Source organism: Microtus oregoni, unplaced genomic scaffold (assembly GCF_018167655.1).
Source record: "Microtus oregoni isolate MIOR12 unplaced genomic scaffold, Mior012 000012F_ref0000307, whole genome shotgun sequence".
Taxonomy (NCBI): Eukaryota; Metazoa; Chordata; class Mammalia; order Rodentia; family Cricetidae; genus Microtus; species Microtus oregoni.
In genome coordinates this window covers 24,923,854-25,068,032 of record NW_024543071.1, presented here as the reverse complement: position 1 = coordinate 25,068,032, position 144,179 = coordinate 24,923,854, and the positions used below count along the sequence as shown (strand labels likewise).

Genomic DNA, 144,179 nt, shown 5'->3' with positions numbered 1-144,179 from the left:
GGATTTAGTATATGATAAATGTATCGTTTCCAATAACTGAAGAAAAAAGTGATTATTCACCAAATGATATGAGGCAACTGTCCTCATTACAGAAGTTAAATTTTATAAACTATGAGTATATTAAAATTAATGCTGTAAAATATGAATGTAGATTTTAGTAAATGCTTTTAACACAACAAATTGGAACAAGAATTTTTTGTTGTCAAAGCCAGAAACTACAGAGTAAAATCAATTCACATAGAATTTCTGGGCAACAAAACCAAAGTTCCACAATGATAATGTTTGAAAGGCAGGAAAAAAAATAGCAAGACAATGCATAAAGACTTACAACTATTACACAAAGTGCTCCCACAGACTGCTTATGAAAAGAAAAAATGGCCAGGGACAATCAAGAGTCAATTCATAAAATGGACAAAAGTACAAAGAGGTTCAGTTTTATCACTTGCTGAGAAGCAAACACAAGCAATGAAAAAGGAAATCTTTTCAAACCATAAAACTCATCACATAATGGCAAAACCTGAACATGACCAAAGGAGAAGAATTTCTCTTGTCCACAGCTCCTGAACAGGATGAGGAAACACGGGCTTCCACATTGTCTCAGGACTTTTCCATGTGACTCTCTGGGAGTCCAGCTAGTCTGGTTTCTTCACACCATATGGTCACAGGGGCACCGGAAGGCGGGAGAACTCAAAGAGTTACCATGGAGTCTCAGGGCTCTGAAGTACTTTCCAGCTGCATCATCTCAGATCTCTCTTCAGGCCACTCAACACCTTCCTGCTGACTTCTGCTTACAGGCAAACCCCAAACACACTGAAGTGCAGTGTGGGAAGAAATCAGGCTTCCAGTCTTAATGAGGAGTAAGGTTCTAGAAGCTTCATTCCATTTTTTTGCTAGCAGGAGTGTAGGAAAATCTCACACAGTTTTATAAAAGATTACACCACTGTTTAGAACTGAAATGTAAAGCCATTTTTAATCCAGTAAGGTACTATCTGATAAGAAAAATAATTGAATTCTTATCTGTTTAACAATGCTCTTTCAATACATTCAAAATAAAAATTCTCAATGATAAAGAAACATTGCCTCCAGTTTCATCAGCAGAAAGTTTTCCCTTCTTAGTGACTATAAAAGAGATGTCTTCACTCGCCTTTTTCATGCCCACTCTCCTTGAGGGGCTGACCTCCACTGTGTGGGCACTCTCCTGTGCCCTCTGACTTCAGGATGAGCTGGCGTGGTGAGCAGACCAGTGGGCCCATCGAAGGAAAAGGAGTTTGGAACTTTAACTCCCCTCCTTCTTCTGTGTGAGTCTGCCTGGCTCAGGCAACAGACAGCTCTCCTCCTCCCAGGTGTGTATATGTCCCTCCCTGAGTTCTTCTAAGGTCAGATGTTGACAGCTGCCCAGGCTGGGTTCCCCTACACACACCGCATGTTCCCCTGTGGATCTGTTCTACCTTTATAAACAAAGGCCTGATGTTTACGAGGTCACTTGACCCTGGGGAGAAGGGAGTCACTGTAATTTGCTACTTATACCTCACTTGTGCTCCAAACACAACTTCAGTGATGTTGGCTCAGCACCATGCTTGATTTGAAGATATTTGTCTCAGATCCACCCCCTATTATGCAGCAAAACTCAAGGGGCAGCCAGAGGAGGAAAGCAGTTACCATTCATCAATGAGGACCTGCAGAGGGAGATGATATGGATACAGAAAGCATCAGCTGAGGTGCTATCAAGTGGAATGGAGCATGGATAGAAATGATTTCATGGTGGTATATCAGAAACCTGGAAAGGATAGGATAAAAATAATCAGGACTTTAGCCTCCCATGGCTCAGTGTCTAAAGCTAAAGGAGGACTCCCAAACATGGAAAACCTGGGTTTTAGACCATTTTAAACTTACAGAAGTGAATTACTTACCTTTATGACTATCTCAACATTAGCTGCATTGTGCATTATAATTTGGGGAGGAAACCAAAAGTGCCAGTCATCATGCAGTCTTTTTTATTATTGATTTTATTGAACTCTACATTTTTCTCTGCTCCCTTTCCTTCCTCTCTCCTCCCCTTCAGCCCTCCCTCAACGTCCCCATGCTCCCAATTTACTCAGGAGATCTTGTCTTTTTCTACTTCCCATGTAGATTAGATCCATGTGTGTCTCTCTTAGAGGCCTCATTGTTATCTAGGTTCTCTGGGATTGTGAATTGCAGGCTGGTTTTCTTTGCTTTATATCTAAAAGCTACTTATGAGTGAGTACATATGATAATTGTCTTTCTGGGTTCAGTTACCTCACTCAATATGATGTTTTCTGGATCAATCCATTTGCTTGAAAATTTCAAGATGTCGTTATTTATTTTTTTCTGCTGTGTAGTTCTCCGTTGTGTAAATGTTCCACATTTTCCTTATCCATTCTTCAGTCTAGGGACATTTAGGTTGTTTCCAGGTTCCAGCTATGACAAACAAAGCTGTTATAAACATAGTTGAACACATGTTCTTGTGGTACATTGAGGATCCTTTGGGTATATACCCAAAAGTGGTATTGCTGGGTCTTGAGGAAGGTTTGACAGTTGTGGTGATTGCCATACCACCAGTAAGATCAGACATGTGTGGGATCGAAAACCAAGAACAGCCTGTGCAGGCAACAAAAAGTGGATAGAAACTTTCCTTGTTTTCTTTCTAATGAATGGCTGATTTTTTTTATCTTTCTGCAAGGAGCTGGAAAAAGAACATGTAGAATGTGATTGGCTATGGAAAACAGCTGTACAGAAATTCAATTATTTATTTAAAATCAAATTGAGGAATGATTGCCAAGTTAATTTCAATAAAATCAATTATATAAATTATAATAATCCTGGTTATTGGGATATGTCCACGAGAAACAGATTGAAAATGATCCCTGCAACATACAATCCCATTCTGGGAGAGTTTTCACAGCCTTCATCTGGATTCTCCCCACTTCTGCTGCAAATCATAAGGAGTCCCTCCAAGTGGACTCTGTGACTCCACACATGTAACTGTTACTTGTCTCGTTTCATATAAATATCCACACTGCCAAAGACGTTCACCTCCCTTTCATGTGAGTTTCTCTGGAATGGTAGTTAGTCAAGGTTTTAGACATAGGATTCCAGGCAGGTCTAGAAAACCCTACCAATGGCCAAAGAAGTGACTTAGTGGGTAAAGGTACTTGCCATACAAGCCTAACAACATCAGTTGGATCTTTTGGAGGACAGAACTGTAGACAGAAGTTTCTCTCCTGCCTGGTCCCACAGCCATTTAGTCCCAAAGAAACACACAGAGGTTTATATTAATTATAAACTGTTTGACCTATTAGCTCAGGCTTATTATTCACTATCTCTTACAACTTAACCCATATTTCTTGTCTATGTTTAGCCACATGGCTTGGTACCTTTTCTCAGTGCAGCATTTTCATTTGCTTCCTCTGCATCTGAGTGATGACTGCAGACTGAGCCTTTCCTCTTCCCAGAATTCTCCTAGTCTGGTTGCCCTGCCTATATTTCCTGCCTGGCTACTGGACAATCAGCGTTTTATTAAACCAATATGAGTGACAAATCTTTAGAGGGTACAAGAGCATTATCCCACAGCAGAGAACCAACTCCTGAAAGCTGTTCTATGTCCTCTACACATATGCACCCATATTGTACACACAGGCATACACACACACACACACACAGGAATGCACACACGTTAACAAAAGTTTTGATTAAAAAAAATAGAAAACCCAACTTTAGCAACAACTTTGGCAAAATTCCCAGGAATTCTGATCTCTCACCTGTGCAACGTGTGAGGCACACACCACACTCCATGTCATAATTAGAAGGTAGAGAAGTGAAAAGTGTTATACAATGTGGTGGATGAAGCAAAATATTCACTCTACCAATTGTGAACGTTGGAACATTAGAAGCAGGAAACCCAGGAGAGCTTACTTCTCAAATGTTCCTTCCAGCACAGGATCTTGTTAAGGCAGAATTACTTTAGTGGTTACTCTCGAAAATCCACCTTGAGCTAACTTAAACAAACATGTGAAATTTACTGGAAGACATCTGCGGGAAGCAGCCTGTGAGCTCCACAGTCATCTTAGATATTGGAGTTCTTTCAACTCCTGAATTCACTCTCCACAGGCAGCTGACAACTTCAACTTCTGCAAGAATCACCACGAAAGCTTCATATTCAACAGTATTTGTGATTCAGAGAAGTTAAAGAGAAACTCATTAACATAAAATTAGTAATATCACATGGCCTAATTTTGAAGACCAAGAAAAGATTTGGGGAAGACACTAATGCATTGCTCATTGGAAGATAATTGATCTATTAGGTGAGATTTTCTAAAGCTAACTATTCCTGTTAGTTTATGGTCCAGCAGTTCTGCTCCTAGGTGCACTCCCACAAGAACTAATGGCTTATGTTCACAAAAAGTGTGTATATGGAGTCACAATCCTCAAATGGATAGACTATGGTTTATCTGCACATTGGAATACATACAATTTTAAGACAGTGAACCTATTGATACATCGCACAGCATGGGTAAATCTCTAACAAATACTAAGTGAAAGAAGCCAGATTGTTCTAAAGAGCATACTATGTGATTCCACTTATGTGGGGTTTTAAAATAGGCAATCCTAATCTATGTGAATAGAGATACGAATGTTGGTAACTTAGGGAGAGGGTTTATTGAGTGTGAAAATATAAGAGATCTGTTGGGATGCTGGAAAGGTTCAATAATGCAGGGACTTTTATATGGGCATGCTCACATATAAAGCTTCAGACTTTCCATAGATGCATGTACTTTACCGAATACAAAAAGTACTCCACTAAAAAATAAAAAAAAAAGCTACCTGAATCATTTAATTTTTAAATGCCACCTAATAAGACTATTTTCTGACCAAACATGTGACACTCAGAATCTAATCTGTGCAAGCAGGAGGAAGGGTTTTCATAAAACCTGACTTTTAGTGCATCTAGAGCATGTGGCTGTGTGTACAAGAGATGTGTGAAAACTCACACCTTTTATTTTATTCATTTTTATGCTAAGTAAATAATGTCACATTTTTATTTCCAATAAAAGTCCCAATGGGAGAGTTGCAAATGATCTTCAGGGACTAACTGCTTTATCCCATGAGTTAGCTACAAATTCAGAAATAATTGACCTTTTTCCTAATCTTGGGGAACAATGGCTCCCTTGTTCCAGCCATAGAGTCATGATTGCATTGGTTGTCATATGACTCCACACATATATGAGGGTTAATCCAATAACTAATCATAACAATAAAAACTGCTCAAATTCATATACCTTATCATATGTACCTATTAAGTGTCATAAAATACAAAAGTCAGAAAATACTAATTAATTTTATGAAGTAAAAATGTAAAAATGATATTTAAAAATATAATAAAATGTAATTTTGAGCTTCAGAAATAGGCATTATACAAACATGCATGTTGTCTCCTTTATGTAACTTATGCTTTTTGTTGTTTTGTTTTTACTCTTTCTTGAATTTTTTTCTCATATCCTGATTATGATTTCCCCTACTTCTACTCCTGCCAGGTCTTCTCCACATCCCTGCTATCCAGATCCAATTTCTTTCAGCCTCTCATTATAAAACAAACAGGTTTCTGTGGCATAATAATAAAATAACATATCAGAAGATTAAGCAGAAACTAACACAGTAGAATAGGACAAAATAAACAGAAATAAAAGAGCCAAGAAAGGCACAATAAACAGATATAGACACAGAGACTCACTCGTTTGTACACTCAGAAACCCACAAAAACCACTAAACTGGAGCAATAATATACATGCAAATGACCTTTAGAATAGACAGACAGCAGATAGATTGGATAATAGATTGATAGATGTTATATATAATTTTATTTATAATTAATGTAATATTTGATTCTTTAAAATTATATAAATAACTTTGAAAATTAAAAAATGGCTACCAACCAAAAATAGTCAGGGCAAGATGGTTTTAGCACAGAATTCTAGCAGGCTTTAAAAAAAAGTTAATGCCAATACTCCTCAAATTATCCTACAAAATAGAAACAGAAAGAACATTGCCCAATTTGTTTTATGAGACCACATGACTATTTCATTAGATGGAGAAAAGACCTTTGACAAAATTTAACATCCCTTCATGATGAAAGTCTTGGAGGCATCAGAGACACAAGGGACATACCTCAGCATACTAAAAGCAGTTTATAGTAAACCCATCACTAACATCAATTTAAATGGTGAAATATTTAAACCAATTCTACTAAATTCAGGAACAAGAGATGTTTCTCCACACTCTTCCTACTTATTCAATACAGTGTTTGAAGACTTAGAGCAATAAGACAACTTAAGGAAACTGAGAGGATACAAATTGGAAATGAAGAAGTCAAAGTATCTTCAGTCACAGATGATGATAGTATATATAAATGACCCCAAAAAATCCACAAGGAGACTCCTACAGCTAAAAAACACTTCATCACAATAGCAAGGTTCAAAATTAACTCACAAAAATCAGTAACTCTCCGACATATAAATGACACACAGGCTAAGAAAAAAACTTAAGGAAGCACCGCTTTTCACAAGAGCCTCAAATAATATAAAATATCTTGGGATAACTCTAACCAAGTGAATGAAAGACTTGTATAAGAACTTTAAGACACTCAAGAAAGACATCAAAGATGTCAGAAGATGGATAGATCTCCCAGCTCATGGGTCAGTAGGATTAATATAGTAAAAATGACCAACCAACCTACCAAAAGCAATCTACAGAGTCATGCAATCTTCATCAAAATTTTAATAGAATTCTACACAGATCTTGAAAGTACAATTTTCAGCTTCATATGGAAACACATACACATGAGAGAGTGGGGGGAAAGGAGGGAGGGAGGGTAATAATAACAGCATGGTATTGGAACAAAAACAGACACATTTGAATTGAACTGAAGACCCAAACATAAATTAACACACCTATAGGCACCTGATTTTTTTTTTTATAAAGAATCCAGAAATACATCCTTGAAAAAAGACAGCGTCTTCAAAAAGTGGGTCTGGTCAAACTGGATAGCTGCATATAGAAGAATTCAAATAGATCCATTTTTATCACCCTGCACAAAACTCAATGTTAAATGGCTAAAAGACCTTGACATAAAAACAGATACACTGAACCTGATAGAAAAGAAAGCATGGAATACTGTTGAACTCGTTGGCGCAGGAGAAGACTTTCTGACCAGAATACCTTTAACACGGGCACTAAGATAAATAATAAGTGGAACCTCACGAAACTGAAAAGCTTCTGCACAGCAAAGGACCCATCATTCAGACAAAGTAACAGCCTACATAATGGGAAAAGATTTTTACCAATTTCATGCCCAATAGAGAGCTAATATACAAAATATATAAAGAACCCAAGAAACTAGATATCAAGAAAACAAATAACCTTTTAAAAATGGGGTATAGACCTTTACAGAGAATTCTCAAAAGAGGGAACTCAAATGGCTGAAAAATGTTCAACATTCTTTTTTATTTTTTTATTTTTCTATTCAAAGATTTACACTTCCTCCTCTTTTCCTAATCCTCATTAATACAAAAAGGCATCCTACTGAATGGGAGAAGATCTTCATCAACCCTGCATCAGACAAAGGTCTGATCTCCAAAATATATAAAGAACTCAAGAAACTAGACTTTAAAATTCTAATTAACCCAATTAAAAAATGGGGTACTGAACTGAACAGAGAATTCGCAACAGAAGAAGTTCAAATGGCCAAAAGACACTTAAGGTCATGTTCAACCTCCTTAGCGATCAGGGAAATGCAAATTAAAACAACTTTGAGATATCATCTTACACCTGTCAGAATGGCTAAAATCAAAAACACCAATGATAGCCTATGCTGAAGAAGATGTGGAGTAAGGTAAACACTCATCCATTGCTGAAACCACTTTGGAAATCAGTGTGGCGGTTTCTCAGGAAATTAGGAATCAACCTACCCCGGAATCCAGCAATACCACTCTTGGGAATATACCCAAGAGATACCCTATCATATGACAAAAGCATTTGTTCAACTATGTTCATAGCAGCATTATTTGTAATAGCCAGAATCTGGAAGCAACCTAGATGCCCCTCAATGGAAGAATGGATAAAAAAAGTGTGGAATATATATGAATTAGAGTACTACTCAGCAGTAAAAAAAACAATGGCATCTTAAATTTTGCATGCAGTTGGATGGAAATAGAAAACACTATCCTGAGTGAGATAAGCCAGACCCAAAAAGATGAATATGGTATGTACTCACTCATTACTGGACTCTAGCCATAAACCAAGGACATTAAGCCTATAGTTCAACATCCTTAGTTATCAGAGGAATGCAAATCAAAACTAATTTGAAATTTATTTTACACTAGTCAGAACCACTAAGATCAATAAAACAAAGACAGCTCATTCTGATGAGTCTGTAGAGTAAGGAGACCACTGATCCATTTCCAGAGGAAGTAAAAATTTGTACAGCCATGATGTAAATCACTGTGGTATTTCCTCAGGAAGATGGGAATCAATCTACATCAAGATTCAGCTATACCACTCTTGGGCATATACCCAAATTATGCTTCATCCTATCACTAAGACACTTGCTCAACTATGTTCATTGCTTCTCTATTCAGAATAGACAGAAATAGGAAACAACCCAGTACCTCAACAGATGAACAGATAAAGAAAGTGTGTTACATTTACACAATGGAACATTACTCAACCATTAGAAAGGTAAAATCATTAAATCATCCTGAGTGAGGTAACCCAGACCCAGAAAAGCAAATGTTGTATTGTTTGCTTATATGTAGATATTAGGTGATAAATAGATGATAAGCAAGATACAATATGTAGAACCACAGAGGTTAGGAGTAAGGAACTAGGAGGGACAGATAGATTGCCCTGAAAAGAGGAAGCAGAATAGATAGTTATGGCTATGTGGAGAGGGAAGCGGGAACTGAAGGATCAATTGTGAAAGGAGAACTAACATCTCTACACTGTATTCATTTACACCTCTGCACTGTGTTCATTTACACCTCTGCACTGTATTCATTTACATCCCTGCACTGTATTCATTTACATCCCTGCACTGTATTTATTTACATCCCTGCACTGTATTCATTTACATCTCTGCACTGTATTCATTTACATCTCTACACCGATGGCTCTATGGTCATGAACTGTCATAGTTTATGTTTGTTCTGAAATGCCTGTATTTCGACATCTATTTTACAAAGATAGCTTTGATGAATACAGCAATATTGATTGGCAGAATTTTTACTTATAGATTTATACTTTGTCATTATGTGTTCTTCTGATGAGAAATCTGAAGTTTGCCTTTTGCAGGTAACCTGGAGTTTTTAACTTAAAGCTTCTATACCTCTTTCTTTGTTTTTTATGTCTGACAGTTTGACCATTATAAGTTCTCTGATCATGATTATGGGCTTCTAAAATATATCTTAGATTTAGGGATCTACTTCTTTATCTAACACTTGGGAATTTTCTGCTATAATTTCATTGAATAGATTCTCTATGGCTTCAGCTCTTATCTTGATTCTTTCTTCTTTTCTGTGAATTCTGGGGTTTATTTTCTCTCTTCCTTGTATTCCCAAGGTTCTTGTCAATTCTTTTTTCTTTATTGATTATAAAATGATAGAACTTCTGCCTCATCTTCCATCACTAACAATCTTTCCTCGTGCTTTCTCTAAGGTATCAATGATGAACTGCAGGTTGCTTTTTTTATATATAATTGATTCATTTCTATTTTGTTCTTGTACATGATCTCAACTCCTTTGCTGATTTGTTCTTTAATTTTCACTTGTTCCCTTGTGTCACTGACCTTTTTATGCACTTTGCTAACTTTTCACTGTGTGCTGTGCAGATTTTCTTTCTTCACTCTGCTGCTTGAGTCCTCTGTGTGATCATTGATCCTTCCCAGAATATTTGGAAATCGCTCTCCAGCATCTCAATCATTTTTCTTTCAGCTATTATGGAGCTGTAAACTTCCAAAGGCATTGTTGTAGCTGATTTGTTATACGTTATTTCTTACTTATGTGCTCTGGTTTTTCTTTGTACTTTGATTTTGGCAGCTTATTTTACACAAGTCTTCTTGGTGATTTGTCTTCACTTAGGCTGATGAACCCCAATACAAGCAGAGTAAAAAAGCTGACAACAATAACAGACAGGATACTTGACTATAGGCTGCTGTACCAGCACAAAGCAAGTGTGAGCTTTGCTGCCACTGTCAAGATTCGGAGATGGAGATGCTAGCCCACTACTGTAAAAGATAAGCACAAAAACACCAGCTAAGTGAAAAATGCCCTTGTCCCCTATCCCCTTATCTTTCTCCGTTTGCTCCAATTCTCCTCCACACTCCACTTTTCTGATCAGAAAAATAACTGGAGTAGAACGGGTGAAGCAAGCAACACCACCCTTTCTACAGAAGCTCTCTGAGTTACAACCTTCTGTTAGAACTGAGCTGGAGGAGGAGAACAGTTTGGGGGTGGGAAGCTTTCACCTGGAGGACTGTGATGACTGATCTCTCATGGTCAGCTTGGTTGGATTTAGAATCACATAGAAACTCACCTTTATGTATGTCTATTAGAGTTTCCAGAAAGGCTTCAGTGACAAACAAAAGCCCACTCTGAATGTGGAGGCATCTCGTGGGCTGTGATGCTAGCCTCAATACAAAGGAAAAGGCGAGATGAACACAAGCACCCATCTCTTCTGCTCTCTGAGTACACAATGAGATCAACCGTCTCAAACTCCTGTGGTCACGCCTTCTCTCTCATGATGGACTATATCTTCTCAAATTGTCACCCAAGATGAATCTTCCCCTTCTCAGTTTGCCTCTTATTACGTATATTCACAGCAGAAAGACAAGTAACTCATACGATGACCTTTGATATTTTTATATTTTAAAATAAATCAGCCACGGAACAGAGATCTTCTTAACTCTGAAAGCAACTGGAAAGTTTGCACCTCGTTTGACATCCAGGGACCAGGAAGGGAGATTGAATGAGCAGAGTGAAAAGGAGAGGAGGAAGAACACTGGGACATTTTCTGCTCTGTTGCACTATGGTCAGTGCGTTCTATAAGCCGGTTCCACTTCAACAGTTCGCCTCATGCTTGTCTCCCTGGTCAAGTCACTCAGCAGTCCAAGGTCACCTGCATTTTGCTTGACCTTGAGGAATACCTCAAGAGGGCATCTTTCTAAAGAATTTCAGACTTAACATAAGTAAATGAAATTGAATAATCAACATGACCCCATGTATTTAGGAGTTAGCAAACTGATTTTTGTCTTATATTTTTATTAATTGATGTTGATTTGCTCATATCTTGCTGTGTAGAAATATGTAGTTCTCATCCTGTAGTCAGAAGTCTATGGATGGTGCCATGCCTTACAGAGAAAGGAAAGTCAGCAGTCAACCCTCACAATAAAACAGATGTGGGAAGACTTGGTCAAAGAAAATAACTTCAGCTGAGAACTAGATTGAGAATTAGAAGAAACAGCAGAAGAAAAAGAAAAATCTTCCCCAAGGAAGCTGCAAATGTCAACATGCTCTAAAAGTTAAGGCCATATAGTAAATATATATCAATATTAATTTACCATAGTAAACATATATCAATATTAATCTACAGAAACTATAGTAAACATATATTAATATTAATCAACAGAAACTTTGGCAAACATATCAATATTAATCAATAGAAACTATAGCAAACATATACCAATATTAATCAACAAAAACTACAGTAAACATATATCAATATTAATCACAAAGAACTATAGCAAACATATATCAATATTAACAGAAACTATAGCAAACATATATCAATTGGGGTTTTTTTTAATTTATTAGATTTTTAAAAAATACCAATCCAAGTTCCCACTCCCTCCCCTCCTCCCATTCCCTCCACACACCATCCCACCCCACGCCCATCTAATCCTCAGAGAGGGTAAGGCACATTGCCTTGTGGAATATCCAAGGCCCTCCCTACTATATCTAGGCTGAGCAAGGTATCCATCCAAAGAGAGTAGGATTCCAGAAAGCCGGTAAGGATAAATCCTGGTACCACTGCCAGTGCCTCCCCCACTGGGGGAGTCTACCCCAGTCATGCAACTGTCAACCACATTCAGAGGGACTAGTTTGGTCCTATGCTTGTTCCTTCCCAGTCCAGCTGGAGTTGGTGAGCTCCGTATAGCTCAAGTAGACTGTTTCAGTGGGTGAACCCATCAGGGTCTTGACCTTCTTGCTCATATTCTCATTCTTTCCACTCTTCAACTGGACTTTGGGAGCTCAGTCCAGTGCTCTGATGTAGGTCTCTTTCTCTGCCTCTATAAGTTGCTGTATGAAGGTTCTATGGTGATATTTAAAATAATCATCGGTCTGACTACAGGACAAGTCAAGATTAGGCCCACTACTCTCTATTGCTTAGTGTCCGAGGTGGGGTCATTTTTGGATTCCTGAGAATTTTTCTCAAGCCAGGTTTCTGCTAACCCTATAATGGCTTTCTCAATCAAGATATCTCTCTCCTTGCTCTCATCTCTGTCCTTCCTCCATCTCAACCATCCCATTCCCTCAAGTTCTCCTCTTCTCCTACCCTTCCCTGTCCCCACCACTCCCATGCTCCCAATCCCACCAGTCAATTCTGTCCATTTCCAATTTCCAGGTGGATCTATATATGTTTTTCTTTGTGTTCACCTTATTAATTAGCTTCTCTAGGATCATGAACTATAGGCTCAATGTCCTTTGTTTATAGCTAGTATCCACTTCTGAGTGAGTACATACCATATTCACCTTTTTGGGGTCTGGGGATTACCTTACTCAGGATAGTGTTTTCTAATTCCATCCATTTGCATGCAAAATTCAAGATGTCATTGTTTTTTTACTCTAATGTGCAAATGTGCCACACTTTCTTATCCATTCTTTGGTTGAGGGGTATCTATGCTGTTTCTGGATATTACAAATAATGCTGCTATAAACATATATCAATATTAATAAACAGAAACTATAGCTAACATATATCAATATTAATCAACAGAAACTATAGCTAATATATATCAATATTAATCAACAAAAGCTTGCATGAAGCAGTGAGCAGACAACTTTCAAAGGAAAAAATAAACATGGATGACAACTACACAAAGCATTCGGCCTCCACAGCCACTAGGGAAGCGCAAATTTAAGCTCTTTGGAAGAAAAAAATCATAAAAACTGACAGTGGGAAGTATTAGAGAAAATAAGAGAACTCCTTCAGCCACCGTTGTGAGAGAGTGAGGGAGAAGAGTCAATTAGAATCAGCAAAAACCCACTTAAGGATGTCCATCCCCCCACCTAGGAATTCCACTTTGGCATGCTATAAAACTGTTACACATCTAGGTTTTCTTGTACATGTTGTTCATAGAATAATTTGGGGAACTATATAGCTTACAATTTTAAACAAGTTATAAATGGAAATTCTTGCAAACATGTCATTTTGAGTTATTATAAGAACAATCATGTCTTGGTAGTCTCAGAGAACTGCTTCCAGGAACAACTAGGGACATCAAAATCTGCAGATACACAAGTTCTCTGTCTAAATGGTCCAGTGTTTGCATATGGCCCGGACACATCTTCCCATGCTCGTTAAATAAAGTCTATATCACTTGTAATACCTAGCACAATGCAAGTGCTGTGTGAATCCACGGCACACTGCCTTGTTTAGGAGGCAGGCCTGAGTACATTCACAGCTGATACAACTTTTTTCTCAAATATTTCTAAGCTGTTGTTGCTTGACTCCATGGGCAGAGAACCCATAGATACGGAGGACTGCCTATTCTGTTGCTTTAGAAAATGAAACTGTGATGTCATTTTTTATTTAAAAAAATTACTCAAAATTTTAGCAGGGAACTATTGCCATCTATTTTCCCTTCAAAAATAAACTGTATCCACTTTTTTATTTCTGATATTTTACTATAAGCATTTACTCTTCCATTTCCTCTCTCCAAGCCCTCCCACACATCTCTTCTTTCGGTTCTCTTTCAAATTCATGGCCTCTTCTCTTGTGGATTGTTGCTACAGGCATGTGGGGGGGGGGAGAGAGAGAGAGAAAGATTTCTAAATGGTGTCTGCTCAGTCCATATAAAGCTGCTTGTATGTGTTTTCAGGAATGACCATTTACCATTTATTTTTAAAAACCCAAATCATCTTTTCAATGTTGCACTTTACATATTTATATTTGAATGTCTCTTATTTATTATTCTATTAAATCTCTGTTATAAAAATCTGCACATACTAAAATTTATAAAATTTTGTTTTCTTGTAACTGAAATTGTCAAGATTGATTTTCTCTATTTAAAATGTTATTAATTTTTAAAGTGGCAAATAAAATGTCACTGATCCTGATCACTAAATTACTATATATCAGAAGTTAAATGCATTACAAACTGTAATAAGTAATTATTAAATGCATAATTTTGTCAGAAATTAATATTTTAGTAAAAAGTAAGTCAGCTGGTGTTTCTATTCAGCCTATAGACTCAGTGATAATTAATGTTTTTTCTTCTGAAATAAAACAGAGTTCACTACAAATTAGCAACAGATAAAAAGAAGGTAGCTAGTATGAAAGCCTTATCCATAGTATATTAATATTTTTAAGTAGCAAAATCTACCATACACACCTGTTTATATAAATCAAATAAGTACATGGTGATCATGAACAAATGAACCCAAAAAGGATTGATGAATAACCACAAACAGACCTGAGTTCAAATAAAAAGTATATGAATTTATAGTATCCAATAATCTTTTCTCAATGTAACAAAAATGTTTTCTCTATAAACCGGAATAAATGTTCAAGAGAAAACTGAACAGAAGTTTACTTCCAATACATATTTCTCTTATTCAAAGGCATAATGTCGATCTGTAGGAAGTAAACGTAGATGTCTCCATCTGTTTCTCTATACAAACCTGAAAACAACACAAGCAAGGCAAGATAAGAACCTAGTCAGTGAGAGTGGGCTTCTATTCTGCAATGTCGGGCATTTTCCGTTGTGTTTTCTTATAAAACCTTCTTCAATGAGTAAAGACCAAGACATCGTTATGACTTTCTTGCTTAGATGAAATATGATACTGGTACCCTCCAAAGCTGCTTCATCCTTCTTGGGTGTTTATCTCTCACAGGACTCAAAAGTGTTATGTTCTTTGACAAATGGAGCTAAAATAGATCACTAAAAAAAAATCATGCTATTCATTCTACAAAATATGTGAATTTAAATCATTCATGAGTCAACATGCCACTTCAAATTCTATTAGGATCACCAGATTTAGTGAATGAGAGTGTGTGTGTGTGTGTGTGTGTGTGTGTGTGTGTGTGTGCATTTTCATACCCATATACTAATAGCAGAGAGTGAAATCTAAATTCAATTTTCACGAAAAACTCAATACATTTGTGCTATTTGTTTTTGTTTTTGAAATGAGGTCTTGCTATGAAGCCCAACTGACCTCAAATTGCAATTCTCTGACTTTATTCTTTCAAGGCTGAAATTACAATAGTGAACTATTTTGCCTTGTAGCAAATACTTTTTGGTTATCGGTATAGAAGATGGTGAGGAAGTGAGGAGATGGAATCTGTCTGAACTAAACACTCCCACACTAATGAGAGGGGGAAAGAGGAAAGGTCACGTGAACTGAAGCCTGGATAGCTACCGAAAGGCTTTGGTCTTGAGTCCAGTTTGCATCATCATTTTATACTCTAAAACCACAGGTTGTGGAGAGCAGACAAGCAAGTGGGACTTCTCGGAATCTTATGTGACACTTAGCTTTCTGCTTTTCAAAGGCATATGATGTGACAGTTGACAGGTGTAAGCTTTTGTGGTCAGGTTGCTAAGGGCAACGACCTATTGTTTTAGCAATTTTTCCAGGTCATTCTGTTCCAGGTAGCAAGATGATGTCATGCTTGGCAATAAGCAGTAAAAGCAGTACTTTAAGTAAATCATTAAATAAGACAATAAATCAATGTCTAATAATTGGTCTTTTCCAACATATTCTACTTCAAAGGTATGTGATTCTCGGAATATCAGTCTTAGAATTTGGAAGCTGATTGCTTTAAATCACCCACTTTCAAACACTTCATACCTTGGTGTGTATGTGCACATGTGTAGTAGGTAAGTGTTCATGTGTGCAAGTGCTAGAAGGGCTAATTGCATTTCTTCTAATTTCAAGTTCAAAGCCCTGAAGCAGTCCTTCCCAGCAGATCTGCACAAAGTGGATAAGTTTATTGACTTCTTCAGCCTTTAGGGCAGCCACATCAAGGGCTGAGTGATATGGGAGAGGCTGGTAAATCGAATGAAAATCATTGGCAAGTCCTTTATGGAAATAACTCTCACATTAATATACATGGAGAGGCACATCCATAAATGCTTACAGCAGTATTCTTTATATGACAAGAACCTTGCCGTAAATGAAATATCCATGAGAGCAAAGGCAAAATTGCAATGTATTCAATTAGGCAAACATTATAGTGGAATTAAAATGGATGAACTTGACCTATGTCTCCCAATATAAAGAGATCTCTGAAACCTAGCTATGAAAAAAAAGCGTGTTTGGGCTGATGAGATGACTCAGCCTAAAAGATGTGCTGGGGTAACAGTGGTGCAGAACTTGTGGGAGTGGACAACCAATTACTGATCCAACTTGAGGCACACACAAGTTGGGAGCCCACATCTGACACTGCCTAGGTAGCTAAGAATCAGAGGCTGGACAGCCCAGAGACCCGGTATAGAATGAAACACAACTGGAAGAAAAAAGTCAAGGAAATGATTCATAATGATATTCTGCTATATTCATAGACCAGAGCCTAACCCTATCACCATCAGAGAGGTTTCATTCAGCAACTGAAGGGAGCAGATTTAGAGACCCACAATAAAAGATTAGGCAGAGCTCGGGAAATCTGTGGAAGAGGGCAAGAAAGCATTGTAGGAGCCAGAGGGGTCAAGGACACCACAAGAACACAGCCCACAGAATCAACTAAGGGCTCATAGGGCCTCTCGGAAAGTGAAGCAGCAAACATAGACCCTGTATGTGTCTGTTTATGTCTTCTAAACATATGTTGCAGTTGTGTAGTTTGGTCTTCTTGTGAGGTTCCTAACAATGGAAGCATGGACTGTATGACTCTTGTGTCTACTTTTGGGACCCTTTTCCTCCTACTGGATTGCCTCATCCAGTCTTGATATGAGGGTATATATTTAGTCTAACTGTAACTTGTGGTGTGTTTGGTTGACATCCCTGGGAGGACTGTTTTTTTTTTCTAAAGGGAAATGGAGGAAAAGAAAATATGGAAGAAGGGGCTGGAGAGATGGCTCAGAGGTTAAGAGCACTGGTTGCTCTTCCAGAGGTCCTGAGTTCAATTCCCAGCAACCACATGGTGGCTCACAACCATCTGTATTGAGATCTGGCGCCCTGCTCTGGCATGCGGGCATACATCGAGGCAGAATGTTGTATACATAATAAATAAATGAATCTTTAAAAAAAAGAAAGAAAATATGGAAGAGAGAGGAGGTAGACGAAATATAATAAGAGGAGTGGAGGGAGTATAGACTGTAGTTAGGATATAGTATATGAAAGAAGAAATAAAAATCAAAAAGAAACAATGGTAAGGCCTTTTGTCTGAAATATAAGTAATGCAAGCAGCTCAATATAAACAAACTAACACACTGGCTCCTCTTCCAGAGGACCTGATTTTATTCCAAGCACAACCTTCTGTAACTTTAGTTCCAGGTTATCTGATACCCACTTTTAGCCTCTGAAGGTACCTGAGACACATATGGTGCCCAGACATATATGCAGGCAAAATACCCACACACACCAAAATTACAAAGAAAGTAAAAGGCATGTTGTAGGTGAATTAACACAATATAGTAGTGTGTATAAAATGTATGCTTGAAATCAAAACAACTCTGAGATTCTATCTTATACCTGTAAGAATAGCCAAGATCAAAAACGCTGATGACAACAGGTTGTAAAGGGAACACTCCTGCATTTCTGTTGGGAGTACAATCTGGTACAGCCCCTTTGAATGTCAGTGTGGCAATTTCTCAGAAAATTAGAAAACAATCTTCCTCAAGACCCAGTAATACCACTTTTGGGTATATATCCAAAGGATGCTCAATCGTGCCACAAGGACATGTGCTCAACCATGTTCATAGCAGCTTTGTTTGTCATAGTCAGAACCTGGAAACAACCTAAATGCCCCTCGACCGAAGAATGGATAAAGAAAATGTGGTACATTTACACAATGGAGTACTACACAGCAGAAAAAATTAACAACATCTTGAATTTTGCAGGAAAATGGACGGAGCTAGAAAAAATCATTTTGAGTGATATAACCCAGACCCAGAAAGACAATTATCACATGTACTCACTTATAAATGGATTTTAAACATAAAGTAAAGAAAACCAGACTACAAATCACAATCCCAGAAAACCTAGACAACAATGAGGACCCTAAGAGAGACATCTATAGAGCTAATCAACATGGGAAGTAGAAAAAGACAAGATCTCCTGAGTAAATTGGGAGCATGGGGACTTTGGGGGAGGGCTGAAAGGAAGGGGAGAGGCATGGAGGGGAGTAGAGAAAAATGTAGAGCTCAATAAATCTCAATAAAATTTTAAAAATATATGCTTGTGCAAATTTTTAAGACACAAATATTTTATAGTAAAAATCTCTAAGTGGTAATTACAAAAAAACTGTTCAGGAACATGCCAGCTCCTAAGAGAAGGAAGAAGGAAAATGAGATGAAGAGGAGAATAAGCACACAGGTAGCAGACACCAAGTGAGTATCAGTGTAGGAGGCTCTGTTCTTAGACCTTACCATGTATACTCATGCACTCCACTCTGCATCCCTGTGAGGATGACGAGGACCGCTCAACTTTGTCTCCCCTTTACAGGTAAAGCAATTAATTATCAAAGGGAAGAGGGAATGTTCCCAAGCCGCCCATCTCTAGCAAAGACTATTAAAAAAGTCTCTTTTATTAAAAAAGAAAGAAGTTAATGAGACAAAATGATGTCGCAACAAATGAGTAGGTTTTATTACAATGTATTCTCTTCCATTTGTTTAAAATGTCAAATTTAAAAGTTCTGCTCCACTCTTTTAAAAAGTTCAAATTCATCTAATAACACCGATCTGAAATTCTGGTTATGACCTCCTTTAAGGAAACCTGGGTTGCCCACTTGTCTTCATCAACAATAGGTAACATATGTATACATTTTCCGTGGTGAAATAGGAATAAAAGCATATCTCTGTTTCTACTAGGCAAATTTTTCTTAAAACCCAATAGAACCCACATGATAATAATTTCTGAACTATTCCATCCAAAACTCTGTGCTTTAAATGATTCAAATGGATGAACGGGAATTGGGCCAAATTTTTCTAAAACTGATTCAATTGAGTAAATCTGTTCTTTTTGCCAATACGTAAAGCTTGCTGCAACTTAATTTTTAGGAGCCAAGAGAATGAGCAGTGTGAAGAGGAATCTCTGATTCACACACCTAGAAATAGTCTCAGGTGTTAATTTTATCTCCAATTCCAAAATACAGTCAAACATTTCAAACAAAACCATCCACGAGGAAGTTGATGGAATAATGAGATGGGTTTGAGCTTTCTTCACTGGGGCTGCTGTCTTGAGCCAGCAGCACAGCCCACGCTGCCTCACAGACTCACTGAACTCCGCAAAGACAAGGAGTTGAGGGCAGCCGGCCAAATGGCCCTGACAAGTCTCAGCTATTACCTAATTACCCTCATTCATTTCTGTTCTAATAAGCTGGGGGATTCCCTCGCGTCTCTGCCCTAATGATATCAGAAAAGGGACCTGGCTCGAGTCACAGAGATGATTTGGACAAGAATTCACTTTGAGCTTTGGGAATCTCTGGTAGAATCTGTGGGCAAACAACCGTAAGGTTTACAGATCCCTACTCAACAGCCTGCTTTCACACTATCTGGAACATCCATCAAAGGTCTTCAGGTTCTAGTATTGATGTGTATAGTTAGCACATGATAACTATAAGAAGAGAGGATCAGCTGGAGGTGAGAGAATGGGACACTCGACAGGTCAGTTTTAATGACTAAAACAGAGAAAGTTACCTATTATAGCAACCATAACTAATATCCTTCTAGGGAGCAGAGCCAATAGGGAGGCAGATCTATGGAGAAGGATGGGAGAGGGGCGAGTAGTTGAGAGATTTATGATGAAGAATTTACCCATGTGATACAGAGAGTAGGAAATCCCATGATCTGTCTGCAACATGCAGAGCTATACAAGTTAGTAGTATAGTTCACTAGGAGTCTAAAGCCCTGAAGCAGCGGTAAAGTCAGGAAGACAGCAAATCCCTTTTCCTTTCTCTCTCTGGTTAGTTAGTTCTTCAGTCCTTGGCTGGAGTCCACTTATATGCAGAGCACCTTTCACATACCAGCCTTGAGAAGACGGTCACAATTAAACTCCAAAATAAGCATCTATGGCCAGATTGTCCAGAGTGACACTTACAATTAAGCATCCCATGCAGGCTGCAGTAGAGATTTAACCAAGAGAAAACATTAGGGCACCAGGTGCCAGAAACAGAGACGTTGAAGGCTGGGAAGAAGAAGCAACAACAGAACCTTCACTCCTTTAGAGTGATCGATGATTGGAAACTGAGCTGGGGTGTGCAATAGCGCTTCACATGGTGAGAGGTGTTTAGAGGCTCAAAAGTGAATTCTGTCAGAGCTCACCTGCCAAGTTTCCGGCTCACAAAATCAGGGTAACTGTCCATCTGGTTGGATTAGAAGAAACCTAGATCTGTGGCTCTGCTTCTTCCTCGGGATCATCGGTTGCATTGGTCCACGAGGGTGGAAGGAGCAGAAGCCAGGAACAAGGTTCTGCAGCTGAGGGTATAATGGAGAGACCCCCCCTGGGAGACAGACTTCAGTGAATCAGCTCAACTTTGTTCCAGAGTATAAGGAATATATAGGATTGGGGAGCCTAGGGACAAACCCTAATTTGCATTAAGTGGCACAGTCCTATCCTAAGATTCCTAGCACACGTCTTAGTTATCATGTGCACAGTAAGGGAGGCTTCTAACAGGAATCTGCACCAGGATCAAGCTAAAGATAAGTCAGGCTTCTGGCTCAGAAACAGCTTTCAGATAAAGTCAGTCCTCCAGGCCCAGGGACATTCTCCAGATAAAGGCAGGGAGCAGGAAGTTTCCCTGGGAAGGGAGGGAGTCTCCCTGTTGTCAAGCTTTTGGAAAAAGCTGCCAAGTCATGATATCGGCAACCTCTCAGCACCCAGCGAGGCCTTCCAATGGAGACTAGTAAAGGAAAGATGAATTTTCACGAATAACTGCCATGAATGTAGATTTTACCACTAGGTAAAATGTCCAATAGGCTGGAGGTCCAGATAGAAAAAAAAGGAATAAGGAAGATGGCTGATAATTGCACAGGCTGTCTCTGTATCTTGCTCTCATTCTCTCTCTCTCTCTCTCTCTCTCTCTCTCTCCCTCCCTCCCTCCCTCCCTCCCCCCCCCCTCGGTCGCTCGCTCACTCTCATTCCCCCAGCAGTCACAAGGCAAGCATCTATGCCTTTTCATGTTCTCCTGTTCAGCATCACCTAGGGTCTTAAATAGTGGTACACATAGACCACAGATTGAATTCCACGCAAGCATGAGGCAAACACATTTTCCCTCCTGTTGGGTTGTTTCCGATATTTACTACAGCAAACAGGCAGTAACCAAAATGCAGTTAGTCATAAAAGAGAAGTCATAATGAAAAATACCCCCCAGCTGAGAGATCAGTGTTTCTAAATATAAACTAATATCCTTGGGCTCTCTTAGTCTCGGTTATCTCATCCCTGATACACAGACAATGATAATTTCTTAGAATTCTTTTGAGGATTATTAGAATAACTAATGAGTAATAAACAACCCAAAGCTGCCATTAATCATTGTCATGAAGTATACAATACACATGAAACTGAAAGTGTTCATCTTACACAATGTCATCATTCCATATTCCATGGTAATATTCATTGCATGTTTCACAAAGAACTGATAGTTTCAATGACAGACATTGGTCAGTTGCTTTGCTATGAAAACAGAAAAGTGACACATGTATCTTTTAACTGACTCCATAACTAATGTTAATATTCAGTACTTGATGCAAGTAATCACTCAATGATGTGGGAATTTACCATCTCTTCCTGTTGTGAATTTAAGAAAGTTGTTACCCTGGTATTCAAATATAGCCCCTTGTTTTAGCTAAAGTTTCCCTTCCCTGTGTGGTTCCCTTTCTTAGTGTCAAATCAACTGTTCTTCATCTCTCTGACCTAAAACCCAACACCACATCCCGCATTTGCTGGCCACAAAAGATTTAACAGTCCACACTAGTGGCATTTCAATAATTACAGACATTCATTAAACCAGCTAATCCAAGACAGTCTGTGGAGGAAGTCTACAAAATAATGCCCATGGATCTCAATTACAACATAGTCATTTGGAGTCTCCTTGTCTAGCTCCCTACCCACTGGCTAACCCCAATGTCCCTTCCAGGCTTCCCAATAGCCCCACATCAGCATCCTGGCCTCTCTGGTAACTGTAAGCAACAACCTGTTTTCACTTCTTCATTGTGTCTTACCTGACAGAGACATCTGAACCTAACTTTCCCATAGTCAAACTCTCAGAGAGACACACCTAACAGAAAGACTTCAAGATTAAGTTAGAAGACTGTAATAGGAATCACTTAAACTTAAGCATCTGCATGTCTTTAAGTTCAGTGTTTGTGAATTATTGTGGTGGTTTGAATCAGAATGCCCCCCCAGCCTCATATATTTGAATACTGTGCCCAATTGGAACTGTCTGGAAAGGATCAGTAGGTGTGGCCTTGTAGGAGAAGGGGTGTCACTGGAGACAGGCTTTGAGGTTTCAAAAGTGAAAGCCATTCCTAGTTAGTGCTCACTCTCACACACTGTCTTGTGGTCTCCTCTCATCCCCTCTGCCTCATGGTTGTTGTCTCAAGATGGGAGCTCTCAGCTATGATTGCCTGCTTGCTCTTATTCTCCCTACCACGATGGTCATGGTCATTGCTTATAATTGAGCAATAGAAAAGTAACTAAGACAGTATCTCAATTACTTTCTGGACTGTTTCCTTCTACAAGCTTGTGAGGTTTCAGTATCCCTGAGAACAAAAGGATATTTGGAAACTTGTGAAACTCTCTGCTAAAGATTCTATAAATGTTCACAAATGATTTGATTACTGGTTCACACAATTAGCTAGATAATTCAATCAGCCAGCATGTGTGGGAATGCTAATTTTCAATGTTTAGAGAATTCAGAAAAGCTTCATCAGAATCACCTCTAGTTACAGGCCCACTTCATGCCACATCTCATCCAGAACACAACGTATCAAAATCTTGAAATGGGCCCCAGAAATAGTCACATTTTAAGAAATTAATATAATATTTTACTAATGCTTTGGGATTGTCATTCATTCATACAGTACATTCCAATCATATTCACCCCAGCCTTATTTCCCTACTCTTCCCAGATCCTCCTCCTTCCAAATTCCTCTCCTCTTTTCTTACTTTATAGAATACAGATTTCAATCTGTGCCACTCAAATACTTACAGGTGTGGGACCATACACTAAAGCATGGTCAATCTGCTTGGGACCACACTCTTCAAGAAAACTGATTTTCCCTTTCCCAAAGCCATCAGTGTTAAAGAAATTGTCATGTCAGCAAGCTCTCTTGTTAGAGAGGCGGGTCTAATGCATAAAGGGCTGCATTCAATCCCCAGAACCACAGTGCAAAAGTCCCTAGATTGCTGTTATTGAGAATAAAGTTCAAAAAATTTGAGTTTCAGATATAAAGTACAATGGTCATCTTTCTAATAATATGAACTTGTACCTTCAAAAATCTCCTGGTGATATTCAAAGTGTACTTTTTTTCCCTTTGGGAGTAATTTAGCTAACGTATTCATTCAAAAAATTAAATACTTTTCAGTGTTTCTCCAGCAACATTGTGGATTCAACTTAACTGTGGGTAAGTAAAAATAAAAATAAAATAATAAAAAAAACAACAACAACATACAGGAAGATTACAGTTGTTGACAGGCTGACTCAAGAATGCTTCCAATATGGTTGGAACAAGCAGTTTCTCTGTCCATACTGCTGAGTTGAGCCTTTCCTGTTAATATGGCCTCATAGTAGAATGCCTTACAAAGTTAGTATCCTGTACAAGCTATGACCACACTAATCTCTGCACATGGGAAACTGCTCGGCTATCCCAATCCAGCCACTGCTCGCTTACAGTGAAAACAATGGTCAATTTTTGTGCTTCCTTTCTTTCTCTCTACATAATGCTTGTTTTGACCAAATCTGCTGAAATGTGTTTTTGTCTGTTGAATCTAATTAAATGTTTATATTATATTTTTTACTTCAGTTTTCCTAGAATTCAGTTTTATTCTTCAACCAAAAAGCTATGCAGCACTTCATCAAAGACAGTTTGCAAAGTGATGGTATATGCCATTCTCCTTTAAACAAACTCAGACAGAGCACAGCTCTTGGAGAGTGATCTCTCACGTACAACACAGTACAAGTGGAATTGGACCAACCAGCAGAGTCTTCAGCTCCATGATTCTCTAGGGCTCTTGTAGCATCTAGCTTTTCTACAGGTGAAAAATCCAAAATATAGAGATGTACAGCTGGCTTCCTTTCCTACTGTGAAACAGTGCAGGCTGGTGGAATAAAGGGTATTTCAATAATAGCTTAATCAAGATATAATTAAGAAGGAAAATTGGGTACCAAAAGTATTCCATAACACACATCAAGGATATTTTCTTACCACCCACTGTTTGCCTCCACAGTGCAGGTGTGATTCCTTTACAGCATAACCTCCTTCTGACACCTGCCGACCTCTCTCTCCTTCCAGACCTACTACTCGTTTCATTCATGTTTTTACAGATGATCACATCACATCTTAGCAGATGCTACACAGCATATTTTAAAAATTGTAACCCGACTGGAACTTTATCCAAGTTTTCTCATGCTATTTGCGGATTGATTCTATCTGAAGATTTGCTTTTTTATTTGATGTGTAGGTGTGAGTTCGTGTATGTATGTATTTATGTGTGCATGAATGTATGTATGTGTGTATTATGTATGTATTTATGTGTGCATGTATGTATTTATGTATGCATGTATGTATTTATGTGTGCATGTATGTATGTGTGTATGTATGTATTTATGTATGCATGTATGTATGTGTGTATGTGTGTATGTATGTATTTATGTATGCATGTATGTATGTATTTATGTATGTATGTGTGTATGTATGTATTTGCGTGTGCATGTATGTATGCATGTATTATGTATGTATTTTTGTATGCATGTGTGTGTATTATGTATGTACTTATGTGTGCGTGTATGTATGTGTGTGTATGTATTTATGTGTGCATGTATGTATGTGTGTATTATGTATGTATTTATGTATGCATGTATGTATGTGTGTGTTATGTATGTATTTATGTATGCATGTGTGTATGTATGTATTTATGTGTGCATGTATGTATGTGTGTATTATGTATGTATTTATGTATGCATGTATGTATGTGTGTGTTATGCATGTATTTATGTGTGCATGTATGTATGTGTGTGTTATGTATGTATTTATGTATGCATGTGTGTATGTATGTATTTATGTGTGCATGTATGTATGTGTGTATTGTGTATGTATTTATGTATGCATGTATGTATGTGTGTGTTATGCATGTATTTATGTGTGCATGTATGTATGTGTGTATTATGTATGTATTTATGTATGCATGTATGTATGTGTGTTATGTATGTATTTATGTGTGCATGTATGTATGTTATGTATGTATTTATGTGTGCATGTATGTATGTGTGTATGTATGTATGTATGTATTTATGTATGTATGTGTGTATGTATGTATTTGTGTGTGCATGTATGTATGCATGTATTATGTATGTATTTATGTATGCATGTATGTGTGTATTATGTATGTACTTATGTGTGCGTGTATGTATGTGTGTGTATGTATTTATGTGTGCATGTATGTATGTGTGTATTATGTATGTATTTATGTATGCATATATGTATGTGTGTGTTATGTATGTATTTATGTATGCATGTGTGTATGTATGTATTTATGTGTGCATGTATGTATGTGTGTATTATGTATGTATTTATGTATGCATGTATGTATGTGTGTTATGCATGTATTTATGTGTTCATGTATGTATGTGTGTATTATGTATGTATTTATGTGTGCATGTATGTATGTTATGTATGTATTTATGTGTGCATGTATGTATGTGTGTATGTATTTATGTGTGCATGTATGCATGTGTGTATGTATGTATTTATGTGTGCATGTATGCATGTGTGTATGTATGTATTTATGTGTGCATGTATGTATGTGTGTATGTATGTATGTGTGTGTGTATGTATTTATGTATTATGTATGTGTGTATGTATGTATTTATGTATGCATGTATGTATGTATGTGTGTATTATGTATGCGCATCACATTTCTGCAGTGCCCTCAGAGGTCAGAAGAGGGCATCAAATCCCCTAGAACTGTAGTTAAAGAATGCTGTAAGCTGTCATGAAGGTGCTGGAAATGGAATCTGGGTCCTCCCAAGAGCTGTCAACTCTCTCAGACACTGAGCTATCTCTCCCACCCCAGAAATTATTTTAAGGCGTGGACATTTAGAGAAGGGTTCATGCTTTCCTAGTATGTAAAAGGTACTGAATTCAATCCCCAGAGCCACAGGAAAGAGTGAGCAAAGGAAAGGAACAAGCAAACAAGCCAACTCTTTTCTCTCCAACGTGTAGACAATTCCAATTTAAAGAGGCAGCAGCCACAGAAACTCCAGTTTATGGAAACTCGATGCCCTGAGCTAACTCTCAAAGGCTGAATGTTTACACATAATGTTGAACAAGGAATTTCTCACGTTAAGCTTAGAGCAAGTAGCGGATCATGGTATGCATTGCTGGGGTGTTTTCAGAACGTGCTGACTCACTGGAAGTTTCCAAATGGCTTCTATATATACCGCTAAAGACCATCTGGCTGGCTGTGAATAAACAAGTTTCAACATACGGGCCACAGCACATACACAGCTCTGCTCCACCAGTGCAGAAAATTGAGAAAAGGTCACTCTCTTGATATGAGTAAGTCATGTAAAGCAAGCGGCACTGGGCAGCGGAGGCCTGCCGTGAGATGCACACAGAAGACTGAAGGGCAGTTCCTTCCCTGCTCCTCACCTGTCAGGCCACAACACTGAAACTCTCCTCATTTCTTCTTGTAAAACTATTTAAAAGTGCCACATCGACTCTAGTCCTCTTCTCTTTTTTACCCACTTCCTCCTGCACTCCTTTCTTCTCTCCTTCCTTCCCATTAGGAAATATGTGTTTCATGCCTACCACAAACATGCTCCCACCACGTTGCACAATAAAAGGGGTATATTGGTTGTCTTAGTCAATGTTCTATCGCTGTGAAGAGACACCATGACCACAGCAACTCTTATAAAGGAAAATATTTGATTGGGACCGGCTTACAGTTCAGAGATTTGGTCCATTATCATCATTAACAGAAAGCATTGCAACACCCAGGCAGATATGGTGCTGGAAAGGAGTTGAGAGTTCCACAGCCAGAGCAGCAGGCTTCAGGAAGAGAGACACTGGGCATGTTTTGAGCAAATGAGACCTCAAGGCCCATCCCCACCCCCCCCCAGTGACACTATTCCTCCACCAAGGCCACACCTCCCCCAACAAGGCCACACCTCCCCCAACAAGGCCACACCTCCCCCAACAAGGCCACACCTCCCCCAACAAGGCTACACCTCCCCCAACAGGGCCACACTTCCTAATGGTATCACTCCCTGTGAGCTTATGGGGGCCATTTTCATTCGAACCACCACACTGATGATAAAAACAAAGCTGAAGACACACGACAAGGGAAAAATGGAAACTAGAAAGAACACCCTGGGCAGAGGGGGAGGGAAAGCATAAAAGTTCTGAGAGATAAAATAGCTGTTTAAAATAAATCAAGGCTTGCAAACCTTTGTATCCATTCCACTGAGGACTTACTTGAGAGTCAAAACGCTGAAAGGGAGAGCTCTTCTATCTCCAGGTGGGAATTCAAACAATTATTATATTTGCAAAAAAAAAAAGAACTATTTTAGAAAGATGATGCAAACTTTTAACTCAGATTGATGTGGTCATGCCCACAATCAGTCTCATAAAACTATATAAAAATATAACTATCAAATGCATATATGGGTATCTCATGGACAAGACACCATCTAAGTGCTTGGAGACTTATGTGTGATCCAGCTTCCTTAAAAGCCCAGGAAAACCCTGAGTGCCATACTTGATATTTACTGCATAAAGCTAAACACAGAGGCAACAGTGACTCTGTATCTTTTACAAGTACTTCCCTTCGTAAGCATGGCTTTCCAATGCTTAATGGCTTCCCAGTGCTCAGCCTTGTCAGAAGTCCACAGCTGATCCCCAAAAGTAAGAAAAAAGATTAGTCAACACTCATTCTTGCTCAAACAGTCATATAGTCTATGAAAAATTTTACCTCAATGATTTCTCTCAGCTCTTAGCTAAAACAAAACTGCACATTTGGCAGAGATAAGTTACACCATGCAGGAAATATTAATGATTGGAAATTTTCTCCCTTTCAGTTGCTACCTTTTCCTTCCATTTGCCTACCACACATCTAAAGTGCATTGCACTCATGGGATCCAGCCCCAGCAGCTACAGTAAGGCAGATCAGGCAGGATACAAATAGTGAAGGTCATAACAAAAAATAAACAAATATGAAGTCTAAATTAATCCCAGTAACTAGCCATAATGTCCTATTTTGTGCTGTAAGAAAGAAAACCGTCCCTCTCGGCAACCTGCTACAGTGTTCTGTTCTGCACCGATGACCTGCTAGGATCCTGATGGCAAATTCCTCAAAAGCAAGGGCTACACTGCTCCTATCTTTGCCCTCTCAGTACTGACAATCCTGACCACAGCAAGAGTCCAGGGTTTATCAAATCAAGAAGCAAACACCCTTTGATTTAAAATTTTAGAGATACTAAGTGGATAAATCCCTACATTGGAAGGCAATTCTACAAAACTGTCGATTATTCGTTAGGTCTTGTTGCTGTTGTTTTTAGACAGCGTCTTCAGATCTAAACTCAGACTGTCTTCAGACCAGAGATCCTCCTGCCTCTGCCTTCTGGTTGTTAAGATGACAGGCGTGCACCACTGCTCCCAGCTACCTGCTAGGGTTTTAGCAGACACAAGCACAGAGGAGGCCCCTACCATCCTTTGTAGAGTGACATGGACGACACCAGACCTTTTATCAAAACAATTACTTAGGTTGTTTTATTACAGCTACAAATAACCTTTATTTGATGTAATGTAATAAAACATTTTCAAATTTAACAACATGTATCTGACATAATTGGTATTTAAATTATGAATATAAGTATATACGGTCACTCTAGCAAATCTGCGGCTCAGGAACTTGTACACACTTTGGAAGGACAGTGCCTACTTCCCCTTCATAAGAAGGGGCCCTTCCCTGTGTCTCATAATAAGTAATGTCAGTGACGGCTGGAAGAAGTCCATAATCCATGTTGGAACCCGTTTTATCCGGTGAGAGGACAGCTTCCTTCATTGTAGGAAAATAACATCTCTTTCAGTTCTCTTTTATCAAATTACAGTTTGCATTCATTTCCCCCGTGTGGACATGGGTTTTCTTCTGATCTCTGCCCTTCCTTCTCCTTCACCCACGCTGCTATCTAGTACCATTTAAGGGACCCTTTCTGTCTCCTTACCTGTCCTGAATGCTGACCATTTTTATTGGGGGGAGGGCTTAGAGGACAGAATTCATGGGGCACACATTTGATTTAAGATACAGAGAACGAACACAGAGACACATTCTCTACATGAAACAGGACGGCGTTCTAGAGTATTCACAACAGGGGTCCACACTACTTCCAATTCCCACAGTTCAGCTGGATGAACATGTTTATGCGGTCTCCAGAAGCACCGCAACCATTCATGGATAGTCCATCGCCACACTCCTTCCTCACGACACACAGTTCTAGAGCAGCCTGTGGGCTCCTTGCACCCTCGTAGAAGATGAGAGAAAACGACATGCCAAGAATCGTGTTAATATACAATGCAGTCAGGTGGCACTCACTCTTCTCCAGAGCCTTCAGGAGTGCGAGGGCAAGGAAAAGCTTTATTCGGGTTTTCTGCCTCTCTCCGTCCTGAGATCTGTTCCTGAGTTACACCACAATGATAAGGGGTTTAACAGCGGACGTACACTTGTGGGAAGTCACAAGGACCCTGCAGAAAAGCCAAAGTATTTGACAAAAGCTTCGGACAGACACTGCCCTGGGGAATCGTTTGTATCAGCTGATGACGGGTTTCTGTTTTCTAACATGGACATGCAGCACATTCAACACTACACTCACTGCAGTTTGCTTGGACAGATCCCTTCCATCCGACCACGGAGTGTATGTACTCTGTCTCATGGGTGATTCCTGGAGAGCTATCATGAAGCCTAGCCTGGAAGCATGGGAGTTGTGCGTTAGGATTTCCCCCCACTCACATGGATGTGGACTTGTGGAAAGCACCAGAAACTGCTTCCCTCCCAGAACCCAGCTCTGTTAGTGTGCTTACTGCTGAGATGGCTGTCTGACATGGACAGCTATTTTCATTGAAACACAATATCACTGATCCACAGGGAAAAGAAAGGGAGAAGTCGCTGTCTCCCCCCCCCCAAAATACACTTTGTACAACAGATAACCCCCCCCCGGGTTACATTCCAGCCATGCCAAGAAGACAGAAGCCACGTTCCGTTTTGAAGTCTCAGCCAATGATTTCGTAGTTTCCACCCGCTTTGCACTTTTCGCCTCCAGTAATCCACTCTGGATCATGTATCATGACCTTTTTTTTTACAGTGGTCAGAGTTTTGTCTATAAAAGAGAGAAAGACAAGAAAATTAGCCAGACCACAAGTTTGGGTTTTCACTTTGTGGTGGGTGGATTATTTCTTTTTTTTTTTTATGGCAGTCAGTGATTTCAATCATTGGTGACTTAGAAGGTGTCACGAGCATCTCTAATGTAGAAGAAGATGTTAATATGGCTCTTTTCATAAATGCCAAAGGTTCTGTAAATTACCAAGCCCATAGTAATATACTTGAGAACGAGACCCAAATAACCCACATAGAAATCTTTTATCATATAGATGCGTCCAAAATTGGCTTTGCTTTCAAAAGTACTTAAAATTTTTACAAAATAGTATAACCTTTTCCCTACTTGAGAAGAATAACTGTTAAAAGAATAATGACAGTCTGAAAAACAGAGGGGGCAATATCAAGGTTGGAAAGATGAGGCGGAAATTTTTTCAATAATAATAATAATAAAAGAATAAGGAGCAGGGGAAGAGAGGAAGGGATATAGGGAGGCTAAACCCAAACTAAAGATGGATTAAAAGCCATACAGGAAATCTAATTTGTAAGCTAATCAAAATACAATTTTAAAAAAGAATTTGAATAAAGGTATCCTGCATGGGTGTAGATTGCTGCTCCAAAAAGGTGTAAGTTATTAAATGAATATCCTAGTGCCAGGGTAGGGTACATTCCTGTGAAATTTTTGGGGGGGAAGCTTGGGAGGCACCAAAGCAATACAAACTACCACCATTTCCACAGCTGCTTTCCAAGGCTAGGTGATAAGACCATGCTGAAGACATCACACAATTTGGTTGAAATCAAACAGGAACTGAACTGAAAAATTCCTCTCTGATGGCTAGCTTTCACACTGCCAGAAGATACTTTGTCAGTGGACCATGGTTAATGCAGAGACTCAGTCAGTCAAAGTGGTGGGAATAACTGATCACTGAATGCTCAGCCTTAAGTGGTACACCTACATCACTCTTGCCAAGGTCAGGGAACAGGGAAAAAGAGGGTAAAGAAGGAATATAAGAGCAGGAAGATGGAATGGGGAAAGGGTGATGGAACACATCCTCTGGACATGGCATGACTATTGGATTCATAAACTCACAGATGTGGTAGTCACCTGCACAAGTCCAGGTCCATTAATGTCCCATCAGGAGTGAAGAGGGACTCGTGAGGTTTCATGGTTGCAGGGGCAGTGTGGGAGTTGTAGAGCTACTGGAAAGTTACCCTTTCTAAAGTAAATAACCTCTCACCAATGCTCAATAACTAATCAAATGCAGTGGGTCTCTCACACAAAATAAACATGAAAGTGGGTGGATGGAGGACTTGAAAAGAATAATGCATTTGGCCAAAGAGAGATAAGAAGGAATAAGGGCTAGATGATGAAGGAGAGTATATTCTTATTTTCTCTCTCTCTCTCTCTCTCTCTCTCTCTCTCTCTCTCTCTCTCTCTCTCTCTCACACACACACACACACACACACACACACTCACAAATTGTATTACTTCCACTGAGAATCATCACCCACTGTAACTCACCTACACAGAAACTAGAGTCCTGCTTCCCTCCAGGTCTGTCTTCTAGACTCACAGAAGTACAAGCCTTGGGCCACAGTAAAGTTTAAGCCAACAGCTGAGAAAGTATCCATTCAACTGGTATAGAACCACACCCCCACAATGCCACATTTTCACAGGCCTTGACTTACCACACGAGCACTATGTTTAGGAGCTGCTCTAGGAAGTCACAGGCCCAGGACCAGGTTTCCAGGTTAGGAAACCTGCCTCACTCACACTGTCCCTGTATCTGAATCCATTTACCTGAAGTTCCCTTCTCAGCCCAGTCCTTAACAACTGAATTTCCCAGCTGATAGAATACTCTTCTCCATAAGACACAATCTCTGGCTTCAACCCTCAACCTCACACAAGAGTGCCTGAGAATAACTGCTGTATTTCAACCAAATCCCAGTTCCACACACTAGAGTGAAGACAGGAAATAAGTTGTGTCCTCAACTAAGGAACTCCAGAGACAATTCTAGCCTAGGACTGTTGACTCTTAACCTCAAGGGGAAGGAACACACCTAGCAGTGTCTAACTCAGCTTTGCTCGCACTGGCTCCTAAACTCTACTGAATTCCTGCAGGCTCTAGTCAGCACCATCTCCAGAGCCCACCTTTCCTTACCAGCCACCTGCTAGCCACAGTGACGATTTAAGGGTTCCAGGTCCCAGACTACTTAGATAGCATTAGCCTCTCTCCTCGTGTCAATGCCATTTTCCTAGAGCAGTCTCCCCAAAAAGAGACCTCACATTTACGTTAGCTTTACAGCACACACTCCTACAATTGGTAGGCTCTCCATCCAGCATGCCCACTATAGCCTAGTATCACTCCTGTCAAAAACCTACTTGACTCCCTGGACTAATTCCAACCTATTCAACTTCCTGACATCACTGAAGACATGTTCCAGGTCCACTGGCCATCTCTGTCCACAGCTGTCACTGGACTGGACTGTCTTAAGCACTGAGCAATCCCTATCCTAAGCCTCCCACATCTCTTCTTATTAAATCCTACTACCTCGATATCATGTCTTCAATGATTTTACCATGTAAATTATCTTCCTAAGGACACCCCCCATGCCTTATTTTTATTGTGTACTTTTCTGTACTGTTTGATTGTGTTACCTGTATTTTTTAAAAACTAAAGAAAAACAAAAACACAAAAAGGTGGTAGAAGAGGTCAGGGCAAGGGCTGGGGCTCAAGTGGGGGTTTGTAGCGTGTGTGAGGTTCCTGACTTTGATCTTCAGCATTACATAAAACACCACACAGACCAACACCCTCCCTACTTTAAGAGACTTAAACTCTGGGTAACTGCAAAGCATGGAGCGAAGAACCTGTTGTCATTACTAGTTGATTATTTAATAAAGGCCAAGCACTGAACTTGAACTTCAGGCAATTAGTGATGAAGAAGATATCACTGTGAGGGACATATTAGTAAAGAAAATGTTGCTGAGAGATACACGTCCAGGGAATAGCAAACTCTTCTTTTTGCTCCTGTCACCAAAGTAGCAGCCCATAACAGACACCCAGGATTGCAAGGGACCTTGATATTTCTTCCCAGTTTCCCCTGGGATGAACTTTACTTCATTTCCTTTAAACTACCCCTTTCCACAGAGAAAGCATGCAATCAGGTTGAATTCCAAAGCTGCAGCCTAAAGCTAGGAGGAAAAAATTGACAGAATTCATGGCAGAAACACAAGGTTATTCTGTGATGAGTCACTGCTAAGTACCACTGCAGCTGACGGGGATACTAAGAGGTTCTTTGAAGAGAAAGACAATACAGTCACCAAGGAGAAGAGGGGAGACGGAAAGGAAGAGCTCCTTCAAAACAATTCCATTATCCTCTTCTATAGCAAAGTATTTGAGAAACTGCTCTTCAGAACTGCTCATAAAGGATTCCAAACAAGTCCTTGTGACACGATACTTAAAAGCAATTTGTGGCAGTTCAAGTCTGTGAGGAAGATCGCTGGATTAAAGAGAAAGACAGGATCCTTGCTCATGTCACATTGTCACATTTTTTTAATTGCCTTTATTTACACACTTGTGAAATAGTGAAAAGATTAAAATTGATAGTAGTGAACCAAAATTACCAGTGCAACAGTATTCAGGACTTTTTTCCCTGCATTCACTCCGTTACCCCAAGGAAAGTCCTCGAGTGCCTGCTGGGCTCCTGGGACTCTGGTTATGCTGATTAAGAAAATGGGGAAAAAATGGGTAAATATTTGGAAGTGACAACACACAGTCTAGACTGTTCACACAGAGAAAGGAGACTGAGGTGTAGGGGGGGAAATAATGGAGTCAAGAAGGCCAAGCAAGAAGCAAAATAACACAGACCCAATCCCAAACAGTCAGAGAGGAAGAAAAAGGCAGAAGTAATGGGGAGTTTCCCAGAGTCCTTAGGGTGGCCTCCAGATGTGTGAGGGAGCCAGAAAAGTAGGAGGAGTCTAAGATTTCTCCTTTGTTCTGTCTGAGCTGTGGAGTACATGTCTTTGGTCACTCTTCTAGAGACCACAGTGACCGATTGCATTATCATTTAGACTCGTAGAGTATAACCCCAAATGTCACCCAGCCTTATAATATCAAAGAACAAGTTAGCAAAACATGAGACACTTAAAAGCAACATATGTCAGGTCAAATTGATTAGCAGCTTTCCAATTAGTGTTTGCTTGAACATAGCTGTGCTGTGTGGACCACACAGTCTCTAACTCCGGCTGAAAATGATGATCAAGTGTCACTAACCTCAATAGCACTAAACCCACAGGAGTGTGAACTCCCAGAGATGAAGACTGTTGTGCAATCCTCTTTCTACCCCTGTCGTGCCTGGTGCTGTAGCTCATGCCCAGAAAGCCATCTGGTGTTTCTAGTAATATCCGTGCAAGGACTCTACATCCAGCCTCCACCTTTGGAGTATTCTGTACTCTGCCACAAAACCAGTGCCCCTACGTTGATGGCTCCATCCACTAGATACAGAAGACATGGGTGACTTACCACAATCTCCACCAGAGTTTCCAAACCTCTTTCCTTACAGGTTAAGTCTTTTCTGCGGGAAGCCTTTGTGTGCATTGTAGGACAGCTGGCCGCCTCCCTGACCTACACCTAGTAGATGGCATTTAACATCCATGCCCACTCCAGTAATGACAATCAAAAGTATCTTCGGACATTGCCAACCATCCCGAGGGGAAGAGGCAACAATTCCTACGAACTGAGAAATGTGGCCTACGCTTAAATCCAAGTTCTTGGGGCTGCATGGATTATTTGTAGCACTATCTATATCATGTCTACTCTGATCTCCAGCTGTTTCCTCACTCTAGGAACTAGTGTAGATCAGCTCCGGCTGCTCCTCCCTTTGCATTAGCTCTTACCTTCGTGGCTCTACACGAATGTCCCTTTTACCTGGAATGCTTCTCAGTTCGCTGTTAATGATAAATGCTTTGACTAGCCTCAAAGATGAACCTTTCAGGAAGTCTCCTCTGAAAGCATTCATGGAAGGACCAGCTAAGTCATTTTCTTCTCCGTTCACTGGCACGGCTTTCTGCCTTGACTCTCATCATTAGGAAACAAAACTGACTGTATCTGTGTTGTGCTGGATTCAGGCCATTATAACAAAATATCATAAAGTGGCAGTTTGTGAGACTGCGCTTCATCTCTAGAGACTAGGAAGTCCGTAATTGATGAAGCAGTAAATTTGGTATCTGCGAGGCTCTCTGTCTCCTTCATAAGCCAGTTCCCTCTGTTCCCTTTCATAAGGGCCCTCCTGACCCAGTCACCTCATAGGGTCCCCACCTTTTGATACTGCTATATTAGAATCTGTACTTCAACACATAAATTTAGAGGGAGCACAAAAGTATGTTTCTCTGTTTCTATATGATCACCAAAGTATATGTTTCTGGACTTCACATATGGAGAAATACATGAACAACAACAAAAGTGATGTCACACTTTATGTATCCTCTATGTACACCAGTGTGCACCAGTCATCCAAAAAGAAACTGAAAATGAATATTCTAACATTGGTGCCGACAACAAAACCTCCTGGTACAGCATTCCAAAACGGCTGCCATATGAACTCTTTACAATAGTTCTAACAGTAAATGCATCCAAACGTTGATGGATATTTTCAAGCCAATCATCTTAACCGATTTGCATATTTATAAATTCAAACTGAGAGAGATGTAATCAGGCACAGTAATTCTCTCTTAAATCAAGGGACAACAGACTATTGCCTGTGAGCCAAATCCAGCTGGTCATCTCTTCTATAAACCAGGTTTCGTTGGTATGTACCCACTGCCTCTTGTTTACTTAAGTGGGTGACAGTGGCAAAGATGAGAAGTTTCAACAGAACCGTATGGTTTGCAAAAACTTCAAATACTACTTACATGGGTCCTCACCATATAAGTCCGCTGACCTTTGTCTGGGACCTAACAGGAAGCCACACCCAAGCCTCCGCACTAGCGAAGGACAGACGAGCAAGCATACTTATGTTTTATTTGAGCTGATTTGTTTTTACAAAGGGTTCAGTAGCGTGAAATTAAAGCACTTCTGAACACAGGCTTCCTGGGCTGAAATCCAACTCTATCAATCTAATCTGAAGGACCGTGGGGAAATGACTTGATCTCGCCAAGCTCTTGTTTTATCATAGTCAAAATGTAAAAATGGAGAAAATAAGTAGCCGGTCATAAAGTTTTGAAGTTTCAGTGGTATTATTCCCACAGAGTTCTCAGCGTAGTGGCTGGGGCTGAATCCACAATCACTGTGAGCTATTATTTCAAACAGGGAAACATGTTTGTGTCATGTTTTTAAAATTGCTATTCTTATACCAGAATTATCTGTGAATGTATTAGATAAACTAATCAGTGAAATTATCCTTGAGTCGTCAGAGGCCTGAAAATAGAGAGACGATTAGGACATCATCTTCCCTCTCCTAGTTCGCACACTGGCTGCCGAACGGCGCCTCCTGCCACCCGCCTCACGCTGTCTGCCTTCCACGCCATTTCCAAAGATTTCCCTCAAACACATTCCAAATTGTGTTATTCCTAAAAAATAAAACCAACACACATTCCTCCTTCTGGCCTAACAATCCTGGTGCCAGGCAAAATAGCTTAACAACTTGTACCAAGAAATAGCTCTTTCCAGGGGATACAGAAGCACACCAACTAAAATGGGTTACCCATCAACTCCCTTCCTTTCACCTGATAATGAATGCAAGGCTATTTGATCAAAAAATCTATAGCTGTCATCAGCTCATCTTAACACCCCCCGGTCCAAGCTCTAGAACTCTTTCCTATCAATGGCCTGGGTTTATTTCCTATATTTGAGAAATGACTAGGATTCTGTCCAGATGGGACCCTCCCACCGAGCATGTCTAACAAACACAGCTCACTTAGAGGAAGCACAGCAGCCTAGCTGCCTTCCTAGCAAGCGGGTGTCCACTGTTCCTAGCCCCAGCATTCAGTAACTCTTCGCTACCTCAGACTAAATTTGTCTGACAAGTAGAATTACATGACGATTAAAGGCACAGGCACTGGGATGATTCATTCCACATCTATCTGATCATAAGTCAATTATCCTATATCAATTACCCTGAGCCACAAGTTAATCCCCTGGGAACAGTAGCATGGTAGCTACTGCCAATGGCATTCTACAGCTGTCAATCACTGGCATAGATTACATAAACAGAAATAAAAAGCAGAGCTTCTTCCCTGAGAATTTCCAAGTCTGGAGGGCAAATGCTCATTTCGTGGGATCATCTAGATTTGAAAGGTCCTCGGAGGTTGTTTATAATGAGTGTTCTAGAACCTGACATCACAGGCTAAATTTTTAAGTCCTGCCTTCTGTGTTGTGAATGATTTCATGTGAACAGCAGTGTATACACACTAGAAGTAGAAATGAACACTGTGATGTTAGCCCCAGCTCAAGGACCAGAATAGCTATACTCTAACAACTTCCCATTCGAAGACAAATGCACTCTAGTATTTAGAAGACTTGCAGTCCTAGGATGGAGGTTATGTGGGATCTAGACTTAGTGGGGACCTAATTGTGAGACATGTCACTTGCCCAGGCACACTAACAAAGAAGGTCCCTCTGAACTAAAGCCCTCAAACTTCTCTGCTCTGTTCTTTCCTATTCCCATTTCTCATAACACGGGAATATATTCTCCACCAGAACCTGTTATGATCTTATCCCAAGTTTCTTTCCTCTCTCAATGGTCAAATCTCCTCTATATAACGTTCTTTTATATAAAAAAAAAAGTCTTCATTTTACCTGCTGACCACACTACCATCTTTCCTCTCACCTCCGTAACAATGCCGAATTTGTTAATATGTGAGTTACTTGTGAAACTCTCAAGTCCTTACTAACATTAGCTCTTTGTAGCACGTTTTCAGATCTCAACTCCCATTGGTCCCTAGAATATCAGGAACATCTCCCAGAGAGTCCCAAAAACTTGACAGCTCCAGGAGGAATCCGTTCCTGGATACCAAGACAGGAAGCATTTCTTGACAGCTCAGTGGCTAGGGCCTTGTCCCAGCATGACATCTCCTAGATGGATGAAGTTCCATACCCGAAAAATAACAACAATAAATAAAGTAAAAAATAAAAAGGCATTTCTTCCTCAAAAGAGGCATTTCTCTGGGAACTATGAGATCGCCAGGAAAGGTTTGCCACATGGAAGAACAAAAGCAATGAAAATGGCAATGTCATAGGAATTCAGATACAGGGACAGACATAACTAAGACGTTATTTGTGATGAAAGAGATGGAGAATATCACCTTCCATGTCACCGGTCACATGAACTGAAATTCATCAGAAAACCACTCTCTTCTTCCCTTTCAAATACCTAAATATCCCGGGTTTTGTTGTTTTTTGTTTTCTTTTTTGTTTTCTTTTTTATTGTTTTTTTATTGAGCTCTACATTTTTCTCGGCTCCCCTCCCTGGCTCTCCCCTCCCCCCTTCAACCATCCCCCAAGGTTCCCATGCTCCCAGTTTACTCAGATCTTGTCTTTTTCTACTGTCTACTTCCCATGTAGATTAGATCTATGTAAGTCTCTCTTAGTGTCCTCATTGTTCTCAAAGTTCTCTGGAATTGTGGTTTGCAGGCTAGTTTTCTTTGCTTTATGTTTAAAAACCACCTATGAGTGAGTTTTTAACCTCAATACGAGTGGGTGAAAGTATTCTGAACTCACACCTGAAGTCTGGTAGAACATAGGTTAGCCACTGATTCAGAAAGCTCTCCCCAGCATTAAAGAAGCTGCATGAAGGGGGTGAGGCATAAAAGGGTGATAGTGATAAGTAACCTTACAGCACAAACTCGACTCTCCCGGGCCTCTCAGCAAGTTTCAGGGCCTCGTGCATGCCTGCCGCAGAGAGCTTCCGATTGATATTCCGGTATTGGCACTGGAGGAGGCTGCGGTAGGTGGTCCTCAGGTCCCGGTTGAAGAAGGCATATATAAAAGGGTTAATGAGAGAGTTTGCATAGCCCAGCCACAGACATGTCCTCTCCACCCACAGCGGAATGCAGCTGCAGGCGGTGCCACAGATAAAGGGCCTTGCTGTGGACAAGAGGAAAAACGGCAGCCAGCACACTGTGAAGGCTCCCACGATGATCCCCAAGGTGGTGGCTGCTTTCTGTTCCCTCTTGAAGATGGAGATGTTTTTCCTTTCGTGTTTGAGCAGTCTCGAAAGATTTGCACACTCTTCCACCTCCTTCTGGAGCTTCACCACACCATTCAAGGAGATGACGCTCTCCGGTTGCACACGCGGGAAGCCTGGGAACTTGTGTTTGGCCGCGCTCTTCCTGGCAGCCTTGTAAATCTGATAGTACATGAACAGCATGACCGACATGGGGATATAAAACGCCACGGCGGTGGAGTAGATCGTGTAGCCAAAATCCTGGCTAATCAAGCACACTTTGTCATCGTTCACATTCTGAGCCCATCCGAAGAGCGGAGGTAAGGTGATGGAGGCCGAGAGAAGCCAGACGGACAGAATCATTTTGGCCATGCACCTCCCGTTCTGCCTCACAGGGTATGTGAGGGGTCTCGTGATCCCGAGGTACCTAGCGGAGAGATGAAAAGATAAGAACTGAATACAGTCATCACTGGACACCTATGAAATGCTATCGGCCAGGCTCTGGTAGCATCCATCGCTTCCATTTTGCAGGAAGGTAAACTGGGGCTCTCCTACTTTACCTCTCTACTCCAGGTCATGCCCTTTGGTAAAGTTAGCCATGTTTTACTTGCACCTTGTAGATTCTGACAACCAAGGCAGCCAAGGAGGTAAAGGTGAAAGGCCTGCATCCTCCCGTGACCACCACCATTCAAACCAGGTTAAAACATCACTCCTTGTGCGCAAACATCTTCACAGCTTAGTAAAAATCTGTCACGCTGATGTTATATATCCGCCTCATCTGCACATTCTTAATTCTGGCCAGCTTTAATTCCGTCCAAAGTCCCCTTGGCAATAGAGCCTGTAAGATTACTGATCTGTTAGCTATTTGAGGACTCTCAGGATTTGGAAATGGAAACAGGAGAAGGAAGTGATTAATTTTTATTGTCATAAAATTCTCACAAAACAGTAACATCAGAGGAACATTCTTTGACATTAAAAGCAGCCTGCCTTGAGCTGCAGTTCTGAGATGGTGCACAGAAAGGGGACAGTGCTCATAAAGAGTAGGCAAATGTACCGTCATCCCTCTGTGAGCATCTGGAGAATGAATAGATCTGCACTTCTTTTATCAGAGATTTACGATGCCAAAGGGACAAGGCAGACAGACAAAAACATACCCTGTGAGATGTTTGACTAAAGGCTCAATGTTTGTAAACGTTTGGAATTTTTCTCTGTGTATTTAACGGTCTTGAGAAAAGCTTGTGATTCTGGCGGGGTTTTGCCCCCCCTCACGCATGTGGAAGATCCACTATTAAAACACATAAAGCAAGGCTCCCGCTTACCAGCCAGCAGCTCTTTTCTTCATGCTTTCAAATGGTAGAAGAAAGAAAAAACCTGATAACATCCCTGATGCTTAAGTTATCCCACAGAAGGTCAAAATCATGTTTTCTTTTTTGATGAAAATTAGCATTTCTACATCATTTACAAAACAGAGATACAGTAAAAATGAACAAGTAAGATTTGCTTATTCACCATGAATAGATATTCATTCCTTCATTCCTTCAGCAAGTATAAGTGTTTCTGAAATTGGCTCTAAGGTCCCGAGATCCCAAAGTTGTTCAAATCCCTTATGTGAATATTGCATAACCTACTTACACACACACACACACACGCAATCTTTGACTCAAATCATGTCTAGATGACATATAACACCTAGTCAGATAGAAACACTATGTAGATAGTTGCCATAAAGTAATGGGAATCCTGGCAAGAAGAAGGTGAGTCTGTACATATTCAGGACAGATACAATTATCATAGGCCTAACCACTTGGCATGTAATCTGTGGTTGACTGGATCTACTGATTAAGAAATCACAATACAAAGGTTTGACCATTTTAATGGAACTGTTTCTATATGCCACGCACTGTCTAAAATGTTGAGTATATAGCAATAAATCAAAGAGATAAAATCTTTTGAAAGCAGCACCAAGTGAAATTATGAAGAGAAGAGGGAAGAGCTGTAGAACAGCTAGTAAAAAGGCATTTTCTGTGCCTTCCTCTTAGGTGATCATTGCATAGTTTCTTCATTTCACAAGTTGTGCCTTCCCAGTTCACAGCAAGAATTGTCCATAACCACGGGCTTATCAACTGAAGTTAGAACCATTTTTTTTTTGGCTCCCAACTGAATAAAAAAGACCAAGGATGCTTTCCTAAGAAATCAAGAACCACGACCATGCGGTTATCCAATCAAGCAGGTGCTTGTCTGAAAACCCCATCCCTACTGGTGGGCTGTCATAGTGCTAGAAGGCATTATGCACCCTACCAGAGGGGGGGATAATCATCAGCCATACCCATCTGTGCACTTTCAAAACCTATACTAATGCCCAACCTGGAAAAACATACGGTGGCATGAATGTCATGGGAGTGACCAACCACCTTCTGACTGTATTCAATGCCAGCTCCACAAGTTAACACCCACTCATGGCACAATTATTAGGACAAGGAACCTGTGACTAGACACATCATAGGCCCTATCAGAGCCTCTATTACTATTACTCTGCTAAATGGGATAGTAGGAAGCTGATCTTTACACACATAGATTGGTGCATTTCTCGGCCCTCACCAAAGCAGCTTCTTTCTGCAATAGATGATGATTGACACAGAGGCCCACCCTCAGTCAGGGAACAAAAGACTGGATGCTCAACTGCAAATGGGACATCTCGTTCACACGTGCTCTTCTCAAGGATCAGGGATTATTGCAGAAGAGGGAGCAGAAAGATTTGAGGAGCCATTTGTGGTAGATAACACAGGGAAGGCGTGTCTTCTGGAACAGGAAAGGTGTTGCACATATGGGCTCACAGCAGCCATTGACAGCATGCACAAGATCTGTGTAAGCTCCAGCCAGGCAAATTCTCCCTGAGGATGGGGGGTGGGGTGTTCACATAGCCCCACCCCTAGCTGAAGAGCTGTTGGCAATTGGCAGCCATTGAGAGAGGAAGAGTCAGTTTTCTAAGTATGTCTACCTAATAGATCAACCATGACAGAGAGGAAGGCCACATAGTCAAGAATGTATAGGCAGGACAATTTAGACTCCATGGGTTAAACATAACATGTTGAGTGGGTGAAAAATGGGTAGATCTGGAAGGAGTTGGGTAAGGGGTGAATATGATGAAAATGTGTTGTATGAAATTCTTAAAGAACTAATTTTAAAAGATATGTACAACAGAAGCAGGGGCTATCCCCTTCACAAGAGCAAAGAAGAGCAAGGAGAAATGACAGGTGACTAGGGACAACCTTCAAAAGCATGGGCCCAGTGATCTAGTTCCTCCAATGAGGTCCCACCTTGCAAAGTTTCAAGAACTTCTTGAAATACTGCCACCATCTTGATGTGGGAGGCCCTTCTGTAGATGTGTTGCTTTTATTTGTCAATGAATAAAGCTGATTTGGCCTATAGCAGGGCAGAATATATATATTGGAAGGGATAGAGAGAGAGAGAGAAGGCAGAGTCAGGAAGACACCATGTAGCTGCCGTAGGAACCAGATGCTGGAACCTTACTGGGTAAGCCACAGCCTCCCGGCAATACACAGAATAAAAGAAATGAGCTAACTTAAGATGGACTAGTTACTTAATAAGAAGCTTGAGCTAATAGGTCAAACAGTGTTGTAATTAATATAGTTTCTGTGTGATTATTTGGGTTTGGGCAGCCAGCCAGTAAACATATGAGTAGTCTCCTTTTATACCACCTGGGAAATAAGCACCCAACACATGAGCCTGTGGGGGACATTTCATATACAAACTGTAATGTTTGTATGACAGTCAACTTTAAGTGTATTGTCTCTTCTCTTCCCTGATGGTCAAACATGAATGACAGACACACCATGTCATAGCTGATTGTCTTGTTGCTTCTTGCTGGCAAATACTGTCTAATATAACACTTTAAGAATGAAGTTACCAAAAATAATAATAATAAAATTAAAAAAATAATGTAGTTACCAAACAGTAACTGAGCAGTTTCATGGGAAAGGGATATTTTTATGAAACTCTATTTCATATATTCCTATTCCCATTCTTCTTTTGTGTAGTTATATACATGTGTACTTACCTATCAGATAGTCTCTGTAGAAAATGTTTCTGGTTCTAGTTTGTTGTTGCATTTAGATTACAAGAACTATACAGTAGTTGTAGAGGAAAATAAAGAGCTGTAATAAAATACTTCACTCTCGGGGAAAATACTAGACGAGTAAATGTAGAGAAGAAAGGAGAAAGGGAAATGAGCCAAGAAGAAAGAATCAGGGGAAAGGAAAATATAAAGGAAAAAGAAATATTAAGATTTATTTGTTTTATGTAGAATTATGTCAGCTACAAGCTACAGAAATAAACATCTGTAAAAATTTTAAATAGTAGTAAACACCACCCCCCCTCGCAAAAAATAAAAACCTTGGAGTTGATAGGAGCCTCATGATTAAGCTGATTTTGCCTTAAGGCTGAATGCAGTTGCTGCGCTGTGTCTATGTCCCTGGCTTTAAATTGACCAACCAGTACAACCCAAAAGCCAAGGTTCACGGAGATGTAGAGAACTTAGAAGGGTTCACGTGGTTCCCCAGGTGACCACCAGGTGGCACTGACACACCACCTTACACCTACTTACGGGCGAGGGGCTTGAGTTGGGGGATAAAACAGGTGCAGATTCCAAGAAGCCAGTAGAATTGCTCAGGGCAGTAAGTTGCATTTTATTTGGATGACTGCAAAGCAAAAAGTAAGCATCTATTTAAAGGCAAATGTATCTCTGTTTTCTTCACAAGCCCCTTGCAAGGGTGCTTCAAGACCAATCGAAAAATCCGCCTTTCTTCTGTCTATATAAATAATACAGAATTTACAAATATTTGATTTGTAACAGAGATTAACCAATGGTGTACTAAATAATATCTCAGAATACAAGACAATCTCATAGGGGCGCCTGCCCATACATGTTAGCACATTTAACTAACATATTTCAGGAGTAGGAGCCAGAACATAGTTAGAATGCCCTCGGTGTACTATTGTGGAATAATCTTTTTATACACTGTGAATGTGTGCCATTCATATTGCTTTACTAAAAGCTGAATAGCCAATAACTAGGCAGGATTTTGGGGGTAGAAAGAATGTTAAGAAGAAGGGAAGACACCAGAGGACACAGAGCAAGCAGCATGGGCATTACAAAGTAAAAGTAACCAGGCCACATTAAAGGACATAGATTTTATTTTTTTATATTTATTTATTTATTAGGTATACAATATTCTGCCTGTGTGTATTCCTGCAGGCCAAAAGAGGGCACCAGACCCCATTACAGATGGTTGTGAGCCACCATGTGGTTGCTGGGAATTGAACTCAGGACCCTTGGAAGAGCAGGCAATGCTCTCAACCTCTGAGCCATCTCTCCAGCCCAGGACATAGATTTTAAAAGGGGGGGGGGTGTTAATCTAAGTTATAAGAGCTAGTTAGAAACAAGCCTAAGCTATTGGCCAAGCTTTCATAATACATCTTTGTGTTATGATTTGGGAGCTGGCTAATGGAACAAAGAAAGACTAGCTACAGTGTACAAATTATGTTCTATAAACACTGCCATGCTTCGACTGTATCCTTGTCACACCTTACAAAAAAGAGGTCCCCAGGCCATATTCTATTCTGTGAGACTTCAGAAAGTTAAAATCAACTGAAAGATAACATACACCCCCCCCCCCAGTGTTGTCCCCTAAAGTGTCTGGATATAAAATAAATAAACAAAACCAATAGCGTATTTTTGGATAATTTAAATATAAATATTATAAAGATTAAGCTCTTCAACAACTAAAGACTTTAAATATTACTTTAAAAGCTTTAAAAAATAATCGGGACCTACACAAAGAAACTTAAAATGTTATTGAAATATATAAAAGAACACTTAATTCCAAGACGAAAAATGTTTTGGTCTCTTTTTTTTTGTCTTTAAGAAGAGTACCTAGTACTATGAAAGTGCCAATTTTCCTTTAATATCCATAATCCTTAAAATAGCATACAGGCCCAGCTGGATAACATTCATTCCAGGACTTCTGTTAGGTTGGCCACATGACGTCACAGCTTAAGTCAATGTGTAAAAATGGGCACACACTCTGAAAAGGAATGCGAAGTGATAGTTATCTCACTGAAGCCAGGAGAGAAGTCACAGAAATAAATTGTTCTTATGAAAAGGAGCACAGGCGAGGTGCTGAGCTTTGGCTCGACGATGGAGCTCTTGTTTAGTCCGCACACCACAGAAACTGAAAACTACAACACAGTAGATCCTATTAGTCATGACTTCTCAGACTTTGTGACTAAGAAGAGGTGCGCTATGTCTCATGAATTGGTTCAACTATATGGGGGGCGGGGTAATGCTAAATGGGCCACTTTAAATCAGTAAGAAAAGGTTCAAGAGCTTTGCATTCTGTTAATTTACTAGTAAGCATGGTTAAAACAACACTTTTACCTTCTTAAATATAAATCCCAGATGGGTCAAATATTAACATGTCAAAAAATTAATACATTTATAATTTTTTATTTTTATTTAAATTAATAAGAATAATAATGATGATGATGACTGGAGAGATGAATCAAAAACTAAGAGCACTTGCTGCTCTTGCACAGGACCCAAATTTGGTTCCTAGCACTTAGATCAGGTGGCTCACAACTACCTATAACCCACCTACAGGGGATATCATGCCCTCTTCTGGTCTCGATGGGCACCTGCATGTACATGTGCAATACACACATCACAATACATACATCACACAAATAAAAATAAACCTTGAAAATTAACAAATGGCATTTATTTAAATTTTAAAATCACTACATGAACAATTAAGACGCAAATAACAAACATCTCCCAGCAGCTCCAGCACTGGCTACAGACCCAGGGGAGAGACTAGTCCTATATCAGGGTTAAGGCAGCTCTGAGACCTCACCAGAGGAGTTTCTTTCTGCAGTGGACAGCAGTTCATACAGAACTGGTCACGATACAGAAATAAATGACTGGAGATTTACAGCCACAAATGGGACATTTGTATCCCACCCTCCCCAAAGCTAAGGGACCATCATGGAAGAGAGGGTGGATAGGTTGTAAGAGCCAGAAGTCAGGAAGAACTAGAACAAACCAGTACATTCTGGACATGTCAGAACCACTGCTTGTGAGATCACAGCAGCTCTTGTTGCCTGCACAAGACCTAAACAAGATTAAGCCAGACAACACTCAAGCATAGAGCAAGAAGGGGTTCATGAGCCTCCGCCCCTAACTAAAGAGCTCTGGGGAGCTAAGGGTTTCTGGGGAAGGAAAAGCCAGTTTTCTTTGAGGATATAGGTCCTGGTATGTAGAACATGTTCCCGTGGATGGTGGTCTTACACTCAGAAGAATATGAACAGCACAGATTGGAGTTGATGGGTTACCACTTTTCAAGTGAACAGGAAGTTTGAAGATAGGAGGTTGGGGATTGTCTAGGTTAGGACTTTCATTGCCGTGAAGAGACACCAGGACCACGGCAACTCTTAAAAAAAAACATTTCATTGAGGTGGCTCATTTACAGTTTCAGAGATTCATCCCATTATCATCATGGCAGGGAGCATAGGGGAATGCAGGGAACACAGTACTGAACAGACATCTGAGAGTCCTACATATTATAGGCAAAAGAAGTCAACAGAGACAGTCAGTTGCATAGGAAACCTCAAAGCCCACCTCCACAGTGACACATTTTCTCCAACAAGGCCATATCCGCTCCAACAATGCCACACCTCCTAGTAGCACTCCCCTTATGAGATTATTGGGGGTCAATTACTTTCAAACTACCACAAGGATCAATATGGGAGGAATTAAGGGGAGGAACTGAGGGTGAATAAATTCAAAACAATGTGAAATTCTCACAGAAATAAAAACAGTTTTAAAATAATAACAGTCAAACAAAAAAGTGGGATTCAAATTGAACTATTCTTAGAACTCTTATTTATTCTTAGAACAAAAAGACAATCGTCCCAATGAAATCATTGAAGTAACTGACCAAAGAAGAAAACACTAGTGGCCAAATACACAAATAAAACTGAAATATTGCATATAGTCTGACCATTCACAAGGTCATCTGAGAAAATGCAGGGAATGAGGAACTCCATTACTCTGCTACAAGAAGGGACAGAGATGGAAGGGTGGAGGACAGTTTGCCAACTGACATGCATCATTTTGGCTCAGAAACCAGACTTGGAGAATGTGTCTTAAGATAGTTGTGCAAAACCAAAATGACCAATTTATAAAGCTGTTAACAAGGACAGAGGGGGAAGGGTGCCATTTAACACTTTGATAAGAGATAGGCAAATCACAGTGCGTCTCATACTCTAGGATGTGATGTCCTCAGTGATCCAAAAGCATTGTGCCCATCTGTATTGAATGACAGGGAAACACAAAAGAAGAGTGGATAGAAAATACCATCCAGCTCTCAGAGAAAAGCAATGGATTATTATATTATACATTAGCTTTTCATGTATATTTAGATATATGCTTATTTACATGCATATAATGGTATGTCCACAGAATTGCACAGCAAAATGTCAATAGAAATTTTATCTGAGATGTACAGACTTCAGTGGTTTTAAATTTTTATTTACAGTGTTTACCCTTGAAGGTTTTTTAAAGTGCACACATGAAAGTGTTGTTTTTCACTTTAAGAACAAAATAAAATATTTAAGAGCATTCTAACATTCCTAAATTGCCTGAAGGATTCTAACAGAGACAATATAGCACATAAAATCCTTTAAAAGTGGATAATTAAATCTTATATTGTTTTATTTGATTAGCATGTCAAAAATGTTTTATTACATTCACAGATTTGCACAATGGAACTCAAGAGTATTTAAAGTCCTATAATTAACTATATAAAGTAATATTGCTATTCAGGGAAGTATTTATTCAAATTATACATTCATTCTCCCCAAACCTGTATAGGATAAAATTTACCTTCAATGTGGAGAATGAAAAAAAGGGGGAAAAAATCATAGATTAATTTTTAATATTCCTCAATTATGCACAGTTAATATTTATCACACTAACATTTAATTAGAAATCAAGGTCCTCATGAAGCCTTTAGAAATGAACTTTAAAATACATACAAATGTTAAAAAACAGTACATCTCGGAGACAAAGATGCCAAAGTAATACATAATTGAGGAATGTAAGCTCACGATAGGGGTCTGACTGAAGTGGGAGATTGAAGGCAAGAGGATTAAGGAGCTATAATCCACCTGGAGAGGGATTGGAAACAAGCGAACTCTGCTGCTGGCCTCCTGTTCTAGCTGTATAGAAATGTAGATAATGGCCCTTAATTAAATGGCTTTTCCCGCGTTTCACTGCCGAGGAATCATGCCAAGGGTAAAAGAAATGGGTGGAGCTATTCTCAAGGACAGTGGTTCTTCAGCGTGCACAGCTGAAAGAAGGACTTTCACACACTCAGAAAGCCTCTTCCACAGACTTGCTCCCTTGTGGGAAGAAAACTCCAGCCATGGGAGAGGTCCCCCAAAATGGTCAGCAGCATGAGCAGCTTCTGAAACGTGGGATTCTAAAACTGCCTTTCTCTTCCCAGAAGGTTTGGGGGCCCAGGAACGTCTGTGTAGACGGCATTGACTACATAGTGTCTTCACGGCAGACACTGCCTGGTGTCTCCATCTGTCAGTTTTTACCTCTATTTCCTATGTTCGGTCTTAGCTGCCAGTGTGGCCTGAGGAAGCCACAATGAAACACGTTTCTTGTCTAATGTTTTTAGCTCTGTCTGAGGACTGAGCTAACTGAGATAGTCTTAGATTTTATATCTTACTCAGGTTAGAGAGGTTTTGGGTATGTAATACCCAACAAGGTTTTAGAAATTGTCCTGCCACCATTCACATCAAGAGATAAAACAGATACATGCTGTGGGACAATGGTCTGTACCCTGTCACTTGTGTTTTAAATAAACACTGATTGGCCAGTAGCCAGGCAGGAAGTATAAGCTGGGCTACCAGGCAGGAAATAGAGGCAGCGCAAGGAGAACAAGAGAATTCTGGGAAGAGAATGAGTCAGTCTGCAGTCATCACCCAGATGGGGAGGAAGCTAGACACAGAGCAAGCAAGATGTGACTGCCTCGCCAAAAAAAGGTGCCAAGCCATGTGTCTAACACAGACAAGAATTATGGGTTAATATAAGTTATAAGAGTTAATAAGAAGCCTGAGATACTAGGCCAATCAGTTTATAATTAATGTAGACCTCTGTGTGTTTATTTGGGACTAAACAGCTGTGGGACCTGGTGGGACAGAAACATCAGTCAACACATTTATGCATATAAATTAAAATTATTATGCTTATATGCACATATAAAATCGAAATAAAATTCTCCAAAAATATCTTCTATTATAATTACTCTCTTCTAGACTCTGTTTCATCTTATTCTGTTTCAGACTTTTTAGTGTGTGACTGTTTGTGTGTGTGAGTCTGTGTGGGTGTGAGTCTTTGTGTGGGTGTGACTGTAGGGGTGTGTATCTGTGTGTCTATGTGAGTGTATGTGTGTCTGTGTGTGGGTGTGTCTGAGTCTCTGTGTGTGGTGTGTGTCTGAGTCTGTGTGTGGGCGTGAGTCTCTGTGTAAGGGTGTGTATCTGTGTGTCTATGTGAGTGTATGTGTGTCTGTATGTGGGTGTGTCTGAGTCTTTGTGTGTGGTGTGTGTCTGAGTCTGTGTGTGGGCATGAGTCTCTGTGTAAGGGTGTGTATCTGTGTGTCTATGTAAGTGTATGTGTGTCTGTATGTGAGTGTGTATCTCTATGTGGATATAACTGTGAAAGGGGGTGTCTGTTTGTAGGTATGTGTCTGTGTCTGTGGGTGTGTCTGGGTCTCTGTGTGGTGTTTGTCTGTGTGTGTCTGTGTGTGTCTGTGTGTCTGTGTGTGTCTGTGTGCACATGTGCTCATGCCACGGGCTGACTTCAGTTCTCCACCTTATCTTTTTGAGGCAGGCTCTCTCACTGAACCCGCCATTCACCAAATGGCTGGATGAGCTAGCCAGTAAAACTCCAGGAATCTGCCTTTCTGGGCCTCATCAGCACTTGCAATCTTGCCTGATTTTGTTACCTGGATGCTGGAGATCAGTCCTCATGTCTACACACCAGTCTTTACCAACTACAACATTCCTCAACCCCTGTTTAGGGCATTTTAAATGCTGATTCTTTTTCTTCGATTTGCAATGATTGGGATCAACCAAGAGTCTTGCACATGAGAGCAAGTGCTCCACCATTGAGCTATATCCTCGGCTCTTAAATGCTGATCTTAATGCTCAATATTGATCTCATAAGCCAATAATGAAATGGCACAAATTTGGAAAAGTAATAGTGTTTGATAAATATATGGAAAGATGTTCACCATCACACATCAGGAGGGAAATATACATAAAAAGAATTAAAGATAATGACTATGATGATTAAAATTCATAATGTTCTGTTATGAAGCAGCTACAGTTTCCATACACCACTGGTAGGAGGCCAAAATGCAGTAACTTTGCAAAACTGTTGATGGACTTTTTCTGATTATATGACCTACAAAAGTTAATAATATACATTCTATGATCCAGCAATTCTTCTGGATAAGGAATGGCACTAATCCAAATTATCAAAAGCCATGTACAAGAATGTTCATAGGAACACATCTGTAATGGCCTCAAATGAAGACATCATTTCTATAAAATTGAAGTGGCCATGGTCCCATGAATACAGCAGAGCTATAGATGCAGCATGCTGACAGGGTCTATGAAACAAGGAGGATGAACCATCTACAGCCTGGCCATCAATGTTTGCCTCCCACAAACAGTGCTGAGCTATAGCAGCCCAAAACAAAAGAAAACCCACACTTTAAGAGCAGACAAAGCTAGTCTAAGGAGACATAAACAGAATAGTGACTAGCTGGGGTAAAGGGATTTATGAATGGGGAAGAATTAGATTAAAAAAACAGCAGTCTGGAAAGTCATATCCCTTTACCTAGGACTAGCACATACATCTGTTCACTTTTTAAAAATTAAACAGGCTATTCAGCTATGATGTGTGCAATACTCTCAATGCATGTAAATAATCTTATATTTTAAATTATTTTTAAAAAATACACTAACCCTACCATTTAACATTAGCCTGCATAGAGATCTGTTCTATAAAACCATTATTGAATGGTATCCCACTATTCTGTAAAGCCATACCACCCCATTTCCAAAATGCGATTGTGATTTAGAGCAGCAAATACTCTAAATTTCTTCCTCAAGCACCAATATTGAAGAAGAGAAGCAGGCAGAAGAAAGAAAAAAAAGTGAAAAATCCAACCAAGTATGGAAATGGAATAGCAAAACCCTCCTGTCTGAGAAAATAAACTATTATAGAACAAAACATAAGAACTTCTCCTTATGGGGATACTCAGACTAAGTTAAAGCAAAGCAAATCACTTAATTCCACAAACACTTTTAAGATTTATTTTTGGCATTAGTTTACTGTTTCCGCATAACATATTACCACCATTTAGTGGCTTAACCACTGCCAGAGCATCCGACAGTCCTGAAAGGCTCTGGGTACAGGTCAGCTGAGTGCTCCCAGGTCTCATCAGGCTCAATCATGCTGGCCAGGACCACAAGGTTCAGCGTCCTCTACCAAACACCCATAATTGCTGACAGTTCACCTCCTTGCAGCTTGTAGAACTTGAGAACATACATCTCCAAGGCTACATGAGCACTCTGAATCTCCCTGACCTTCAGATCTCCCTGGAAATGGAGCTCATCTGGGTAGATCGTGTCCACCAACATTCAAGGGGAAGGAACTGGACCAAGAATGTGGGCTGTGGAAGGAGAAAATTGAAGCCAGCTTGAACGTCTATCCTGTACAATAATGGAAGCCAAGGACATGGTTTTCTATTGATGAACTTAAACCAAAAGCTACTTGCCACCTACTCTATAAGAGACAGGGATTTTTACTGTTCTTTATGTGAGGAAGTTACTTTTGCGGTACTTTTTATTCAATTTTATATTTCTATTTATGTATATGAAAGCTGTCAAAAGAATTTTAGGCCACTGCAGAAAGTCATGAGAATGAAGAGTAGTATAGAAGATTAACAGCCACCCCTGAATTATGTTAATCATTTTAATTGGGTTATTGCTTACAATAAACTGAATTTTCCCACCTCCAAAATGTGGCCTTTTATTCCTCAGAGAAAACATAATTGGAAAGTCAAACATTTACAACAAATAACAAAACAGATGAGTGTCAGGAACTTTGCTTAAATGTTTTAGGAAAGGTGCTAGGGAAGAAGAAAACAATTCTGGGTTATGATAGTATGGCTCCTAACCCCACCTTATCCATAGAGACAGTACTGTTAAAAGGAGGTAAGAGAATAGATTCTTTAAAATTTGGTTAATAGGGACAGCAAGGTAGATAAAGGTACTTACTACACAAGTCTGGTGACCTGAATTTCACCTCCAGAACCCACATGAAAGCAGGAGGCCACCCACTCTGCAAAGTTATCCTCTGTCCTCCACTCACAGTGTGACGATCTCATATTTTCTCTCCCTTCCTTATCTCCTCTCTCCCTTTCCATATGTGTGTCTAAAATTTGTTAAAGTGTTTAAAGAGTGTCTACAGAGAATCAGACTGAGGCACAAGAAGTCAGCAAATAGAAAGTAAATGACAACCATTGAAAAACAGAAGTCCTAATATATCTCAGCAGAATTGAGGACAGCCACTAGCATTTGTCATCTCTCAGGACTGCACAGAAAGATATGCCAAGTTCCAGGAAACAGACACATCTTCTGCCTAGTGGAATATGTGCTGGGCCAGGACAGTTAATGAAAGTACAGAATAAAGGCTCACTTGCAGTGAATTCCCCTCCCTTCTCCCAACCCTACTCAGGCTTCAGAAAGCACATACAATAAGTACTGACCACAACAAACAGAAATGATATTAAACAAGGAAGAGTATCTGCAAGCATTCAATCACTCTGTGTGGGAACAAACAGTAAGTAAAAATAATAGCTAAGGAATGAGCAAAATATCCAAAAGAATTCTTACAGCAAAGGCTTCTGTGCGAGTCACAATACAACCTGGTACAATAATTACAACAAGGAAATGGACCAGTAAAGAAAGAGTATGTGTAAGGCTCCAGAAGGATGGACTCGAAAATAAAACACACTTTGGAACAGAATTTTTTTTCCACTGTAAGGAACATTAGCAAGTACCTGCAATCACCAGAGCAGAGGCATAACGATTCTGAAAGAGCAGAATGAGATGGAAAAAGAAGTTATTGAGTCCGGGAAATAAATTGAGGCCAAAACACCACAAGCGTAGATCTAATGGTGAGTTAGAAGTAGCCACGATAGAACAGACAGAGCTAAAAGCAGACCATTTGTGTGAAGTAAAGGCTTGAGGCAATCATGGACACGTGCAGAGAATTTATTCAAACAATCAGAGCAAAGATGGCAGCTAAGGAGAGAGCACAAGGATAACAAAAGGACTATAATCACAAAGATAATAATAACTGATGAAAGAATGGACCCAAGAAAATGTAGCAAAAAGTATGCAGGTAAACAGAAGTCAGGTGGACAGATGTGTTTTCCAATGAAAAACACAATAAATCGTAAGATCAAAGAGTGAATAGCACAACCAGCAAAAAGTATACAGAATAATTATCTATGATATCTACCCTGGTAAAGTTACTGAGCTTAAAGAAATGAAGAAGACCTCTAGAGGAAAGGTGGGTGGATACTGAGGAACTACATCCCTGGTTGTTCTTACACTTCTAAGTGCATGCTCACACTTGTGCACCTACACATTCACACACACACACGCTTGTTTTAATAGCACTTTATTCAACTCAGTATATCCTAAACATAACTCGCACATATAATCAATATAAAAGTGAGTGGGGCATTTTACCACGTTCTCTGCAGGACGTCTTTGAAACACCGCTGCATTTTGACAGCTTACCCTAATTCTCAGAAACTCCGTTTGTAGTGCTCCATGTACAGCTCTTGATTACTATATTGGACATGCTGTTTGAGAAGGCAATTTTCTACTGCTTCTGGTTCTTTCTAATGCATTCTTGGTGCTATTTCATGACTTACTTAATTAACTATTTTAATTGTCAAAGGGATGGCTAATTCTAATGTCCAGCAGACCTCAGATCTCTTGGGTGAAGACTGTCTCTATCATTCTGTCACCACCTAGGGGCCAGGTTAGTGTTCAAGGGTTGAGCCTGTACTGAGACCATGCAAATCTGAGTAGATTGTGCTGACACCCAGGGCCTTGGTGTTGTTTGGTCCTGGGCTGCTGCCAGGGACCATATCTGGACTCGCAGCCCTGCCATTGTAGCTGCAGTATGTTGATGTTCACGGCTCCTTTTAACTCCAAAAGCAGTGAAGACTGGGCTGTGTAGAGTTGGACCTGCCCTCACTGGCTGCAGCAGTAGGAAGAACTGGTCCCGCCCCTCGCCAACTGCACCACTCTGGGAGCCGGCTCTACACCTCCACGGGGCCACACCTGTTGGCTGGTGGTAGAGTAAGGGGTGGGGATCAGGTAAACCAACCTGAAGATATGAGTAGGAGATCTAGCCCCATGGTCTGTCACACAGTGGCATGGGTGAGGGAGAGATACCCCACTTGCCCTCATCCCTCACCCCTCACCACCTACTACTACAGGCAAGAAAAACTGGTCCCGGGGTCACAAGAGTGGGAGAGCTGATCCTACCCCTCTCCAGCAGCAGCGCTCAGGAGAGTGAGTCCTGTACCTAGCCAAGGCAGCATAGTAGAGCTGACCCTGCTGGTTGAGACTCAGGTGATCCTGTGCAGCAAATGCTTATGGGTGATCTGGCCCCACCCTTCATGTGCCATATGGTGGGATGGGCGAGGAGAGATGACCTCTCCTCCCACACTCTTCACCACCTGTGGCAGAGAGGAGAGCTTGCCCTGGGGTCATGAGAGAAGGAGGGAGAACTGGCACTGTCCACACAGGCAGGAGCCAGTGCTGGGAAAAGCAGTCCTTCCACCTCTTCTGGCAGCACAATAGAGCTGACCCTGTTGGGAGAGGAGGAAGGTGAGTGGGCCCAGGGGGCATGAGAACTTCCTAATCTGCCATGTGGTGGCATGGGTGAGGAAGAAAATGCCCTACGTCCCCTCACCCCTTACCAACTGCGGCAGGTGAAAGAACCGGCCACCAGGTCACAAAAGCGAGAGAGCCGACCCTGGCCCTCACCAGCTGCAGCACACAGGAGAGCAAGCATGGCACCTGGCCTGGGCAGCACACTAGAGTAGGGATAAGGCAAGCCAGGCCAGTGGACATGACACCAGGAGAGCTGTCCCAAGCCCCTCCCTTACATGTCATGGGATGGCAATACAACCTCCACCCCTTGCCACCTGTGACAGATGGGAGAGATGACCTCAGGGGCATGAGAGCAGAAGGGCTGGGCCTGCCTATTACTGAAGGGCAGCAATGGGAGAGCGTCCATCACATCACCTGAGTGGAGCAGTACAGATGGTTCTGGTGGTGTGTGGATAGGTGAGCTGGACCTGAGGGCCTAAGAACAGAAGAAATGGCCCCACTCCTTGCTGTCTGCTACATTAGAGAGAGCTGGGAGCAGGTGGGTGTTGCTGCAGAGTTAACTTGGGTGGTGGCAATGAGGGAAAACTGACAGGCTGACAAACCCAGCTACCACCTACACCCAGAACCAGGGTTGTAAGATAGCCCACCCCAACATCCCCCGAATCTATGAACGACTGGGGCATGTGAAGGGAACAGATTCACAGATCCAAAGTTACAGGATCTCTCTGACGCAATAGGATGTCCAGGAAGAGTCCCAGTGAGGGCCCGGTATTAAGGGTATTAGCAGAAACCAGAGGCCTCCAACCAAACCAGAGACTCACTATAATGAACACTTACAAATAAATCTGTTTGGACTAAAGGTATACTGTGTGACTCACTGGGCCACACTACAGTTTCCATGCTGAGTTTTTTACTTGTTTGTTTGTTGTTTAGTTTTTTGTTTTAGTTTGGTTTCTAGTTTGGGGGTTTTACTTTTAAATTTGGGGGTTTTCAGGGGGTTGCAAGGGACAGAGGGCAGAAACAAAGGGACAGGAAGATAAGTGGGATCAGAATGCTTGATGCAAAATCCACCAAGAATAAAAGGTTAAAACATAAAAACACAATATGAAGTCAAGTATGGAGGAACATCCCTTTAATCCAGCACTCAGGAGGCAGAGGCATGGGGATCTCTTCAAGTTGGAAGTCAGCCTGGTCTACATAGAAAGTTCCAGGACAGCCACGGCTACATAGAGAGACCTTGTCTCAAAAAAAAAAAAAGTGAGAAATATATAGAATCAGGCTGAGTGTAGTAGCACAGCCTTCTAGAAGCAGAAGTAGGATGGTTTGGAGTTCAGGACTAGTCTGAGCTACACAGTGAGAGCTTATCTTACAAAATAAATATTTACTCACAGTATCAGATGTGAAACTACTGACTAACCAGAATACTTAGGGGACATTAGTCTCATTAACTGAATTCTGAGGCTATAGTTTTGGTCCATGTTCTAAGAATCTTTCTAAGCTGTATTACGCATGTTTCCATCTAAATAGGAATATTCTCCTGACTCTCATAGGATGTGCTTTGATGATTTCAGGAGTTGCGCAGTCTCAGGAGCGCTAATCTCTAATAACCATCCATGAGCAGAGGCATAGAGGAAAGCAAATCTAATTAATTAAAAGTCTTACTTAGCTGAGGTCAGTTAAAAATTTGTGCTGCCATGGAATATTAAAGCAGGTCTTCTGCAGTGTTCTTGGGGGCAAAACAATAAACAATACAGGATGCTTCAAGCTGGAAACAGCTGGCAGAGACAGGTTCTGTGAATCTACAAGACCATCTGGAATCCAGACCTTTCTGAGTCTTAAAAAGACCAAAGGCTCATCTTAATCAGACGTATTTCGTGGCCTTAACACAGTTTCTACAGAAGGTGTCTACAGCAGCCGTGCTCCAGTCAAGAAGTTAGGCCAAAGCAAGAAAAAAGACAACCAAGTCTAATTTTAAGGAGGTTTCCAATAGCCAGCCCTATGAAATATTTAAACTGGGAAACATTGCCATCCTGAACAAAACTAGTATTTTACTAAAAACTGGGTGGGAGGCTAATGGGGGGGGTGCCTTAGAAAAGGTGTCCAGGAATTGAATACCAAGACAGTGACTGCTCGGCTGATGGAAACAGCCCGTGTCTTGTGAAAGATGGTGGAAAGTTAGAAATGTATGGAGCCAGTAAGAGAACACAATTTATATCACACAACCACAGTGTCATTCCCCACTCAGCTCCCAACCCACACGTGCCTTTATATTTCTTCCTCCTCATCCAGTGTTGAAAAATTCCTCTTGCACATTTGTAAAGACAAATTTCCAGGAGTTCTTTCCTCTTCCATTCCCCGCAAAGTTGGTTTCTATCAGCTGATCTCTCACTCCCAAGAAACAGAGGGATGATGGGAACCTCTTCACCTCGGACATTGCAGTCTGGCAGAAGAGACCCTTACGTACAAACTCTTGGTTACTTTACAATGTAGACCCTTTAATGAACTGAAGGAAAACCCCGTTTTTTGCTTTGACTGCTCAAATGTAGCTCCTTTAACAAACTAGTGTTTCCTTAGAAACACACACTGGGCACTCATCCTCTGCCTCTGCGGTGAATCCAACCTTCCTCCCACTTACAATTGCTGTTTCTCACACCAGGCTTTCCTGCCTCGTACACTATCTAAACATAGCTCTAGAACCAGATACTTTTCTCATGTGGCTCTCTTCCACTTGGTTCTCCCAACGTAGCCTCAAATACATCCTTCAACTTTGATTCTACACCCCTCCAGACACAACTTTATAACATTCTCCATCCAGTCTTGAGCATTATATTAGTTATTTTTCTTTTGCAAAACAACATGTCCGAGGCAACTTATAGAATGAAAGGTTTATTTGGCTTACAGTTCCAAAAGGATAATATTCTGTCATACAAGGAAAGTATGTCAGCACACAGGCATGGTAGCTGGGACACCAAGCTGAGGACTCACATCTTGAACCTCAGGGAGACTGAGCTGGCAATGGTTCTAGTCTCCAAACCCTCAAAGCTCAGCTATGGGGTCATACTTACTTCAACAAGGCCACACACCCCCAACCTCCCACTGTGCCACCAACTGGGGACCGAATACTCAAATGTCTGAGACTATGAAGGACATTTATCATTTAAAGAATCACAATCACCCTGACTTTTGCCTTGTTCCCTATCTCTGAGCTTGTGTTTAATCTCCACTATGAACAGGGAAGACCAGGCACCCTTAATTTCTGCAGTGTGTACTAGAATGGAGGAGTCAACCACACTGAAGAGAGAGAACGGCTGCCTTGACTCGCTGGGAATACTGGGGAGGTACCCAGAGAGAGGAAGGATGTTCTGTTTTCCTATGCAATCCCAGAAGCACTTCTTGGGGAAACAGGTATCACTTCCTCTTTCAAAAGAATTTTCAACTTTTTCTTCCTTTGGAGGATAAAACAATGAAGAACGGAGTTAGGATAAACAGAAGATAAGGGACTAACATCAGGAATGACAAAATGAAACTCTGTCCTTCAAACTCAGCCCATCTGTAATGAGGAATACTCAATCTTTCGTCTTATAGAGGAAACAGCAACAGACAAGGCCCACCCTGGTCTGGTCCCTGTGTTTGCCCCAACCTTACTGCAAAACACGACTTGCCTCTACCTACATTTTATTTCCCAAACACTCTATCAGTGCATTATGTACAACTCCCAAATCATTGCATAATTTTAACACTTGCCACCTGTCCTCTGAGCCCAGGACTTGGAGAGCCCATGTGTCTCTGTGTGAGGGAAAGAGCGCTTTGGAGACTCTCCACCCACAGTGAAGCATATTCCCAAAAGATAGCCTCTCATTTCCCCTCACATGCTGTTGGATAACCCATCTTCTACAGCCTTGACTGACCAAAGGAGGCAGAAAAATACATAGTATTTGTAGACCTATTTTGAAAATTAAGAGGTAATTCATATCATTTTCTCATTCTAAATTATCCTGTATTAGTTATACATACTAATGGCTTCTGTGTGATATGATAGTACGCACCAAGCAAATCAATCTCCTATTCCAGACCTTTAGCAGTCTTTATTCTACTTTCAAGTCAACTTTTACTGTTTTTAAATTCCACAAAGCAGAGAAAACACGTAACCTTTATCTTTCTGTGTTTGGGTTATCTCACTCAAAATAATGCCTGCGAGGTTTAATTATTTATTAGGGTTGAAAAATATTCCTTGTGAGTATATCCATTTTCTTTATCCCTTCATCCATTGGGGGCATCTAAGTTGATTCTCTGTCTCCACTATTGCGGACAGTGATACAGTAAACATAGGTATTCAGACACCCCTTTGGTTTATCTGTCATCTGGATACCACACGGTTGGCTCTGCTTCTCAAAAAGGGCACTGAGAAGTTTCCAGAAGCAATTAAGCACAGGAATATGAGTTTAGAAGTCAGGTGGACTAGATTCAGACCTGACTTTTAATTCCTAAGCTATTGAGAGCCATTTAATTTCTGTAAGGCTTCATTGCCTCATTTTAGCATGGGTTAATAATGGAACTTATATAACACGGTTATAATAAAGCAACTCCTTATTATGTGCTCATGGAACACAGTATATGTTTAAAAGGTATAAAGGGGAATAATTGCTGCTATAGTTTCGATTTATAATGTTGCCCCGAGGACCCATGTATCAAAGGTTTGGACCTCAGCCCTTCATGCTCTTGGAAGGTGATGGTAAAAGGTGGGACCTGCTGGGAAGTTTTCAGTCACTGACAGCAAGCCCTCAAAGAAGATGTAGGACTGTAACGTCTTCCTCTTTCTCTTTCACATCCTGGTCATGAGATCTTAACGGTAAAATGCACCCAGTATTTCATGTATTTGATTACTAGAGTGGCTTACTATTGCCTCTCCTTGCCACCTGCTTCAGTTACTGTGGTACCACACTTTAGGGACCTCACTCAAAATAATCCCCCTATACAGGACTTTTCTCTTCTACTTTACTATAATATACTTATTTACTGTGATTTATTCTAGTCTGGTCTGCCCTTAGGAGAAAGGTTACTATATAATTATTATTTGTACTTAGTGGCTTCAAGCAAGTGTTCTAGAAAATTTAATCCTTGACAGGTAATGATAAAATTATACAAGAGTAGTATTAATTATATTCTTTCTAAAACAAGTCATATTGACTAGATGCTTTGAAATACATGTATTCTATTTTATAAATTATCTTTATCATAAAATACACCCTATATACATCCTGGAGAAGTGGCTCTGTAGTCAAGAGCACTTGTTGCTCTTATAGAGGACCCAGGTTAGGTTCCCAGCATGCACAAGATTCATAACCATCTCTAACTCCAGTTCCAAGGGATTCAATCCTCTCTTCTAACCTCCATGAGTACCAAATAGCACATATATGAGTGTTGTAGCTGAAACACTCATATTAATAAAAATAAATCTAAAACATTTTAAATATATGCATCACTATCTGATCATGATGCCAGCCAACCTAACAGACATCATTTATCTATCTTTATTATATTAAAATTAATAATAAAATTAATCTGAAATACCTCATTAATAATTCTTTTATTGCATGATCAATACCTATATGTTATTCTTTCTCTGAGCCTCAGACTTTTTGGAGTCTATGACCTCCTTCTGGAACAAATAGCCTGATCAAGAATCCCAACACTACTGAAAGCCAAAAGCAGATTTCTTCATATCTCAGAGCCTCTAGTCTTCACCTACACAATCAGAGTACTAGAACCTTCCTTATGGGAATACATCAGAACTTAAATAATAGTGTTTTTTAAAAGCTTGGTTCAGAGCTTGGTATGGAATTTATACACAATGAGTGGCAACTATAATAAAGAATTATATTGATACCAAATTTTTTTGGTTTTGTTGTTTGTTTGTTTGTTTTTGTTTTTCGAGACAGGGTTTCTTTGGGGCCTTGGAGCCTGTCCTGGAACTAGCTCTTATAGACCAGGCTGTTCTCAAACTCATGGAGATCCGCCTGCCTCTGCCTCCCAAGTGTTGGGATTAAAGGCATGTGCCACCACCGCCCAGCTGATACCAAATTTTTAAAAGCATGCACCCAACCTCACTACAAAGGGTGTCCTATATACTTGGTAAATGATCTACAACTAAGTCACAATAACTGGAGGATCAGGAAGCCAAGAGGTGTTAGGAACAAAGATTAATGAGTGTTAACCTTGGCCATTTTCTTTTCTGAGAGACTCGGTCATAAACAAGGCCACTGAGTCTCCGCCTTGATCTAGAACACCAAGTGGCAGCTGCACACACGACTTGACATTACAGCACCAACACTCTATCATTTCCCAGTCCATTCATCAGCACGCACTCTGCCAACCAGTCTGGAAAAGACGCTGGCTCCCACCCCTGCACAGACAGTTCCTCTGCCTGGAGCATTGCCGGGCGCTCTTCTGACTAAGATCTACTCTTTCAGGATCTCACCTTGGATTCTGGCTCTCTCCAAAAAGACACGCTAGTCTCCACGTGTGACCTATCTGCACTCCGTGGACATCTTCTCATTAAGTTACAGGAACTTACTTATCTATCTGGATCTAGAGTAAGGTAAGATGCACTACAATGGAAACCGTGCTTTCCCTTGCTCAGCACGAAATCCGCATCCTACTACAATGGCTGGCATGACAGAGGAATTAAATAAATACTAGTTGCATGTATTAATTAATCAATTGCCTATTTAATGAAATACACAGAACTGTAGCAAAGACTTCTTTGACCCATAAACATCACTTAGAGGCAATCAGAAACAAAATGTGTTTTATCACTCCAACAGATGCAAATATTGAATTTACATAATCAAAATAGTGACAGAGGAGCCTAGTGCACCTGTGATCTGAGCACTGGAAAGCAAGGAGAAGGGGGATCATAGCAAATCTGAGACCTTCCTGGACTACTTAAGGAGTTCCAGGCTAGCCAAGAGATACACATAGTGTATTAGTTCCTGTTGTGCTGCTCTAATTAAACATCATGACCAAGGCACTCTTATGGAAGGAGAAGCTTATGTGGGCTTACAGAGGAGAAGAGAGCATCATGACAGGGAAATGTGACAGCAGGTAGCAGATAAGGTGACTGGACCAGAGCAGCACTCACATCTCCAACCCAAGCAAGAAACAGAGCAAGTAAATGAGGAGTGGTATGTAGCTTTTGAAACCTCAGAATCAGCCCCCAGTAAAATACTTCTCCAGCATGGGTGTGCTGCCAAAACTTCGACAAACAGCGCCACCAACTGGACACCAAGTATTCGAGCATCTGAGCCTATGGGGGACATCTCAGCCAAATCCACATGCATAGAGAGACCTTGTTTGAAAAAGAAAAAAGGTGACAATTTGCACTCTGTCTTCTCAGGAAAAAGTCAATGGAGTTTTGGAACTTTTAAAATCCTAGATATAACTTCAGTTGTTACTTTTAAACCCCCAATCTGTCAGTCTGTTGGTCCCATCCCCATCCAACACGCACACGTGCACACACACACACACACACACACACACACACACACGCACGCACACGTGCACACACACACACACACAAGACCTCCATACAAGACAAGACTCAGTACCTAGCATTAAACAAATGTTGTATGAATGGCACCCTGCACTTCTGCCATGGGCCATGTGATAGCATTCCAGTCTGAGAACAGCAGAAGACTCACAAGGACTTCCTCCAACCTCCGTTTTGTGATCAATTTTCAGTATTTTCATAATTTGTCTTCATTGCCGTTTTGTGATCAGTTTTCAGTATGCCCATAGTTCATTGGTTGTTTTTTTTTTTAACATGGTCCTTGAAACGATCTTGATGTTTCCATTTCTGACTACTCCTCAGACTGCATCCTACATCTACTGGAAACTGAGCCCAGACTGTATCCCAAAGCAAGTTCAACTAGAAAGCAAGCTCTGAGCTGCCTGCCAAGCCGCCCTGGGCAGGGCACACCTGGCCCTGAAATTCATGTGAGGATAGGGAGGTGGCCTTTCTGTGGGGTGCTTTCACACCACGTGGCTCCCATCTTAAATACTGCTCATCCCAGGCATTTCTGCAGAGGGGACCTCCTCAACACATAAGCCTTCTCCATGGCCTGAACAGTCTATAGTCACATAAATTGGAATAGAGGCAGATTAATACCTGGTCTTCACTCAGCCTGATCAATTCCACACACCCCAACAATCAGAATAACCAGCAGGAGCCTTTACCACACTGTAGGTCCCAATAGGCCTCAGGCAGGCCTCTGTCCAGGAGGCTAGGTCCACTTTTCTAACCAGCACTTCCCTGTTGTAGCAGATCTGCCCATATTTCTCTATGCAGTTCAGTGATTTTTTTTAACCAAGTAGAATTTCTTGTAAATTTGAAGCCAATGGGGAAGCAGATGCAGTGCATCACTTAACTTCTCTGTACGTATGTGTTTCCTGACATCTGAGTACAGAACACAGGGATGGGTTACGCAAGACCTCAACAGATGAAGGGGTGAGGAGAACTGGAAGGAATGAGCAAACTTGACAGAGTTTAACTTCCCTTCTGCTTGGTGATTACCTGAACCTTTATTTTTAAACTACAAAGCACTGAAATTCATGAATAATACAGGAAATCTATAAAACGCCACTTTTCTGGAATAAGCGGGACATTAAAATGCAAATTGCAATGCCACACACAGCTGTACTCAATGTGACAAATTGAGCCTTTCTTATTCCTAGTCTTGACATTTGCCTTCAAGATGTTTGTTCGATGTACATAAAAAGCACCAGAGGGAGACTTACAAGAGGAGCGGAGACAGCAACCCAAGAGCCAGCCCAGGGCAGGGAAGACATCCCTGTGAAAGGCCTTACTGGACACCTGCCCAGCTAACAGGATCCATAGAGAAGCTGTCCCCTGCATTACTGTATTTTCTCAGGAAGACTTCTCACAAAAAGGGTATTGTTTAATGACAAAGCTATCTCTTTGGAATGACAAGGACGTTTAGAAGTCCAGAAGACTGAGTATGCTAGAAAGTTTCTGGGTGACCATTAAGGCCAAGCTTCTACGTGTCACAGACTCAGATGCACAGAGAGGTTCTATGCCCTTCCTTGCTCACCAAAGGCTCCCTCCTAGCTTATCCCCATGAGGTGTGGTCCATGGGTGTTCACTAAACATTTGATTAGCTGAGGTTATTTTTTTTGGGGGGGGGGGTTGTTTGTATATTGCGTTCTTTTAAAAAAAATCTTTTTCCATTTTACATAGCAGTCCAGTCCCCACTCCCTCCCCTCCTACCGCTCCCCTTTACCTTCCCCCACCCCATCCCCCATCCACTCTTCAGAGAGAGTAAGGCTTCCCATGGCTTCAACAAAGTCTGATACATCACTTTGAGGCAGGACCACAAAGGCCGTCTCCACTATATCTAGGCTGAGCAAGATATCCCTCCAAAGAGAATGGGCTCCAAAAAAAAAAAAAAAAAAAAAAAAAAAAAAAAAGTTCAAGCAGTAGTGATAAATCCTGGCCTCACAAACTGTTTTGTACCAAACCCTTTACCTGGGGCTGGAGTTACAAGGGCAAGAATTAGCTCCATCTAGTGGACAGCACCTGACACAGGCAAAAAGACCCTGGAGAGGGTGACATCACAGCCAAAGCCAGGCCAGTGGTATCACAGGGATCTTTGCCACCACTCTAGAGACCTCCGGCAGTCGCTTTCACAACTCCTTCACGCATACCCGAAGTTGCATTCTTTTTAAAATGTGTATTACTAGTGGGGTGGTGGTCCAAGTGTGCCAGGCACACGTCTGGAAGTCAGGGGACACGACCACTCTCAGGAGTCATTTCTCTCTTTCCGCTTTTGTGTGGGTTCAAGTTGTTAAGAGTTGCATGGCAAATACATGTACCTGCTGAGCCATCCCACCAGCCAAAATCAAGGGCTGACATTCCTGGGTCGGCTCAATTTAATAGACTCGGCAGAGGTTAACATCTGGTTCCTTATGTATAAACAATATCTCAAACCCCGAACAGATCATGTGCTGAGAGTTTTAAATCACTACCAAAGCAGAGAGTTTATAATGGAGCTCTGTGGGGAAACCCGTGAGGGTCTCACAGGAAAGACAGCCATGTGTGATGCTGTCGGCTGCGGTTGGTTTTTTTACTCTTTGATCTTAAGGAACCCAGCTCCCATATAAATACACGGAGACTTATTCTTACTTATTGAATGCCTGGTCTTAGCTTGGCTTGTTTCTAGTCAGGTTTTCTTAAATTATCACATCTTCACATTATATTATCTTCTGGGCTTTTCCCTTTCTTTATACTATTATTTTTCTTTATTTCTTACTCCATGTCTGGCTGTGTTGCTAGGTGACTGGTCCCTGCCATCCTCCTCTCCTCCTCTTTCTCTCTTCTCCCCATCTCTTTGCCTCCTATTTATTCTCTCTGCCTGGCCCCTCCTACCCTTCTCCTGCCTTGCTATTGACCCTTCAGCTCTTTATTAGCCCAATCACGTGTTTTAAGCGGGCAAAGTAACACAGCTTTACAGAGTTAAACAAATGAAACATAAAAGAATACAATAAATCTTTGCATCATTAAACAAATATTTCATGCACAAACGAATGTAAGACATTTTAAACTAATATCCCACAACATTATGCAGTGGTGCTTAACTTGAAAAGCAAATTAAGCAAATCATTTGAAGACCAGGAATCAGATTGCATCCAGATACAAAACCTAAAGGAAAGCAAAAACTTCCTCATCTCTTTCTGCGAGGAACAAAACTCTTTTTTACTAAATATTTACAGATTGTGATACTAACACGCTGTTGTAAAATTAAACAAAGCTAAGTCTGTACTCCACTCAGAGTAAAACAAAACAAAACACTGTTGCATTTTCACTGTTAAGACCTTGTGGGAGCTGGAAGAAGAGCATGGGAGTCTATACAACCAAGATATACTGTATTCCTATATGAAATTTTCAAAGAGCAGAGAATAAAAAAAACAAGAATGATAAGGGGACATTTTATTGAAGTTTTAATCTTCTGATGTCTTTTCTCTTTTATATAAAAGGATAAAGAAAGAAAAGAGAAGATATATGAAAATACAAGAAACACAAAAGCAGACCAAAGGCGTGGGGAGAGGGGGATGGTCATCACAGAATCTGCTGCTCTTTTATAATCTGGAAAACTCTGACTCAACCTTCAAGACCTTGCTCAAGAGTCCGCTCCAGTGTGCAGTCCTTCCAGCCTGCACCCCCACCTCCGGCCAGGTCCTCCCAGTACGTAGTCTCTACAGCTCCACCAAATAGCCCGACAGTGCCAGTGTGTGGGCTGACTCGTCCCTCTCCTCTCTTGAATTTCCCAGCACATCTGTCTGCTAAGTGACTACTGAGACCAGAAGTAAATAAGGATCTCTGGAACAAATACCAATTCCTCTTTCCTAAACTATGCTTTGCATTGTTCTACAACAAAATGCAGAAAAATCTGGAAGGCGGCACAGAGACCCAGCAGTCCTCCCAGCCTGTGCGTTCACTCTTCTTTCATGATTTTTTTTCCTGTATCCTCTTTAAACACAGTCTTCCCAAGCCACAAAATCAACAGTCATTGAAATGTAAAGCAGAAAGAAAAATAGCCGGGGCTTTGGTTTTGAATGCTATTCTCTTCTCTTTTGCCAGAGATAAAACTGTCAGGAGGGAGGCTACATGCACATCAGCGCATCTCCCTGAAAGGCAAGGACTGTGGGATGCTCGCTGGCAAGATCAGATTCTACATCAATCCAAGCCCTGAGCCAGGGTCTGTTTCTTCAGTTCCCAATGGCAAATGTAGTGCTGAAGGTTAAGAGACGATTAAGAATCATCACATCTCCATGGAAATGAGAATCGAAACAGAAAGATCAGCCTGACATGATTGCCTAAAATCAGCCACCGCTAAACAAATAAATAAATAAATAAATCAGCAGAGAAGACACTGTCTTGCTAAATGCATTTTTGTTGGTATACTCTAGAGGTTCAAAATTTGGATCTGGGGAGTATACAGAGTCAGAAATGGTACTGGACTTGGTAAAATGCTTTTATAGAAGCATCAGGACCAGAATTCACTCCCCAGAAACCACATAAAGAAAAAGTTCAAAACCAGGTATATTGATATTTTGTTTAAGATCTAACAAATAAAGCTTGCCTGAAGACCAGAGTGCAGAGCTAAGCCACTAGTTAGTCACAGAAGCCAGGCAGTGGTGGCACACACCTTTAATCCCAGCACTTGAGAGACAGAGGCAGAAGGATCTCTGTGAGTTCAAGGCCACACTGCCCATACAAGATTGAATCTGTCTAAAAGAGAAACAGAATTTACACAAGGTGATCCCAGCACTTGGGATCCCACACCTTTAATCCCAGCACTAGGGGGGTGGAGACAGGAGTGATGGAGCTGGGCAGAGAGAGGATTATAAGGCTGGAGAGACAGGAGCTCCCATGAAGTCTGAGGATTGAGTCTGAGCATGCAGTCTGAGGACTCATAGAGACAGGCTTGCCCCTCCCATCTGAGGATTCTGTAGAGGTTAGAGGTCTCACTAGTGGCCGTCAGCACTGCTTCTCTGATCTTTCAGCATTAACCCCTATATCTGACTCCAGGTTTTTATTATTAAGAACAATTAGAATTCTTGCGACAGCCAGGCACGGTGGTATAGACTTGTAATCCCAGCACAGGGAAAGTAAAGATAGTTGGATTAATGGACAACCAGTTGATGAACTCCAGGCCAGGGAGAGATCCTGCTTCAAAAAAATAGCAAAGTGAATTTTCCCTCTGCCCCTTTCAGTCTTTCTTTCTAGCCCATCTGACCTGGGAGAACCACTCTCTACCAGGACCCCCTGGTGACCACACTAGGCTGGCCTTCACATCTGTGCCTTGTTCAGCCCACATCACAGAAACTTCTCGTTAATTAGCACAGAGACTAACACAAGATGCAAAGGGTGAGAGATTTTGCATCAAGCACTCAGACCTAAATGGGATGTCTTCATCACATCCTCCCACAGAAACCTCTGCAGAAGAGGAGGCAGGAAGATGGTAAGAGCCAGAGGTGGTGGGTGACTCCAAGACAGCAGCATTTTCCAGACACAACAGGACTGCACACATGTGACCTCACAGAGGCTGTGACAGCACAGCATAGAACTAGTAAAGATTCAAACTTGACAAAATCCCCAGACAGGGAAGGGTTAGTGGACACGAGGTCTCGCCCCTAACCAAGAAGCTATTTACAAGTGACATCTGCTGGTGAAGGGGAAAATCTGTTTTTTCCAAGAGTGTACCACTGTGTGTATCAGCCTTACTCCTGGGCTGGCCCCACATCCAAGAATAGTTAGCCAATGCAAAAGGAATTCTGTATCTTGTCTTACTTCGTTTCATTGTGGGCTTTTTGTTATATTTTGCCTTTTTTTCCTTTTTTTGTTTTTTGCCTGTATGTCTTTATTTTTGGTTTTTGTTTTGTTTTTGTTTCTATTTTGAGAGAGAGAGAGAACCATTTAGTTGGGAGGGTAGGAAGTTGGGTAGGATTTGGGAGTGGTTGTCGGGGAAAGACAAAATCAAAAAATATCTTATAAAAACTTTTAAATACAAAAGAAATGCGAGTGACATCTGAGAAAGGACACTCAAGGTTGTCTTCAAACCTTTACACACACACACACACACGCACACTCAAGGTTGTCTTCAAACCTTTACACACACACACACACACACGCACACTCAAGGTTGTCTTCAAACCTTTACACACACACACACGCACACTCAAGGTTGTCTTCAAACCTTTACACACACACACACGCACACTCAAGGTTGTCTTCAAACCTTTACACACACACACACGCACACTCAAGGTTGTCTTCAAACCTTTACACACACACACACACACGCACACTCAAGGTTGTCTTCAAACCTTTACACACACACACGCACACTCAAGGTTGTCTTCAAACCTTTACACACACACACACACATGCACACTCAAGGTTGTCTTCAAACCTTTACACACACACACACACACACACATGCACACTCAAAGTTGTCTTCAAACCTTTACACACACACGCACACACACACACATTCAAGGCTGTCTTCAAACCTTTACACACACACACGCACACTCAAGGTTGTCTTCAAACCTTTACACACACACACACGCACACTCAAGGTTGTCTTCAAACCTTTACACACACACACACTCAAGGCTGTCTTAAACCTTTACACATAAGCACACACACACTCAAATCCAGGCTCTGATGTACTTGTACACTGAGCAACCTTGAACATATTCTCCCGAAGGCTCCATTTTCTTCTCCATCATATAGGAAGAACAATATTCAAATCCTGGTTTTGTTCTGAGCACCTTCATCTTTAGTACATAGGAAGCAGTCGTTCGGGGAAGATTTGCAGTTATTACTCTTCCTTTTTAACTTGTTCATCCATTGATTTCTTCAATAATAAAGACTTAGTAGTATACATGGATATTATGCTAGAGACTTACACATACAATTTCACACTTGGAAAAAGGAAAGAGTAAGACACCGTGGACCTTTCCCAGGCCAGCCTCTGCCATGCCGGTCAGGTGATATTTAAACTACTGCCAGGCTTCTGCAACCATTAGATCCCAATTGCATTGTTAAATTGCATGACTCCTTTCCTAACTGACTTAAAACAGCATCACACTCACTGTCCTCCGCCCCTATCTCTTGACACAGAGGTCCCAAGTGACTTGTCTGCAGGGTCTATTAACTCTGCTTTTTCTCTGGGACCTTTCAACATGTTTTTCTGGAAACATATTCAAACTTCCCGGAAGATGACACTGATTAGAAAAAATGCAGGTCTTGCTTTATTTTTTTCTTCCACTTTCAAAAAAAACTCACGCCTGCACATGTCTATTGGAATAAAATTGTGCAACCCAATCCAATCCTGTGACATTTGTGTGTTCCTCTCAATTACGTGACAAGATACATTCGTGTGGTATTTTCTGCCAAATGGTGACAAATTAAACTGACTGAGGAGCCCATTAAGTGACTCTTTCAGCTGAACGTTTAACAGTAACCGCATGCACTCTTACTTGCCATGATTTTAATTTTAAGCAAACATTTCCTACTCTCCAAGCTACTGTATCAGTTAGGGAACAAGCTATTAAAAAATACTGTAACAGCTAAATAAAGTAAGCACATTTTAAAAGGCTGCCATTTTCAACTATTCGTCTGTGTAGCTTTCTTGATGCCAGGCAAAGAGGGGGATAGATGCCACTGAGGAACGGGCGTAGTGATGGAAAGAGAAAATCAAGCTGGACAGAGCTGGATGTGGCTGCAAACGTCTTACACACCGATTGCCTCTGAAGGTTTTTAAACCAGCTTTGGCTCCTCCTCTTGATTACTATACAAATAAAACAACACAAATTTTCGCATAAATCTGCACTGATGGAATAAGCCCCCTAATCATTCCATGCATTTGCACTCTATCTTTCCTGTCTGATACTGCGTTTCAAACAGAGGCTCAGAAGGGTTTATGTCAACTCCTTCTCTTTCAGGAGCATCTATAATATATGTACACACACATATAAGACACACATAACACATACACACACACAATGACGACAGGGATGAAGAGGATATGGATTTGAAAATGACAGATCCTAACCTGGGTGTTAAAGAAAGATTATGTGACAGTTTATTGTTTAAGCAGCACACTGAACATTTAATAAAACTCGGGGAGAAGTGAAAAACACGAAAGAAAGATCCAGAGATGACTCAGAGGTTGCTCAAGACAGATGAGAGGTCTAGATGTGTCGGAATGCTTTTGCTCGTGTATACCGAAAGGAGAAGAACCTTGTAGAAAATTCTTATAACTTTCTATTGCCCTGTCAACCACTCCAAACACGCTGGACTTTCTCGTAACAGAAGCCAGGGGCCCTTGACTACATTCCCAGTTCCTCAAGGCGGCCAATCCAGATATCTGTCTCATATAACTGCTTCCCCGTATCCACTTCCCTATGTGGCAGTTACAGCTTGCGTAGCGGAATCTTTATAAATCCACTGCAGAAAAGAGTTCCCATCACAGAACCTCTATTAAAAAAAAAAAAAAAAAAAAAAAAAAAAACCAGTCTCTTTGGATCCATTAAATGCATTAGCCCACATGTCCCACATCCCTCTCTCTCTACTCCCTGGCCACCATGTGTGTCCTGCAGGTGTCCATATGTTCTTGTTGGCCTGTAAGTAATAAAGTATTTCCATCTTGTGTCTCTCCTAATAACTTCAAGGGTTATTAGGATGGGTGCTTCCTATCTTAAAGATCCTAAATTAAGACAAAAGTACAAGAAGATGTAAGGCTAACATAAATGTGCGAGCATGTGTGTGTGTGTGTGTGTGTGTGTGTGTGTGTGTGCATGTGTGTGTGTGTGTGTGTGTGTGCATCAGACCTCAAGTCTTAAAACAAAGCTGCATATAATGTTTTGATCCCACCAGCCTATATCTAATAAGCCCAAGGACTAACATTTTTTTCTAATTGACTCGGTTCTCCCTTTCAACTTTCTTTCCTTCTATCTTATTTTGGGTTTCTCTGTGTAGCCCTGGCTGTCCTGGAACTCGCTCTGCTGAGTTACCTCCCTCTGCCTCCCAAGTGCTGGAATTAAAGGCTTGTACCACCATGCCTGGACACTTTTCATTTTGTTTCATTCCTTCAAGAAAACACTTCAATTTCTGATCTCTTAGCAGTATCTCATGAACATGAAATTTATTCCATTATTAGGAGTTTCATGTCCTGGACTCTGAATTATCCCCTGTCGCAGCTGTTCCCTGTAGTTATTTAGTACTACCTGGGAAATCTAAGACTCTGTTTTCAGCATAATATATAAAGACATATGACACTAAGGAACTTTGAAGAGAGAAGTCGTACAGCTCAAACTTCTCATTTTCAGAAGTCTCCATCTCTCAGAGAAAAAAAAATCAGGTAACTGTTAAAAGGATGAAATTAAAGAGAAGATGAAACAAAATTCTGTCTGCATGCGTCTTAGTCGGGGTTTCGATTGCTGTGACGAAACACCACGACCATGAGGCAAGTTGGGGAGGAAAGGCTTATTCAGCTCACACTTCCACATTGCTGTTCACCACTGAAGGAAGTCAGCATAGGAACTCAAGCAGGGACCTGGAGGCAGGGGCTGATGCAGAGGCCATGGTGTGGGGGCTGCTTACTGGCTTACTACTCATAGATTGCTTAGCCTGCCTTCTTAGAGAACCAGGGATTGAACCACCCACAATGGGCTGGGGCTGGGCCCTCCCACATTGATTGCCAATTGAGAAAATGTCTTACAGCTGAATCTCATGGAGGCATTTCCTCAACTAAGCTCCTTCCTCTCTGGCGACTCTAGCTTGTGTCAGGTTGACACACGAAACCAGCCAGTACAGCACGGATTCATCCCATAACTGACTGGAACATAATCATAGTTCCGTTCTTCAAAATCTCAAATTTCTTGGCTTCTAGTACAATACAAGGCATGGTGGAGAAATAAAAATAAGACAACATCAAGCCTCTGGCTCTGCAGACATTGATGCCTACCTGGAAAGATGGAAACGGGTTGCTGGTTTTGTTTGGGAGTGTGTTTGTTGTTTTATACGGGGGCTTTTGTGACTTGGTTTCTCTGCAATAGCACAAGAATGAACTGATTAGAATTCTTGATTTAAAACACTGCCAGCACAGGTCCATATTTTACGCATACATTTTTACTTACTCTATATTTCAAAATACTGAAACAAACACCATGAATAAATCAGCCATCCCTAAAGCAAAACTACAGCTGTGTTTGCCCTGGGGCATCAGCCTCTCCCTGCCCTTCTCTCACACAGGAGAAAAACTACCTCTTGCAATTATAAGGCATGAGTCAGGGCTGGAAAGATGGCTCATTGGTTAAGAGCAGGTACTGATCCTTTCAGAAGGTCCAGGTTCAGTTCCCAGCACACAGGTGACAGCTGACAACTATCTGTAACTCTAGTTTCCAGAGGATCAACTCCCTCTTCTTGCCTTCTTTGGATACTAAGTATATACACAGTGCACATATGTACACGGATATACATACAGCCAAAACACTCATACACATAATAAAAATAAATTGTCTTAGTTAGGGTTTCTATTGCTGTGTAGAGACATCATGACCATGGCAACTTTTATAAAGGAAAACATTTAATTGTGGTGGCTCTCTTACAGTTTCAGAGGTTGACTCCATTATCATCAGGGAGTGTGACAGCATGTAGGCAGACATGGTGTTGGTTACATCTTGATCAGAAGGCAACAAGAAGTGGTCTGAGTCAATGGGAATGGCTTGAGCATATATGAACCCTCAAAGACCACGTCGGCAGTGACACACTTTGTGCAACAGGACCACACCTACTTCGACAAAGCCACACCTCCTAATAATGTCATTCCTATGAGTTTATTGGGACCAATTACATTCTAACTACCATAACATAAAAATGAATAAATCTTTTGTAACACAAGAGTTGAAAATTATCTAATTCACAACAACAACAAAAAAAGAAATGACCCAAAGAGTTGGTCAATTTGAGCCAAGGATAATTGGTATAATTTTGTTATATGGAAAATAATATTTTTATGTAAATAAAAATTTAAACAAAGTTCAAACATTAAAAAGATAAAAAGCAAGAGAGTCTGGATTATAGGCATGATAGAACATGATAGAACATGCCTATAATCCCAGAAATCGGAAAGTTAAGACAGGAAGCTATCAGTTCAATATCAGTTAGGCTCCCAGGGGAGTTCAATGACGGCATGGGCCAAAGCATTAGAAATTTGTTTCAAAATAAATACATGCTACAGGGAATGTTTGGAAATAGACAAGGAATGTAAGAAAATAATTCCATTTGAATAGTTAATTTGTGTCAGGGTTTCATGAGAAACAACAGAATACATAGATAGAGGTAGAAAACTCCAAAAGCCACTAAAGTTTATTCTGAAAGAAAGAAAGGACAGTAAAGAACTTACAGTGGAGAAACCATTGATCAAAGCAACATCTGGGGAAAAATCAAGAGATGGAAAAGGTCTACTAAATTTAAGAAAAATAATCCAAACAAAAAGGTTAAGTTTGGTGTTAGAAAATGTCATAAAATGGCACCTGGCTAACCCTCCAGTAGAGCTCTCCACAAAAGAGAAGATTAAACCTGGGGCATTGGTAACATCACATAAGTAAACAGCCTACCACCAACAAATACTCTCAGGGTGTCTTCTTAAATATTCAGTGGCATAAACTGAAATAAACACAAATATAAAATCATAAGAGTTAAAGACTGTGCCAGGGGTATGAAATTAAAGGGTTGATAGGTGCTTGCTCGGCATGCTCAAAACCTCGAATTCAAAGCTTAGCACACATCTTTCCCGCTGTGCTTTGAATACAAAGTGTCAACCACAGTCTCCTGTGTTGAGCAAGGAGTCCCCAGCCTATGGGAAGTTCTGGAAACTTTAGTAGGTGGGGCCTCCTTGGAGGAAGTAGGTTCCTGGGGACATAATTTTGAAGGTTATACCTGGCCCCTAGTCTACCCTTTTCCTTGCTCTCTGTCTTCAGTACAGCATAAAGTGAAGAACCTTCCAACCATATTCCCACTGACATGATGTTCTGCCCAAGTACCAGTACCCAAATCACCATGGACTGAATCCTCTGAAACGGGGAGGCAAAGGATAGCTTCCCCACTTGAAGTTGTTTTCTTGTGTGTTGCTCATAGGTATCTAAAGTAAAACACATCCCATTAAAAAGTCAAGGAACACTCACTGGGCAAACACTGATAGTCACCATATTTATGTCAGGTGATGGAGAATGTAAAATTCATCCTAATTGCAATGTATAAGGCAAATATTAATTTCCCCATATCAGTATACTGTGTAGGTAGATGAGTAAAACGGAAATAAACTAAAAATATTTTTCAAAGTTCTGGAACAAGATCGTTTCACTGATATATCTTTACATATTGTCAAAACATACTAAGTGAAAAAATACTTAAGCTATGTCCTTCATGAATATTGATGGGATGATCTCAACAAATTACTAACAAACTAGATTCAATTAACATAGTAATAGGACTGTAATATTCATTCCTGGAAAGCAAGGATGGTTCAACTTATGAAAATCAATCACTGTAATACAGCACATTAATAACATGAAAGGCCCAAACAACCAGACAATCTTCTTACTTAGTGTAGAAAAGGCTTTTTAACAGATCCAACAACTTTTTATGATAATACACATACATAAACACACACACACACTCAAAAGTAGAAGTAGAAAAACACCCCCATAATATAATAAAGGTCGTATGCTGCCGGGAGCTTCTTCCAATCCTTCAGCCAATAGCCTTTAAAATACCAGCCCACTTGGGCGTGGTCTATTTTGCTTTAAAAAGCAGTGGTAGCCCACACTGTCTCTCTCTTGCTTCTGGCTTCCTGCTGTTAGACTTCGTTCCTGATCACGCAGAAGTCTGTTGTCTGGGACAGTGATCTATAAGTTTTTTCCCCCTTAAATAAATAACCCTTTTATTAATCATAATTCCAAAGTGGTGTGGGATTGTTTTGTGACTTATACCTTCAGTCGTATATGAAGAGGTCACAAATATTACTAATGTCCAAGACAATAAAATGAAATACAGATTTATTTGGATTAATAGTTTCAGTCCATCAAGAGCCATCTCTTGTTTCTGAGTCACGATGAAGACGGAGCATCATGGGGGAAGAGCATACAAGAACAAGTTGTTGACATTATGGAAGCCATAAAAAAGAGATGGTGGGTGAGGAACGAGAGAGAAGTGGAAAGAAAGAGAGATTGACTGATTGACTGATTTTGAAAGAGAGAGTCCGGGGGCAAGATATCACCTTTAAAAGCACACATACACCCCAGTAACTTCCTCCAGCTAGGCCCTACCTCCTAATAACCCATTTTGCTATGATTTATCAAGGGATTAATCCACTGATAGGATTATCACCCTCAAGATCCAATCACCTCCCAATGGAATAAACATCTGGGCCAACATCTTCAACACAGGAGTCTATAAGGACAATTACATTCACATCACAACGACGGTTAATATTGAAAGACTGCGAGTTATTTTCTCCCTGTGATTAGAAACAAGGAAAGAATGCCTTGTCTTGCCACTTCCACTCAACACAGGATGTTCCATTTGTCCTGTCCAGAGAAATTAGACTAAGCAAATAAATAGCATTGCAAGTTGGAAAAGAAAGTCTAACTCTCTCTGTTCAGAGACAACATAATCTTATATCCAGAAGCTCTTGAAAGTTTGCCTCTTAATAAAATCCTATTACAGATAATAAGTTCAAAAGAGTCTCAGAATAAGAAATCAACATGTAAAAATCATTTCCACTTTTATATACTATTTATGAACAATCTGGGAGTACATTTCAAAACCTGCTCTGTTTACACTGACAATAAAAACTAATGAAATAATCTGAAATAAATTTAGTCAAGGAGCCAAAAGGCTTGTATACTTCAGACCACAAAACACTACTGAAACAAATTAAAAATGACACAAATAAATAAAAAGAACATCCCATATATCCATGTACTGGAAAAGCTAATCTTGCTAAAATTATACTGTAACAGCAATAATCATGTTATATGCAACATCTGTCAAAATCTCATTGATGTACTTTACGGATACAGAAAAATGCATTCATGTCAAGTCTTAGTGTGCATATCAAATACACAAATTAATATTGAAAAGGAACAAAGCAGGATGCTTCCATATTTCCTTGTTTCAAAAATAGCTACAAAGATGCCATAGTCAAAATAATATATCACTGGCAGAAAGACAGGCTTACAGACCAAAAGAAGCAAATGCAGAGTCTATAAACAAGCTCTGTGCACTAACGAACAGCCAAATGATTTTTTTCACAACTGCCAGCAAAAGGATAGTCTTGTCAACAACCAACATTAAGAAAACTGAATATCTATATGCAATAGAACAAAGACGGATGGATCCTTTTGTTACATCATGTGCAAAAATCAATTCAAAACGGTCTCAAAACCTAAGACTGTAAAAGTCTTAGAAAAACATGGGAGGAAAGCTTCATCACAGTGGGTTTGGCAATGGTTTCATTTATTGTTGTGTGAGTTCTATTTGGTCTTGATAATAAAAAAAAAAAACCCAGATCCAGACATTGAGGTAAATGTTCAAAGATCAGAGACACAAAAGAGCAAGCCACAGCCAATTCTTACCTTGCTAACTCCTTAGCTGAGAAAAGGAGCATGTTTCTGTCTCCTCCCACCTTATATTCCTCTGTTCACCCAGCCATACCACTTACTGTCTTTCTATACAGACCGCCAAACCTCTATGGTTAACTAGTGGCTACTGCTGCCCTCTGATCTTCAGGCAAGCTTTATTTCTTAGAGCACAAACAAAATATCACAATTTATAACACCAAAAGCACAGGCAACAGAAGTAAGATGGAGAAATGGGGCAGCATATCACTTTATGTCTATGCCTCAAACAAAGCAATCAAGAGGATGAAATGGCCATTGATGGACTAGAAGGAATAAAACATAAATAAAATGAATTTGTGATTACTTATCCACCTGATAAGTACCTAATACCCAAAATACATAAAGATCTCTTGTAACTTTATATATATATATATATATATATATATATATATATATATGTGAGCAAACTAATTGACATGTTTTCATTTCAGCATTACAACAGCCAAGAGGTGAGAGTTATCCCAATGTTCCTCCACTGAGAAATGGCTACAAATGGTTAAAGAAAGTGTAAGCATATCTATAATGTAACACTCATTTACGCCCTGAAGGAACTATGTCCTTGCCACATGTTGTGGCATAGATGACCTTTGAGTATAATACATTTAAGTGATGTAATCCTTCAACAAACAAAAAGACAAATAATGTACGTGTTCATATTTATGAAGTACCTCAAGCAATCCAAATCAAGGAAGAGGCTGCCAGGAGCCTGGAAGGGGAAAGGTGAACTGAAGTGCCACTTATAAGTGCAGAGCACCAGGTTCTTAAGTTGGAAAAGTTCTAAAGATCTACTCTGCAATTTAAATGCAGCTAACACTGATAAATTAGATGCTTAAAAGATTCAAAATGGTAAATTTTACACCGTGTGTTTTACCACAATTAAAAATGAAGTTAAAGGTTTCTTTCTCGAAGCATAGATTAAACAAGTAGATAAAAAGCTATACAATCGTTTTGTGATGTTATTATACCCTAATATCAAGCTCTAGACAGTGCCCAATCATCAAAATTACCTACAGATCACGTCCATCATCTCCACTGGTGTTTACACGGAGCATACTGTGATCCAAGCACTATGCTAACACAGTGAAAAAAGATTATATGCTCTGCCATCATGGGATTTATATTTTAACCATTTAAAACGTAGTTATAATAGGTACTATTATACTTGTAATTTTGTACCCAAAAGGCACATGTGTTAAATGGTTGGTTCCCAGCACATGGTGCTGTTATGGGAAGGCAGAACCTTCTAGAGGTAGAGTCTAGTGGGACATCTTAAGTCACTGAGGGTGTGCCCTTGAAGGCTATATGTGGGTCCCTCCCCTTTCTCTCTCTTTAGCTTGCACCTGCAGGGTGAGGGCTTTCTCTGTTCTCCTCCCAAAGATGCAGGAAACCAAAAGCAATGCATTTAAGCAACTATCAACGGAAACCCCCAGAATGGTTACCCAAAAAAAAAAAAAACTTACTTTTTCTAAACTGACTGTCTCGGGTATCATGCTAAGGTCAAAGAAAGCCAACTAAGGGGTTGAAATGTGAAAAATCTGTGACAAAACTTATAGAACTTTAAAACAAACTAAAGGAATAGTTAGTAACGACCCTGAAGGAGGTTAATCCAAGGAAGATGAAGGCAGTTTAATATTAGGAAAGCATGCTTGAGTCCAGGGGGTAGAGACAGGTTTAAGATGATGGGAATGGGGAAGTAAAGAAGCCACAAGTACTGATATGAAAGAGACAAATCTTCAGAGCTTAGAATATGGCAAAGGAGATCTCTTTTTATAATTATTTATTTTTTGCAGTTAATTTATTCACTGATTCCTTAACTCAAGTATTTATCTAAGATCCATTTATTTAGGAACGTTTAATGGAAACCAAGCAAAAGGCAACTCAGTCCTTGTCCCCAAGGAAGCAGCAATCTCTTATCTGTGACCATAAAACCATGTAGGAACACTATTTTAAAAGTCTGGGTTCAAGTTCAACAGGACACACAGTAAGAAGGACTAGAAATCTTACCAAAAGTAAAAAGTGCAATCTTCACTTTGAGTTAACATAAAGCAATACGAAGATTTGTCAAAGAGGAAAAGAAGACAAAATAAGATTGTATCAGGGATCTGGCTTACCTCACTCAGGATAGTGTTTTCTATTTCCATCCATTTGTATGCAAAATTCAAGAAGTCCTTGTTTTTTACTGCTGAGTAATACTCTAATATGTATATATTCCATACTTTCTTCATCCATTCTTCCGTTGAAGGGCATCTAGGTTGTTTCCAGGTTCTGGCTATTACAAACAATGCTGCCATGAACATAGTTGAGCCAGACCCAAAAAGAGGAACATGGGATGTACTCACTCATATTTGGTTTCTAGCCATAAATAAAGGACATTGAGCCTATAATTCATGTTCCTAGAGAAGCTAAATAAGGTGAATCCAAAGACAAACACATAGGCATCCTCAGGAATATTAACCTTCATCAGGCGATGAAAGGAGACAGAGACAGAGACCCACACGGGAGCACCGGACAGAAATCTCAAGGTCCAAATCAGGAGCAGAAGGAGACGGAGCACGAGCAAGGAACTCAGGACCACGAGGGGTGCACCCACACTCTAAGACAATGGGGATGTTCTATTGGGATCTCACCAAGGCCAGCTGGCCTAGGTCTGAAAAAGCATGGGATAAATCCAGACTAGCTGAACATAGCGGACAATGAGGAATACTGAGAACTCAAGAACAATTGCAGTGGGTTTTTGATCCTACTGCACGTACTGGCTTTGTGGGAGCCTAGGCAGTTTGAATGCTCACCTTAGGAGACCTGGATAGAGGTGGGCAGTCCTTGGGCTTCCCACAGGTCAGGGAACCCTGATTGCTCTTCGAGCAGATGAGGGGGGGGGGGACTTGATCGGGGGAGGGGGAGGGAAATGGGAAGCGGTTGTGGGGAGAGGCAGAAATTCTTAATAAATAAATAAATTAAAATAAAAAAAAAAAAAAAAGAAAAAAAAAAAAGATTGTATCAGGGAAATGGTCCTTCAAAGGATTTTTTTTACAAGGAGTAGATATTTAAACTGCAAAATTTTGGTATTTTTAAGCGCAATCTTTCTAAAGTAACTTGTGTGCTTTCTCACCTTCTGAAAAGGCATCCATAAAACAAACCCAGCTAACGACGCAGCATCATGCGCTCAACAGTCAGGTACCACACTGTGTGCGCCTCAACCCCGCCCTCAAGAGTGAGGCTAGGAACATTTCCCCCAAACCAGGCCCGGATTTCTTGGTTTTTCATTCTTGAATGGTTTTTTCCAGCTTTTTATAGCTTTTCTCTTGAACACATGAATTTTAGAGCTGTAAGGGACCGTGTGGAGATTAACTGGCCCAGCCCACTAGCTTTTCAGAGGAGGAAGCCATGTCCCTTTCTCCACCGAGATAAGAGGGCTCTAACTCTGCTGGTTTAATGTAGTAATATACCTTCTGTGAGCCGCTTGTCTCTCTTTTCTTATTGTCTGTTTCTAACCTGACAACCGAGAAGCCAGATAAGCAACCTTGTTAGAATCATACCAAAAGTAACAGTATCTCAGGAAGGAACTATCTGAAGAATTGGGAGTGTTTCAATGTTCTCTGGGTCCATACACCGTGCTGACTTAGAAGGATCTTTTCCTGGAGAAGGCTCACCCTGCATCAGAAAAGCTCTCAAGCCTTTCACAGGAAGAATGCTAATTCTCTGAGAATGAGGGACTCTCTTCTTACTATGATGCAGTGAGCTATTCCCTAACTTTGAGCCTTGGTTTCTCACTTAAAAAAAAATAGAATGAACTCCACCTGGAAGGGTAATTGACATTAAACCTGATCACATGTTTAAAAGAACGTTCCAAAGATGAGACTGTCATCCTTCTACTTTTGTTCAAGAAGACAAAACCATGTTTGCGGGGGCTGGAGAGATGGCTCAGCGGTTAAGAGCACTGACTGCTCTTCCAGAGGACCCGGGTTCAATTCCCAGCACCCACATGGCAGCTCACAACTGTCTGAAAATGCAGTTCCATGAAATCTGACACCTTCACACCAACAAACATAATAAAGTTAAATAAATAAGTAAAAAAAAAAAGTTTAAAAAAAAAACCATGTTTGCAAAAGCTAACACAGTATGTGCTTATATGTAGCTCATTCCAAACTGGGTACACTCGTACTCAAAGCAACAGTGTGTCCCCTATAGGGTTTCTCAAAAGTTGATGTCATTAGAATCACCAAGGGGCTTTTAGAAGACTATCAGTTTATTTTCTTTCAACAGATCCCTTGGGCTGTGGGAAGTACATACAGGAACATTTTGAGAGATTCCCACACTGGTCTCTTAAGAGCTGGATCCAATGTCTCAGAGAAATCCTCAAATCCAAGATGATCCTTTATACCTGTCTGCATAGATTCAAACTCCTAACAGAAACCAAAGAGATGGCTCAGTGGGTCAAATGCTTATTGCACAGTTATGAAGATCTTAGATCAGATCCCCAAAACTCACATAGACAAATCAGGGCATGGCAGCGCGTGACAATAACCCCGGAACTGGGGAACAAAGACAGATCGATCACAGGGTCACACTTGACCAGTCATTCCAACCAAAAGGGCTGGCTTCAGAGGCTAAGTAGGAAACACACACACACACACACACACACACACATACACACACACAAAGGCAGAGGAGAAGCAATTAAAAAAGACATCCTGACCTCAACCTCTGGCCATCACACCAGCCCATGGGGTTAAGCACACCTGCACACAGATACACATAAGCATACATGCATACAACACCTAGGAGCCCCAGTGTCCACTGGGGAAACTCCAGGCTGTTTTCTTTTGTTTCCACACTGACATCTTTGGGACTCCTCCTTCCTCAATTTCTGATTCTCTTGAAGTACTTGACAGTATCTAATGGAACTCTTGTACCAAATTCACATACTAGAATAGTGGTACTAGTTGTAGAAAATATGATAATATTCCCATATTTGCCAGCAAAAAAAAAGTTGTAGTTAAGCTCTATGAGGGGTCCTATCAAGACCCTTTATGACTCAAATTGGTCATTCAGAGTAGTTGAATATATTTCATGTTATTCCTAGCCTCGTGATTAGAGACTTTAGGCCACAGCACCTAAATTTAAAGGGTGAAAATAGCTTAGAACTTCTGAAAAACCATACAAAGAATTATTTGGTAAAGAGCTTACATAATCCAATGAAAAGGTGGCGATAAATTTCAAATGTTCATTTCACAAATGCAGGTACACAATTGACTAGGATTCTTTTTTTTTTAATTTATTTATTTATTAAGGATTTCTGCCTCGTCCCCGCAACCGCTTCCCATTTCCCTCCCCCTCCCCCGATCAAGTCCCCCTCCCTCATCTGCTCGAAGAGCAATCAGGGTTCCCTGACCTGTGGGAAGCCCAAGGACTGCCCACCTCTATCCAGGTCTCATAAGGTGAGCATCCAAACTGCCTAGGCTCCCACAAAGCCAGTACGTGCAGTAGGATCAAAAACCCACTGCAATTGTTCTTGAATTCTCAGTATTTCTCATTGTCCGCTATGTTCAGCTAGTCTGGATTTATCCCATGCTTTTTCAGACCTAGGCCAGCTGGCCTTGGTGAGTTCCCAATAGAACATCCCCATTGTCTCAGTGTGTGGGTGCACCCCTCGTGGTCCTGAGTTCCTTGCTCGTGCTCCGTCTCCTTCTGCTCCTGATTTGGACCTTGAGATTTCTGTCTGGTGCTCCAATGTGGGTCTCTGTCTCTGTCTCCTTTCATCGCCTGATGAAGGTTAATATTCATGAGGATGCCTATGTGTTTGTCTTTGGATTCACCTTCTTATTTAGCTTCTCTAGGAACATGAATTAGGATTCTTAATATTACCAAGTAGAGAGAACCTTAAACAAAGACGTTTTACTTCACTTTCATTAGCCTGCCTAATCAAAAGGCCTTAATGCCCAGCCAGTAGTGGCTAGTACCAAACAGTGTTGCAAGGGCAAGGCTTGGTGACTGCATTCGTTACTTTTCTCACTGCTATGACAAAATCCATTGCGTGAGGGTTTACTTTGGCTCACAGTTCGAGAGCAAAGTCAAGCATAGTGGCAGCAAATTCGTGATCCAGGAGCTAGAACCCATAATCAGAAAGGAGAAATCTGAATGCTGATGAACAATTCACTTACACCTTTTCACTCAGTCCTGGACTCTATGAAATGGTGCCCCCCACAGTTAGGGTTTGGTCTTCCCACCACCAATTAACCTCACCTAGACAATTTCTTATGGAGTTGCCCCGAGATTTTTTTTTTCTCCTGCTTGAATATAGATCCTGTTAAGTTGACAGTGGTTATCAACTTCATACCCAAACATAATCCCTCTTAAGCCATAACTTCCTACTCCTTGTCCCCATAAGCTCGTGGCCACCTCAAGACACAAAATGTGTTCGGTCCAACTTCAAATATCCCCTTGGTCTTCACAGTTTTCACAGTGTTCAAAAGTTTAAATGCAGAGTCTCTATGAAACTGAGGCAATCTCTTAACTGTGAGCCTTAATAACATTTTCTAAAAAGCTAGATACTTCCAACATAAAATGGCACAGCGCAGACACTCTTATTCCAGCAAATAAAGACTTGGGGCATAGAAAGTAAAGATAGGGACAAAACAACACTGACACCCACAAGAGCAAACACAAACCCTGCAGCTTCGTGTCCAGCATCGGAGGCTCATAAAGGAGTAATCTTGCTCCAGATCATCCAGTCCCATTCTACTCCAGCCCTGACACACACACACACACACACACACACACACACACACACACACCTCACTTTGCATCCTTCCACTCTGTGTGTGCAGCTTTCTTGGGCAGACATCCTGTGGTCCTGGTATCTCTAACATCCCAGGGTCTCCATAGAAACTTGGCCTTCATTTTTACAGCTTCACACACTGAATTCTCAGAGCTTCCTTGCAGGGAATCTAACCCAGTCACACATGGCTTGGTTTCAGTGGCCTTCTGGGACCTTGGGACAAGCCTCTATTACTCTCTCAGTCATACATCTATCATGCCTGGGAGACTTGTTTGACACATACTACATTTCCAAGTTCTCTTATTAACTTGATATATTCTCTGCCTCCTTGGACCATAGTTGCATCAGCCTCTGTGTACCTTCCAGGCTAACCATGTCCCATTAAGATCTGCTTGCAGAATTCTAGGGTCTTCTAGCTACAAGTTTCAAACTCTTCCACAACTCTTCCCCTAAACAATCCAAGACCCAATTCCATACGGCCAAGTTTATCACAGTCATAGATCTACTTTTCATACCAACTTTTATTAGTTACTGTCATTTCTTGTGATTTTGACAAAATACCTCCTGAAAGCAAATGAAAGGATTTATTTTGTTTCACAGTGGACAGGTACGTTCTTCATCCCAGGGAAGTCACGGTGTTAAGAGACGGAGACAATAGTCTCACTGCATCCACAGTAAGGAGGCAGGAAGAGGGATGTCGATGCTCGACTCATCCCTGATGGGGTCACATGTGCCACAGCCTTCGTGCGCAGTCAGAAGACAATTCTATGCTGCTCATTATCTCCTTTCACCTTTAAGTGTCTTCGCTAGGTTCTCTACTGTTGTGATAAACACGGTGGCTGAAAACAACTTGAGGAGGAGTTTGTTTCAGTTGACGCATCCCAGTCATAGCCCGTTGTGAAGGGAAGACAGGGCAGGAATTCCCAGAGGCAGGAATTCCTGGAGGCAGGAACTGAATACAGGCCACAGAGGAATACTCCTTAGTGAATTACTCTCTGTGGCTTGCTTGGCCTCCTCTATTATACATTCAAGGGCACTTGTCCAGGGAGGGCCCTTCCACAGGCTTACTACCTTCAGCTTATCTGATGGGTAAATTTGTGCCATACAGATTATACCTTACTAAAGCTGTTAAACAATAACAAAAAAATGGAAACTGTGGAAATACTGTTTTCATTCCCATTCCTTCTTCTATTACTCTCTTGCCTCTTTAGCTACTGTGGGATTCAACTGAAGTCTACAGGAATCTGCTGAGATGGGACCTTCACTTTGGATGAGTACTCCATTCTCTCTTAACTTCTAAATATTTACGAATTTGTGAGTAGTGTTAGAAGCCCAACTCGCCTCCCTTTAAGAACTCATTTCCTCTTTTGGTACCAACCACTCATTTATCTGTTGATTTCTTAGCTCATTTTTTACCCTGCCTCTGATTTTAGCTCAATCCTTTCTCAAAACATAACTCAGACACAAAACCCCAAATATTAGTCCAGAACCCAGGCCAAGAACACCATTCAAACTGACACCATTTGGCTTCCTGTTAGCTCTGAGGTGGGTGGAGTTAAGGCAGTATCTCAGGAAAAATTTCCACTCTTCTCAAAACATTGAAAATTTTTAAACATTTTCAAACCCACACACAATAGTAATTATACTTTAATATTAGTTGATTGAAAAAGAACCGAATGACAAAACCCTACTATGATAGCTTAAATGTTCAGTAAATTTGCATTTTATTCATCATAACTATGTTGGCATTTATCAAATACAAAAATCTGCTATTCAAAGCAGGAAGAAATATTTGAAAGATACTTCGGTATTCAAAAAAAAATGCAGGATTTGCTTCAAAGTAAGTCCTTCATTTGTTTGGAATGACACAGTCCCTTGACTTTGAAGTAGACGGTTCTGGGTTAGTATGATAACAAGGGGATGAGTTTCCAGGCTGAAGAAATTCCACATAAGGAAATACTGTAATAAAAGATCTTTTAAGTTGTTCCCTAGAAGTTTAAGAGAGTAGTGAATCTTTGTTTGGTTTCTACATTTTTTCATTATTGCTGTAAAGGAAGGGAGGGAGGGGAAGTGAAGGAGGGAGAGAGGAAGAAAGGGAGAAAGGAAGGAAAGAAAAGAAAGACCCAAATCTGCAGAAAGATTTTGCGGGAGTAAAACTTTGATTGGTAGAGTTGCTAAACATTTGAGTCTAGACCACTGTTGCTGCTTGGTACCCAGGTCTGGAGATTGGCAAATATCCTGGCTACCAGGAAGAGATAGCTGCTATAAGAAAAGATGGGCTCTGATGACATTCTTGTATTGCCTACTTTCAGACAACCACAAGAACTACAAATGAGCTTTGGGGACATTACAAGATCCTAAGCAGCTGAACTAGTACACTTCAACCTAATTCTCGCAGGACAGTCCCACTTGGTCGCCAGTTCAAAGGCTAATTGTGAGACTTAAACACTAGAGTAAAGCAGTTACCTCTTGACAGCTTACAAAACACACTCTCCTGCGCACACATTTTATTGAAAGTGCTATCAATCCAGTTCTACAGTGTGGGTCACCATCACGTCAAATAAAGAAGTCTCACGGGAATCTAAACTCAGGGCTCTCGGACTCCATGGTATTGCGTTTGCTCTATACAGGGGCGAAAAACAGACTAAAACACAATGAAGACATCAGCAACAGTCTAGTTAACTTCATGAGACTTTGTCAGCCAGAGACAACACCTCAGAAGTCAGAGACGTGAAACAGTTTCCTGCAGCTGGCACACCGCCACTAACTTTAAACGACTATAGACCCTCGATAGCATAAACATTTAGTCACTCATACCACAATATTTATTGGCAATTTAGATTGTGTCAGTACCTTGCAACAGCCTGATATCAGTAACCCAAGCTTAAACAGACTCAATTTAACTGTGATGAAAATCTCCCCCATGGAAAGATTTTGACTTGTGGCCACTTTGGTTTGTGGGTGTTATTAAACGGATAAATACTTTACATTTCCTAAAGAACAAAAGCAGATTACTCTGCAGGGCATGAACTATACACACAAATCATCTGCCTACATGACTTTTAAATCTGTTACCAGATACACACAGAAGTCCCTTTGTGGCATTTTTTCATTCCAGAATATAGAGGATAAGGCAAAGGCTGCAAGAGAAACTATCCGAGTTCCGATGAGCTATGATCTGGCTTAAAAGTCATCATGGAAGGCTGCAGCACAAGAATGTGTGCACCCCAGGACGGCTATGAATGCAGCCCAAACAAAACTGCAAACAAACTTAAAATGTCTATGATTTGTTTCTTTAAAATAAAATGTCTGTGTGGTTCTCAAGCATCAGCTTTGTAGACGACAACCTGGCACCACAATGTCAAGAGTTTGGGCTTGCCTACAAGGACATAAAGAAGGTGTCTACCCCAATTGGTTTTTCCTTATGCAGAATATCACTGAACAAAGAAAGCAGCTCTATGAGCCTTCCACACCTGGCTGTACCCCTCAACAGCTGGCACAGCACATGCTAACTTCTCTGTGCTTTGGTTTTTTTCATTTTCGTGGAATGTGTACATTTCATGGAAAGTGTACAACCTCTGAAACTCTCTTTTCAGTCGGGGTCCCAGTGAGAAAGAGAGCGCACACTCAGGGTAATTTCAGGAGAATGTTTCAGGGCTGTGGGCTTGGACAGGAAACCACAGACGAGAGGGTGACAGCAGGAGAACAATCACTATCCTGGGCTCACATGGAGGAAGGAAGGGGAACCAGGCTGGGGGTACCAGGGGGCAGTGGTTAGTTAACAAGGCGGGCTGGAGAGGATGAACAGTCTAGAAGCACAGTGAGACTTCCAGTGCTGAATTGAATGCAAGGTGGGGTGGGGGTGGGGAGTGGACATCCTTGTCTTGTTTCTGATTGTAGTGGACTTTGACTTTTCTTTGCTTAGAAAGATGTTGGCTGTGGACTTCCTATATTTATTATGCTGAGATGTGTCTCCTGTAGTCATAGATTGCTTTTAGGTCTTTCATCATGAAGGGACATTAGCTTTTTTCAAAGTCTTTCTTCATCCAATGAGATGACCTTGTGTTTTGTTTCCTTGAGTCTATTTATATGGTGGATTATGTTTATTGACTTACATGTGCTGAACCATCTCTGTATTTCTGAGACTATAAGATAAATGAAGGAAATAAAGAGGATACAAATAGGAAAGAATGAAGTTCAAGTACCCTTATTTGCAGATAATGTAATTCTATACATAAAAGATCCTAATGACTTCACTAGAAATCCCCTGGAGCTGGTAAACACATTCTGTGAAATAACAGGCTAGAAAATTAACACACACAAATCAGTAGCCTTCCTATATACAAATGACAAGCACACTGAGAAAGACACCAGGCAAGCAAGTCCATAGCTTCAAAAAAAAAATCTTTGAATAAAGACTTGAACAGTGAAAACTTAAGTCAGAAAAGGAAATTGTAGAAGGTATCAGAAGATAGAAATATCTCCCATGCTCTTGATTTAACATTGTAAAAAATGCCATCCCATCAAAAGCAATTTACAGATTCAATGTAGTCCTCCTAAAATTCAAATGCATATCTTCAGAGAAATTGAAAAATTATTGAATTTAATATGAAAATACTGGATAACAAAAACAACCCTGAACAATAAAGAATGGTTGGATGTATTACCGTCCCAGATTTTAAAATAAGCTTTATAACTATAGTAATAAAATCACATAATAAAAACATCATAAAAACAGAGAAACTGATCAGTGGAGTGGAGCTGAGAACCCATAAATAAGTCCATGCTCTTCGAGCCTACTGATTTTTAACCATGAGGACATAGGAGAAAATCTTCTACAAATTGTTCTGATAAAAATGGATATCTATGTATAGAAGAATGAAACTCGATCCTTATTGCTTACTCTGCCAAAATTCAACTCCAAATGAATCAAAGATTTCAATGTAAGAACTGGCAGTTTGAATGTGATTGAGGAAAAAATAGGGGGTAGTCTTGAACTTGTTGGCAGGAAAGGACTTCAGAACAGGACAAATTTAGGGCAAGGATTAAGATCAACTATTAATAAATGGGATCTCATTAAACAAAAAGCTTCCCTACAACAAAAGATACCAACATTTGAGTGAAAATGCCTACAGAATGAGAAAATATTTACCAATTATATATCTGACAGAGGGTTAGTATCTAGAAGATACAAACAACTCAAAAGATTAAACATCAAGAAAACAAATGACTTTATTTAAAATGGAACATGAAACTAAACAGAGTTCTCAAAGGGGGAAACATGAATGGCTGAGAAACATTTCTATAACGTTCAACAATGCCCCTAGTAAACACCACAGACTAACCAATAAAAGGCACAATGTCAAGAATGGGTTACTGCTTTTAGCATTACTAGCAAATGAGGATTCACAGAAACCAAAACATTACAAGATATTGTCAATATTCTTGATTATACTCCAGAACCTGATGGTTAGGACCCTATTGAGAAAGACACTGCATTCTTGAGTCGTAGAACATGAAGAAATTAAGGTGGTGTTCATTGGGAAGCCTTATCCCTACTGGCTAGTTTCCATAGTGCTAGAGATATCAGAGGGAAAAAAAACAATCATCATTCTTACCCAACTGTGAACTACAATAGCAAATGAGCTGGTGAGACATGCCCACTGGTACAATAGTGGTAAGAATATCATGAGAGTACCCAGTAACTTTCTGATGGAATTTAAGGCCCACTCTAAAAGTTGAAACCCATAAATAGCACCATTATTGGGGCAAAATCCTATAAGCTAGGCAGGTCATAGGCCTTAGGGGAGGACCTGTTAAAATAAAATACTCTGCTAGACGGACATAGTGTTAAACAAATTCCTAAGCACTTACTGTTATACCCGTAGATTAGTGCAGCTCTTGACAATCATCAGAAAAGCTTCTCTTTGAAGTAGATAAAGATCAGCACAGAGACCCACAACAGTTACAGGTGTAGAGAATAAGAAACTTTAGAATCTTCAGTCCTAAATGGGACATCTATATTACATCCCCTGTACCTGAGGCTCGGGGATCATGGTAGAAGAAGGGGTGGAGCATCTAGAGTCACAGGTGGAAGATGAAGACTATAATACACTGTTTTCCAGGCATAGCAGGGCAGTTGCGCATGTGAACAGCTGTGATGGTATGCACAAGACCAGCACAGGCTTGGGCCAAACAAAATTACAGCATGGGGAAGGGAAGCTGGGCATGAAGCCCTAGCTAAAAAACTGTTGGAAACTGACAGCTGCTAGGGGAAAGGGAATCCGTTTTCTTTAAGAGTGAAAATCCTAGTGCACAGACCACCCTCCACTGAAGGCCACACATCCAAGAGTATATGAGCAGTATAAACTGTACCTAACATATTTAAGAAACAAGACAACAAAGAGAGAGGGAATATGCAGTTGGATGGGTAAGGGAAATGGGATGAACCTGGGAGGGATGGAGGAGGGGCGAATATGGTCAAAATGAATTGAACAAAATTCTCAAAGAGCTAATAAAAATGAGGGAAAATAAGAAATACTAAATAAAAACATTTCAAGAAGAAACAAGGCAAGTACAAGTTGGCCCTATAGAGACACAGGGGGGCACACCCTCCCATCACCTTTGACAGATTCTCCCTAGGACCTCTGTTGCAGCATCCACCAGAAGCCAGACTATGGGTCAGTTCTCAGAAGAAAAATGACTGGAAAAGAGTGGCGACTAGATGCTAGATATGGAGATACGAATTAGAGCAGCCTTTCCCGTTTTACATGCTCCAATAGTTGAGAGTTCATGGGGTCTCCTTGACCTAATGTAGGCAAACCTAGAACTTGTAGGCAATTAGGAATATCTGTGGGCCTTCATATACACCAAGGTTACCTCCTACCCTCTCAACATCAAAATGATTCAAAAGGAGACATATAAAATGTTTCTGCCAACCAAGGACTTCATGCTCTCAAGTAAGTCTCCATGGCTAGATTAGTAATTTTATTTGCAACGTTAAGATACATGATTCATCATGAGTAGATATTTTTATCATTCCCCTCTCTGTGAAACCCAAGGATTAATTAAGATATCAGGTCTAAAACAGACACTAATTGTCTAAATAAGACACAATAGTACTTGGTTCCAGTGCCCATGTTATCCTGGGTACCAGATTGGACTCCCTAAGCCTTTCCTCATCTAAAATGGGAACATTAGAAGATACTGTGAGGGGCTGTTACAAAGATTAAATAAGATGTTCATCGTGCACCACAGGATTTGGCTAGTAAATGCTAATGTTTATTATTAACCCCACTTTGGGCATTTACTTAACAGTTCTTGGAAGTCTGTTAATAACTTTGACCCGAGCTGCCTTCCTTTGCCTTCATTCTGACTTTGGAAGAAGCCTTTTTCACTTCACTTCTGGGGTTATCCTGAATGTTACACACCGACCCGCAATTTATACCGAAGCAACACATTAAATGAATTTGTTTGAAGATTTATCACCTCAGACAAGATGAAATTAATAGCTTTCAGTGAGAAAAATTGTTCATTTTGCAAGTACAAGTCTTTTGCATTGAAAAGAAAATATCTAAATAAAATATCAATCATCACATAATGCCATGTGAGAAATGTAATTTAGAGGAAAGAAACTTTGGCTTTTATCAAAGAGCTTTATTTTTGGCTCATGTCTTTTATGGCTATATAATCCCATTTTTTTAAGAACTTGGGGGAATTTTCTTTGATCTGTGGGTACACTGAGATCTTATGAGGATGGCCAAAAGGTACCATAATTGCAAAAGAGAATGTGAAAGTACAAAACAATGATAATAAGTTAACTATCAAATGGGGAGTCAGTGGGGAGGACATATAGAAAGGTGCTGCTGGTAACGAAGGACCCAAGATTAAAAGATACTTAATTGATCTGCATCTATTAATCATGTTTTATCTGCATATATTTATTCACATTTCCAGAGTGGCTATTTGTGCCTGGCATTGGACTTGGACTTATATAGATGAATCTTTTTGCTCCTGAGGGCACTGATCCTGTCATTGGAGCATCCAAGTTCTCCTAGGGAGACTCATACATAAACTTACCCATCGGGAGAGTGTGATGGGCGTTGTGCCATAATACGAACAAATCAATATGGGAACATGAATTCAGGAGACAGAGAGTAAATTCATTAATTAGCCTTGCAGAGTAACAAACCATTCTAAAATCTGTGGCTTCAACAACAGCTATTTATTCAACTCACCATTTTGGTTCAGGCAGGTCTGATTCATCTCATCTGGGTTTTATTACATGCCTTTGGTCAAGTGATAGATCTTCCACTAGCTGAATAATTTATGATAACCTCATTCATGTAATGGGCAACAGGCAGCCAAGGAAACAAAATATACATCTCCTATCCAGCCTGGCCTTCTTCCCAAGGTATCCAGCATCACAGGGTCCCCAGAGCAGCAACTGGCGATATGGGCATCTTTTTCAAATCATATCATGTTTGTCAAAATCCTATTACCCAAAGCAATTTATAGGGCCAAACCTAGAGCCCATGCGGAAAGGCAAGAAAGTCCGTACTTTTTTTATTACTTAATTTATTTTTTAAAAAATTCTTACCGAAGAATGGATGAAGAAAGTATGGAATATCTACACATTAGAGTACTACTCAGCGGTAAAAAACAATGACTTCTCGAATTTTGCATGCAAATGGATGGAAATAGAAAACACTATCCTGAGTGAGGTATCCCAGACCCAAAAAGATGAACATGGGTTGTACTCACTCATAATTGGTTTCTAGCCATAAATAAGGGTCACGGAGTCTACAATAGGTGAATCTAAAGAAGCTAAGTAAGAAGGGGAACCCAAGGAAAAACATATAGTTATCCTCTTGGCTAAGGGAAGTAGACAAAATTGCCGGGGAGAAAATTGGGATCTTGGGGTGGGGTGGGTTGGGGGTAAGGGGAGATGGGGAGAGAAAAGTTAGAAGGGAAGGAGGTCGGGCCTTGGGAAAGCAAGAGGATTGGGATAAAGGAAGGTTGGACAGGGGAGCACGGAACCACAATTCTTAGTTAAGGGAACCACTTTAGGGTTGGCAAGAGACCTGACCCTAGAGGGGCTCCCAGGTGCCCAAGCTGAGGTCCCCAGTTAGTTCCTTGGGCAGTTGAGAATAGGGAACCTGAAATGACCCTATCCTTGAGCAATACTGACGAATATCTTGCATATCATCATAGAACCTTCATCTGGTGATGGATGGAGATAGAGACAGAGACCCACACTGGAGCACTCGACTGAGCTCCCAAAGTCCCAATGAGGAGCAGAAGGAGGGAGAACATGAGCAAAGAAGTCGGGACCACGAGGGATGCACCCACCCACTGAGACAGTGGAGCTGATCTATTGAGAGCTCACCAAGACCAGCTGGACTGTGACTGAAAAAGCATGGGATAAAACTGGACTCTCTGAACATGGCGAACTATGAGGGCTGATGAGACGCAAAGGACAATGGCACGGGGGTTTGATCCTACGTAATGTGATGGCTTTGTGGGAGCCCAGCCAGTTTGGATGTTCACCTTCCTAGATATGGACGGAGGTGGGAGGTCCTAGGTCTTACCACAGGGCAGAAAACCCTGAATGCTCTTTGGACTGGAGAGGGAGGGGGAAAGGAGTGGGGGGAGAGGGAGAAGGGTGGGAGGAGGGGGCGTAGGGGGGGAGGAGGGGGAGGGAAATGGGAGGCTGGGAGGAGGTGGAAACTTGTTGTTTTTTTTTTTCTCCTTTTCTCAATAAAAAAAAATTCTTTCTTATTTTACATACCAATCCCAGTTCCCACTCTCTCCCCTCCTCCAGCTCCCTCCAACTTTCTTTCCACCCATCCATCATCCACTCCTCGGAGAAGGTAAAGCTTTTCATGGAGAGTCAACAAAGTCTAGCATATTACTTTGAGTCAGAACCAAGACCCTCCTCCCCACTATATCTAAACTAAGCAAGGTATCCCTCCAAAGAGAACTGGCTCTAAAAAGCCAGTTCAAGAAGTAGGGATAAGTCGGGCGGTGGTGGTTAATGCCTTTAATCCCAGCACTCGGGAGGCAGAGGCAGGCAGATCTTTGTGAGTTCGAGGCCAGCCTAGTCTACAAGAGCTAGTTCCAGGACAGGCTCCAAAGCTACAGAGAAACCCTGTCTTGAAAAACTAAAAAGAAAAAAGAAAAGAAGTAGGGATAAATCCTGGTCCCACTGACAGTGACCCCACAATCTTCCCCAGCCATACAACTGTAACCCACATTCAGAGGACCTAGTTTGGTCCTATGCAGGTTCCCCCACTGTCAGTCCGGAGTCAGAAGCTCCCATTAGCTCAAGTAAGTTGTTTCAGTGGGTATCCCATCATGGTCTTGAACCTCTTGTTCATATTATTGCTCCTCCCTCTCTTCAAATGGACTCTGGAAACAGCCCAGTGCTTCACTGTGGATCTCTGCACCAGCTTCCATCTGCTGCTGGATGAAGGTTCCGTGATGACAATTAAAATAGTCATCAACTTCATTACAGAGGAAGCCCAGTTCAGGCACCCTCTCCACTATTGCTTAGGGTCTTATCTGAGGTCATCCTTGTGTATTCCTAGGAATGGCTGTATGTACCAGAATGGAAAGAACTTAGGACCACTCTCACAGCCTATATACAGCCAATAGACAAGTGAGACACCTGAGAAGAGTATTCTAGTCTCCAAGAAATCTTTCAAGTAGAAGCCATTCTCTGACAGAAGAATCAAGACAGGAGCTAGTGCACACAGATAAAAATGTCTGAAGTTCAGCCAAGGTGTGGCAATAAACAGTGAGCAATGTGTTTAGGAAAGTTCTGGAGAGTTCACCCTCTGATTTCCCATGTTGTGCAGGTATATTGGAAATACCTGTGCTATAGTGGCTCCCACCATATTATTCCCACTGTCAAGCTGTGACCCTGAGGCTTAGAAACTAACCCAGTAAGGCTTCTGGGATGTTCATGTACTGAGCCACGCAGGTGAAACCCCATTACAATGACTGCCCTTGCAAGAAAGCCTTACTGACAGAGCATCCTGGGAATAAAATCAGCAGTGACTTCATAAATCATATGAAGCAGAACTGTACTTTCAAAGTCACAGACAAATGCTGCTGGCAGCTGTGATGAAGGGAAAGAAACAGGCCCAACAAGTCCAAACTGTGTTGTCAATAGTGTGGCTTCCATGTCTCTTTTCATTGAGCCCCAGCTACATGATTTCTGTTCAAGATCAAAGTAAATGGCCATTATCAACTTCTTAGATTGGGGGTTTACTTATTAATTCATTTATCCATCCAAAAAATGTGTATCAAATACCTCCTAAGTGTCAATAAGAACTAGGAGAAAACAGACATGAAAAAAATGCCACTAAGAGTCTTAATAGAGAGGGAAGAGCACAGAAATATAAAGCATCGTATGGTGATGGTAGAAAATAATGCTTGCTGTACAAACTACAGTAGAGCTTTGGAGGAACACGCAACCAGGGACAGTGTCCCAATAGCCACCGAATCTCAAAGGATGTTTCAGAAACCAGCAGCCACTGTGAGGGCATTCCAGGAAGAGGAAACAGTTTGACTGAGGCATGGAAGTAAGGGAAGGCATGGTCACCCCCAGGAAGTATACAGAGAATAGGCAAGAGTCAACTAAAATATGATGGTCCACCATGAAACCTCCCTTCTCCAGGAGCAAAATCAGTTCCTGATTTGACTCAAGGCACATTTGACCTTGTCCATGGAACAGATTTTGGTTCCCATGTCTGATATTAGTAAGCAACTTGTATAGCTGAGGGACAAGATGGAATTTGTTGAAGCCTCATCAAGAACACATGTAGGCTTTCCATAAAGGTAATCTGATTTACACATCCCTTTTAGAATGGAAGGAGAGTCAAGGGCATCAGGGAGTCCTCCCATCCAAACAACTCTCGAATCCCAGATATCCTGACTGGCTGGAGAATGTAAGTCCCAGGGCACTGTTGAGCATTTGTGGATGGTTCATAAGAGCCAGACCTTTGACTAACATTATTATTGATATAGTCTCATTAACTCATCACACTACTTTTATGGAGATAGATCTATAATCACACATAAAGAGGTTTGGAATTAAGGGGTGACATGTAAAGTTACAGTTACAAAATCAGTCACATTTAGAGGAACCTGCAACCTACCCTGTCCTTTCTGTCTTTTTTTTTTTTTTTTTTTTTTTTTTTTTTTTTTTTTGGTTTTTCGAGACAGGGTTTCTCTGTAGCTTTGGAGCCTGTCCTGGAACTCCCTTTGTAGACCAGGCTGGCCTTGAACTCACAGAGATCCGCCTGCCTCTGCCTCCCGAGTGCTGGGATTACAGGCGTGCGCCACCACCGCCCGGCCTCTCCTTTCTGTCTTAACAGAGCTCTTTGGCCTAAGACACCAGGCTTGAGTCATACTCATTGCTCCAGGAACCTCTACCTGAAACTTCCCTGTCTATAACCACACTCATCAGACTCATTTATTCATTCAGAAAAACATTTGCATCTCAGCTGGCATATGTGAAACTCAAGATATGAGACATGAATAAATAGAATAAATGCTTCTATTACATTAGGGTATTCCTAAAGTCACTCATCAGTTCATTCAACTAAAATGATTACATACCTATTGTGTGCCCAGAACTCTGTAAGGTTTGGGGTGTAGAAGCAAATAATGAACTTAAAGTTCTTGCCCATCCTAATGGAATTCACAACATGTGCATAGCAATTTGCAGCAAATGTAGGGCTGGAATTTGAATTCTCTGGTGAATGACTGACAGCTAAACTTCTTGGAAGTTCTGCTTCTTAAAATGCCCCACCACCATTGTTGCTCTGTTTCCTTCCTCCACTTAAAGTCACCTCCTAACATCTCCCTGGGACTACCCTTGTCATAATCACTAGTGACCAACAGGTCAACAAATTGATTAAATTCCATCTTTACCAAAGACTCTCCCCTTAGTTTCCACAGTACAACCCAAGCATTTCTCATAACTCGCTGACCACTCCTTTCTAAACTTTGCTGGCTCATTTTCTTCTCCTAACTTTGAATCACATTATCTCCCAAAGGTTTGATACTATAGCCACCAGTATTTTCTTGTCTTCTCTCTCCCACTATTTTTTTTATATCATTACAGAGAAACTTGTCTTAGTTAGGTTTCTATTTCTATGATAAAAACCATGACCACAAGCAACTTGAGGAAAGGATTTATTTCATCTTACAGCTTGTAGTCTATCATTCAGTTAAGTCAGGACAGGAACTCAAGGCAGGAACCTAGGAACAGGAACTGATACAAAGGCCATGGATGAGGGATGCTCGCTGAATTGCCATGCATGGCTTGCTCAACCTGCCTTCTTATAGCACCCGAATGATCAGCCCATATGTGGTCTCTTAGTATTTCTATTGCTGTGAAGAGACACCATGACCATAGCAACTCTTATAAAGGAAAACATTTAATTGAGTGGCTTACAGTTTCAGAGGTTGAGTCCATTATCATCTTGAAAGGACTTGATGACATGCAGGCAGGCATGATGCTGAAGAAGAAGCTGAGAGTAGAGAAGGAGCTACATCTTGATCCCACCAGCAACGGGAAGTGATCTGAGTCACTGGGAGTGACTTGAACATATATGAAACCTCAAATCCCACCCCCACAGTGACACACTTCCTCCAACAAAGCCTTACTTCCTAATAGTGCTACTCCCTTTGGGTGCCATTTCCTTTCAAACCACCATATATAGCATCACTCACAGTGAACTGGGCCCTCCCACATCTGTTATCAATCAAAAAACTGAACCACAGGCTTTCCCACAGGTCAGTCAGGCGGGGTATTTTAAAACTAGCCAGCATACACCCAAATTTGTATCTCTAGCCTTGACTTCTTTCTGGAACTCTAGGTTCTTATATCCAAATGTCTGCTGATACCGAATTTATCATCTAAAATACAACTCTTTCCTTTGACCACCGACTCTACTCCTCTCACATTGCAGTCAATAGCATCACTGTCTCTTGGATTTCTTGAGCCAAAAACACAAGAGCGATGAGCTCTCGTATCCAGTCCATAAGCAAGACCTACCACTGCATCTCAAAGACACATCTGTTATACCACTTCTTGTCCCCATTCTCACTACCCTAAAGACATTTCAAACTACAACCATCTCTTTCCTGAACCATTCCAAAGCCTTCCAGTGGACCTATCAGTTTTCAGTCTTGTTCCTCTGTTATTACCCAAAATACAGCCACGACAAACTATTAGGATGGAAATCAAACTGGCTAACCCATACTCCAATGAATCTACCACACTTAAAATAAAATCCAAACTCTTTACCTGTCCTGAATCCCTGACAGAATATATGACGACTTTGATACTCTCATCTCCTCCCAGGTTTTACTTTGGGTTCTCCACTCCAATCACACTGACCCAGAGTCTTCACAACAAGTGCTCTCTATCACTAGAACATTCTTCTTACTACATGCACAGACCCTTCAGGTCATTTATATAGCAGTGGATTTTTGTTTTGATTTTTGCACATGCGTGCATGAGTGCGTGTGTGTGTGTGTGTGTGTGTGTGTGTGTGCATGCGTGCATGCATGTGTGTGTGTGTTGGGGGATTCCACATGTGGAGGTTAGAAGACAGCTTGTGGGAAGGAGTTTTCTCCTTCCACTATGTATATTCAAGAGACTGAATTCACATCAGCAGGCTTGGGATAATGTGTCCTTAACAGCTGAATCATTTCATCACCCTTTCATCTCTGGTTACATTACCTCCTTAGAAAGACCTTCCATGGTCACCCACTGTAACATGCTTCTCTAGTTTAACTTTCTATGTCATACTTAGTCCTAAGTATTTGTGTCTCTGTGTATAAAATGTTCCATGCCCATTTCATCTTATTAAAATGTAAGATCCCAGAGTATAATATGCCTGTCTTACTTAAAATATGGAAGACTAAATGGCACAGATTAGGAAATCAAAAAATGGTGAAGAAGTAAATAAATAAGTTCCCTATAACTCCTATAATAAATAGGTGTCTTAATGTTTCAATAGATATTTTTAAAGACTTTATTTAACCTTTGGAAACCAGCAGCATTGTAGGAGCCTGTAGCACCTAGAAAACTATCAAGAATGAAATCACAAGAAAGTCATTCATGAGCAAGAAAGAATTTTAAGGATTTTTTCTGAGAACAGCAGAGACATTTTAAATCCAAACATATAAAAAAAAGTATTTCTCAAAATAAAATTCTCCAGTATATAGACATCTGGACCATATTGAGCACAGCTGTATTAGGGCATGCCCTGCAAATCTCCCATTTCTGACTAAATATTGATGGCTTCCTTTAATGTATGATTCTGTGATATGATATTCCAGATGAGAGAAATTTTCAGAAAGAAGACAGCTGTCTATCCAGCTCTCTGTTGGAAAATGGAAAGTATCAGAGTGTTCAGCACACAGAACACTCCAGAATTTGAGTTGGAACAGAGGCCATGATGAAAACTAAAATACAAATGGATGGATGGACAACAAGAATGTCCCCCCTCCAAGAGAAGCACCACAGATGTCCCCAGAGGTCCACAGCTTCTCATCTTAAGACTGGCATCCTTAGCTTCGCCACAATCAGAAGAGTGACCCTTATCACATGTCTGGCCTAGAGGACAATCATTTTATGGTTGTCCTTAAGAATTCTTCAGCCACAGAAAGCCTGTTTGAAAACAAATCACAGAGTACCTGGTTTTTATTGATAGAAGAGCTAAAAACATTCCAATTGTTTGCAACTAGAAGCTAAATGACTCATAGCTCCTTCAGGAAAGGTCATACCACACAGAAATTAATGGTCATGCAATATCTTTAACTGAACTTTTTCAAGCTCCAAAGTCTAATATGTGAATAAAGTAATCCTGATACTCTCTGCTAGATAGCTCTGGAAGATGGGTCTGTCTTTGTCTTTATTCAGTTTTGCATCTTTAATACTTAACTGTATAGCAAGCAAAAAAGAAAAATTTGCTTATTAAATAAATTTCAAGCTTACTCATTTGATCTTTTAACTCTCCTTTCCTGCCCTCTATGCAAGAGGGCAGTTTTATAGATAAATATCTTGTATCTCTGTCTCTCTCTATCTTTTTGTCTTCTCTCTCTCTCTCTCTCTCTCTCTCTCTCTCTCTCTCTGCATCCCCCTCCTCTCTCTCTCTCACACACACACACATGCACACACACAATCCCTACTAAAACTCCTCACTTACATTGTACCTTAAACCTGTGAAGGAGTGGGTCTGGTATCCCATAGTGATCTCATCTTAACCGTGCCCCAGAAGCTTGTCATGGTAATCGAGTGAAGGATTCTCAGCTTGTTGGAATAAATGGGGCTCACCACTTTCTCCAGCTTGTATGCAGAAACTTTGACATGCAAGTATCCTGAGCACCCAGCACTGTATAAGCCATCCAGAAAAAGGAGTCTTGATGACAGAGGCACAGGTTACCTTATTTTTATCCTACAAGATTCAACTTACTAGGACTGTTCAATATTTTCTTAGAGATCCAATTCTTCTGTGCCCAGCAATAGACTCCCTGTTAAACAGAAATGCATACTTTAACACAATAACACTAACAATCACAATGGTTAACATATCAGCACTCGAAAGGAACCAGGCCTGTGGGAAGCAACTGTCCACCTGCCAGCCTGTCTATCAAAATCTGCAAAGTGAAGTTTTGGTACCACCAGTTTTATAGATAAGTATCTTGTATCTCACAGAAGGGCAGAGACATAGTTCAGACCAGCATGCACGAAAACCTAGATTAAATCCCTAGTGACACCACCCACCCACCAAAACACCAATGGCTTCAAGTCCCAGGCTTCACTCTGTTAGTTGTGTGACCTTAGAAATGCTTGCTAATCTCCTGAGTTTGATTCCTCTACCTTAAGAAGGAATCAACAAAGGCATCTTCACGTAGGGCTCTAGAAAGGATTAAGCCAATTCAGCAGTGCCTACTGTGTATTAAAACTAATTTCAACCCCACAATTCTCATCTATGACCCTGGCAGCCAAAAAGTTCTGAAATCAGATCTTCCCCTTAAACTGCTTGCATCAGATTTCCTAAGGCCACAAACTTAGCCCCTAACAACAACATGAATGTATTAATTAATAGTTATTTGGGTCATACATGTGATATGCATCTTCCTTAGCTAATATTGATGTTAGAAGCCTGTAGTCCTTTCCAGACTCAAGAAGAATCTATTTCCTCCTCCTCTTTTCTGACTCCCAGAAGCTGCTCCCATCCCTTGACATCTTCATTCCACTTTCAAAGCTTAACAGTGGTGGCTTGAGTCCCCTCCCCCAAAACAGCCAACCACGGCGTCATCTTTTTAACTCTCTTGCCCTCCACATTTGAAGACATTATGATTATACTGGGGACAACCAGACAATCCAGGAGAGGCTCTCAACCTTAAAGTCAACTGGCTGGAAACCTTGATTCCACCTGCTACCTTCACCTCCCCTTTTACCATGAAGGGTCTCACATTTTCAGGTTCCAGGAATTTGGACGCAGGTGTACATAGAAAAGCCAATTTTTCCCTACTAAGCTGGCAGTGAAAGCTTATGTGGCAGTAAAACACAATGTGAACTGACATTGCTAATTTTCTGTCTTTAGTTTTCTCCAAGAAATGCAAACGTGCCCAGAAAAAAAAAATGTTTTAGCATTTACATGGGTGACTCATAATATAACTAAGATGACACACAATTAACTGTCTCGGAGACCTTATAATGTACATTCACTGAGCTGCGTTTCTAAACTCCAAGAATCAGGACTCTGAAATACATCCTGCCAGCACAAAGGATTTCAGCTACATTAAAGAAGTATGCTAATATTACAATTACAGTTGTTATTAATATCCTCATACTCTTCTCTGAAATGGAAGAGAAAATGCTCTGCTGGTTGACAGGGTTAACAGATCATGTTCACAGTGCCAATTACAAAGGACCTGAGGAAGGGTCAAGAGACCTAACGTCAAAGCACATACACATACACACCTTGCAACTGCTTCTTGCTTTCCATGTATCCCTAGAAAACAAATATTTAGCAACCATGGTTAAATAATTTACTTCTCTTCCTCGCCTTAGACGGGTTTGAAACTAATCAAAGTCATTAAAGGGATTAAGTAAAATGAATCATGTAAATCTGTCATTGGGCCTGGGATACAGTACACACTCAATAAGTAGTATTTCTACGCCCAGCTGGCTGCACAGGCACTGCCTTCATACTTAACACCTATGACTTTCTTTGTGAGCTTCATGAGCTTAATTGAAAATCTGTTGATTCACTGAAAGAAAAAGTTTTGGAATTTTCATTTAATTTTGTTTGCATTTTATCCTGGACTACAGCAACGATGGTAAAAATCCATCTCTGGCTTTCAATCGCTAAGGCTTTCACAATACTGACGACTTGCTAATGTCTGTGTTCCACAGGTGCGGAGAGCTATAAATGACTCACCAGCTCACAGTGCCCTGGGGGGGGGGGGGAACCATTGCTTGGCATTATCGCTGCCTACTCCTTGCTTCTGTTCTCACCATGCAATCTCTTTCATCTTAGTTTGGTTTCCCAAGTAACCTCCACCTTTCACCAGGAGGAATGTTCTACAGAAGTTGGAGAGTAAGAAGTTAGGCCCAGAAATGTGGATTCGGAAATCTGAGACATCATTCCTTCCTTCTTCCCTCCCAACTTCCCCTTTTTCCCCCAGTCAACCCACAAAGACAACTGAACACTTACTACTTTCCAAATATTCTGCCGGGAACTAGAAAGGCAATTTCTAGCTAGACAAGCCCAGCTCCTGCCATGCAGACTGTACAGATGAGGCCATGAATTATGAATTTATTACAGTCAATTTCTCACAGCTTTAATTACAAATTGAAGTAACTGCAAGAAGGGAAAAGTGCAGAGTGATCTGAGACTATTTAAGTGTGGGGATTCCAGGAATGCTTCTTAACACGTAACACAGTAGGCAATGCCTACAGTGATGTAAAAGAACCAAATGAATTTGGATTCAGACAGTTCTTGCTATTTGCAATGTGCATGGGTTTCCTCAGCATCCTCACCTACAGAATAGTCTTAAGAACATGTCATGTTCACTTTTTATCAGAAGAGATACTCGATGTCAGATACTCAATAAACATACTTGCAAGGATGCTAGGAAGATTCGATGAGATATAATAGGTTACTGTTACATGTCTATAAACTTAAGTAACATAAGAAACACTCATCAAATGGTAGATTATATCTAAAATATTTACAATATTTATATTATAATGACACATCTACACTGAGTTTCAAGGAAATATTAAAATATTTGTAAGAAGGAAAATCAAGTTGGGAAGAAATTGGTAGTGAAATTTCATGGTTCAGATTGAGTTGAACCACATAATAGATAGCATAGTAGTAACTGCTAATCAGTAAGAAGTAGTCCTTAATCTGGAAGCCAAATAACCCTTCACATCCTCCTCCTTCTGAAGCATGGTCCTCATCCAAAGTGACCAGAACCTCTAATTACCAGCTTCCTATTCTAGGCAACAAAAAGGGAGAAAAAAAAATGTTCATGCTAACTGACTTGAGGGATGCTATCAGAAATATAAAACATTAAAAGCTCCATTAACAATTCTTGGACCAAAATAGGACCACACTTAGATGCAAGAGAAGCTAGGAAGTAGTCTTTATACTAAGAAGTGTTAGACTGGAAGTATTTCCATAACTAAAGAGAAAAAGAAAAAGGATAGAGACCAGGATGAGCAACTGCAGAATCAGCAACAAGAGGTAAAGCCTTATTGACTTGGGTTTTTTCCTTGCCATCCCCTCACTTGGAAGGCCTCCCTGCTCTTCTCTCTAAACTCACTCATACGCTTTCCATTTGTCTGGGATACTTTCTGGTATTTTCACTGAACTAATACCACATTTCTACTGTGATATAAGAAAAGGTTTACCCCTACCATTGGACCATATCCCAATTTCTATTATATTTCACAAATATACTTTTCCTGTTATTTTCTGCAAATATTATTTCTGTTTTATATTTATTTAGAATCATTTATAAATTTATAAAACATTTATATTCATATAAAACATAAATGCTATGTATACATATATAATGTATACATATATAATGCTTAAATTGGTTTGAGCGTAGTTCCATCTCTATAAACTGTATATCTTTAGACAAGTCACCTGTGCCCTCTGAACCTTTGGTTCCTCCAACAGCACCTGGAGATAAGAACAATCATTTCATAATGCTGCAAGGAGGGTTCGAGGAGACTTGGCGTGTGGAAGCGATCTATGAACAGAAAAAGCAATCCTGTTAGTTAACATAAGAAGAAAATTCAAGTAGCTTGTGGGAAGTGTTACCTCCAAAAAGAACAAGGGATTCTGATTCTTCTCTCTCATCTTTCCTTTGCAAAGCTAGAAGAAGACTCCGACAATTCTTAAAATGTATGTACAAGCTGAAAATTAATATAGAGTTGAAAAAGAACAACTTCCTTCGAAGAGAAAGACAATCTGGAGATGCCAGACTACCCCTGCACTGCTGATCACAGCAGAACTAATGCCAATAGCCAAACTCAGATCATCGAAGGCAATGACTCATAGAACCTGGCAGGGAAGCAAGACGTCAGCCAGACACCAGTCAGAACTAAATACAGTGGCTCTTGGAAAAGCACCAGATGACTTCCTGTAACTGTGGACAACCTAAAGATGATCCCTGTCCCTACACTGGGAGCTAAACACCAGGGGCTGCTGACAGTACTTAGACAATAACCACATCTGCTCAGATTAATCATACATCTCAAAGACAGCCAAATGCACGTTACAAGTTGTCATCAAATAAAGACTTTTGTTTCTTTTGCTAAAAAATGACCTGTTTGTGCTAAGAAATGCCTAAGTGTGTATGAATGCTTTAACAATAATTTTAAATTCAAATTCCAACTCCAGTTCAGAAAGCAAACAATGCAGTACCCCAGAAGCATGTCAGTTGGATTACAATCTCTTCCCAGGTAGAAATGACAATTATTCTTGTCTTCCTTAGCTACATACCCTCCTTATTTAAGTCACCAATAACACACATCCCTACATGGCATTGTTTATTACTTTTCTTGTGCATGGAATCACATGTATTTACTCTTATGTACTTTTTCCTTCTGGTCAACATTATGTATATGACTCCGCAATATTCATTGTTAAAATGATATGACATATAAAATTTGATTTAATCAGTGCTGTATGTTTTCGTAAGTTCTCAAAGTGGGTCTGATTCACAGTCAATTTATTCAACTATCTATAGATACCACAATTTGTTTACTAATTCTATCATTGACACATATGTGTATTATTCATCTAAAGCTCAGGACTTTTAAATTAATGAGTACTATAAACATTTTTATAGAATGCTGTTGATAGACAGTAGTCTCTCTTATATATACTTGTAGTAGATTAATAAAGTTATAGTGTATATATGTCCTCAGTAACATATGACAACAGTAAAAATGTTAAATGGTTTATCAGCTTACAGTTTCACTGCTACATATGACAACTCTCTTTATTCTTCATTCTTGCCAACATTTAGTATTTTTTCAGACATTTCATTTATTGATCATCTGGAGAGGTGGGCATTTTTAAGCTTTTTAACTTAAGATCAAAGTCAACTACTGTGCAACATAGTGGTATATGCCTGTAATCTCAGCACTTGGGAGGCTGAGGCATGTAAATTACCAGTTCAGTGGCAGATTAGACTGTGTTACAAGATCCTGTCTCAAAAACAAATAGGTAGAACAAAAAAAAACACCCATTAATGAACAGAACTTCAAATATGAACTCAGCTTCACAAATACAAACAGTGCTTAGCAACAGAGACCAGAGACCAGAGATACATTCCAAGGAGTACATTGTCAGTCAGTTTCATCACTATGGAAACACATTATTTACCCAAATTAAAATGATCACGTAGTAGTTTCAAAGAAAATGGTCTCCAAATGAAGAGGCACTATTAAATGGTGTGCCCTTACTAAAGTAGGTGTGGCCTTCTTGGAGGAAGTGTGTCATTGTGAAGGCAAGATTTGGGGTCTCATATATGTACAAGATATTGCCCAGTGACTCAGACCACTTTGTGTAGCCTGCTCAAGATGTAGGACTCTCAGCTTCTGCACCAGAACCATGTCTGTCTGCACACAGGCATGCCCACTGCAGTAAGAAGGCCACTTGTTGGTTCCCGGCTGCTCAGTCCCAAAATAATCACAGAGAAACTGTATTAATTAAATAACTGCTTGGCCCATTAGCTCTAGCTTCTTAGTTAACCCATTTCTATTAATCTGTGTATCACCACATGGCAGTGGCTTACCGGGTAAAGTTCCAGCATCTGTGTTTGGCAGGGCTACATGGTTTCTCCCTGACTCCACCTCCTTTCTCCTAGCATGTCATTTAGTTTTCCTTGCCTACCTCTATTCCCTGCTCAGGCCCAAGACAGTTTCTTTATTAACCAATTGTGTTGACAGCATACAAAGGGGAATCCCACATCACCTTCCCTTTTCTGTTTAAATAAAAAGGAAGGTTTTAATTTTAACATAGTAAAATTACATATAATAAAACAGGTATCAAACAAGAACTACAGTTAGAATATTTATATCTACTTTATCTTTTATCATAACCAAGAAAAACTATAACTATAAAAAATATAACTATAACTAAAACTATAACTATAACTTCAACTCCATCAAAGACTCCAGAAGGATATAATATTACCTAAGTAAACAGGAAGTGCATTATAAGCAACTCCTGAAACTCTAGAATTGACAGAGACATCTCGCTGCCTGGACAGCCACCCAAAGTTCTGTATCATTGGGGAATCCATCTTCAGCCTACAGGCCCATAGTATCCAGCAGACTTTTCCACAAAGCAGAAAATTTCAAAGACACTTCCACCTGTATTGGCAATTTGTCAGTCGCTTTCTTCTGTGTTCTGCAGAATGTCTGGCTGACTATTTCATGTAGCAAAAACCCTGAAGAACAATTTCACCTTCAGGCAAGTTCAACAGTCATTTTTCTCTCAGTCCTACATGTCCAGTTCATCAAGCAATCCAGGCAAGAGCAGATTTTTTTTTCCCCAATGGCTAACCAACTTTATAAGGAGCCTCTTTGATGCCCATCTTCCTCTTGAAGTATTTGGTGCTGCCAGGAGCAGATGTGTCATGAAAAAGCCTAAGTTCTTAAACATTTTAAATGCCATATTCTGTAGTCTTTGAAAGGTTTGAAGAATGCCTATCCAACTGAAATATATCTCTACATATCTAGAAAACCTAATATGACTACACACTTGACTATTATAGTTGATTATCTATTAACCTATATTTCTTAATTATATATTTCATTTTTAAGTGAGCTACACAAACACACAATACCTTAATCAAAAGCAAATATATATATATATATATATCAAAATTGATCTTAAATCTGTATCAATAGAATAAGATCCATACCAATGCAAATTTTCATAGCATATTCCCCTTTAAATGTAAACAAACATTTATAAACAATATTTGGGAATTTGGGTGTAGTTCTTCTCCAAACTGCTTCCTGCTGTTATTGAGCAAAGTAATTTCTGAGGGGTGCTTAAAGCAATCTTTTAGGAGATTCTCTATCTTTATGTGGCTTATTATTTTTTTTTACTCCTTTGATCTATGACTGTCTGAACTGTCTCTTTAAAGACTTTACCTTTTTAACCATTTATTTCTTTTCCAACTCTCTATATTCTTTTTCTTCTCTCTCCCAAGCCTATGTACATTTATCCAACACTGTGACCCATTCAGAGGTTTTTTCCATCTGGATTTGTCTTTATTGCATATCTGTAAGTATTTTTCTGACCAGAAGGACTCCTTAAAATGCTAAGCACTTCTTAAAAACTTAATCCATGGCATTACTAGAGTATATAGAGCAATGCCTGCTTGCCCCACGAGTCCAACATGGAAGAACTGTTCTCAACCTCTGAGAGCCATGCACAGTGCTCCATCTCTAGCCACACAGCTGGTCCATGTTGCCACCAAGCAAGCTGTATCATATTGCTCACAAACCCCATTCAAATGCTCTCCTGAAAGAACCAGAGGTCACACTGACAACACGGCTTAGAAAGCTGGCATTTTTAAAACAGCATGGCTTTTTTTCTGCTATTGCTGAATCAGGGAGACCTTTCTTAAAGGAGATGCAGCATGCCACCAGCAAATAGCAAGAGGCTGTGTTAAACTCTGTTTTTGCGTCTAGAATTCCTTTACAAGTCCTTTCAGAGCATACAGAGGGAAATCCCACATCATTCCACCATGATGATAATGGAATGAACCTCTGAAAATGTAAGTGAAGCACCACAATTAAATGCTTTTCTTTATAGGAGTTGCCAAGGTCATAGTGTCTCTTCAAAGCAATAGAAACCCTAACTAATATAGAAGTTGGTACCAGGGGCTAGGGTATTGAAGTGATAGGCCTGACCATGCTTTTTGTTTGAAGGAATTTGGACTTTGGTACTTTGGGTTAAGAGAGCAGAGGATTGCTTTAAGCACTACTTAATGGATAATACTAGTAGGAGCTTGGAATACAAAGATGCTGATAATAATTTGAACACCCAGTAACTGGTTCAAGAGGTTTCAGATACGAATTTTATTATATTGCCTAAAAATTATTTTTGTGATATTTGATGAATATTGCGTCTGATTTTTTTGCCCTTGTCCAAAAAGTTTGCTTGATGCTAAAGTGAAGGGTTTTGAATTAATTCCCTTGGCAAAGGAAATCTCCAAACAGCCTAGTATAGGCTCTGTTTTGTGGTTACTAGCATTAACTCCAATAAGAATATATAATAAAAAGAAGCAAGCTGAGCAAAGAAAAATATTTGAGGAGAAAATGAGCACCAGGAAGTAGAATGGCGCTAAATTCTGTTTTCAGGAAGATAAAATGAAATAAAGGTAATGGTGACCTCAGGGCAAGATCCTACCACCTAAGTTTCCAATTTGTGAAAAAAAAATTAAAGAAAAACTTACAGCAGGGTATAGTGTTGTACTCCTTTAATACCAACATTTGGAAGGCAGAGGATGGTGGATCTCTGAATTTGAGGCCTGCCTGGTCTACATAACAAATTTCAGGACAGCCAAACTTAGTCATTGAAAGACAGAAAGCTAGGAAAAATATAATTGAACAAGGCGGTCATGTTCCCCCAGCCAGCAGCAGAACTTAGCAGCTTCAGCCGCTGGCTGTAGAGGCAAGGATAGAAGAAAGGAGTTATAGAACATTTCTCTGTGACTAAGGAAAGCTGCTGAGGCCAGGCATGTGTCAGGGGTGTCTTTGAATGGAGGCCTAGAGAGGCCATTGAATGAAGCTGTGAAGTTGAAACCTGGATATCTTGGGACCCCAAGATGTTAGAGATGCCAGAGCCATGGATACCTGCTGAAAAGAATGCTAACAGGGAGTAGAACCAGCCCAAGAGAAAGAAGAGTGTTGCAGTCAACAAAGCTGAAAGGAGCTGGAGATCTGAAGAGTCTTGACATCAGACATGTGGGGCAATAATGCATATTCTGTGCTATTATATATTGGAATTATATGATCTCGTTTTGATTTTGATTTTATAGGAGATTGCAGTTAAAGAGATTGCTTAAATCTCAGAAGAAACTTTGAACCCTAAATTTTTAAATGAGTTAGAGACTTATTGACTATGGGGACTTTTGAAGTTGGACTGAATTCATTTTTGCATTATGATATGCTACAAGCCTTGAAAAGCCAGAGGATGGAATGGGGTGCTTTAAAGAAAATAACCCCTAAAGGGAATGGCACTATCAGGAGGTGTGGCCTTGTTGGATGAAATATGTCACTGGGGAGGCAGGCTTTGAGGTCTCATATATGCTCAAGATACCACCCAGGGACTCAGACCACTTCCTGTTGCCTGTAAATCAAGATGTAGCCAGCACCATGTCAGTCTGCATGCTGCCATGTCCCACCATGATGATAATGGACTAAACCACTGCAAATGTAAGTCACCCCAATTAAATGTTTTTCCTTTCTAAGAGTTGTCATGGTCATGGTGTCTCTTCACAGCAAGAAAACCCTAAGACAGGCTATAACATCCCAAGGTGATATAATTTTATGAGACTAAAATTACACATGCAGCACATCACTGATTAAAATGTTGTGATGGGGGTTGGAGAGATGGCTCAAGGGTTAAGGGCATTGGCTGCTCTTCCTGAAGCCCTAAGTTCAATTCCAAGCACCCATATGGCAGTTCATATCTGTCTGTAACTCTAGTCCCAGGTGATTCAACACACACATGGTATACAGTCACACATGAAGGCAGAACACCCATTCATATATCATAACATCTTGACATGCTGGTATGCAGAATATGACTGGATATTATTTAATGGTTTTTCTTGGAGTAGAGCTGATACAAGAAAGCATTTAGTATCCTGGAAAAATAACAAAACATAACAAAAAATCAATATAACAATATACAATCAAGAATGTAGAGAGCAAAACATAATATTCTACAAGATGTGGAGGAGCAAGGCGGAGACAAATCACGGTCCTTGTAGATATGCTTAGAGTGTTTTAATTTCATCCCGAGTGAAACGAAAAGCCAATGATGGGTTTTAAACAAGAAATTTACATGATGCTATTTCTATATTTGTATGTTTAAACTATTTCAGGCACATTCACTTTTAGCTGTAATGAGGTTTTCAGATGTTTCAGACCAATGTTTCCACTTAAAAAACTGCAAAAAGTCTGATACAATACAAAGTGCTCACACACCTTCTTGTAAGTATCACAGAGCTGTGAAACAATAGGACTTCAAAACTAAAAGCACTGTAGAAGACAGGAAGGTAGGCTAAAATCCCCTTGAGTCATTACCCAAAACTGAGTCAGGCTTAAAGGGCTGAGGATCCAGGGAAGAGCCTAAACAGGGAACTGCTTTTTTTTTTCTTTCTTTTTTTCTTTTTTTTTTTTTAATCTCTACATTTTTCTCTGCTCTCCTCCCATTCTCTCCCCTCCCCTTCAACCCTTTCCCAAGGTCCCCATGCTCCCAATTTACTCAGGAAATCTTGTCTTTTTCTACTTCCCATGTACATTATATCCATGTATGTCTTCTTAGGGTCCTCACTGGTGTCTAGGTTCTCTGGGATTGTGATTTGTAGGCTGTTTTTCTTTGCTTTATGTTTAAAAACCACTTGTGAGTAAGTATATATGAAAATTGTTTTTCTGGGTCTGGGTTACCTCACTCAAAATGATGTTTTCCAACTCCATCAATTTGCCTGCAAATTTTAAGATGGCATTATTTTTTTCTGCTGTGTAATACTCCATTGTGTAAATACTGTATAATACTCCATTTTCCTTATTCATTCTTCAGTCAAGGGGCATTTAGGTTGTTTCCAGGTTCTGGCTATGACAAACAATGCTGCTATGAACATAGTTGAGCACATGTCCTTGTGGCACAGTTAAGCATCCTTTGGGTATATACCCCAAAGTGGTATTGCTGGGTCTTGAGGAAGGTTGTTCCCTAATTTTCTGAGAAATTGCCACACTGATATGCAAAGAGACTGTACCAGTTTGCACTCCCACCAGCAATGCAGGAGTGTGCAGGGAACTGCTTTTAAGAGTCAAAAACACCAGAAGAGCTTTTGGCAATCTTCTTGAACAAGAGAGACAAAAATTAGAGACTTGAGAGACCAAGAACCCAGTGAGAATGGAGAACTAGAAAACCATGCAGGCACTAATCTGGCTTTCCACTCAAGACATTTGCTGAATTCTGGAACAGAGGCGAGCAGGAGGCTAAGAAGGATAGAGCTTCCATACCAAAAGTTTCCAGTGGGAGTTTTGACAGTCTCACAGTTCTCAAGAGACTAAAATATAAGTAAGTCAGAGAAAGAAGTCACTGGGAACACCCAAGTCTCTGAGCTGAAATCCTAAGAAGGTTACAGCCTAGAAAGGGCTCTCTGCCTGTGGTAGCATTTCATCAGTAAAGCACAAGTTAAGGAGACAGCTTGCCATGTTCACCTTTATTGTCAATAATGATTTTAAATCACAATAGAAATAGTTTCCAGTTGCATCAAAAAAAAAAAGGTGTTTCAAGAAAAGTTTAACTGAAAAGGATAGATCCCCTGTATAGAGTCAGCAACATTTCATGATCTGGGATGCTGGGTTTAATAGAAAAGGAGCGGGTAAGTTGAGGACCAGGATTCATCTCTCTGTTTCCTGAGAACATAATGGGACCAGCTGTATCATGATGCTGTGAGCATGGTTTTCACGCTACAGTAAACTATGCCCTCTCAAACTAAACCCATTCTCAGGGCATGGGAAATGGCCCAGCCAGAAAAGTGTTTGCCAAACAAGTGTAAGGAGCTGAGCTCAACCCCTAGCACCCAGGTAAAAGAAAAGCCAGGTGTGGCTCAGGAAGCAGAGATCACTGAATCCCTAAGCCTGGCCAGCCAACCTAGCCAGTTCGTGGCTCCTGGGCAGACACACGCAATGAAGCTCCGACCCAGGATGGACATAGGCTAGAATCTTCCCGGTAAGACCGGTGCTCACAGATTATTAGAGATGGGTTGATCCGGATATCAGAATTAGCCAGTAAGGGCTAGAGCTAAAGGGCCAGCAGTGTTTAAATGAATACAGTTTGTGTGTTGTTATTTCGGGCATAAGCTAGCCAGGCAGCCGAGGTGCTGGGGACGCAGCCCCGCTGCCCTAATTACTACAAAATACAATTAATCAAGAAAGTTGGTAGCAGAAGCACAATTGTTGTCATAAATCTGACAATGTAGTTCCTAGGTATTTAGAACGAATCTGCGGGGGAGAATGGAAGCACCTGAAACTTCAAGCTAAAGAAGCCCTAGCATGCTGTCAATAGAGCTCAGTGAGTCAGTCCAGGAAGAGTCTGGAGGACCAGAACGCAAAGAGAACTGTGGAAAGTTGACACATTGGTTCATGAGGTTTCAGAGTGAAACAAGAATTCTATCAGGACCTAGGTTAGAGGTCATTCATGGTCTATGCCTGCAAAGAACCTGACATCATTCTGCCTGTCCTGAGAAACTAAATGAGGATGAATTTTAAAATAATCAACGAATTTGTTTGGTAGACAAAATTTCAAGAAAGGAAAAGCAACAAACAGACTGAGACACGGCTATCAGTTACTGCTCTTATCCAGATCTACAGTGAGAAAAAAAATGTTAAGCAGTAAGACATGAAAGATGCAACTTGTGAAGAAAGGAGCATGAAAGAGCCTAAAACTGTGAAGAAGAAGGGTGCCGAGAAATAAGCTGTAATTGTTGAGGTGATTAGTGCCATAAAGGGGAACCTCTCACCATACACTACTCTAATAGGAAGGTGCTCTGGGGTAAAGCCCCATCCATTGAAGGGAAACCTCTCACCCTACACTACCCTAATAGGAAGGTGCTCTGGGTGAGACCTCATCCACTGAAGGCTCCAGGCTACAATAATACAAATACATTTAAAAGGTCAGTGATTGGAGAGAGAATGCTGGTGAAGGAACTTTCTGTTCCAAAATGACCATCCAGGAAAGTGCTTTCCCAGGGTCAACCTCAATGGCGTGCAGGAGCTGCTGCAGTTATGTTCCAAGGGTCCCAGGCTACATCTCAAGAGGCACTGCCTTGTTCAGGGTATCAGTTTTTCAGGCATGAAAAGATACAAGAAGGAATGGCTCACAAGGGCTTTCACTGAGGTTCCAGAAAGCAAATGAGGCCAGGCAATGTGTAGCAAAGTTGGATTTCCCCCAAGAAGGCCTAGGAGACCAATTCATAAAACTGGAAAGGTGAAGCTTAAGTTGAAATGGAGACTCCAGTATTTTAGAGATGCCAGGAACATGGGACATCCAGCAGGGAAAGCTAAAATCCCAGAGCGGAACTGATGGCCTCTCCCCTAACCAAGGAAAGAGTCTGTACATGATATCTGCAGCATAATCAGAGGAGCTGAACTGCTTAAGGCTGTTGGAGCCCAGGTGATTCCATCATGAGTCCAAGATGGCGGATATGGAGCTAAAAAGTTAGGTGTTTGCCCTTAATGTTTTCAGTATTGTTCTGATCTGACTGACTATTCCTTACTATCCTCCTAGTTCTCTGCTTTGGCACGTGAATGTTTACTCTCTTTCATTGTATATTCAAGGCATAGACAGTGTTTGTTGTTGCTGTTGTTGTTGTTGGGCAGTCATAATTAAGACATTCCTCTGAGTTTCAGAATAGACTTTGGACTTTCTGAGCAGTGTTGGAACTGTTAAGTCTATGAAGACATTTACAAACGAATTAAATGTATTTTGCATTAAGATAAAATTTAGACTTTAGGAGCCAGAAGTGGAATATTATGATTTAAGTAATATATTTGGATTTGGAATTAGAAAGATGAATTTGATTGTTAACTGTCAACTTGACTGAATTTAGTATCACCTCTGGACATGTCTGTAAGAATGTTTTTGAAAAGTTTTAACTGAAAAGGAAAGACCCGCCATTAATCTGGGCAACACTATATCATGAACTAGTGACCTAGAGTAAATGACAAGGAGAAAGTAATAAGGCCATTATCCATCTTTCTCTACTTCCTGACTGTGAAACCCATGTGAACTGTTGTTTTATGTCCTATCCACCATGTCTTTCCCACTATGATGACCCACACCCTCCAACTATAAGCCAAAACAAACTTATTCTACCTTAAGTTGCTTATCAGATATTTTGTCACAATAATAAGAAAAATAATACAGAGCTCATCCCTTAGCTGAATTAAAATAATCACCTCCTCGATGTGTCTGCCTTGCATCTGTTTCAATGAGATGTTCCCTGTAGTCTCAGGCAGTTGAATGTTTGGTTCCCATCTGATGGCACTGTTTGGGGAGGCTTAGGAGGAGGCATGGCTTTGCTGGAGGAAGTGTGTCACTGGAGGTGGGCTGGAGAATTTAAAGACTCCCATCACTCCAGGTTTGCTGTTTCTGTTTCCTGTTGCGGTTCAGGATATGAGACCTCAGTTTGCTGTTCCAGCCGCCATGCCTGACTACTGCCGTGTTTCCTTGCCATGATGGTGATGGTTTCTAATTTCTCTGGAACCACAAGCCTAAATCAAGTCTTCCTTCTTAAAGTTGCCTTGGTCACAGTGTTTTACCACAGCAATAGAAAAGTCACTAATACAAGATTCACTAAGTGACTTGATTAGCAATCAACATTCAGAGCAGCTTTATAGATAACAGCAGAAACTAGAAATTTAAATTACACATAAACCAAATGATTACATCATTGTACAATGAGATACAACTCATAAATAAAAATAAATGAATCATTAATAGGTTAAAACTATCGATGAATCTTATGGACATTATGATGAGCCTAAGAAGGAGGATTCAAAGGAGTGAGTGTTAACACTGGACATAGTAGCATACGCCTACAATCCCAACACCAGAGAAGCTGAGGCAGGAGGACTGTGCCAGCCAGACTACATAATCACACCTGTCACAAACAAAAGAGAACATCTATTATAGAGTTCCAGTGCTACCTTTTCACAAGTTCTAAGTCAAGGAAAACTATGTTATAATGCTAAAATTCAGGACATTGGCTTCCTTATGAAAATTACAAAACAATTTACTCTTCACTCATTCTCTCTGGATCACCTAATAGAGGTTACATTGCACATTGTGAAGAACAAGGGAAGGGCAAGACCTCTGTGTGGTTGACACTGTTACATTTAGTTTTTTAATACTGTTGACTATAAAGATAAGATTCTGTTAGTTACCAGGCTCTGCACTTAGAATGTACACTGTTCTGTATGTATTTCAAAATGTAAGTTTTAAAATACATTTCAGGTCAGGCGATGGTGGCCCATGCCTTTAATCACAGCACTTGGGAGGCAGAGGCAGGCGGATCTCTGTGAGTTCGAGGCCAGCCTGGTCTACAAGAGCTAGTTCCAGGACAGGCTCTAAACCTACAGTGAACCCTGTCTCGAAAAACCAAAAAAATTAATTAATTAATTAAAATAAAATACATTTCAGGTGTGTGAAAAGCTATACAAATAATAATAAGATTGCATCTACATCTGAGAATTAAAAAAAAATCCAATACAGTTGATGTGTGCTGATTCCCGATAGCACCCACCCGAGATAATCTCTCTCCTGAACTGAATGCCCATCAAGCCTCTGCACTAGTTTATGCTTCTATTTCTTATATAAGTTCCAAAAACAACAAAGTTTATTTCATGTGTTTTAAAACTCTATATATTTGGTAATTTGAAACTAGGTATGGTGGCACATATGTATAATCCAAGTACTTAGAAACAGAAACAAGGGGGATGAAGAGTTCAAGGCCACTCTGGGATTCCACAGCAAGTTTGAGGTCACCCTTGTCTATATGACTTTATAAAAGGAACTTGCTAAGAAAAACACAAGGGAGCTTTGTAGGATGACGAAACTGTATCTTTCCTAGACTGTTGATCGCATGGGTTGTAGTGGACATTTAGGATGTATGTATTAGCCAATTGCCATTTCATAGCTGTAATCCAACATTTGGAAAGCTGAGGCAAAAGGATTATGAATTCAAATTCAGCCTGAGCTATGTAACAAGCCTTTGTTTCAAAAGGAAAAAAAAAGGGAAAACTTTGTGTATTTTATTGTACCTAACTTTATCTTAACTATGTTTTTTTTTGTTCCTTCCCTGCAGTCTCTCTCACTCTCAGGAGTTCTTTAGCACTTTTCATTAATAAATCTATGTTCACCCTGATGATGACGATAATAATAACAGATCATTATAGATTTTTCTTAAGAAATGGATGGGGATGGGCAAATGAAACTAGAGAGACAAGTTCAAACACTGCAGCAGATCTGGTAATGTTGAACTCACACACTGAACAGTGAAGAAGGAAATACAGTTGTTGACAGTTCTTTGAGCTTAACCATGAAGTTGCATAAAAACCAGAGAAGGAAATAAGTACAAAATGATGAATTCTTAAATTCATCTGACAGTTGAATTTAAGACTGAAGTTGACCTCGTAGAGAAGAAAAGACAAAAACAGACCAGAGTATAAGCATTAATAAAAAGCTAAGTCTTTGAGAAGGGACATGGTGATATTTTGTTTGTGCTCTAACAAATAAAGCTTGCCTGAAGATCGGAGGGTGGAGCTAGCCGCTAGTTAACCATAGAAATCAGGCAGTGGTGGCACACACTTTTAATCCCTTCACTTGGGATCTCATACCTTTGATCCCAGTACTTGGGAGGCACAAACCTTTAAGCCCAGCAGTAGGGAGGAGGAAACAGGAAGTAATGTGGCTGGGCGGGGAGAGGACTATAAGGCAGGAGAAGATAGGATCTCACCCCCTTTTCAGGCTGAGGAGCTGGCAAGGTTAGAAGTGCCTATATGGCTTGCTCCTTTGTCTCTCTTATCTTTCATCATTTACCCCAATATCTGACTCTGAGTCTTTGTTATTAAGACCAATTAGAATTCACACTACAAAGGGATAGGATGAAAAGAGAGTTTCTAATCTAATGGTTACTACTTTTTTTTATGAACATGAGTCATTCTCTGAAAGAGGTGCAGGATGGGAATTTTCAGGCCTATGGAGAATAACATGGTTTTGCATTAGAAAGAGCTGGGCAGATGTAGGATTCCCCTCTATATGCTGTGACTATGTTTTATTACCATTGGTTAATAAATAAAGCTGTTTTGGCCAATGGCTTAGCAGAGCAAAGACAGGTGGGGAAACCTGAACAGAGTTAAGTCAGAGAGTAGGCAGAGTCAGGGAGATGCCATGTACCTGCCGAAGGAGAAAGACACCAGAACGGAACCTTACCAGGTAAGCCTCAGCCTCGTGGAGGTACACAAATGAATAGAAATAGGTTAGTTTAAGATGTAAGAGTTAGTTAATAAGAAACCTAAGTTATTGACCAAGCAATGTTGTAATTAATATAGTTTCTGTGTGATTATTTGGGTCTGGGCTACCAGCGAAACCAATGAATAGTCTCTGCCTACACAGGGCAAGTAGTCCAACATGGTAGGCATGGTAAAGAAAACTTTCAGGTTTCACTTTGGCCAGTTATACCTCCAACAGATATCCAAAATTATACAATAGCATAGTGTGAGCCAAAAAGAATAGTGTTACTCGTCCTTGGTTGCCCTTGTGAAGTACAATGCCACCTATTTTAGTTACTCGGGGAATGGATGAAGAGTAAATTGTTTTGAAGGTACATTCTGTGTCATCTGGCATGTCCCACAGCAGAGCGGAAGGAACTACTTCTTTTTGAAATAATTCACCTTAATTATAAATGTATTTTTAATTCTTCTAACATTTAGCGTTGAAAGTTCTTGGGAGAAAAAAATCAGTATTTCTGCCAATTTCATCAATTCTTCATTTTATCTAAAAAAAAATAATATGCAGATCTAAAATTCTATTTAGGTGGGAATTCACCAATGAGTCAATTCTTGGAGGAACAAAAGATAAAATATAGCCTACATTGGCATAACTTGTAACAGTCACAAGGATATAGTTAATGACAAGCTGAGATCTTGCCAAGAAGAATTAACCTGTATGCTGTCTTCAGGATATCCTGATAGTACCAAATTGCATGGGCACACAGAGTGAAGGATGCCTTTAGCCCAAGTATAGGAATCACAGGGTGAGCTCAGCTGAACCTGAATGTGCCCACAGCCACAGAAGCACCAGCGGACAAGTGAGCACAACACGCTGTTTATCATTTTCCAATTACAAGATGAAGAAAGACTTATAACACCATCACTCGCATCATGAATTGGTATTTTTTTTATGGCACTAAGGTCCACTTACAAGGACTCCAGTCATGGGAGAAATGTTTCTGGTTGGCTGAGCAGTCAGTGTCTGTGCATGTCACTCGTGGATGTACTTATTATGTATATCGAGTGCACACTCTGAGCTCCTGTTGCCACAGCCAGACTGTAAACGCATATGTTTTTGTCATTTTTAACTACAGTAATTCAGAACTTCAGCTGCCAAGTTTGGTGGCAATATTCTCACATTGGCAGTTCATGCTTCAGACTTAAAATAATTCCTTGTTTGCTCTCAGAAGCCCCTGTCATGACAAAAAATATCAGGATCATTTTTCTATAAAGTCTAAATCACTACCTAAATACAACTACAATGTTTTTCCTGACAAACATTCCCTCTCCTATCGTTACCTTTATTTTAGTAATGATAAATGCTGGTCAAGCAGCAAAGTGAAAGACATTTCAAACACAACAAACCACGCACAGCAGTGTTTTCAAGGAGAAATGGGGAAGAAACCTCAGCTACACGCCTGTGCATCCTCCGAGGCGCTGTCATCTCAGAGGCAGAGGCATCAATTATTCTCCTCAGGCTGAAAGAGCTGCACATTTGAAGGTTCCGCGGGTCCACTAAGAAAAGAGGCAGCTATTTCTCTGTTTCATTAAACACAACAGGGTATATAGTCCTGTGCTGGGTTGAAGTCACCAGCAGAATTCAACTGTGGGTATTGAGGTTTCATATTTTTCAGTTACAAATGAAACCGAATTGTCTGTAGCCAGAGAGTATTGAAACTATACTCCAAGTTGTCATTTGCATATGTCCAAGGCCAAAGAGCAGCTCCACCTCAAAGCCCTACACCCTCAGAGTCTGAAGAAACTCCAAGGATGGTCCTACACCACCCCTAAAACAGTGTTATTGTTTTTGTTTTTTCTTTCCCCAGCATCCCCGAAAGATGGTCAACCCCTGCTTCATTGCTCCACTGGGGGAGTTCTCGAGATCAAAGTCCTAGAATCCCAAGGAATATGACGAAAGACTAGAACCAACCTTTAAGACAGGAGTAAGGCTCCAGTCCGTAAGCTTGCAGGAAACTAAAACCAGACTTTCATGAGAACAAAATTCAGAATTAGCATTCGTAAGAGTGCAGGGTTTAAGAACCCAGTGCCAGAGCCAGTCAAAGGCCTTACTTCATCCTCCAGAGTCTGGGAAGCACGGTGCCTTTTCCCTCTTAACTGATTTCTTAAAAAGAGAAATTATTTTGTGGGTCACAGCAATGATTTGTCAAGCTAGAGAGCATCAAACCAAATTCTTTTAAAAATAAATAAATAATTTTTTTTAAAAAAAAGGGACCCCCTGGTGGAATTGTTGGTGCTTTAAAAACTCTGGTCTTAGAATTATCACTACACTAAACCAGAAACAGTTCAAGGTTTCTTTTAAAGGTGTGCTTAGTCTGTGCTTGAAGTTGCCTGGTTGGTGTAAGGGAATGGGTGTGGGGTTGTGTTTTAAGCTCAGCCCTTCATCCCACGGTGAAGTCTGGCTTGATCCTCCCAGGAAAGGCTGGCGCGGGCTCAGCGCCCAGCACATCCCCAGCAGAGCCTGGGACCGGGCCGCCTGACCCTTACCTGTCGATGCTGATCACGCACAGGGTCATGATCGAGGCCGTGCAGCACATGACGTCCATGGCGATGAAGACATTGCAGAAGAAGTGGCCAAAGATCCACTTGCCCCCGATGAGGTCGGTGACGCTAACGAAAGGCATGACCGCCACAGCCACCGAGAGGTCAGCCAGCGCCAGAGACACAATCAGGTAGTTGGAGGGCTGGCGGAGCTTCTTGACGAAGCACACCGAGATCACCACCAGGCAGTTGCCCGCGATCGTCAGCAGCGTGATGAGCGTCAGGATGGAGCCGATCACAACTTTCTCGACTCTGCCGTAGTTGATCTGCTCCCCGCAGCCGGAGACATTGTCCGGGGGCGCGTCCCAGGTGGGCGCGGGGCTAGCTGTCACCTCCGGGAAGCCACTCAGCAGGTGCGGCATCCAGGAGCTCACCACTGAGTGGGCGCCACCGTCGGGGCTGAGGTCCTGCAGCCTGCGCCCCACCTCCGGCAGGATAAGCGAGCGGAGGTGGCCGTAGAGGTCGGGGCGGCCGCTGCTGTTAACGTCCATCATCGTGCCGAGCGCCGCTGCCCATGGAGCCGGCACCCCAGCCAAGCGCTCCGGCTGCCGGCCCCGGGGCTGGATTCACCTTGCCCGCTCGGCTCTGCGCGGCCCAGCCATGGGGGCCGGCGCTGGCCACTGGGGGGCGCCCGGCTCGGCCTGGCGACCCCGCACGTCCCAGGGTCCCCCAGCCGCTGCGGGTGACGCGTGGGCGAGGACTCCCCGCGGGAGGCGCCAGCGGTCCCCGACGGGCGCGCAGGAGGCGCGGGGTGGTGAACCGGCCCGGGCCAGGCTGACCGCACCGCAGCCCCGCAGCGGCGCGCGCCAGGGCCGAGAGCGCCCGCCCGGCGACCGCGGCCGAAGTTGCGGAGTGCGCCCCGCCCCTCGCGCCCGCCGCCGCCGCTCCCCTGCGGCAGCCGCGCCGCGTCCCAGCCGCCGCCTCCGGCCGCCGCCAGCTCCCCGCGCGCTCTGGGACGGGCTTCCCCTGCTAGGCAGCCCCGCCGCGCCACACGATGCCAATTCCCAGCCCCGGCTCGCCCTGCCGCAGACCCCCCCCCCTCCTCCCCCAGCACCGTAGCAAATGACAAGCCGGTGGGGGAGGTTTGCTTTTCAAGAAGATTTGGGGGGTCAGCACATGAGCCGGTGAAGAACCTTGTTGGAGATTTTTGTTTTTAAACCCTTTAATAAAAAATAAATAAGCAAATAATTTTTTTTTTAAAAAAAAGCCTTTTTGAGCACGAAGCAACAAATAGATACTTCTGTTTCCCGTTTTGACCACTTATGAGAGAAAGCGAAGATGGAAAAGAAGAAGCAGACAGATGGGGTGGGTGCAGGAGCTCTGATAAAAAGGAAAAAAGAAAAAAGTGGGAGGAGGAAGCTAGGCTGGCTGGCACTGGGCACCGGCTTCTGGGGGCCCCAACACTGACTAACCTTCTTGAGGGCTAGAGACAGGCCTCTTGGCTTGAAAAGAGACCCTGGCCGCCTTCATATTAAGGTTTCCAAATACACAACACAGAGAAGCGCCTTGAATTTCCCTTAACGTTCAGGAAGTCTTGCACACACACATGCAGAGAACGACAGGTTATAATGTTCTGCAGAGGTAATCCTGGAGGTGAATGTTGGTTTACTATCTCTTGCCTAAAACCCCCTCCAGAATTCACACGCTGGCAGGGTGGCTGCGTCTTACTATTGATATGAGACTTCGCTTCATCCCATTTGTTTGACAGTTTTATGGGAAGCCACAGTGATTTCTATAGCTTTGAGCTCCAAAAATATTCAAATATATTTTCTTTTCTAGTGAGGCCCCGATGGCTTATAAAATAGAAAGAAGAAGGGGAAAAAAACTCAAATATATTGATCTGGATGCTGAATAATACTCTCATTTTTCAAGGAAATAGCCCTATTTTGGCAGATAAGGAAAGAGTTACTATTGCAGTCCACTGGCTTCGTAATTACTGTATTTCAAACTCAGGCTTGGCTAATTACCAGGTCTATAATCTTCCCCTGTACACTGAAAGAAATAAAAGAGAAAAATTGATGTCCTGAACGGTGGCCCGATGTTCAGAGCACCTTTGCTAGAATCTACAGTCTAGGGCTGTCCTCTGCTGCAAACAGCAAGGAACCGAGTGAGAGGTGGCATGGGATAATGCCTAGGCCACAAAACACGATTATCTAGCACTGAAGATGTTGGGAGAAGATGTTTCTTCATCTTCACTTATTGCTCTATTGCTCTCAAACAAAAAATAATAATTTGTGCCTGGAAGGCAACTCTGCAACCTTCCGCTCACCCGGTACAGAGGGCGAAACAGCCTGGGAAGTTTGTTTCTCCAGGTTTGTGTGGCTACATCGGAATGCTGCAGAGCTCACTTTTGAGGGTTAGACCTGGCCTGGGCTTCTGAAAACCCTTGAAGGGGTTCATCACTCAAGACACTTTTGTTTCTTTGAATTTGAACTCATTTCTACTTCACTTTCTTCTTGTGCACCACCACCCCCAATTTATTCAGCATATGTATTCTGCCTCGGTGCTTTTAAATAATGTTTCACAATGGGGACTTATACAAAGATTTTGAGGTTGGTAGTTTTTACATAGAAATTTATAGTCAATGTATCTTTCAGGTGCACACTTGTCTAGGGCAGTAACATTTGTTTTGTTTTAGCTCAGTCAAGCGGATACAGAAAAACACCATAGACTTTACAGGGGTGGGGTAATGTCTAATGAGCTTTTACAGGGGTGGGGTAATTTCTCACAGCTCTGGAGGCCAGAGAACACAAGACAAAGGCCAACAGACTGGGTGCTCAATGAGGCGGCAATCCCTGATTCACAGACAGCCATCTTGCTTTGTCCTCCTACTGCGGTGAGGGGGGCCTTTGGGAGTCTCCTATATGAAGAGACTAATCCCACCCATTAGGGTCCCTGTCCAGTGTGACCTGACCGCCTCCCAGAGGATCCCACTAACGCCACTACACCGGGCAGCAGGATTTCAACATGTGAATTTAATAAGAAAACAATCTGTCCAGTCCGTAACAACTTTTAAATTATGTGACATATGGACACTCTGAGTAATCACGAAATGAGATTTTCAAAATGTCTTTCCTTTTCATTGTCAATATAGTACATGGCCCAAACTCCCCCTTTTATAGAGGAGTCACCTCTATTATATTAGTCCTAGTGGCGGCTGGGTTTGTTTCCTAGGATCTGCTAGATTTTTAATTTATAAGCTGTCACAATGCATAAACACGGTTATCGAGATTCTTGGCTTCCACAGCATCACCTTGTTTATGTTGACTTATCTATGTTTCATCTATCATTGTATTATTCTGAAATTCTGACAGAACAATCTGGAATTCTTGCAGTTCCCCTCCAGCCCTTCGTGAACCAATAATTGTGTCCTAATAAAAATGCTAAAATCTTGTGTCTGTTTCTTGATGCTCTTCTTACAAAGGAAAATTAAAGGTATAGATCCGCAAAATATTTCCAAAATGCAGAGGCACCCATGTGACTTCGCTGTCCATCCCATTCGTCTCCTGCCTGTTTAACATGTGTATCCAAGTGTTGCTTCCTTCCCAACGCCTCCTGCCTCCTCCCTCTGTCATTTATCCTGGAGAAAACTGAAATGTTGGCATCTAAATAAAATCATGTCTTCAGTTTTTATCCCCTTTATTTCTTTCATTAAGAGAAACCACAGCTTTAGGGCATGTCAATCTTCAATCAGTCTCATTGCCTGTGAAGTCATCCTTGTGAAATCATCAATGTGAGGGAGCCCGAGAATGCAGCTTTCTGGGGTTTTCAGCCGGCCAGCTCCTGCTCTGGAAACTGCTCTGGGGGAGTGCGGAAGAGCATCACTGTGCAGCATGAATGCTCATCTTTGCTACATGCCCTTCCTTCTCTAGGTATTCATCTGGCTTGTCCAAATGCACATCCTTCATCATAGCTATGCAGACCCACACAGGGATGTATACAGGACATACACTTGGGACAGTTGTTTTCCCATAAATCAGAACATTCTGACAACCTAGCCATCCTTTCTCAAGGAGCAAACATAGGCTAAAGCCGCCTATGCCAAAGGGCTCATGGAAACTCACCGTTCAGTCAAGAATGCCTGATGGGGTTCCAATGATTGGGTCCCAGGCCCAAGGCAGCAGGCTTCTTTGGTGCAAGTCTAGTCTTTTGCTTGTCCAAATTTTTTGGTCTTTCTTTTTAATGCCCCTTACCTAACTCAAATAAACTAATAAGGTAGGTGTCCTTTGACCCTAAAAGTAGATGAGAAAATATTAAATGGGTATAGTATAGGTTGGATATCTCTTATCTGAAATGGCTGAGACCCAAAAATTTCCCATTTCTGATGGGAAATCTGTTTTTCTAGATTTTGCATTTCTGTATGTGTAGTAAGAATCCATTCCCAACACATCCTTTGAATCCTCCCATAACCATGTAGCTGTTCCCTATTTGTAGGCACTGTGTTAAATGCTAGAGGGCGGGGTGTCCCTTTCTAGTTTAGATTCCTCCTGATTTTGATTATCTGTCTAGGCATATACAGATATCTTGGGGATGGTTCTTAAGTCTATACACAAAACTCCCTCATATTTGCATTAACTCCAGAGCCTAGCTGTAATTCTGTATAATATTTTTAATGCACCTGCTTTTTAACCGTGGGATTTTCCTACCATACAGGCACTCAGAAACTTTCAAATTTTGGAACATTTTGATTTTCAGATTTCCATATTAGAGGTGCTAAACCTGCCCCAGGATTTCTGTATGTAAATATCTAAAACCTGCCCTGAGGCCGCTAGAAAGACTCTAGGGCAGTAACAGATAACAAAACATTCGTTCTAGAAATAGGACACAAAGCTGTCACCAGAAACATTCTCGGGCGTCTCTGTGATGAAAGCCAGTTGGTCCAGAATACACAAATGTCTCCTGTGACAATCCCTGTCACCAGAGTTCCTCCCACTTTCTTCCCTGGGCTCTTAGGGAACTTTTTCTGTGTCTTTGTTATAGGACTTCCTGTTGCATTATATCTTACCTTTCCATTTACTTCTATTTTTATGTGTATGAGTGCTTTACTCCAACGCATGTTTATGTACCACATGCATGCCTGGCGCCCGCAGAGGTCACAGGAATTTTAGTCCAGACAAGACATAGGCATGTAATCATGTTACTTTTATTTGCTTTAAATCTTAATATACTAAACAATATACTTACTTCCATTGAGGAACTAACTGATCATGCTCTATGCAAATAAAATTTACATTTGTAATCTTTAATTTTTTTCTTCTAATGGACATGGTGGCACATGCCTTTAATCCCAGCCCTGAGGAGGCAGAGACAGACATACCTCTGATATCCCTTTGAGTTCCAATCCAGCTTGCTCTACATATTATAGAGTTACAGGCCAGTCAGTGCTACATTAGTCCCTGTCTAAAATAAAAAATAAACTCTTTTGATCAAGATGACTAGAATATCAAGGAACAGGTGAGCATGGCGACACATGCCTGGAACATTAACACTTCAGATGCAGAGTTGAGTGGATCATCACATGTTCAAGGCAGTCTGGCCTACACAGTCAGTTTCAGGCCATGTGGGACTACAGAGGGAGACCTTATCAGAAAGAAAGAATTAAATAAAGAAGGGAAGGAGGGAAAAAGGGAGAGAGGGAGGGAGGAAGGAAGGGAGAAAGGGAGGGAGGGAGGGAGGGAGGGAGGGAAAAAGGGAGGGAGGGAGAGAGGAAGAGAGGGAGGAAAGTAAGGAAAGTCGGAGAGCAGATATATTCAAAAGCACTTACTTTATTTTTTTTTCATTTTAATTGATATCTTTTTCTCCCTTTTTCCTTTTTTTTCTTTTTTTTTAATTTATTTATTTATTAAGGATTTCTGCCTCCTCCCCGCAACCGCTTCCCATTTCCCTCCCCCTCCCCCGATCAAGTCCCCCTCCCTCATCTGCTCAAAGAGCAATAAAAAGCACTTACTTTAATTGTTCAGTATTTTCCCTTACTAGGCCTGTGTTTTACATAAAAGTGATACTTGTGCGCCCTCTAGTGGGAATTCTATTCAACAATGGAAATTCTACAAAGACACTATCCAAGGAAAGCCAAGGAAGGAAAACACGAACAGAGAGTTTTACCAGGTTACATAGGACACATCTAACAAAAAGAGAAATTAAAAATAATAAATGAGAGTAGCAAAGGGCAAATTTAACTTGAGAATATCTTGGATATTCAAGGGCAGATGTCAAGTAAGCGGGCAAAAGTTCAAGGGAAAATATCATAAGAGCAGTAGAGAGAAAGAAGCAGGGGAATGTGTAGGGAGAACCAGCAAAGACTGGACACAGAGATAGTCCAGAGATAGCCCGAGAAAGACGATGCTTTGAAGACGAGTGTCTTAGTTGCTTTTCTATTGCTATGATAAAACATCTGACCAATGCAATTTATAAAAGAAAACATTTAACTTTGCTTACAGTTTCAAGAGATTGGAGTCCATGGTGGCAGAGCAAGAAACAGCTGATAGCTCTTATCTTGATCTACAACCATGAGTCAGAGAGAGGTGGGTGGAAAAGGAAAAAGAGAAGAGAGAAGGGGGGAAAGAGAGAGCCAGAGAGAGAGACTAGGAAGGATAGGAGTGCTTTGGAACTTCAAGTCCGCCCCTAGTGACACAACTAGTTCCTTCAAGAGGTGATACCTCCTAACGTGTCTCAAACAACTCCACCACGTATTCAAACGCGTGAGCCTATAGGAGTCATTCTCATCCAAACCACCACAAAGAAGGAAAACTCAAGAAATCTCAGTGGAGCCAGAGGAACAGGAAAAGCAACAGTAGCAGGTGGCATTTGGGGGGGGGGGGGGGGGTTGCTCCAAAAGGAGCCTGCACCTCAGGCAGAAGCTACAGGAGTGTGTGGTAAAGAGAAAATAAAAAAGAGGGGCTTTCACTGAAGAATTGGGGTATGGCATACATCTAACTATATCTTCCAAAGCTTTTTTTAACATGTGGGACCCTTGTATTCTTCAAACATTATATCTGAAATGAAAATTGCCAAGCTGGTGCTGATACAAAGGCCACAGCTCTCATCTTAAAGGAAATAAGAGTTTATTCTGGACCAGGCAGTGGTGGTGCGTGCCTTTAATTCCAGTACTTGGAGACAGACGAGGGTGGATCTCTGTGAGTTTGAGGCCAGCTTGGTCTATAGAGTGAGTTCCAGGACAGACTCCAAAGCTGCACGGAGGAATCATGTCTCAAGAAAAAAAAAAAAGTCTTTCCCTGAAGGCCTTTTTTTACCTTGTATTTCTTATAGTCAGTATAATTCTTTTTCCTTCCCATCTGGCTTTCTGAGATGATTCTTATCTTTAGAATCACCAGTACACTGGCCCATCGTTGCTTCACACAAGTGTTCAGTTACTAGTCAAGAATTTTGTCCTCTGGTACACTTTCAGCACTGTCTAGAAACATCTTCCATTGCCAGGACTGGAGGGATGCTATGAGCATCTGATGCTATCCGTCCGAAAGAGGAGCTTCAGAACAGCACAAAAACTCAAGACAAATGCTGTAATAGGATTAACTGCTCCCAGATGTCTTTTATGTAAAAGTTAAAGAATTGTGCTATAAGCCATACTGATGAATATCTTGCATATCACCATAGAACCTTCATCTGGCGATGGACGGAGATAGAGACAGAGACCCACACTGGAGCACCGAACTGAGCTCCCAATGTCCCAATGAGGAGCAGAAGGAGGGAGAACATGAGCAAAGAAGTCAGGACCACAAGGGGTGCACCCACCCACGGAGACAGTGGGGCTGATCTATTGGGAGCTCACCAAGGCCAGCTGGACTGTGACTGAAAAAGCATGGGATAAAACCAGACTCTCTGAATATGGCGGACAATGAGGGCTGCTGAGAAGCCAAGGACAATGGCACTGGGTTTTGATCCTACTTCATGTTCTGGCTTTGTGGGAGCCTAGCCAGTTTGGATGTTCACCTTCCTAGACCAGGATGGAGGGGTGAGGTCTTTGGACTTTCCACAGGGCAGGGAACCCTGACTGCTCTCTGGACTGGAGAGGGAGGGGGAGAGGAGTGGGGGAGGGGGAGAGGAGTGGGAGGAGGGGGAGGGAAATGGGAGGCTGGGAGGAGGCGGAAATTTTTTTTTCAATAAAAAAAAGAATTGTGCTATAGATTACATTAAATGTGAAAATGCACAGTGTGAGAAATAAAATATTAGCTAAGTTATAAAGGTAGTTCTGTATTTCTTTGGTTTAGAGTGGAAAACATACTATTTAATCATAGTATGAAATGAAGTATACAGGTGTTCTCATTTTGCTATCATTAATTAGTATTATTATGTATAGTATAGAATTCTGCATTGAATCCTCTAACTGGAAATAATATTCAGTTTGATTCATATTCTTACTCAAAAAGAATTGTGGGGAAATATAAATACCTCCAAAGTGAACAGGTCTTTTATATAGCAAGTTTTATAATCATATATACACCATATATACATATACACACATAGATGTAAACATACCTTTACAGATATATTCATACATACTACTAGCCAAACAGCTAATATTTTAGACTCTCCAGATCAAAATGAGAAATCACACCTGTTAGGCATTTCAACGGCTAGAGAGAAAACTTTTCCACAAATTTTAACTGAAATTCAAAATATAATAGTACAGGGTAATTGTTTGTAATATAAATTTACTACTGAGAAGAGTGTCATTCATTCTGAGGGGTAACATTTTGCTTAATTGGTGTTCAAAATTAGTGATCTCCTACCATCAAAGCAATTAGAAATGTTCATTTCTTAATGATGCCCTTAATGAGATCTTAAATATTTCATCTTTGGAAAGGCCCTTTCACACAGGTCCTTCCGAATGCTCCTAACAGTCTACAAGCATATGATTTTTTTCATTAACACGAAATTTCCATAATCTGATATCGTCTACTTGACAGTGTGCAATTTAGTGATTTTTCAGTACATTCATCAAGCTGTGCAACCGTCACCACTCAGTAATGCCATCATCAGGTGTAGTCTTCAACATGCTAACGTAACCCTCATCCCCATGCCTGTCAAGCGGTCCCTCTCCAGTTCCTTTGCTGAAGTGCCTAGCCGTTTGTTACTGATCCGCTTTCTAATTCTATGAATTTTTCTGTTGGAGGCATTTCATATAAACGGAACAATGCAGTGTGTGCCCATTGGTATCCAGTTTCTTTCTCACTGAAAAATGTTTCCAATGTATTCCCATGTTGAGACTTGTAATAGTTCTGTGCCTAAGTCATTTCCCAATGAATAAGAAACCTAAATTCGGCTTTGCTGTGCATCAGTTGTTGAACATGTAGACTGTTTCCACATCTTGACCGTTAAGGAAAATGCTATATTGAAAACTTTTATGTAATATTTTTAATGAACTTGTCTTTTTAGTTATCGCACAAACTTGTGAGCAGAACTGTTGAATCTTGTGATACCTCTTTGTGTTAAGGTTTAAGATGTTTTGAAATGTTTCCAACGTAGTTACACCATATTACATTCTCACAAGGAACTATGAAGCTTCCAGCTCGTTGTATCGTCCTCAGTTCTTGCTAATTTCTCGACTTTGATTTGTTTACTTATAGACATCCAAGTAAGTATGAATTAGTGTCTCGTCGTTGTCTTCATGGAAAGTTCTTTAATGATCATTGGTAGTTAAATGTCCTCTCCAGCACCTATGGTCCACTGTTCATCTACTTGGAGAAAGTTCTAAGGTTAAGTCCATTGGCCCTTTTAAAACTAGGTTGTTAGAGTCTTGATGCTGACCTGTAAGAGTTCTTTACACATTCTGGATGTAAGACCCATCTCAGATATATGATTTCCAAATGGTTTTTCCAATTCTTTGAGCAATACTTTTACTTTTCCAATAGCGTGCTGTAAAATACAAAGTTTTTGCTTCTAGCCTGGCATCATGATACACAACTTTAATCCTAGCATTTGGCAGGCTGGGGAAGAAGCCAGGAACTCCAGGCTATCCCAAGATACACAGACCCTTTTAATCACAGAAAATCTGCAGTTTTGACCAGGATGGATCTGTCACTTTTTTTCCTTTTCCCCTTAGGATTACAATGTCCAATTTAAGTACAATATCGGGAAAAACAGCTCATTCGTTAAGAGTACTTGTTCTTCTTACTGAGGAAAGCTGGATACAAGAGAACTGTCCCTCCCTGGAAAAGAGCACAGCAATTTGTTGTCCATTGCAAAATGGTCATCCCTGAAAACATATATACAAGTAACACTATACAGACTTAACTGGCTATATTTAGTAATATATATGCATATACATATATGTATGCAATAACAATTAGTGAAAAACATGGCCATGAATTTGAAGAAAGCAAGGAGGGGTATGCAAAAGAAATTTTGGGGAGGAAAGAGAAGGGAAAATATTGTAATTAAACTATATTATTAAAAATAAAACAATAATAAATGTTATGCCCAATCTGTGAAGTCCCCGCAAAAAGCCAACAAGGAGACAGAGTCCCGTATATAAAAGCAAAAAGCAAAAAGCCTTTATTTTAAGCAAGTTTGCAAACTCAGTCTCTCCGCATGTCCAACATATTGGAATAAACAGAGAGCCCTGAACTCAGTTAGAATTGGGTTTTTATAGTAGTAAAGGTGGGAGTGAGGGGTTTCTGAGGTTTAGGACCCCTGTGACTGACATTTGTCTAGGGGTGTCATGGTGAGTGTGTTCTGGCAGGTGGTCCTATCTACAGTGTTTAGAATGTTAGGCATTCCTTTTGGATGGTCTGTTTGGGGGTGGGGGTCAAGTAATCCCAGCTTGTGGTTCTTCCTATAGCCAGGTATTGCTTCAGGGTAAACTACTGAGACTCGGGCCTCCATTTAAATTTATCGATGGCCAAGCCCTACTGTGACAAGTGATAGTGGTTGTGTATAAAGAATTTCCTTTGGGTGACCTGCCCATACTTAGCTTATCATGGCTGGCTCCCACAAAAGATAATAAATAGAAGCCCTTTAAAAAGAAATAATAATAATAAGAGAGAGAGAGTATGTGTAGCTCTTGATGAGGAACATCCTCAGTTCTAAGCTTCTACGTGGTGTCCTATAACCATCTATCACTCCAGTTCCAGAGGATCCACTGCCTTCTTCTGTCCTCAGACACCAGAAACACATGTGGTATACATACATACATGCAGGTAAAACACTCATACCCATAAAATAAACTAATAATCTTTTTTTCTAATTAAATAGTTTCTAACCCAACTCCATGAACAGTTGCACCAGTGTTTCTTTCTAATAGCTTTATGTTAGGGTGTTTGATCCATTTCAAGTTACTTTTTGTATATAATAAGAATGAAACTCTTTCTTGTTTGTCTGAGCACTCAGTGCGTCAGCATCACTGGTTGAAAAGATGGATTTTTTCCCTAGGAAATAGCTTTGGCGCACTGGTGAAAACTCACTGGCCAGGAATACGTGGCTGGACTCCTGTACTCTCCGCTCTTCATTCTGCAGTTGTCACTCTGCTTTGTTTTTAGCAAGTATGTGTCCTCCAAAACATCCTGCTTCATCAAGGTTTTCTATTTGCAGTGCAATATGAATTTTAAGCTTGACTTGCCTAGTTCTTCAAAAACAAGAAGGCAGTGTGGATAGAAATTGCATTTAAAACTTTCAAGAGCATGGGGCAAAGCGGTGTACACCTTTAATCCCAGCACTTGGGAGGAAGAGACCAGTGTACCTCTGTGAGTTCAAGGCCAGTCTGGTCTGTGAAGTGAGTTCCAGGACAGCCAGAGCTACCCTGTCTCAAAAAAATAAAATTAAATTAAAATCATTTTTTAAAAAAATCTGTTTCAAGGGACTATGGGGATGTCAAAGTACTGGCCTCCAAGCTTGACAGTGTTCATGCGGGTCCTTGGAAGAATGAATGTAGCCTTGCTTGTCTGTAGGGTGGATCTGTCCCTAAGGACTGAACTGCTTCCCTTCAGTCAGGGCTTCTTTTATTGTTCTCCCATTTACACTTTAGCACGTTGATTTCCATGTCTTCAAAACAACCTGACCAAGCTTCCAAAGGAACAATACCAAGTGCAAATTCTGGATAAGAAAATACCACAGTTTTCTGAGTTGTTTTCTTTTTTTTTTTAATTTATTTATTTATTAAAGATTTCTGTCTCTTCCCCGCCACGGCCTCCCAATTCCCTCCCCCTTCCCCAATTAAGTTCCACCACCACCACCACCCCCCCCCCCCCAGCCCGAAAAGCAAGTTTTGCATAGGCTTTGCACCTTTGGGAAAGTCTCAGACAAGATTTACATAGGGCACCAAGAGAAACAAAAGGGATCTGTTAAACAAAATATGGATTAGGGCTAGGTGCTAGCACTCTGGAGCCAGACCAAATATAGCCCAGTGGGAATGCTCCCACAGATCCCCCTTAACTTTACACAGAAATTAATAATGTAACCTCACAGTACATACGGCCTTTCCCTAGCCTTCTGTTTTACAATCTTATGTAAGTAGATCAAAGCACATTTTAAAGCCAATGAAGTTACTATGGCTAGAACAAGAGCAACACCTGCTAGAATAAGAAACCTATTAAAGTGATTCATTGGTTTGAATGATGCGGTACAATCTGTAAGACCTTCCATAACAGCCATTCCTATCGTATCAGGCAACTTCTTTGCAAACGTTTCCTTAATTCTTTCTGTAAATCATAAGCCATTTGAGAGGAATTAGGGTGACCCATTGAAAGACCCAGAGAAAAAAATAGAGCCAAAAATCTAGCAAAAAAAAAAAAAATAGAGCCAAAAATCTAAGCAGGGGGAGAAGAATCAAAAATCTAGGTTAGCCAGTTCAGTGACTCTGTTCCAGGAACTAGCTGACCATAAAGTTAGATTATAATCTTGAAAATAATCTTGAGAAACGGGGAGTTACGCCCTCGTGATTATCTCTGGTATTTTCAGAATTTTTCAATGATCACTGGTATTTCTGGAATTTTCCAATGACGCCCTCCCTACCCCCTTTTGGGTTGTGGTTTCTTCCCCTACATACTTCCTCTCCCAGCTACTTGGGGTTGAACTCCTCCCCTGCATGGAATATGAGTCTCGGCCCCAGAGGGCTGGCTCTTGTCAATAAACGTCGTGTGATTGTAGCAAGGACGGCCTCTCGTGAGTTCCTGGGAAGTCGTGTTATCCCGAGACTTGAGTGAGAGTCTCCCAACTCCGGGGGGCTTTCACCATCAAATGCATTTTAGCCTTATCCCAATCATACTTCCTTCCATTAAACATTAAAGGTGTAACACAGACTACAATAAGAAAAAGCATTCCGATCACATTTTAATTTTATCTGCTCTTCAATATGTCTTACTGATCCCCTAAAAATATAACAGCTTGCCTCGACTCAGCTAACGCATTCACTATCTCATTATCAATGCAGTTTTGCCCAGTCCGAAGTTCTGTTGAAAGTTTATGCCAGTGTCCTACGATCTCAGCCGTTTGGACTCCTTTATGAAGCCCCACTCCAGCTGTTGCTGCCATAGCCCTCAATGCAATGATTCCCATAATAACTGCAATAGCCAATCCAACCATCTGACATGTTCCTTTTACTGTTCTTCCAGCAAGCTGCTCACCAGAATCATCACAGGAGAGTCTTGCCATGGCCTTGACACCTTCACTGGTATCCAGATTGCTGCCCTTGCTCTAAGAATATATAACCTTTCAAAGGTCAGGTTTAGAAACATACTAGAATTAACACAGTATGGAGGCTACAGTGTTCACTAGCGATGCTATAATTATTAGAGTGTCGTTGTACAGGCCCTTTCAGTAGTAAGTAAGGCAGTGGAACACATGCCATGAAAGGATAGCTTTGATTGAATCTAAAAGACAGAGTGAACTTATCATCCTTAATGTTTAGCTTTCCTTCCCAAGCCTTAAGATGGTAGAAGGCACTTGCCATTTTCCACAAGTTAGTTTGAATTAAATTGCCAAATTGTACGATGGGACTTGGCATCCCAGCTCCATGCCATTGGATAGGTTCGTTAGCGGAAGCACTGATTTCTACAGTTCCATTCAAACTATACTGTTTCCATCTTAACTCTGAGTGAGAATCTTTTCCTTGAGGGGAGCCAAGAAGACTCCAGTCAATGACATCTCATTGGGAGATATTAATTAGCGCTCGGGGCTTCTCACTCTTCCATTGCTGCCATTGTGCCCAGTCAGAGTCCTTATTCGCAACCCTCATCTCACAGAACGGTAGATTTATGGAACTAGTAGCATTAATCTCCTGTCCTTTAAAATCAAATGCATGAAGTATATAAAACTTGTTATGATAATCTTGGGTAGTATTGACCATGGATAGCCATACTTGAGAGGTTATATTTAGGCACTGGAAAGCCCGCCCCTAGCACAGTTGCTATGCAGCCTCAGCCATGCAGCTGACTTAACTCTGACCACTTTTCTGAACTGCTTTTCCTTTCTGTTTTCAATGTCTTGCTTCTGGGTGCTGATCAGAGCCTAAGTATGCTTTCACTGTTTCTCTGAAGCTCTCTTCCCTGCTATGTGCCTATTTACAAATTGCATGGCTCTCTCTTCTTTTTCTCTGTCTCCTTCTGGGCAATTACCAAAATTGACAGCTTGCCTACCCTGTGGTTTTCCTTTTAATAGCTAATAAAACTGTCTCCAAGCTTACTTCTGAGTTTGAAATTAAATTATTTTATTAATGAGACAAAAATTTCAAGAGAGGACCCAATTTCCTGTGTAACATATGACATCCCACGTGGGACTCCCAAATTTTTTAGTAGCAGAAGAACAGAAAGTTGGTTTTGAAAAGGAGCTTATGTGAAATTGCCTTTCAGAATGATCATTATGAAGAGAGAGAAAGAGAGAGGAAGGGAGGAAGGGAGGGAGGGAGGGAGGGAGGGAGGGAGGGAGGGAGGGAGAAAGCTCTTTGTGAACATGGAGGAAGGGCCATTGAAGTACAGGAGCATTAGACTAGATACAGAATGGCAGGGTCTTTGAGAAAAAGAGAAAGTCTTCCCTCCCAAACTCAGAAAGAAGCTAAGTTATGTGAAATAAGGCCCAGACACTAGTGAGCCTGCATTCAGGTCTAGAGGGGCGCTGCATTAGGAGAGAAGGTTGCATTGTATTTATTGCATGACAGAGGACCTAAAGGTTAAAAAGAAAAAAAGAACAAAGGAATTCTCTTATTTTATAAATTTTCAAGAATGGTAGGATGTTGTGGAATAATCTTTTGGTACACTGTGAAGAAGTGTCACTCTGGTTGGCTTAATAAAAAGCTGAATGGCCAACACTAGGAGGATTTCCAGGCATAGAGGACGCTGTGGGGAAGAAGGACAGAAATATGAGGAGACACAGAGGAAGCAGGATGTACATAGATGAGGTAATGAACCTCAGACTAGCGCATAGATTAACAGAAATGGGCTAATTTCAGTCATAAGAGTTGGCTAAAAAAAACAAGCCCAAGCTATTGGCCAAGTTTTCATAATTAATAAGAACTCTCCATGTGATTATTTGGGAGCTGATAGGCAGAGCAGAAAAATCCACCAACAGTGTGACTTTGTCTAGTCTAAGCTAGTCTATGTACCAAGATAAGGGAGAGGGTAGGGACCCAAAGGTATCTTACTCTTGCAAGTGGGAGATACTGGGATCGTCTCACTGAGACCTGTGAGTTGTTATTTAAAACGGACATATTGAGAGTATGAGGAAGGGGTTCAATTTTGAGGAGAGAAAGATGAGCAGTCAAAAAATCTGTCATCTAACTAGGTCACTTTACGGTTTTCGAGCGATTTCTTTGTTCGCCATAGCAAGAGAAGCATGGTTGCAGGAATGCATGGGAGCGTCTCGTTAGCATGACTTTGTACTAGAAATAGAAAGCTGAGTCAGAATTAAGGGCTAGGCTATTACTTTTTTATGACCCACTCCGCAAAACTGAATTCTTCTAGCCAGGTCCCATCTCATAAAGGTTCCACAACCACTAGAAACAGAACCAGACATGGAGTATGTGTTAAAACATGAGTCTTTGGGAAGCACTTCCTATTCAAACCATAACAAAAATATAGACAAATTTGGATAATATAGACATCTTAATGATACTGAGCCCTCTATTTCACAGATGTCTTTCCGTTTATTTAGATCTTACTCACTGTTTTCTAATACTGCCCTAATTTTAAATATTAAAGCCTGGCATATCTTGGTTAAATTTATTCCTAATTATTTTACTTTTTGATACTAATGTTTGCTGTTTTTCTTTTTTTTTTGTTTTTTTAAAGATAAACATCTTTTTAAAAAAATATTTATTTATTTATTATGTATACAACATTCTTCCTCCATGTATGCCTGCAGGCCAGAAGAGGGCACCAGATCTCATTACAGATGGTTGTGAGCCACCATGTGGTTGCTGGGAATTGAACTCAGGACCTTTGGAAGAACAGGCAATGCTCTTAACCACTGAGCCATCTCTCCAGCCCGTTTGCTGTTTTTCTTATTTTCATTTCTGGATTCCTGTTGCAGGTATATAAAAATAAAACTAATTTTTATATTGATCTCATATACCAAAGCTTTGCTCACTTACTAATGCAAGAAACTTTTATGAGTGATTTCATACACATTTTACATACAAATCAGATTTAAAAAAATCATCTGAGAATCTAGATGGCTTTAATTCCTTTTTCTTGTCTTATATTACAGAGAAATATCAAATAGCAGTGGCAAAAATTGCATCCTTATTTTGTTACTTATTCTGGGAGAAGAACAAGGAGTAATATTTCAGTGGTTTGTATTTGAGTATGATGCCAGTTGTGGGTTTCTCATAGATAACCTTTATCAGGTTGTACTGGTTAATTCTGTGTAAACTTGACACAAGCTAGAGCCATCAGAGAGGAGGAAGCCTTGGGGGGGGGGGGGCTCCATAAAATCCAGCTTTAAGGAGTTTTCTTAATTAGTGATCAATGAGGAAGGACCCAGCTCATTGTGGGTGCTGCCACACCTGGGTTGGTGGTCCTAGGTTCTATAAGAAAGCAGGATGAGCAAGTCATGAGGAACAAGCCAGTAAGCAGCACCCACCATGATCTCTGAATCAGCTCCTACCTCTCAGTTCCTTCCCTGCTTGAGTTCCTGTCCTCACTGTTTTTGATAATGAAGTGTTACACGGAACTGTAAGTGAAATAAACACTTTCCTTCCCAAGTTCACGGTGTTTCATCACAGCAGTAGTAATCCTAACTAAGACACAAGTCAATAAAGTCCTTTTTATTCTTATTTTTGTGAAATGATTTTTATCACTAAAAATTATTGATTTATGGAATGGGAAGGTTTATGCAGGGTGAGGTTAGGGCCTAAGCATAGCAAAGGGTGTATGAAAAAACCACATACAAACGCAATGTTTTGTAACCCAATTTAAGGAAGAAAACTAAACCTTATGGAGCAAATGCCAGGTCTAGCAAACAATGCTAGTTTTAGACTACTTGATTTTTCTTTAAAAAAAATATTTATTTATTAGTATGCAGTGTTCTCAATGCATGTATGCCTGCAGGCCAGAAGAGGGCACCAGATCTCATTATGGATGGTTGCAATCCACCATGTGGTTGCTGGTAATTGAACTCAGGAAAGACCAGTCAGTGCTCTTGACCACTGAGTCATCTTTCCAATCCTAGGCTACTTGATTTTAAAACAGCAAACACACACACACACACATACACACAAGTAAAATACAAAAACAAAGTAATGTTTTACAGAGTTTGGAAAAGAGCTTTCAGCAGATGACAAAAGGCAGAGGGTTTCTGTCTGTAACTTTCTTTACTGTGGAACAGCTTGCGATCCATGTCAGTTCTGTTATGAGTATCAGAATCGATACTGGTCAAGGAAATGTAATTGGGTTAGAAAATTCTTGTTTTGATAAAAATTCCTCAAACAGTAAAAATATTATTTTTTAAAAAATTAGAAGGGATACCTTGAAAAAAATTAAGATTTTGCTTTTTGGCATTGAGATGATCGTATGATCTTGTTGGTTATTTCTGCCGGTGTGGAATACCACATTTGTGGATTTTCACTGCTGAACCAGCCTTTCATTCCTGAGGTAAATCCCACTTGACCGTGGTTGTATGATATTTTTAAAATGCTGCAGCATTTAAGTTTGTGGCATTCCTTGAGTATTTTCGCATCCACATTCAAAGGAGATATTGCACTTTAGCATTTTTTATTACGGGGGATTGTTCCGGCATTAGTACCACCGTAGTTTTAGCCTATGTTAGCATAGTGAAAATATTCATAGTTATGATACTTTTGGATAGACTTTGTAAACACTGGCATTCCAGAGTGTCTGAAGGTGACATATGACTCAGTATAATACCAAAATTGTACACCACTTAGTGGAGACTTAAGAGGCTAATGAAACATGGGAAGCATGAAGTCATATTTAGAACTATATGTGACAGACAGACAGAGCATACGCCAGAGAGCCCCTGCTATGTAAATATCCCTTAAAGCCCTTAAAGGCTATGGGCCATAAAAGCCCTGATTCTGTGTGCAGTCGCTGTTGGAGCTCCTGAACTTTGTCCTTGCTCTAGTTTCTTCCTCCCATGTATATGAATCTTTCCTTACTATCCCGTCTCTGCTCCTGACGAAACTCTGTATCTGCTCCAATCCTGCTCCCGGATCTAGCACTCCTGACAAGGACCCTGCAAACCTCATATCTTGCAGTATCCCCTAAACAGTTTCGTGCTGTGCTAGGAAGGAAATCCTCAATTTCCATATGGAGAAATGAGTTGCAGTTTTTAAAAATGGTCTAGATTACTGCTAGTCTAATGAGTTTTCCAGAGATTTCATTTTCCTATGGATGAGCAAATCAGTTTATGTGTCCTTGAAAGATAGAGTACTTCGGAGTTCTTAAAGGAGCCATAGTCCCATCAACCAGAAGAATCCAGTTTTTGTTCTACTCTTCGCTAACACGCTAAGATGGAGACTGTATTCTTGGAGACATGTACAAGTAAATGTCTTTTGACAGTTCAAACATCTCTCAATAGTCACTATAGTTATTTGGAGCATGATCTATGTGAGGGTTATGCTTTAAGGCTTTAGCTATCATTTCTATGGTTTTTAAATTTAGAGTCCAAAATGGTTTTTGGTCAATAGTACAATAAACTGGCTTACATTTTATGACTCCATGTCACATTGTGCTTGTGTTTCATAAGTCTGAAGTGAATACTGACCCCTACAGGAAGCCCATCTGTTGTCATGGTTACCAGTCCTGAGGAGTCTACTTCCAAATTCTCAAAACTCATCTCCCTACACAAGAATAAGCTACTTCTAAGACTGCACCTCTGAGGAGCACCGTTTCTCAAGGGACTTTAGTCTTGTCGAAATTCTCACAACATGGGCTAGAGATGGCTCAGCAGTGAAGAGCACTTACTGCTCTTCCTGAGGACCGAAGTTCGATTCAAAGAATCCATGTTGGGTGCCTCAAAATAGCTATAACTGTGGGTCCAGGAGATCTGATACCTCTGGCTTCCTCAGGCAATGGACTTTGTTTTAATGGGACCTGTCCTTTGAGTTCAAAGCCTTACCACAATATACCAAACAATAGGATTTCTAAGGATACATTTGCAAATGCACACACTGATACACAACTTAAACATAAAGGAAGATTCTCCGAAAGACAAGCAGATTTGGGGCATCTATTCACTTATCAGTTGCAATAAAAAAAAAAAAAAAAAAAAAAAAAAAAAAAAAAACGCCAGAAGTAAATTAGGTTTCTTTTGAGGTTTTGATGTTGTTGTTTTGTTTTGTTTTAATGGGACTTGTCCTTTGAGTTCAAAGCCTTACCACAATATACCAAACAATAGGATTTCTAAGGTTACATTTGCAAATGCTGGTAATTTTTTTTTCCTGAGGATCTGCTCTCTTCTCTAGCCTTAATGCCCCATGTAAACTTGCCCAAAATAAAAAGGGTTATCTGAACAACTGTTTTCCCACGATGTGGAGCAGCATTCCCTTGCTGGTTTCTTTCTGCTTTAGCTTTGGTTTGGTCAGTTCAGTTGACCTGTGGTCGGAGAGGATATCATTCTATTTTAGGCTGTGCATGAGCTTCTCCATGAAGTTTGTATTTTAGTAAGTAAACTGAGTCAACCGATTGCGCTCCCTGAGGTCTGGCTTTAGCCAGTCTGTCGAACGGGAAAATGCTACGCACACTGAGCCCCCTCTCCTTGTGGAGAATTCCTCCAGCCTGACTAGCAGGAGCTGGGACATTAGTCTTTCCCGGCCTCCATGAGCTTCAGCCGATCTACCGACCTTTCTGAGGCCTAACTCCCAATGCAGTAACCACTTCTAAGCTGGTCAGGGACTTTCAACTTTCTAACTAGTGTTCTGTGCCTCCCTCCCAGCTTTTTGTTCTAAGGCTTGGTGTCCCAGCCTGCCGCCAGGTAGCTGACCTTCATGCTGCTTTATTCCAAGCAGGGCCGCTTTTGTTCTTTTCCATTCTCCTCTTCCTTGCAGGCAGCTGTGAAGTATTTACAGTCAGACTGCCCTGGAGTTCTCCTTTTAAGTTCTAATAAATTGGCCTGAGTTTCTGCTTGAGTTCATTCCTTGTCCTCCAGCCTATTTGTGTCTATTCTTAAATTCTTTTACTGACGAAACTAAGAACCCCAAAACTAAGAAAAAGGGACCCTGATTTTCCAGGCATCATATGATGGGCTCTGCTGGGACTCCCCAATATTTTTCTACCCCCCACCCTGAAATTTAGAAATCTTTGGAGACACTGAGAGGAGCCCAAAGGCTGCTTTGGCAAAAAGAAAACAAACCATATTCTCAGTGTATAAAGACAGGAAATGGCTGCTTCGAGTTGTGGTTGGGAAGGGTTGTGTTGTAGAGATGAGGGGGAGTACAGTCAGAGGCATGTGGAAGAGTCCAGAGCAGGGAGAGAAGCAAGAGAGAACCATGGTCAGCAGACTGAAGCGGGCTGTGAGAGGAGAAGGGAGCGGGGTGTGGAGAGAAAGGGAGGAGAGAGCACCAAGAGAGGGGCTGAAGAGGACCGAGAGAGCAAAGAGAACCTATGCTCAAGATGGCAGGGTTATATAGGGATGAGGAGCTGGAGGAAGGGTGTTGTGGGTCTGGGCTCACTCAGAGATTCACCATGACCTTGAAAAAGTTTGAACTAATAAGAGGCTTTATTAAATACTGGTACCAGGTCTGCAGCTGAGATTCAGGATTCTCAAAATGCAGCACCTAGTCATATTTGCCCTGTGTTTATAAAGGCAGAAACCACAAACTTACACATCCGGTGATGCCTAACTTTTACAACAGACACCCTGGTGACAGAGGATTCTGTCCCACCGGGTCCCACATCTGTTTAGTCCCAAATAAACGCACAGAGGCCTACATTAATTATAAACTGATTGGCCTAGTAGTTCAGGCTCCTTATTAACTGTTATAACTTATATTAGCCCATGATTCTTGTCTGTGTTAGCCATGTGGCTTGATACCTTTTTCAGCAAGGCAGTCGCATCTTGCTTCCTCTGTGTCTGTGACTGTAGACTGAGCTTTGCTCTTCCCAAAATTTTCCTGTTCTTGTAGCCCTGCCTCTACTTCCTGTCTGGTTGTTCCACCTATACTTCCTGCCTGACTACTGACCAATCAGCATGTTATTAAAAATAATACAAGTCACAGGATAAAAGACCATTGTACCACAACAAACATCCTATAGATGTCTCCATTATCTCTATTTGGCTCAGGGCTTCACCCCAGCTCGTGAATAAGCTCCCTCCCCTGGGAGTTGCCTCTATCCAAACTCCACCTCTGAGAAAGCTGGCAGATGGTGACTCCTCCCCAGGAAAGGTCAAGACTACTCCCACAGGCTATTTAAACTGCCCCCCAGAGAATAAACACATGATCTCTGGGTTTCGTGTGGTCTTCCCTGTTCTCTCTCTCTCTCCCTCTCCCTCTCCATGTTTTCTTTTTTTTCTTTTTTTTAAAAATATTTATTTATTTATTATGTATACAATATTCTATCTGTGTGTATGCCTGTAGGCCAGAAGAGGGCACCAGACCTCATTACAGATGGTTGTGAGCCACCATGTGGTTGCTGGGAATTGAACTCAGGACCTTTGGAAGAGCAGGCAATGTTCTTAACCACTGAGCCATCTCTCCAGCCCCTCCATGTTTTCTCCATTAAACATGGGCATCTTTTAATTTGGTCTGATAAGGTATGATCGGGATTATTTGTGCTGGCGGAGAGGCTCGCCTAAGAGAAAATACTTAACAGTCTCCATCAAGGAAACAGTCTTTATAGAAGCAAAATTATAGATTAGTCCCAGGACCCATTGTCTTGCAAGAACAACAGAGGCAGTAAAATTTACAAGGATAGACAGTTTCTTAAGATTAGCTCAGCTATTCCACTCCAGGAGCTATCTATCTTGAGCAAGATGTGATGGTGCATTTCACAAACTAGCAGCTTACAAACTGAAG

The 144,179-nt window shown here is 40.8% G+C and overlaps 1 protein-coding gene across 3 annotated transcripts; it reads right to left on the bottom strand.

Moving 5' to 3' along the window:
- Positions 1 to 29,445: 29,445 nt before the first annotated feature.
- Positions 29,446 to 122,621, bottom strand: Htr7 (5-hydroxytryptamine receptor 7). Of its 3 annotated transcripts, none has more exons than XM_041661502.1 (3): positions 121,706 to 122,621; positions 39,865 to 40,620; positions 29,446 to 31,035 (listed from the first exon to the last, which is right to left on the bottom strand). In XM_041661502.1, the coding sequence occupies exons 1-3, from the start codon at positions 122,251 to 122,253 to the stop codon at positions 30,993 to 30,995; spliced, it is 1,347 nt and encodes a 448-aa protein (XP_041517436.1). In that variant the 5' UTR covers positions 122,254 to 122,621; the 3' UTR covers positions 29,446 to 30,992. The 3 variants fall into 3 exon arrangements, with proteins under 3 accessions (XP_041517436.1, XP_041517437.1, XP_041517438.1); XM_041661503.1 differs by lacking the exon at positions 121,706 to 122,621 and adding an exon at positions 121,131 to 121,198; XM_041661504.1 differs by lacking the exon at positions 121,706 to 122,621 and adding an exon at positions 101,566 to 101,596.
- Positions 122,622 to 144,179: the final 21,558 nt, after the last annotated feature.

What these genes read in the sequence shown, in the direction of transcription:
- Htr7 (XM_041661502.1), bottom strand. Translation starts at nt 122,253, where the DNA reads ATGATGGACGTTAACAGCAGCGGCCGCCCCGACCTCTACGGCCACCTC. An exon ending in TGCGTGATCAGCATCGACAG is followed by an intron (nt 40,621 to 121,705) that starts GTAAGGGTCAGG and finishes TCTCTCCGCTAG; the next exon opens with GTACCTCGGGATCACGAGAC. An exon ending in GGGAGAGTCGAGTTTGTGCT is followed by an intron (nt 31,036 to 39,864) that starts GTAAGGTTACTT and finishes TCTCTTTTATAG; the next exon opens with ACAAAACTCTGACCACTGTA.